Below are 144,179 nucleotides of genomic sequence, written 5' to 3' on the forward strand. Positions count from 1 at the left end.
CTTTTTATGTCCACTGGCCTGAGAAAGAAAGGGAGAAAAATGGTTAAATCATATTTGACTGTTAAACACAGCCACTTAACACCTCGGCTTGCTTCTTTCCCACTCACTCACAAAAGAACAAACCAAGCCGGAGGGCGCACTGACTTCTATTCTGGGACATGCTGCTTTTCTGTGGTGAGCTGTTCAGGGATTTCTTAGTCATATTTTGTCTGCTGATTATGGGTTTCCCTCTCTCACCATTGCTATGGTGATACAAGCAAGCTGAGACACACAAACACAGTTGGCGGCAGAGGGATGTGAGAAATGAAAGGAAATGAGGGCTCATCCCTCTTTCCACCAGTAATCTTAAAATAGCTCAACGTCACACTGAAACTAGGTGTGGAAGAAGAATAACCCAAACACTGCTGCGTGTATTCATCCTGAAATGAGCTCTTTTTTCCTCGGGTGTTTCCCTTGCAACAGCTGAGCCCTGTACTTTGCTCCCTTTCCCGTGCAGTCAGGAGAGTCGAGTGGAGTGAGCCACAGACTCAGATGAAGTGTTCCCCTGGGATGATCTGTTGATAGGGGAATGGTTGCCTGTTAGCAAACAGGAAAAGCATGATCTCATTTCTAAATGCAAACCGAGACCACCAGTCACACAGGGCCGGGTTAGTGGGTACTCACAGTACAGCCACTGATAGGCTTATCAGTGCCGTAGACCTATAGACATACATTCAGTTGTATAAGTAGTCTGATAGTAAGAAGTGACGCACAGACCTGTTTTATGACATTAGAGCATGCAAATTTATCAGCTTTAAGATATTATCTGTAATAATTAACGGTTATTGCAATAATATAATCATGTGCAATGTACTGCTCCTGGGAATGTGACCTGCTGATGTCCAAGTCTGAATAAACATCATGACTTTTGCCTCATATCAGTTTTATGGAGCACTTGGTGGCTGATGTAACTCTAACATGTAGTGAAGTTACATGAAAATTACATGGGTTACAAAACGCACATTATTTAACGCTCAAACACTTATTCATGCAAAGACAAGGAAAATTATGTTAAAAGTGTGTATATTTGCACACACTTGCACACAAACACGGTAGCAGTTCCATCAGTTCCCAGCACTTAATTACCATGCATCATAATTCAGGTCATTGGTCCATGTTTGATTGACATAATCTGCATGCCAGTTGTATTTATCTGCCTCAAAAGTAGAGCTCTGATTATGAAAGTTATTAACTGATCATAATTTAATTATAGTTTTATATCTCATGACACAGTTGGTTTTGGCTGTTTGTTTACTCCAAGCACTGAACTGAAAACAAAGCCTGCGTGTGACCCACATGCGGGAGCTATTACTAACATGAGGCCTGAGGTATCTTAGCTAATTGATTGCTGTGGCTTATGCCAGTTAGGGCAAGCATTGTTGAAAATGTTTGGCTGGTTGTGTTTAAAGTGTGTTCGTGTGTCCTCTTCAAATGAAAGGAAAAAAGATATTTATTTCCCAGAAATTACATTTTATATAACATTTCCACCAGAGGCTGAAGGTTGAGCATGTTTGGAACAATTAAGGGAACATCTCGTTTTTTATCAGCTGACCTTCACGCTACCAGGTACCAGTGTCTGTATGCTTCCTGATAAGAGTTAGTCAGCAAATACCCCACACTCTGTGCGGTTTCTTCTTTAATATATCACCTTATATAACGTGTCACATTAGCAGTAAGTGAACAGCTGCCATACATGGGCTCTAAATGATGCAGAAAGGCATTTTCCTAACCAAACAAAATACACCTGCTCCAGTCAAATGAGCATGAATATGTGTGACTACTGCTTGGCGTTCCATTAGTTATGCAACGGACACACTTGTCAAAGTGCGTGGCCCTCAGAAGGTCTATTGCCGGTGTGTGGCGTGTGTGAGTGCAAACAGATGGGAATGTAAACACACACAAGAGTAATGTCTGGCACTAAACACACAACAGGATTACTGTGGCTGGCAGGAGAAAAATACAGGGTTTGTTAAAGAGGCTGCAGTTTCAGTCCTTTAGTTTCGGAGGAATGGATGGGTAATTAGTTAGTGACAGCCACACAAGCAGGGGAAACAGCACTGCAGCCTTCTAGGCTGTTGATGCTGGAGCAGATGGATGCATGTTTGACATTTCTTAAGTCTGAAGGGGATTGTTTAACAGAAACAAACTATATACAAAGCGGTTACTTAGGAAAATGATTTTGCAATCAAAGGACTTTGTCAGGGACTGACAAAATGAAATAAAAGCTAAAAGAGATGCAAAAAACTGAGAGCAGGTGGAAGAGCACACAACAAGGACAAGAGCTGACTGTGGAGAGAGAACAGGTATTTTGCAAAAGCCAAAAGAAAGTTTATCTCAGTGCTTTTGTGCAGACGTGACCAGCAGATATCTCAATCCGCTGTCCAACACAAGGACTGTAGGAAATTACAAGTAAGCTTGCTTGAGAGGATTCAATCCAGAGTGAGTTGAGAAAGAAAAAACAGGCCTGGTGCTTGCATGCAAAATAACGTCCTCCCCATTGACCTTTCGGAGAAGCTTCATTTCCTGTATATTAGTATAGAATAAGACATACAAATGCAAACAGAAGCAGATACACTGTTGTATAACTGACCTGGCAAGAGAAACTACAGGGAAAATCAGAGAAAATGTTTTCGTCCGAGGTTGCAGAGCTAAATAAAACATTTTTTTCCTCCCCGATTTGGTACACTAAACAACATCAGCCCTGATTTTTTTTCTCTCTCCTCACCGCAGCTTATGTAAGCTTTCACATTGCCCTACTTAGCAGCTGCCCTGAGCAGACCGCAGCCTGCAAACACTCCAATGAACTTCCTTAAATTGTACATGATAACGGGGACTAACTGTTGCATGCCATGCAGCTGTGTCACGGGGTGTGTGTGGACCATATGGTCTTCACCGCTACATGATGCACACTGGCACTCTAAATGCTCCACGGTAACTGACTCCGGGAGGAAACTTAAACACATCCTGGCATAGCTAAGCGACCGGTGTTTTGGGTCTGCTGGATGCAGTTTGCAGCAGCAGTAACACAGTTTGACAAGTTGACCCATGTGTTTAAGAGCTGTTTCCTGGGCCTGTCTCATTTTTGTTTTAAGTGTTCTCAGTGCCGCTCACTGCCCACGGATGGGGAGTTGGGGGATGTGGGGGGTGTCAGAACCATCTGGCACTGTTTACTCAATACAGCATGGTGGCTGACATCTTCAAGTGTGTTATGTTACTACTTGTGTAATCATTTGAGGTTAATTTTTCGACATGTCTTTGTATTATTTCAGCACTCACTGGATTATTTTCAAGTAATTTGGTCACTTGTAAGTCATGAGGGTTTTACACCGATTAATCATTGCATAACAAAATCCGACAGTTACTAATATGTCAGGCGTCATTCTTCAAAGAAACCCTGAATCTCTATGAGACCACAAGCTACCACTGTTACTACAACAACTATAGCTTCATGTCACTGTAGACATCAAGCTGTGACACAAATACAAAATCGTCATTATATCATCTCTACTGTCAGAAAGGGGAAGGACAGACGAGTCTGTATGAGTCACTGAGTCGTACTCTCCCACCCTTCCTGGTAACCAACAATAACAGCACCACGCTGTGCTATGGTAACGGTGTGAGGCCAGGGTGGTGTGAGTTTACAATGCAAATATCAGGAGCAACCAATGTCTGAAAAATTGTCTCTGTTGCTGCTGAACGAAACTGCAGCATCCTCTTATCATATCTACTCTGCATCCTGAGAGTCAGTTCTCAGGGCTCTGATTCTTGGGCTTATCTTACTCCCACAATCCCAGCCCTCTTCAACTCAGCAACCCCGCCCACCTCTTAACCCCTCTTGTCCTGTCTGTTTTTTTGTTGTTGTTTTTTTTAGCTTCCTTTCTCATTGCTCCTGGCTTTTCCAGCATTTTCTGTATCTCTCCAGACCATGGATCTTTACTAATTATCACAGAACATTTGACAAAAGCACAAGTTAACCCCTTGATGTCTGTTGTCGCACATTTGCAACACACCCTGTCAGATCTGAATGCAGCTGAAATCATCTTTGTTTCTCATTTTTGCATATTGATTTATATTCTACATGTACCAAAGGTCATATCAAATACACTATGTCACAACATATTGGTCAGGGGATGAACTTCTCATGTATACATACATAATACAACTTTAAAACTATTGTGTCTACTATACTCAAATTTACAATCTTCACTTAATTTAACATTTAACATCTGTAAGAATGCAAAAACACATAAAACAATCTATTTTTAGAATTCTTAATTAATTTAGGCAGTAAAGGGTTAACACAGATACAGTACCAAAAGTCAATCATTTAAATCATGATTCATGATTTTGAATGTTTGACATGTATTTAACAACTGGGGAAATAAAGGGTGTCTGAAAAGTTTGTAAGTTTGTATCATTTCAACAAGACATGAAAATATCCAAATTCAAGTCCAATCCCACACCCATGCATCTTTAAAGAACAGTCAGATATGATTACTGTAAAAACTACACGTCACAACACTGAGATTAAAGATGTGATTTTAAAGTTTCGCAGAAATGAGGCACCCCGTCGTAGGGGGCCATAAAGCTAAGGTGACCGTCAGCTGTTGTTGACTTCACAACTTGGTTATTCTCTTCTACATGAGATGATCAGATCCTCTCTCTGGCTGTTCTATTTATGACAGCAGATTAGGACCTCCTTTCATCCACTCCACTTAGCACACGGAGCTACCTTCAGGGAACAGATGAAAGATAATTAAAAGGAATGAAGGGATTTCCCAAGGGTCTTTGTTCCTTCAGATGTCTGGGATGCTTGGTAATATTAGTTACAAAGGCACGTGTGTGACAGCCTGGGAGTGTAGAGGTTAAATGCTTGGTCAAGGCTAAAAGTCTCTGTCTGTATCTAATATTAGCAGTTTTTTTCTGTTTGTCTTATATCAAAGTCTTTATAGTAGACAGTTTTTTAAATTCTTTTCCTCTTTTTGTATTTTTTTATTTGATCAACAAAACAATCAACTGCTTGCAGCAGAGAGAGGGGATGCTGACAGCTTGTCTCCACAGTCAGACATAAAACCAGAGTAAACTACCAAAGCTACAAGTCTTTTGAAGATATTTTGCTTCATAAGGCTGATCTCAATGTGCAAAAAAACAGTGTTTTTAATCATCACTCTCTTCAGTATAGATTCTGCAGTAAACATCTGATACTAGCAGTATCTATTACAATATAAACAGACTCCTTTGTTGTTGGGGTTATTGTTTCAGAAGAATCCGGAGCTTCCTTCTCAACACATAACACAGTCTCTCAGGAATGTATCCAAATAAAAAAAGTGTACACTTGACATGAAATATATCAAATGATCCACATGATCCACACTTCATGAAAAAAGTTTATCTTTGTTGGGTTACTTAAGCACAGCCTTTGGCCTCACCTCACCTGTTTCATTCATGTTCAAACACATTCATTTAAAGGTAAAGTGACACTGCCAGAAAGTTTTGATGCCAAAATTCAAACTTCATAGCAAATAATGAAAACACAAAAGAAAGAAGGAGAGAAAAGAAGATAAGCTCTTTCTTTTTCTAAAATAACAAGCCTGTTCTGGTTTAAGGGAGGTTATTTTTTTTTGTTTTTTTTCAACAAGCTCTTTAACTCCTAAGAGGAGTTAGAAAAACAGAGGATGATGTCAACCCCAGGACCTGCACTGCTTTTTTATCTGCTTCCTGTTTACCCTCTTCTGTGTCTGCGTCTGCCAGCGGGAGCGTTGGGAAACACCTAGCGCTCGGCTCCATGGGAGAGTCAGGGAGCAGCGGTAGGTGTCAGCAGCAGGTCCATTGTCAGCAGACCCCTGAGCAGGCCTTGTATGGACAGAGCCACCTCTGAGAGAAAGCAGACAGAGGAGACAAGGGAGAAAAAATAGAAACTAGAGAGGGAATGGTTAAAGAATGACCGAGGAAAAGTAACATTAACATAAAGGAGAGGGAAAACAAAAACATACATGTTGGCCTGGGGAAACCCCCTCTGGTCTGAGTCACCACCAGGAAGAGGGCCAGACCCAGACAGTCTTTTTCCCCCTTAAATCCTTCTCAGCCCCCTCCCCTTTACTTCTAAAAGTGTGAGGGCTGTCTGGCCTGTAAAAAAAATAACACAAACAGCTGAGTTAGAACGACTTCTGATGTGAATCTGCTGAATTTGTCAAGAAGTTGCCTCATCTTTCTTGCAAAAACTTGGTAGAGGAAACAAAAATCCCCATTTTGCACTGTAATGTGTTGTGTTTTGTTGCCAGGTGGTTGCTATAGTGATGGTTATTTGAGATAAGAATGACATCAAAAAGAGAAACTGAAATGAAAGAAGACTGTAGTGTTACTTTCTAGATTGCCAAGAGCAACCCAGATCAAAGATGGTAAAATTCACCCTCTTTTCGGGCAATGTCCAAAATGACTAATTTTTCACCTTTGTAGTAGTTTCTCACCATCAATAATATTTTCCTTTTTTTTTTTTTTTTGCTTGTTTACAGGAAATATGACGGGCTACTGAGGTGACAAAGTTCCTCTTTTCCCTCCCTGACTGTGCTGCTGAAAACTGCTGAGACAGTGAACAGTAGCACAGTGATATCATCATTTTCACACCACGTCCTTTCTCACTCCATATTAGGTAAGAAAAACACAAAAAAACCTGAACTTAACGATTGGCTGCTGAAAATGTCATACCACCCTGCTGTCACAGCGGTTAAGCTCACACATCACTTTCTAAAAGCGGGCACATTACGTCGTGCTTCTATATTTGGTTTTAACACCAACACTGCTGGTCGTCAATGATGCTTTTGATACGGAGGTGCTGGGACAAGCGTTTCATTCATCTGCTCACACTCCCACTCCACCCACCACAGCCAGAAAGAGCCATTTCATCGTCACAGGGGGGTTCAAGGAGAGTCAGTCAGCATTAACTGAGTGGATGTTAGCTGATAAAGTGTTTGTTTAAACTCTGCAGCTCTGCCCTACAGAGGAATGCACCGTTGTGTTTGGTTTCAGACTCTAAAAAGTTGGTTTAACAGCAAGAAAACTATAAAACCTTCCTTTTTATGTGTTTGTTTGCTCCCAGACATAATCACGGCTCTTTAAGTAAAAGAATATATACAAAAAACTCCATAAATTTAAAATTTTGATGTGAGTTTTCAAAGCTTTGTGGGCGCAAGACGTCTTTTTTTCCTCCTCATTACATTGATTTTCATCGGTAGCCCCATTAATGCTTGTTTTCCTTGAGGCAGGAGAAGAGTCACCCACTATGAACACACCAAGAGGGTTGAGGGCCTCATAATTTCTTTTTCCACTCATGACCTCATCTCTTCAATATGGCCTTTTCCTGGCCTCAACCTCAACTTTTCCCCACTAACTGACTCAGCCAGTTCTCAGACTCCTGCTATTTCAGACCTCTAATTTCCATCATTTCACCGGTAGGCAAACACACATAATTGTGCTTTTTTAATATGGAAAAGGAAAATAACAAGGGTGTGAGCAGTGGTTATGGGTGCTCTAGTTGGCAAAAAGCACAGTCAGCCTAAAGAGGTCAAAGATACTGGTCCACTAAGGATTAAGTGCACAAAGATGTTAGCGGTAACACCAGGTCCAGCCAGCGGCTGTGGATGACGGGGCATGGCTGAAAATGTGGGTCAAACCAAACACCCAGTAAATCCACGTGTCTGGAAATGGAATGAAAGGATTTATTAAAGCCACCTAGAAGCACTGACACACATAGGACATGTGCTCAACTAATTTATGAACATCACAGAGTTAGCTTTGTTATAACTGCCTCACACACACAATTTCAGTCAGCAAATTAGCACTTTTATGTCACTGACACAAAAAAGGAAAGTCGATTTGTTCCCTCTGTGTGGCTGGCCGACTTATCGATTCCTGTCCAATCTGAAAGTGACAAACTACCAAGGTCTTTGTTCCAAATGCTTCTGTGTTTCTTTACTTTGGCTTCATTTGCACAGCAGCAAGTGCTCTCCCTCTGGGACACCAGTCCACAAGCTCCAGCCTTCCTGCTTGACATGACAACCTGGCAGGTGACACATCCGGCCTTTGACAGATGGTTGCGAGCAGCCAGAACAAGAGCTGGACTCATCGCAATCCCATTAACAAAGTCATGAATGGATGCCTCTCTCGGTGCTGTTTTCTTCCCAGCACAGGTGGAGACTGAGGGTAAACAAACACATTAACTCACATCCTTGGACTTGGGTGACTCCCTTGTTTTTGGAGAGCAGGGGGTGCTGGTGCTGGATGCCCACCTCTTCAGGATGAAAGCTTCAGGTGTTTTTCTGCCCCAGAAAATGTTCTGAAAAAGAGAGAGTGAGGTGTTACAATTAGCTCACGTGGAAATAACACTACAGGTTGGACGCCATATGGTTTCAATTCCACCAACTGTGTTTGTTTAAGCTTGCCATGCCTTGTAAACCTGTTGTTTTAATTTGTTCACATTTTACTTCAAAGCCTTTCCTTTTTTTCATTTTGGGATAAACTCATTCAAAGAAAATGTCATCCAAGAACGAAGAGAAAGAGCTGCTTGTTCCTCAGTGTGTGCAGCCAGTCAGCTGACTGAGTAGTAAACACGATGTAATTGATCTTATTTGAAGCCTGACTCGTACCCACAACGACGCAGGCACACTGTCCCTCCTCTTTGCTTTGAATTAGTTGTGAAATTAGATTTCATGCCACTGAGGGGACGAAGAACACTTAATGGATTGGATCAGTGCCAATCTCTGAGCAACAACCACACTACTTCACATGAGTGAACTGTTTAGAGTAATTTAGTGCAAAGTTTAGTGTAAACTAAACTACTGGAACCTGAATCACCTGAGAGACATCAGAGGGAGATAAGACTGAGGGGCAGATGTACTCATTTCACTTTATTTCACATACTTAAAACCACATGCCTGGGTCAGATGACAAGTCCTGTCAGACTGAACCACTACTTCAACTTCAGTTTTTGCGTCTCAGCTTTTAATACATTTTTGTGTCATCTTTACCTTTAGACACATGATTTCTGGCAGATGTGAGTTAAAGAATCATGGTAATTTGAGATGAGCTCTAAAATATGTTGAATATGAATATAAAATAAGTTGATCAAGGTTTCTCAGTTAAGAATGAACACCTGTGTACAACACACAACAACAAAGAGGAAAACAAAGTGACTCTCAAAGTGATCCTGCCCTTCTATCCATGATCACTGAAATCAAAAGAGCTTTGATTCACTGGGCCTGTAGGACAACAGAAAGACTTTAACTTCCAGTCTTTTTGTCATTTTTGAAAAATGTGCACATCACTTCTGCTTCTCCTTGAACAAATGGAAAAAGTAGCTGAATTTAGCTGCAGCACTTCCTTGTGTCTGACACAGCAAGATTTAGAGCACAAACAAGCAGGGAGCAAGATGTGGAGGAAACCTGTCGTCCATTAGTGACCATTTTATTTAGAAGGGAAAGCTATTAATAGAACAAGACCAGACGAGATCAACATCTGCATGTTTCACCAAACACAAACAGGTATGAACACCACGTAAGGCCTTCTATAATTATAGCTGCTGATGCCTCTGCTCTATTGTTTACATTTTTTTCCTGTTTCACACTGTTCCTGTTTGTTCTCAAAACATGGGAGCCCACGAAAGCAGAAAAAGGAAAAGAGCAGAGAAGAAGAAAAAAAGGAGGGACAAAGAGTATCTGAGTAGTCCAACATCAACACAATGAGAAGCACGACTCTTTGGAAATCTAAGTGTGTGTACATGCTGAGTTTCCCGGGAAGCAGTGAATCAGTCCCACAAGTAAAACACAGCACAGTTGTTTTATAGAGGTGTTCAAAGGGAGCCTTGAAAGGACATGCTTTAGCAGGTAGCTTATTAGCGTCTGGGGTGGAAAGAGGTTTAGAACAAAGAAATTAGGTCAGCAGAAAATGTGTTTGGCAGGAGGGCATCACAGGTTTGAAGAAGGGAGTTATCTTTTTTAGTCACATGGGAAGAGGAAGAGAGGACGGCGGGAAGGAGAGGGGTGAGGGGCAGAAACAAACAGAGAGACAGAGAAGCTTGTCTTTGCCTCTCTGCTCCGGCTAGCCATCTATCTTTGGCTGTGCTCACGCCCCAGCTGCTGCTGGTTCAAAGTACGGTCACTGGCAAGGAACCAGGCACAAGGCTGTGAAAAAACACCCACACAGCCACTTCACATACAGAGGGAAGTCAAGAGAAACAGAATTTCTCTGGAACAAAGCAAAGTCTTAAAGTCGGGCCCAGTGTCACGCTGCTTTCAAAGCAGAGACACTGCAAACGTCCAACTTAGACTTCAGATGGGAAAAAGACTCGAATCTGTTTTAAGATGAAGGTTGCCAAAGAAAATGTTCAGTCGGGAAGTCAAAAAGCACTCTTGTGAGTTCAGAGGATACTAGAATAAAATAGGTTATGCTGAAAGTGTTTTCTGCTTGAGGAGAAATTCAAAGTTTGGAAGCAGGAAAACACTCTCCACAGACGTGGTGTTGTGTTTAAGAAGTCATGGTCTGGGTCGTAGTGGGGTTAATCAAAATGGGAAGCATTGAGTTACACAGCTTCTACAGGTCATGCTTAAGTAGATGTTCTTTACCTAAACCAATTAGAGCATGGTGGGCTGCAACTTGTTTGCCACTTGGCATGGTTGACGTCATGTTTCTTATCCACGGAGCATGGGAAAATCTTGTTTTGAGCAGGGAGAAAAGCATCAATCAAATTACGTTTTTGTTGCTTGACCTGATTTCTCTTTTACCCACAGCTGAATACTCTGGCTTTAAATTGTTCAGCAAATCCTCTCCGGTACCTTTGGCCCCTTGCCAAACTATCTGGGCCAAGTTTGAGGTGTCAGCGTTCAGTAAAGTGCTGTGGGAGCTGAAAGTTGGTAAGTTTGTGTGTATGTGTTTTTGCACAACATGAGATTGATCTTGTATTCCTGTTCTGCGTGTTCATAGGTTTGTGGTGCCAATGTCCTTGGGCTCTCTTGAGTGTAAGTGTGTGTGTTTCTCAAGGCACGTGTTCCTGAAGAGACACCGCAGGTGAGCGGAGAGTCGTCTTCATCAACCATCCAGAACCTTACACTGACGGGTCAGACTCTGGGTTCAGAAATATAAACACACACATAGTCTAACACACTCAAGTGTTCAGATTTCCTTGTAAGGGCCTCTTTGCTCTTGTAGTCCAAACGTGACAGAGGCAGAGCTGGTACAGCTTTTGTTTGATGTATCTCTGCCATCAGTGATACAGAGATCTGTTTTGTTCTTCTTTGGCAGCGTTGATGTTGGAGCTGCAGAACCTGAGACGTGAGGAATGGACGTCTGCCAGGTTTTGGGGTGCGGCAATCAGCAGATCAAGACTAATTAGGGAGGATCCAGCCAGAAAGAGAGACGATACTTGGGCTGTAGCAGAAGGGGGTGAGGACTGTTTCCTGTGGCAGCCATTTCTGGTGTGATTAATCTCTGGCTTCCGAGGCAGCATGGCTGAGCCTGTTAATTATATCCAGCCAAAATAGGATGGTAAGGGATCCAAATAATCTTCTTTAAGTCCCATGAAGTGTCAAAGGGGGATTAAGAGATTGTGTTTCAGATCGTGTATTTTGGGGTAAACATAAAGCACATACAATACTGTAATCACAGCTGATCAAGTACTTCACATATTACTTTGATTCTTTGGGCTATTGGTTGAATCTTTCTGCCTCATTCAAATGTTAAATTTCTGCATCATCAGCTGAGATCTATAAAACTCAGTCAACTCTTTTTTTCAACAAATACATAGGCAAAATGGTGGTACAATGTAATTTAACATTATGCAATGTGGCGTGTGTAGTGATATGGAAAAATTCAGTCATTACAGTCAGTGAGAGTTCCTCTACAGGTTTCATTTTCTAAAAAAATTTTACATCCCCAGGGCAACATCATAGTGACAGAATGCCAAGTCTTTTTTCATTAGAAGTGAGATCATCTCTCGGCTCACCTTGATTTCAACAGAGAAACCTGAGACTGAAACACTGACTGACAAAGACATTGCACAATTACTTTAGGGGGGGGGGAAAAAATCTGTCTCTCAAAACCTGCTGTGGAGTAAACATCTTAAAAGTCTCACAATGCTACAGCACCAGCAGTGGCCATGGAGAAAACTACAAGGAAATCTAAGAAAGATCCTGTTTATTGTTTAACAGATATTCCCAGGTGTGTTTGTCTGATATGATGATACTTGTTTGGAGTATTTACTTTCATCTTAACATAGATCTGAATTTAAACATAATAGAATATTACCTCAAGGCTACAGATTGATTCATGCTGTTCTCTTTGGTTCTCATGTAGTGAAATCCCTGAGCTCTGCGCAGATGAAGCAAATGTTCTTCGTAACAGGAAACTGTGAGTGAGCCCTGCCCTCATACTTCCTGGAGTGGGCAAGATTTATTAATACCCTTACACATGTCAGCCAGCTCCTCACCACAAATATGAAGTATACTGGAAACAGATACAATCTAAAGTTCAATCTCGAGCACCTTTGTTGTCTGATAAACATTTTTAATGTGAGCAATATGAGAGAAATTGTAGAATTATCTCAAGATTAGGAATAACTATCCCTTGAAGCTGATGACAAGCTGTGAAAATCTAAAAACAGCAACAGCAAATATCCATCTATTCCAGACAATACAGCTGAAAAACCCTATATGCTGGTAAAATAATGAAAGGTCAATGTTGATTTCTCTGCATTTCCTACCATTGCCAATATTCTTGGATCAGCAAGAACTCAAAAAAAAAAAAAAAAAAAAAAAAAAAAAAAAAAAAAAAAGTGAAGTAAAAATCTTTAATTTCAACCCCAAAATATTTTTTTTTCATGCGTATTCATTAAATGAAGTCTTCTATTTTGGGCCAAAAAGCTACAAAAAAAAAGAAAAAAAACAAGATATCCATGATTTATACCCCAGATATGTCTCCTTCGTGGTGGCCTAAAATACATATTGTGCTGAATTATCAGTTTTCACACCTGAGCAGCCCTTCAGGGAAGAAAATGCATAGCTTTCTGACTGTGTGTGACGCACTTCATTTCCCAGCCAGGCCCTGAGGGAGCAGGGCAGGTACAGCGAGCCATATTCCTGCTGATCAGTTAGAAGCACATACACATGCTTGTTTAGGTCGGGCACCATGTGTAAGTCTTTCGAGCATCTGTGCAGACAATATGTCTCATGAATGAGCTGTTTCCAATGCTGCGTCCAAGCCCTTTCCTGCTCAAGCTGGTTTATTGGCAGTGATCCGTCACCTGACTTCCTGTTCTCAGGGGGTGGATGATCTGATAACCAGAGCAGGGTGGCCACGCCTGACAGACTTACTAACAGAGCAGTTTCAGGGAAGTGGCAACAATTAAACCCACACCAAACCTATTCCCACCTCTCTGTGAGGTGCTGTTTCAGAAGGGAGGGGATTGGTTGGAGCTGCACTATCCAATAATATGGATGAGGTGTGTTGTGGTGGCCTAAGAGGAAAAACGTCATGGAAAAGATTGACATGCAGACCTTTGAGCTCCTCTAAGCCAATAAGACATATCAAAAAATCTGTATGCCATGTATCATCTCCAGTTTCACATAACACTTTACCTGTTATCTAGAAGAAAACTGTTATGGATAAATTATGGCAAAAAAACAGAACCAGGCTAACTTACCTAGTGGTCTGTAGCTCGATTCCAGGGCACAATCCTTTCCTGAATGTCTTCCTTAACTTTCTACTTCCCATATTTTCAAAATGATTTAAGCTTCCAGATTATTGTAATGTATGAACTTAAAATTGGGTCTATATATTTGCAGACAACTTTTTGCATAATCAGATCTTTCTGATCTTGAGGACATATTTGCAGATCAGTGTGAACATTAGCTGATCTATGTACATATTTCTGGGTTGGTGAACACATTTGGAAATGTATGTATACAATTATGGATTATGAATGCATTTGTTGATCTATGACAGCATTTGCTGATGTAAGTACATATAAGTGGATCTGTGTGCGATCAGGCTGTGTTTCGACTGTTACTTTCATATTTACATTACATGAATGTCCCTCATCCTCATTTGCTCATTTCATTGGTTTTGGGTAAAATATAAAAAGACAACGATCTCCCTTTTTTTATTTTTTTGTTTCTAAAAAATACAAGAAAAAGAATAAAATACTTATTTTATATTTTATTTTGACCCACAAAGAAAAACATATTCTGGGGTTTTCCTTGTATCTGTATTTTGGTTTAAAATTACAAAAACAAACAAACAACAACAACAACAAAAACAAACAAACAAACAAACAAACAGACAGACAAAACCACAAACAAAAAAACAAGCAAAACGAACAAAGAAAACAAAACAAAAAACGATGATCCCTACCTGGTGTCTGCCTGTTTATGTACACAATACATTCTTTATGCATTTAAAAATTGTCTCACTACTTGTAAATAGCAACATACAAGAACTGCTTTTGTGTGAACCAGGAAAAAACAAACACAGATTCTTAACTGAGAATTTTTTTGTCTGTGTTGAGTGTTTCGACATGCTTAACACACACAAATAATGAGAGCCATTCTAGTTGGGGCCGTGGTTACTGCTCTGTCCAGGGTACATACCATTTCCCATGCACGTGTTTGACTGCAGAAGGGCATCTGAATGCCACATCAACCTTAACTAGGACATTCAACCTTTGCCTAAATAGACAGTCTCCCGCCTCTAAACCCTTATTAACTCCTACTAGCGCAGGGATTACGTCCAGGGATCCAGACAGCTCACAGGCCTGTATGTGTCTGGTACAAGCTGCTCACCCATTCACAATGCTTTATGACTGGCTACAACTCAGGGCCTCTACCTCTCTCCTCCGCCTCTCTCCACTGCCTCCTGCAGTGGGACATTTGCAAAACAAGTGCTTATTGATGGTGACAATGTAGAATAGAAGAGGGGGAGAACAAGTCAAGTGTGTGTTAGAAAGATTAGAGGGAGGTGATCTTTTTAGGTGATCTTGTTGTGTTTAACCACAATAACAAACTTATTTTAGAATGGCCCTTAGGGGCCACTCAGCTTCGCACATTTGCACAACATGGGACAAACTTTGTGATTTTAAACTTTAAATTTGGCTGCATTGAAAAGAAAAAAAAAGATACTGAGAACCTTCTTCAAAGAGGACATGAGGCACTGAAGCATTATGCGCCTCCTTTTTCACGTGTGCAGAGGCATGGCCCAGTCCACATGGTGCCGTCACTCCTGCAGAGTAAGGTTTCCAACTTTTGTCCGGTTGGAAGCACAGCACAGCTCACCATTGACCAAAACACTCCTCAGAACGTGACTCATACAGATGGCTTCAGATGTTATTATGCCTGGAAAGTGACCAGCTACTGATACTGATAAAGCATACTATCAAAACAAAGGTGAAAACATGCAGAAATCGTGACGGTGGGCAGATACAGGCTGAAAAGAGTGACGTAGAACCACGACTGCTAAGTGATTCGAGGAATATCAACATACCTGGAGTCACATTTTTCTTTTTGTTTAATGAATATATTTGAGCCAGTGTGCCTGTTGGTATGATGAAAACATATTGTTACTTTTGAGATGGAAAGTATTTTGCAATAGATTTCAGGGTGTGGGAAAATAGTTGTGCTTGCACAACAGCGTGTTGAGATTCCAGTCAGCAGTTGCAGAATGATTGCCTTTGGTAGGTCTCATTTGTCATCAGCATGAACTGAGCTTCATGAGCAAATAAGTAAAAAATATCAGGTAGTTATGCACCTCTTTGGGTCATGGCGAATGGTTTTAATCCAGGACACTGAGTCAGTTCTGCAGAATGTAGGTCAGATTCACTCGTGGTTCTTTCTCTGAGGCAGACATGAACTATTACCGAGATTTCACACATAAATGGGGAGCCCTGCACAGTGCGTTAGGCAAACACAGAGGACTAAATGTTTAAAAGGAATTCACTTTCCCACTCGTTGTGTGCCAACTAGAGCATCAACGCAGGGTTGCAGCTTCTTATAAAACCAAACAGGGCCTAGTGCAAAAGAGGAGTATATAATACAACTGGCCTGTGGTCTTAATGTGATCAGGAAAGTATACCAAAAGTAGTTTGATGTTTTATACCTACCTACAGAAAACTCACCTATAGACCTGGGAGCTTTTGTTCTGATTAAATTGATCACTTTAAGTCGCCCAATGTGGAACACACACAAGGATCTCCAAAGACTGAGGACATTTTCTTTCTAACTGCCTGAGAGTTTATGGTGCAAAGAAAACATGCAGAACATCACTGCTCATATGACTGTACTCATGCATTTAAACACTTAAACACATATTTATCTTATTTTACGATGTTGTAGTGTCAGCTCTTAAGCCTATAATTACGCTTCAATCATGCACCTCAGACACTACAAAGAAACTGTTTCATAACCTCACCAGCGGGCCTGTCTCTCTAACAGCAGGTATATTAGGCACTAATGTGTGCCCCCGCATGAGATGTTATGACCTTGTTGCCAGTTTGTCTGGAGTTATATAACATCTCCAGACAGGTGAAAAAACATAAGACCAATTAATAGTGTCTCCCTGGGGAGCGCCGGCACAGCACAGTACAGTACAACTGCTGTGGTGACAGTTCCAGCTGGTCCAGACCAGTGCAGCTGCAGGTGAGGGCACGGTTTGTTTGTGCGTCAGGTGTGGGCGTTGGGGATGCTGTTTCCATGCAAGCTCGGGTATGCACGCTAAACTCCTGCAACAAATATTACCAAACTGCATTTCTAGACTCGGTAAAAGATGGTAGCTTGTGTATAACTGACTTGTCCTGCCATGTCCATATCAGCATCTCAGCTTCCTACAAACTGCCAACAAATCACTTACAGGCATTGTTAATTGCATTATCCAAGTTTTCACTGTTCTCGCTAATGGTCTAGATCATTTCAGTCTGTTCCATAACCAGTTAAAGTCCTTACAAGAGCTTGAAACCCCATGTGTGGCTTTCTTTTCTCCCTGTTTGTGTGTGATGAACACATACACCCTATATTTCAAACCGTCTTCCTAAAAAACAAAGTAGGATGCTTTATTGTGTGTTGTTTTTGCTATACAGTAAGAAAGAAATTCATCCCTCAACCTCACAGCCTCCTGTCATCACGAGTCATTTCATACCAGATATATCCTCCACTAGGGCATAATTTTTAGCTCTTACATGTTCCTGAATGTTCTTTCTTGCATGTTTGTGTTTTTACATAACCTCCTGTTTGTGCATATGTGACCCAATGTGTGTGTTCCTGCGCGGCGTGCCTCATCTGCTATTCCAGCTGAGATCACAGCCAACGCCCAGTACAGGCCGAGGTAATCCTGAAGTGATGACACACACACACACACACACACACACACACACACACACACACACACACACACACACACACACACACACACACACACACACACACACACACATGCAAGTATGGCACTAAGGCTGGGCTCAGAAAAGGTTGTAAATAACTGTAAATCCAATATACATAGACGGCGAACTATGTACTTACGCTTTAGTGATACGAGGCTGTTTGAGTCCTAGCGCAGCAAATGCCTCTGTGGACAGTTACAAATGCAGATATGAACTCTTGAAGAGTGATAATTTAATTGAACTCTCTAAAAAAAAGAACAAAATCTTCTGTTGCTGCCTGCAAAGTTCACTTTATCACTTGTAGGTTATGAAACATACGTCAAATCTGCCAAATAGGATAACGTGCTGCCAATTTTTACATTACAAAATGAAAGAGCAGAGCATCACTGCTCATAATTCTTTATATCATAATCAAAGCCTTCAATTGGGCCGGCGCTGTTTTATAGTACTCTGTAATCCAGATCATGATGTGTGCTTTTTGAGCTAGATGCCAGTTGCCTCACTGCCTGACAAATTGCACCCTTTGCAGTGGTTGTTCTGGCACAAAGGCCATGGTTAAGCCTGGTTATACAACAGCACAAATTTATGGCTTCTTTAAACAGAAGTCCAAATGAGTCTCTTGGTAATTTAACTCTGTAATGTGAGCAAATGAGAGAGATCTGAAAGGAGAAACTAAAGAAGGAAGTTTGGCTCAGGTCTCTGCTCAATGTGAAGAGGTTAATACCTGCTTTTTTCCTGCAATTTTGAAGGCGTCTTGCAGCTCTGTGTAACTGTACTGGAGGCGGACTATATACAGTATATACAGGTTCAGGCATAAATACATTGACAAAATCATAGGTGAGGAAATAAACATCCCCACCCCACACATACACCCATGCAAACATACAGACTGTAACATATAATTTCTTACATCACCCTTACATCTGCCTTTTTTAGAAAGACTCTGGCGTCTCTCTGGGGAAATAGGTCATTTCTGTAAGCTTTAGTGTTTGAATTTTTATTCTATTTGTACTAAGTGTATGATAATGGCCTTAAATTTATGAAAGCAGCTTAAACTCATACAACACTCACATTAATGTCCATTTATTTATTCCTTTGACTTGTTGACAGTCTAAACGTAGTGATGGAAAAATAAAATGCTTCCCTATTTGTTAAGGTGTCGATAAGTAACAAGCTGAAGCAAGATCCTAATACCGCAATCATGCCCGTCCTCAGCCTGTCGCTCAGTTGCAGCACAGACTTGCCCTAAGCACAAGAATAACTCCTCTGGCTTTTATACCTCAGAAAAACGCAGAAGCTGATCACGTGACATCTCGATACATTTTTCCCATCACGCCCCACTTGTTGTGATGTACAGCTATGACACTGAGGTAGTTTTTCTGTGACCACAAACTTCCTCTTTATCTGCGAGAGCAATCAGAAACGGTGACGAAACGACCTCAACTCATGGGCTCAACTTTAGGAGGGTGGTTCTATTTCCTGTAATGTAAAAAAAACACACTACAGATCATGCTGTTACACAATCTTTAAAGGTGGAGATGCGAGTGGCAACTTTTGACCTGAGTGAAGAAATATGCCAAAAGGGGAATTTAAGAAAAGCTTTGAGATACTGCTATGCAGAGTGAAATCAGCCTTCTAAAGAATAAAAGTTGTGAGATTTTATTTATCCCCCAAATTTTAATGGACTCACATGTCTGTACTTTTTGGGACTGGGGTGGCCCAAACAGAGCCTTCAACTATTCAAGGGTGGCATAGAGGGTGTACCACTAATCATCTTCTTCAGCAATGGACATAATGATGATCAAACATATGCTATGTTCTGGAGAACAATTTCCAAACCCTGAAAAATCAAAAAGACAAAGAAGCTCACTGAGTGTATTTTCAGGAGTAAGACAGTTCACCGTAATCTTTGATGGATTACTGACACTCCACTCAAGCCCTATGTTTTAAAGTACCAACAAAAGAACATATGCAACAAAGTGGCCTATATTGCAACATGTTCAGAATAGTTGATGTTGACCAAAGTCCTACCTCTGAAAAGTCAAAAAGCCAATCATACTTCAAGATTTTTCAGGTGGCCACTTAGATTTTAAGGAGGGCATTCCTCTGGAAAAGAACCCAACTACAAATCCCACTGTGCACCTTGAAGAGTGCACTTTCTTTAACTTTAAAAGCCTACATATCAAGTCAAGATAAATCAACAAAGTTTAAAATCAAGTCCAACTTGTGCCACATTGTCTTTCTGTTATCTAACTTTTGTGTGTGCTGCATCCAAAAATAGCTTTGTCATCATCATCCTATTTAAACAACCTCTCATCCCCTAAAATCTTATAAGCATGGATTACATTCACTTACTGTAACTGGAGCTGTGTGTTGGCCAATATGGTACTAGTCTCTGGTCACCCCAGGAAGACTACTAAACTCAAACTGAAATCCTCTGGGTTTAGAGAAATAATTTACTGTACACAGCTCCTGAATCCCCAGTGTGCTTCAGGGAAAAAGGGATTTAGCATCATAGGGGCTGATCAAATTTTAGTTTTCTTCAAGCAGTTTGGCACCATCAGCTGCAAAGCATGGACTTATTTGTCTGCCAATGAGAAGAGTCTCCTATGGGAACACTAAAAGCCAAACAAATTAAAAGAGATTGGGCCAGATTACCATAGCAAAAAAGAAGCTTTATACGAAAGCTGTAAAATCAGCGCCAGCTAGGCAGTGTTTGTTTGTAGGCCAGTTAAAGAGCTGCTGGCAGCTGCTGGAAAGTTGTTATGTAGATACCAGCCAAGTTGCTACATGAGCTGAAACATTATTGATCAATCTGGAAGGAGGGAGAATGTGAGGATAAGTGTGTACTCTCTATTCTAGACACGCGTATTCTTTCTCTGTACTCTGAAGTCTCCCTGCTTCTTTCCAAAGGATGGATCGTAAATGTTTAATGGCGAGTTTGTCCCCGTCAGAACTCTCAGAGACATAAAACAGGCACAGTTATCCAGCTCCCACTACACTTGTCAGGATATGGGAGGGAGGCTGTGGTAATTGCATGCTGGCACAAGTCAGTTTGGCTGCTCCACTAAAGACACAAGTGACTTAAATGTCACAGTTTTCTAACACCACATTCATGTCACCAGAAAGGCCTGCGGTTGTTTGTCCAACCTTTTGTACATCCAGGAAAACTCTATTCAGGATGTTGGTCTCTGCCAGCAACACCTTGATCTACATTCATTTAAGTCCACAAATTCTCACCTCAGCCAGTTGTGACCAGTTTTCTGCTGTATACCAGCTGCCTCAACTTTTGGATGTTTTTCAGTGGAATCAGAAGAGATCCAGCTCCTTATACTGGCATATGTTGTCAAGAATAATGTCAGGACCTTCGTTTATGGTTCCAAAATGTTGTATAAAGCAGAAATTACACATAAGCCTCCCACATGGCAGCAATCAGCTCTGATCCTCTTGATGAAACATCCCTGTATAGTAGACATACAGGTGGTGGAGGTAGCAGAAGTGGGCCCTCTAGAGGCCTAAAGATCCAGAGCACATAGGTGTTAATTGCAGCACAGGTATGATTGGGGACTTCTTTCAAGGCCTTTAAACCTCTATCCTTTTATCAAGAATTAAAAAAAAAAAAATGAATTTATACTTAAAGGTGTAAACTGTGTCTTGTTAAGTGTGCAGAATGAGAAATGACCTTTGACTCTGAAAGCAAAACTAGATTGTTCAATGTGCTTGTAACCCAGAGCAACATAACTCAACACAACTCAACACAACACACCACAACAGCATACATGTCCCACTTAAACAAATCTTAAACTGCAAATCTAACAGATTTATCACACAGATAATATTACAGTCTCTGTATGGATGCTTAGTTGTCATTTCCTGGAGGAACAGAGGAATCCTGTACTGCTGAGCCCCCTACAGGTAGATATGTTAATTGCACCTGGCTCATGCCCACAGGGTGTATCTGACACCTGAGGGAGGATTCAGCATACCTGAGCTTTCAAAGATGACAAACAGAACAAAACAGCAGACACACTAAATGTTTTCCTGTGTGAAGGAGAACAAAGTGCTTCGGTGCAGTATGTCAAGTCTCAGTACACCTCTTGTCTCATTATGCCATGAGATGTAACATTTGTTCACTTTGTTTAACTCAGACTTTATTGGGCATGATCAATGACATGCATGTATTTATGAGCTCATAATTGTTCCTGGATTTTGACTCCCTGCTTCTTGGGCAATCAAAAACCCCATCCATTATGCAGCAAGAAAAAAGGCTTAAAATTAAATCATGAGTCACAACGCAAAGGTGTTAAAAGGAACTAATTTCTGCAAGAAAAGGAGAGCAATTCAAAATCACATATCTTACAATAGCAAATCCCTTTCCCACCTATGTTCTTTCCCTTTTTCTTTTTTTTTTTTCACTGAAAGCAAGCCCCTTCTGCACGGGACTCCAACACCTGACTTCATGCAATGAGATATTATTTCACGTCTCCCTTTTGTTTCCTTTTTCCACAGATCACATGTGCCTATTTTTTTCTTTAATCATGCCTATTAAACCTGCTGAGTAGGAAAAAACAGCGTGACCTCGCCTGTCCCTTGCACAGTATGTCTCCCGTTTGCGGACTGGCACAACGCCCAGACGGCTGCTGCTTGCGTGCCACCTCTGTTTGGGTTGATTTGCATCTGTGCTCTGAAGAGAACTGGAATGATTCACCAGTCTTTTGCTCGGTGTGTGTGTGTGTGTGTGTGTGTGTGTGTGTGTGTGTGTGTGTGTGTGTGTGTGTGTGTGTGTTTTCATAGCTGAGTGTGCTGTCTCAGTGCAGTCTGGTTTTTCTCTCTTGATCACTCTTATTTTTCAGTGGATCTATTTCTGTAGCCTCTCATGAGTACTAAACACCAAAATAAAGGAGGAGGATTGTGTGCACTGATGATTGAGACTTAAATGCAGATGTGTGGAGTTAAAACAGATACAGTTACACAAAAAGTGGTACAGGACAAAATTTAACACATAGGGAGGGGGAAAAAATCCACTTACAGAAAAAGGTTTTCCTCTTTTGCCACAAGCATGAAGAGTAGGTGTTTCTTGACAAATTCATCTGCTGTATGAAAAAGCCCACAGGGGAATATGTAAAAGGAACCTGCAAAAATGCTCCCATTCATCATGAAGGCCAGTGCATGTCAGAGTCTTTTACGTAAAGTACAGTTCACACAGTGCCAGCGCATAAAAGAAGAAGTTGGCACTTGTTGAATGTGTTATTGTCCCCAACGGAGGTTTATGTCACTGTAACTCTGTCTAAATGTGCTCTTTTGAGTTTCACAGAGCATATCATTATGTGGGATCATGCTGGAACAGTTCCCAAAGCTACTCAGGGAAGTCAGTGTGATGCATCGCTACTGATGCTAAATGCAATAACATGTTCAAGGTGTAATAAAAAAAAAAAAAAGTCCTGCCAGTGCTTTTATTTATCATAAAATCTTCACTTTGAATGTTTTCTGAAATAATTGGTTTGGACTTGAAGGACTCTATCTCTAAAATGACTGAGTGGATTCTGTGAAATGACTTTTAATTCAATACATACTCAAGTTAGACGTTGAACTGGATTTAATTGTGACTGATATCTCAGTTACATATCTTTATCTCACACACGTCAGAGGCTTAAAGTGAACTACATCAAGGACATCACCCCTGGTGTACAGTATCTAACAGTTTACATTTTTTGGCAGCAGCTGTCAAATTATTTATTTACATAAGTAGCACCATTAACCTTATTCTCATATCTCTGTCTTTCCCTTGACCTGGTTTAAATACAAGTCAAAGCAAAATTTGTTTTCAGGGCAGTATAGAGCTGAACTATCCTGGATAAAGTTTGTTGACTCTTAAACAATCCAACCCAAATATTCTCAGTAGACTAAACAGTTCCTTTCCAGAGAAGTGATGGACACTGTAACCTAACTATCCTAGATTTTGGCCCAGGTCACAGGACAGGATGTAGCCTTTGATCTCTAGGCCCGCTGTAGAAAAGGGTGAGCTGAACACAAATTAAAATAGAATGCATTACAGTGATGGTTGCATTGTTTTCAGTAGTTTAAATAATGAACAATGCTGCATGTATCCTCTGAAAGTATTTTCCTTTTTTTCTTATAATAAATAATAATGGAGTTATTTGCTATTGTTTAATGTTTCTCCGGGAGTCCAATACAAATTTTTATTTTGAAAAAAAAAAAAAAAAAAAGATTTCCGGCAGGAAACACATAAGCAATCCAATGAGCAAATACAGCTTTCAAAAGTCATATACTCAGCAGACTCTCATGTACAGAGGAAGTGATGTTCTACTTCACATATGGCAAGAGCTTTAATGCCCAGATCCTAAATGGTAGCATTCAGGTTTACAATATAATGGTTTCCAGTCACAGCTTTCAGAAGCCAGGTTTCTTTTAGTCCCTCTAGTAAAAAAAGGGGTGTTTTCCTCGTTTCCTTGAAGCTTTTCAGGGACCTGTGGCTGTGTGATGATGGCGCACTTGGCACAGACTCCCCTCCTTCTGTTTAGGCTGGGTTGACTTGAGGTCAGGTTGGCAGTGCTGCAGCAGCAGCAAGAGAACACATATCAACAGCCTTGAGAGTGTACTCAAACACACCATGGCAAACCAAACAAGTGCAGAGAGCACACAAAAACAACTGCAGACACATGGAGGCCTGCAAGCTCACCTTGCTTTACATTGACAAGATAATGATTTTAATGCACTCTTGGGGGGTGGGGAGGGTGTGTGTGTCATCAAATTTGTGATAGTTTGGAAATCATGTAATAATAAACTGCTTCCCTGGAGTATTGGAGTTTACAAATTTCATTGCTAAACAATGCAGATTTGTGAGTTATACTTTTATTATGAAGGTTTTAGAGTGGCACCAATGTTACATATGACTTCAGCGATCAATGATTACTTCAGCTCCTTTTTTTATTTTTTTGAAAAATATCAGTAAGAAATACCCAGCATGCTTTTTTCAGTGACGTCTGTCTCGCATTGAGGCTGGTGTGTGTCTCTCTTTATGTGTGGGTGGTTTTCAGCCACTTCCTTTTGTCAAAAACAACCAAGGACAACATGTTCCGAAAGAGACTGCTTTCACTTTGCAGAGCAGCTGATGTCGATGACAAATGTGAAAGCAACATGTTCGCTGTGAGTGAAACAAAAGCATGCACATATAGTGATGAGACTCAAGGTGATTTAAGATGAATGTGTGGTGTCCTTCATTTCTAGTGCACTCTGGTTTTATGCAACTGTATTGTCTGTAGTCCTGTGAGAAGTGCAGGGAACAGAAACACATCCACAGAGGTAATCTACGGGAGTTATGATAGACGACAAACTCATTGACTTCTCTGTCTAAATATGATTCTTCAGCTGGCTCTGTAAATGTAGACTACTTAAATTTACATTTCATCCTGCTGCTCATTTTCCTGTATCACCACCACAAGGGTACAGTAAGCACAATGTGCCTCATCCTAACGGTTTGTGGAAGATTAACTTTACAGGGAACAAAGCCTGCTGTTTTGGCTGACTGGCAAGGCCTTTCATGGGTTTAGTGGTGGCCGCTCTGTACATTTTGTTCAGCTGTGGGATATGGTGAGTGACCGCTTTAGCTGCCTAGTAGGAGAGTGTCATGTATACACTCTTTGAGCTGCACAGACATGCTGCTTGAGACTTTCTCAAGTGTCTTCTCTGGGTGGGAGTTTGTCAAATGGGCATGTGCTCATAGGTTCATCTCTATCCACGTTCGCTGTCACAGAGTTAAAGATGATGCACAATTACTTAAGTTAAGAAGAACAAAAATATATACAAATGTATTCAAAATCTAAAAATAGAAAAAAAGGCCAAATTAACCAGATTTTGTTTTTCTCATTTTCATCCATCTGTGATTTTAGGTGCAACTTCCCCTGTATCTTAATTTTGGACTTACAATTTGGATGGGTATAAACATTTGAGATTATAGTTATTATTTGCCCAGTACTTGTTTCCATTAGACAGAGTCATAACACCAGGTACAGTAAATATTTCAGCATGTTAGCAACATGAACTGGATCCATGCTTCTCATACGGCCCCAATAAGATCTATCTATCTATCTATCTATCTATCTATCTATCTATCTATCTATCTATCTATCTATCTATCTATCTATCTATCTATCTATCTATCTATCATAACCCCCAACTTTAGGAAAATTAAGATTTAAAATCAAGCATCATTCGTCTGTGGCGTTCACAACAAACAGTGAAAAAACAATTTGTGAATCATGAATGTCATTAGTCAGACTGTCATTCAATGCATCACAGGGCATGATGGGAAAGAAGGCTGGGGAGGCCCCCACAACCACATGGACCTCACTCAAAGGTGAAAACTTTCAAGATTTATCAAAGACAACTGTAAGTAAAGAAAGCCAGTAAAACAAACAAACAAACAAACAAAAAATCTTCATTTTTTTGGTATTTTCATTACGAAATTGTCGTTAATGTCATTTCAAATGAGGACTTAATCATACCTGAAAAAAGTTGAGAAATCCCAGTCAGGTAGATAGTCCCTGGTCTGAGATTGTGTTCTCATTTTGTATTTACTCCTTTGCGATATTTTATGCAGCGCTGAAGCGGTACAGTGTTCGTGGATCGCCTCGTTACTTTAACGTGACGGTGGACGCGGAGTGGAGCGTGTCTGTGCGCTAACGAGCTAACACGATGGAGGACGCTCTGAAGTCCGAGGTGACGCATCCAAACATGCTGCACAATACTGTGAGTAACTCTCTTAATTGTAAAATATACAGTGTTCTTGTAATTTGCTGTGCGTGTGTGTAGCAGATGCAAAACAAAGCTGAATGGTAGCTGCGATTAAGCAAACGTGACTAGTGTTGTTTGGTGACGTCAACCACGTAACCTTGTTGTCCTTGTCAGTTTGAGGCTTCAACCATCGATGCTTAGCTGTGACTGGTGTCATTTTTGAGTTGTTGTTTCTTTTTTAGCTTCTGATTGGTTCAGTTTCACATTTGTTGTTCATTGTATTTGTGATTTATATTTAATTACATGCATTTTCAATCTAGTATGACATATTTTGATATTTGTTGTGTAGTATTTTATCAGATATGATTTTGGTGGCTTGAAAGAATCTATACCTAACCAGTTGATGATAGGTGGAAGAACAAACGTACATTACAAAAAATAAATATTGACGTAACAAGAAGTCAAGCTGATCTTCAGGATCAGATGTTGCATCACTTCAGTCTGTGCTTTCTCATGCTTCACTTGTGATCAGAGGCTTATCAGAAACAGCTAAATACCATGCTGAGTGACAGTTTAAAAATCACTCAAAGGCATCTCCCACAGGCTCCTTTTCACGTAGGCACCCACATGATCTCAGTCCTTAAAGCTGTTTGATCAGCAACACTGATAAAGTGGGGATAGAAATATCTTAACACACACACACACGCACACACACACACACACACACACACACACACACACACACACACACACAAAACAAAAAGCTTTTACGTAACCTAATCCTCATTGCCCTGAACTTTTGCAAACTTTCACTCGGTTAACTTTCGCTGCACAGCAACAATGAGAGTGTGACTGTGTCCATTCCCATGGCTAGTCTTGCATATACATTTGCAGTCTTAACAAATATGTGTGTGTGTGTGTGTGTGTGTGCAAAACAGTGCTTCCTTTCTCTGCAGACTTTCTGAGAACATCACGTAGTCCAATAACACACATAACTGTTGTCATGAGTCTGTCTCGATCTCAGACACACATACACACCCTTACACCCTAGTAAACAGACTCTGTTACGATACAGTATAATCACATGTTTACAGTGAACATAGACAAAGGCTAGTTTGTTAGAGTGGCACAGAATTCTTTGAAATGTAAGGGGTTTTAATCTCCTAAATGCAGAGGATTGCATCAAACCGTTGACTTGGGACACATTTGATTCATTTGCTTCGTCTTAACTGGAGATATTGTACAACCCATAGTTTTGCTGTAGCTTTGGTTTCTAAATGCTTCGTACTGGTTGACACAGTTCTATTGTTGACATGCAAGAGTACATTCTTTCCATAAGCTTCATGTGAAATACATTCTCTCTCTCCTTACACCCTTGGTTTCTTGACTTATCGGCCTCTAAGCTACTTAAACCGCTTGACCACATGTGAGAAAAATGGGGAACGATGGATGAGACTAGAACACAATGTCCCAGACACTCGGGGTTGAAACTGGGTCAGAAAGTTTGAGACAGGGCATGTGCTTCCTCCTACTGGTTGTTTGTTGTAGTGTGTGTGTGGCCTTCAGGGGGTGAGATATGATTCTGGAAGAAGATGTGGCAGAAGAACTGAGTTTTGCTGCATTGCCGTCCAACCAAAACCTGTTTTCTCTGTTGTGTTGCAGTTTCTTCTGTCTGTGTCAATGAGTTGAAGACAACTGTTGTGCTCATCACAAACACTGTGAAGGTGGAGAAATAATTATCACATCTCTACACATTCATTTTGTTTAATTGCTAGAAATATAATTTGTTTGGGAGTGTAGATTCGTGGAGGTAGACCATAATAACTTTGATTTTTCCAGTGAAGTTGGAGAAAATTGCCTTTTTACCTCAGCCAAGGAGGTTATGTTTTTGGGAGAGTTTTTTCGGTCTGTTTGCCTGTGAACTCTATAAATCAAAAAGTAAAAAATGGATCTTGATGAAAATTTTCAGGAAATGTTCAAAATGGGATAAAGAAGAAGTGATCAAATTTTGGAGGTGATCCAGATCACCATCTAGATCCAGGACTTTTTTTTTTAAGATTCTTTATCATTGTGAGATAGAGGCGTTTTCACCGTATATAACTCCATGATAAATGTTCGGATTGCTTTTAAAAAGAATGCAAGGCAAGGTCACGATCATTTCTGGCAGATGTAAAAGTATGATCCAGATCCTGCCAATATTCTGGATACTTAGCTCTGGAACATTAAATATGTGCTGGGTCATCACAATTATCAACACTGTCAGGTAATAAATTATCATACAAACCTGCAACTAGCACCAAATTGTAGCAGACAGTCTGCTGAGAGGGGGTATAACATTAAAGTAGGACTAAAATGTTGTGGGAAAATCACAATATGCTTGGCGGAAGTCTGCGCTCTCTAAGTGCTTTTCTAATTTTAAAAATCAAACTCATGTTTTTGGATGCAGATAAGCCTGTTATTTGGTCAGTGCAATCTCAGTTTAGATGAAAAGGTTATGATTCTATTGGGAGAAATAAAAAAGCAATGTTTTGAGAACAAAACATGGCGGCTTTAATAGATTTCTACCCTGCACTGTTACACAGCGTAATGACTTGGTCAAACAGAAAAGAAAAATGTAACAGGAATGTTCACATTTGGGCTCCAACAGTCAACCTTGCTTCTAGAAATACACCTTTATCTGAAGAAGTAGTCTCTAAGACTAAGTCTAAGGGCAGTCTAAGAGCAGCTTGGATGTAATTTTGTCCAAAAACTGGTATTAAGTGCTTTAAAATGTGTTTTAGAAACAATCAGAACAGTCTTGACATTTTTTGAGGCTTACATGCAAATACCTTTCCAGCAGTACTCTCTAACCCTCTAGCCTCAGCTCTAGTTGAATACTGTTTGGACATGTAGTCTCTGCACATTATTCCACCCGTGCCTTCTGGACATCCTGACATTTGGACTCTAACCAGAACCTCTTCACCTGGTGTGCAGCTGCTACTTAAGCACATCCTCGTCTTAGTTTGACAAGTTGATAGATGCTTTTCAGCACATCTCTGCGACACTGCATCGAAGCCTGACCAAGTTTTACTGTTTTGCTATCGACCCAGCTCATCAGCGGAGGCTAGTTTGGTTCCTGGATTGCCTGGTTGTGTGAGAAATGCCCTGAGCCAGAATCCCTGGACAGCTGCTTTTGACACAGCCAGTGCCAACCATTAAATCATATTTAGGCTTTCTTAGATCACACAGCGGGGCCATTTTTAGCTGGTGTCAGACAGCCAATGAACCTCTGGGTCCTCTTGGTATGTACAGACTGTGTATGTGTCTGACATTTAGAGTGACAGTTTGGGGTGTGATGTCACAGTTGTATAGCTGTCCAGATAGCTCTGTAAAACACTGTTTGTGGAGTTGATCAGATCAAAATACTTTCTCCCTGCATAGATAGGCAGAATGTTCAGTAGTTATCATGTGCAGAAGGAAAACTAACTTAACTTTACTTTGGTCCTGTTAACAAGAGCGTTAACTGCAGAATCTATCTCTCCCTAGATGTGTTTGTTAAGCATGTCCTTCAGTGTGTGAAGGCCTTTGTGTGTTTATGTTGGTGCATGTGTTTGTGTGCCCTTTATCTCACTGATAACAGTTTAATCTGACGATCTAATGATTGGATTCTGTATCAGAAAATCCTGGACACCATCCACTTTTGTTCTAAAAACACATTTTTGGGAGTTTTTCACTTGGATTCAACATGAAATGCATAGTGAGCATAGTCTAAAGTGTGGTTCTAAAGTGAGGACATTTTTCATCTCACTGACACTTTGAGGCAGCACATGGGCTGGCTTGTCAGCTGTAAGCATTGACTGTGTATTGGAACAGACAGAATATAGATAACACAGGGCAGGTATCAAAGAGAATGAGACACGTTATATATAGCCACATTTAACCCTGGATTTTGCTGCTTAAATTTGTGTGTCTAGACATTTCAGCTATCAGAGGGTAAAAATACAAAGCTTGATTCTAAGATTGACTTTACAAAATGTCTGCTCTGCTGTATTACAATATTTGAGATCCCAAAAATACCCTGTCTGCGCAGAGATGACTGTGAACTTCTCAGTGCAACCGCTATTCAAATAACCTGTCTCCCGTGATCATTATCTTCAAGAAGGCAGGGCTGTGTGTGGCTCTGCTAGAAAGATTTTTTTTTCATGTGGGGTAGAGACAGCAGGAGGAGAAAACTGACAGAGGGAAGAATCTATTGCAGAGGCAGAGAAATACACAGTGAAAGTGGGATTAAACTGTCCCTGGCCTCTTCATCCAGACACTTTGTAGTGCTGACCTGCACGCAAACCAGACACTGAGTTGCTGAGAGGGGTTAACAAGGGGAGTAATTAAGGAATAACACTATCTGCCAGCACTTTCTTTTCTCTCGCTTTCTCCCCCTGACTTTTCCATTCTCTCTCCCTCTGCCGCTGCTCCTCCATCAACTCGACTTCCCCTCTCCCAGAGCCCTTTGTTGGCTTGCTGCTCCGCTCTAATCTGGCATGCCGTTCCCCTCCTAATTTGGGGACTCATTACAGGAGTGATTATCTCTCTGCACACTGCGTTAGTTAGGAATGGAGGCACTGACGGTGTAGTCTGTTGAGCTATCTGGACTGCAGCTTATAGTGTGAAATATACTGTATATTATTCCGTGATATTCTGCCTGTTACAGTAAAGCGGTTTTGTGATAATGAGTCAGATGGTAATGTTTGAGCATGTGTGAGCTCTGTCCTTCAGCAGACGTCAGTGGAACAGCCCAATGTGACTCAAAGGATTCGCTGAACAAACAACAAGAGAAGGAGCATGACTCAATGCATGATTTCAAAGCTTATATAGATCATAATCCTACATGACTTTGTCATTGATCAATTCAGGTTCTAGGGCAGCCTAGACTATGATGTGTGACATCAAAACAAAGTCAGAACACTTAGCAGCTGCAGAAATAAATCTTTCAAGCAAGTCTACTATGAAGATTAGATAAAAATGATCCTTTATGCAGTCAAAGTGGATCAAACGGCATCTAAAACTTAAAAGGACTTTGTACTCCGTTGAGAAAGTGATTCATTTTCTTCTTATTTGAACCCTATCTAGAGGCCCATAACTTGGTGTCCGGATTTCACCAGTTTCAATTTTAGACACTGTTTGCTGCATCTAAGACTGGTCACCCAATGTAAGTCTGAACTTGTATGAGACAAGAATTGATGCAGGACTCATGACCTCTCCTGTCTTTTGAGTTGCAGTGAAAAAGAGGTAATACTTCATCCTGCCACATGATGGCAATAGAGAGCAGTGTTTCTGCTTGTGTCATCAGGTCCACGCTCACCTCCCAGAAACCAAACTGATCTCTGCTCGGTTGGTGCTGATTTAGTGCAGGTGCAGCAAAAATAGAATAACACTTTGCCCTCCATGGGAAAATTATAATTTATTTTTATTTTGATTATTGATCTTTATACAAACAGGGCTCTGTTTCTATACAAACTGAGTCCTATCATGCTGTTGCAGTGGTATGATTTTAACGTTAAAGGATTTGCTCATGTGCAGTGTGATCAGAGATGTTTGGTGTCTAGCCAAAGGGCATCTGTCTTGAAATGATAAACTGGACAATACCAAACCTCTTCTGTAACACGACGTTCAACTCATATCTGTCCCTCTCCTGAAAAATAGATCAATTAAAACAGGTTACAACAAAAACTTTATTTTGGGCTTTACTGCCTCTGTTTGGGGCGGCAGCTGATAATTTGGGGAACCAGTATTTCGTGGATCATTAGATGAAGTTTTTATGTTCTGCATTTATTTTTGCCTTTACTGCTTCAGTAATTCAGATTTTCCTGATGGGTGCATAAAATATCATTTTATGTTTAATTCACATTCATTTGAAATAGATGCTTTGAACAAGCTGACCCCACCCAATCTGCTCAAATGAAGATATACCTGCTGTATTGGACTAATCGGTGTGTGAGACTAACCCTAATAACACCATGAAACTGATGCTTTACAAACTTGACTGCTCCTTTTTATTTTCAGCGGGTTATGATTTTCTTTTTTAGAGTTTTTTTGGGGCTTTTGCATTTCTTCAGAGAGGACAGGATGGGGAGAGGTTTTTTTGCACAAAAGTTATCTAATAAAGGGACACAGTCTCCACACTGAATTAAATTCTTCTCCAGCCAAACTTGGGGTAAACTTGTGACCTTATCTTTTTATCTTATCTTCTAAACTGCTGAGATATACATAAAAAGCAGATAGAGAAATAAAGCCATTTCTTATACCAGACTGTAAACATGTTTATTTTTGCTGTAAAAACTGTGGGGAGGCTGGATCAAATATTTTAAACTTGTTTTGTTGTGATGTCCAGTACTACTGGAGACAGCCTCGAGGGGATCCTTGACAAAGTGCAGTTTTTAGCACTTCCTCGTTGGCTTCATTTCTTGTGGCCGGAGGTTGCCGCTTGCTGTTAACATGCTGTTTATATCACCTTGTTGTGTGTTGTCCACTCTGTGGGTGTTTTGGTCGATTTGTTGCAGCATTGACTGAAGTGCTGTTGTGGTTGGCTTATTCCATTTTATAAAGGGATACCCTACAACATGTTTTCTTGAAGTTCAAAGTGGATTGTGAACTGTTTTGATTGGTGCTGTGTGGTAGACGGGTGGCATGGTCGGCGGTACGTAATATTTGGTACAGTTACTGTTATACTGGTGTGTTGCTGATGTGCTTCAACCATGAAGGGCACAAGCTGACTACACTGTGAAGCACACATGAGGCTGTTGTAGTGCCGCCAATGAGCAGCTGGGTCTCATATCAACTATTCCCTCCTTACTCACAGCTACAATAATTGCTAGGTTGCAATTCACTAAGGTATTCTTGGTATAGCTTGCAAGCTGAGGAAGAATAAAAGAGTGGCCAGTGATGCATGAGAAGCCTGACTCCCCCAGGAGAGGAGTGGTGTCTTCCATTTGGATTTTTTTTTGTTTCAAAATATCTAAAAAAGATCAAAAAAGGTGTTATTGTAAAACAAGTCAAATCATTACCGTTGTCTGATTCTAGACTGTCATCTTATGTGAGCCCAGGTCAAATAGGGCAGAAGAGGCAGGGAAAGAATGAAGAGGCATTTGCTTGATGCACAGTGTATGACAAGAAATGTAAGCAAATGCCTCCACAATCATTCTCTGCCCCGCTTGTGCTCACAGAAGAAGACACAGCTCCTCTCCTGGTCTAAAAATATGAGGCAGTGCGGAAGTGCTAAAACCTGCAGTTCGTCTAGTGTCCGCTTGAGGCTGGCTCTGGAAGTACTGAAAACCACAAGCCAAAAAAGAGGATTTTTACAGCAGCGACGCAAAAGTTTACAACCTGCTGCAAAATATGTCTTCAGTCTGCATAGCTAGTTTCTCTAACCCTGGGCGCTGTACAAGGTGTGAATTTTCTAATCGGCAGTTCAGAAGATATAAAGGCCCTGTTTACAACACTAAGACGTATTAAGAAAATTCTGCATTTTCACAGAAACGCTGAAGGACTGAAAACTCTGTAGTAAGCATGCCAGGCCTGTAGGTGCTATAACTGTCTTCTCCAGGAACCACTTTTGGTGGATCTCCACCGAAGTAGAGTTGAGACGATCATCTGGTGTATTGGCAAATACTTAGTGCAGAAGTGGAGCAACAAATGCACATTTTGTTGAAAAACAGTTTGAAGATTCAGCAGATTGAGCAGCACAAGTACAACATAGTAGTCAGGGACGATCTTAACAACAGTACTGTTGCCCATGCATGAAGCGGCGCGTGATGTCAGCATTTCCACTGAAAACACTGGCTTACTGTTTACATGGCAACGGTGTCAGCAGGGTTTCAGAAAAATCCCTCTCCGAGGTGTTTTCAAAAGACTGCGTTTAAGGTCGGCTAAAAACTCAGTTTCTGTGCAAATGCAAGGCTGAAACACAACAATACTTTTGAGTTTCACCCTAAAACCGTTGTCGTGTAAACGGCCCCTGCGATGATGAGTTTGCTGAATCAGACACAGCTCAACTCAAACTACAGCTATTAGTGAGGAGACTCAAAGTGCGCTTCATTTCCAATACAGTTCCCAGGATTTGCCTCAAAACTCTGTCAAAAACAGATGGGTGACGTCACAGAGACTACTTCCATTTATTATACGGTCTCAGCATACTGCATTGAGCTACAGCTCACAAGCTATACTCAGACTGCCTCTGTTAATTGCAACACAACATTTATTGCAACCCTGAGTGAGGGAGAACATGGTGCAGCACAGACCTTTGACAGCCCGTGCTGCACAAATCACCTGTGTGCATAATTAATAAGAGACGAGGGTATGATATCACATGGATATACACCGCGTCACGCTGAATGAGAGAAATACTGTGATATACCATTCCACTGCCTCAGTTTTAAAAGATACTGTGATAAAAGTCTTCTCTCATACCAGCCAGCTTTAGTTTGGATATTTTCTTTCATTTTCGCTGAGGTGTCTGTTCTTTATGCTCCTTGCTGTTTTCCTCTTTCTTATCCTCATTGAATTTTTTAGTGCACACCATGAATCCACTTTACTGAAAGCCAAAGCTATGCATCCAATATGGTGTTCTGTACCGTGGGATAGTATAGTTAAACAAAGCCTCTAGGTAAACAATTTGTCCAAGAATAATTGTCTGATACATAAAAAAATATTATACATGACTTTTTTGCTTTAACTCAATTTCTGTGGATAAAATACATTATAATTCATCTGAATTTCATTAATTCAGTGATCGTGGATTTCAGTTACAGGACTGACTACATTTGATCACATAAGCAAAGGGAAAACATCTCATCCTGCCCTTGATCGTAATATGTATGTATGTGTGTGTATCTGCACCCCATGCTTGCATCGCCAAGGTACATCATAAAGAGCACAGGAGATAAGATCCTCTGCATGCCTCCTGTGTTCCAGGAAGAGGTTGAAAGTTAATCCTAGATGTGGCCATTGTGTGAGTCTGCCTGAGCAGTGATACAGCATGACAATGAGGCTAAATGTTCATTCCCATTGTTGTTGAGGTAGTTCATTATCCTGCGTCTGATAGCAGACACTCATGAAAGAGATGAGCGTAGGAGGATATTGTGTCAGAGGCTTGTAAGAAGCAATCCACTGGTTACGGATGAATTTAACTAATTAAACGAGTGTCCCATTAAAAAGCAGGTTGCTGCTCCCGATGTGACCTGAATTAAAATGTGCCAAACTGTTCAGGCCCACAGGCTTTTTAAAGCAACTTTGTTTCTTTTAATAATCAAACATCCATTTGTGATTGTTCCTGCACACTCAGGGATTCCATCCTTTGGCACTCACTGTCCGCGAGTTCGACATAAGGCGGCAATCAATTGCTAATTCACACACAAGTGGACAGGAGTCTTCAGTCAGGCCAGCAACTCAAAGGCACTAATTCAACAACTGCTCTGCCTGTTTGTATCCCAAGCGGCTGTTTGTAAAGATCCACAGTGACCACACAAATCCTGGCCAATGTGATTGATGTTCCCCTTACGCAGGGCCAGAGCTTCGGATAAAGAGACTTGGATCGCCTGCAACTGTATTGATCGGCCCGCCAAATAAAGATGACATTTGCTTGCTTTAATAGATCTCTTAATTTGTCATGCTAAGTGAAAATGTAATTCATTCTCAACAGTGGCATACCTCCGAAAGGTCCTGCAGGGGGAAGGCACAAGGGAGGGGAAAAAAAGGAAAAGAGAAAATGTGGAAGAAAGCAAGACAAGAAAAAGGTAAAAGACAGACAAAAAGTGAGGAACAAAGGGCGGAGAACAGAAAATGCTACTTAACCAGAAAAAAAATGTTGCTTTGCATACTAAACAGACACATTGTTTTACCTCTTTCTGTCTACCTCCCTTACCCTCTCTGTTTCTCTCTGTCTCTCTCATACACACACAAAGGCACATAAATACTCTTTATTCAGTATTTAGAAGAAAAGCCTTGGTTTTTCAACAGCTTTGGTATCAAGTTTGGGCAGAATAAAAGCCCAGACCTCCCTTTGAGGCACTACATGTCATACAGGGAACATTGAGCCATCAAACCAGGCGGCCAGAAGCATTGTTGAGAAATTACACATGGGAGCTTGTGATTTGGCCTTGGTTAAACAAGGGAGAAGAGGGAGGAGAGGGGAGGATTGAGCATTTAGATTTTCAAAGCTTCAAAATAAAAAAAAAGGATCCACCCATCTGGGGGAGGCTCTGTGTCTGCAGACAATTTGTAGTTCATACTGAAGATAATGCCCACTTCCCCATTTTCTCTCTGTCATCCCATCCCATTTCATCCCTCTTTCACTGCCATCCAGCCCTGCTATCTCTGGGCACCCTCTCACCCTCCCTTTCCGTTATCAAACGCTTTGTGATCCGGGCGCGGTGTGGGAGTCTCCTCCACGCCAGCATGCTGTGATTTGAGCAGCTTGCCGCCGAGGACGTGCTCGTTGGAGGCCAGATCAATAGGCACGGATTCTGCACGCAAAGCTGAGGTGACAGGCAGAGACTGTGAGAAAAGGGGAGCGTGACCTTTGGAGAATACAATTTAAAACGTCTTTCCGACTCGCGCTAAGTTAACTCTGGCACCACGCTGAGCCTGCACTTGCAGATCGTTTATTTTCCTGGACAGTACCAATTGAGGGAGTGGAGGGGAAGAGGGGTCTGGGATTGGGATGGAGGTGAGAACAGCCAGACGGAGGGGTGAGGGTGGGAGGGGATGTACACAAGACCACCAATTTCAAGATGCTGTGGTAGCGAATTAACTTGTTTTTCTTTCTCTCTGCCTGCTCTCTTACCTCGTCTCGTTTTATCATTTGTTCTGTAAAGGTTGTTTAAGGAGGCAGCCTGAATCTGGTGCTTTCCGGGCCCAACACGCAATCCTGCACACAGGGTTCCCCGGGGCTCATTTACATCCTCCATCCCAAAGAGATGGTTCAAGTCTGTACAATTACATTGGGGTGAAGACAGAAAATCTATATTTGTCTCCCTTAATGATTCAGTTCCTTCCATTCTGTCTTTTTCATTCCCTATTTTGCCCTATTCTCTCCTCCTTCATTCTCTTTCTCTGTCTGTGGAACCACAGGCCTTTGCATACCGCTCTTTACGGATACTTTAAAGGATAACATGTACTAAAGAGCTGAGTCCATGTTAGGGGCCCGCTGAGAAGATATAAATGCAATTTTTGAGGCATCAATTGGTAAATTGCTCATGACTGACAATTTATAGTTTGTCAGGTGCATTGATGGATTTAACACTTTGACTTACAGCGTGCTTAGCAGGGCTGTATTTTTCATGCCCAACGATTGGCAGTTTAAAAGCATGTAATGTATGTATTCATGAGACGTTTCATGAATAACTTGGTGTTTGGATGGAGTGAGTGAGGTGTGCAGCTGCAATCTCTCCCCTCTTCATTTTTCCTCCCCTCTCTTCTGAGCTGCCCTTCCATCTTGCCAGCAGTAGGGGGCAGTGTTAAACGAGATATCTCCAAGGCTGGTGACTTTTTGTCCTCGCAGACTGATGGGGCTGCTGCAGTCTTGTCTCGAGGAAGATGGGGAGAGAAAGAGGATGAGAGAAAGAGGATGAGAGAAAGAGAAAAAGTAAGGGGGTGGGGGGGTGTTACTGCAATGCACAACACAACAGTGTGTCAGGGGGACGGGGGTGATTGGAAGCATGTGGATTTACGTTTCTCTCCTGGTTCTACATCTCAATTGTGTTTGGACAAACCCCTCTCTGCATGTGTAATTACCTCTGACACTGTTACTTTTTCCGGACACAAGTTCAGGCCTCGGCTGGGTGATTAGTATGCTTTGTGTCCTCCAGGGCACTCGTAAATACAAAAACCCGGGGCCTTCAGTGCGTTAGCCATATATTTGTTTTGTTTCTCTTCCTCTCTCTGTCCCCATTAATGTGAACTTACTCTTATTAATAGCTCTCAAGGACAAAGGGGGGTTCATAAGCAAGTCTTATTTTCTCTCCCTCCAAATTGCCAAATGGTGGGCACATCATTAGATTTATGAGTAATTCCGGAGGATTTGCCATCTACATTTCCTTGTTCCGGCAGTTTGGGATTGAAAGTAACACCATATCACTGTAATTGCAAATCATTTGATCTCCCATTCAGCTGGGACAAAAGGGAAAATGACAACAGCCATATTCCTATCCAACAGAGGGGTTTACACTAATGCCTACAACAAACCATTCATGGCAAAAGATTACATCTTCGAGGAAAATTAACATTCATCGCCACGCAGCTGAAGATTAAATCAATTTCCCTGCTTCCGTCACATCATGTTATCAGCCTGAAGATAGAAATAGTAAGTGCTGTCTTCCTTGTGGTCCAGAGGCATTCTTACACACATCATAATGGGCCCCTATCTGCGTGAGGATGTTTACAACACCGACAAGATGTTCATCAATATTCACATTGGCTGAATTTATTGAGAAGTAAGCATTGACACACATCCTAATTCAGCCGGCTCTGAGCTGCCAGATAAGAATTAAAAGATCATCTAATGACTGCAGATGATGCTTTGTGTTTTTAATTTCTATGCGACCACACATACTGTTCACATTCACTGTACACAACTGTAAATCCTGGCTAATTAGTCCTGCATGCAGTCTATTCAATAAAGTGATACAGAAACGCAGTAATCCACAAGTATGAGGACACAGTTTTGCCAAGTTTTCTTTCTTGATATTTTTTTGCCATTCTCTTCCTTCCCTTAGCTACCTTCAACCCATGTCTCCTTTATTCATGAATCCGTCTTTTAAAGCAGTGAGGAGTTTGGTGTGTGAACATGAATGCCTACAGTGACCCTTGTTTTTGCCCCCAAGCAAACACAGCTCCCTCTTTGGACAACAAACATCCCTCAGGGGCACAAAATACTCTTCCCTTCTCCTTCTGGCTTTGAGTTTTCTGGCCACAAAACCGGTGACACACATAGCAACGAGAAAAGACTGACTCATCGGTCTCTGTAGGGAGGTCTTACATTTCCTTCCCTCCCGTGAGCCCTTCATTTGGCCTCCGCCACAAGAAGCCATCCTTGCTATTTGATGTTTCGCAAAAACCAATTAGCTGCTCGCATTTCCGCATGTAAATTAAATGACTTGTTTCCATGGAACCTGCAGGACCTCAAAGACATATTCCCGCTGCTGGCTTGTGTGACGTGAGGTCTGCCAGCATTAACATTTGATAAGAAGGGTCGTTTACTACTCCCAGCTGCTTGCCAGCACCAGACAGTGACCTTTCAAACAACAGTAAATTTTACAGACCTTTAAAAAAATGCACCCTGCCGCACCCACGCTCTGTCTCATCATCTTTAATGATTTCCTTATTTTGACCACGGCATGTAGGTGTTCCTTCTTCTCCCTTTACATACACTAAACCTACGCTACAATATTCCTCCAATCGCTCCGCTTTATATTTCAATTCAAGCACCCCACAGTCTGGATTATTACCCATGAGGATCTTATTTATTTATTCTGTTTTTTTTATTTCCGCACAGACACATTCTTCACCTCAGCTCTATTGGGTTACATGGTGAGGTGAGTTTCTTCTCGCACTCCTCTTTCTCACAGATTGCCTGTCTGCCTCTATGGTTGTCAAAGCACAACCTCTGTGCACAACCTCTTTACAAAGTGTAGAATTAGAGGGATTATAGCAGTGACTGATTTTCATCACTGGTCAGTAGTTTATCATCCCAGGGGCAAACCTCTCTTAACACAATTTGGTCATGTACATTGCAGAATGTGGTGCCAAATGATGCTGTACGGAGAAGGAGAAGCAGATTAGCCTCGAAGGGCAGGCTCATACGGGGGCTCATTCAAACAGCAGGCTGAATAATGCATAAATAGTGCACAGCTACAGGGGCAGCTGAAAAACTGTAAGAGAGTGGGCAGCACAATTCCACAATCTTATGACAACCTTGAGAAGCAGGGGACATTGATTAGAAGATGCAACAATATTCATTCATGTGGGTTATAAAAGGAAAAGAGCCATTGTGTAAGTCCTGCTCCTTCTATTATGCTTTTCGCTCGCCATGGCAACAGCATGCTCAACATTTTTTTTCTTTTCTCAAAATCCTTCAATCTGTCACTGTGTTTGAACTCGTCTGATAATCAGTATAAAAAGTTTTAAGTGGCTTTATATTGGTGTCATAAAAGCCGACTGTAAATCCATCCGCTGCTGCTCTCACATAATGATCATGATCTCCTATAACCCTGACAGAAGGGAAACAGCGTGAACTATGTCTACTCTTAAGCAGAAACAGCATTATACTCCTCTGTCACGCCAACTCTGAAAGAAGTTGTTTTAGACACACGTTGTATTTTAGTGAAGATATTAAATCCCAGAGAAACTCATACTTGGGTAACAAATTTTTCTCTCTCCTTTATGGGGCTGCAAATGGACGACACCTATGCTCAATTACTGGTGTGGTCTGGTAACTCAAATTTGATTATTTGATTTCTTAAATGTATTCATTAAAATTTACACGTCATACCCTTTTATAATAACTGCAAACAGTCCCCCTATTGTCTAAATAAAACATCTTTACTATTTTTCAGTCAAAAGATTGTATGAATCCAGCACCAAAGGAGGTTTTAAACCTTAGCAGCCTTCTTAAAAAAGCAGGTTTTGTTGTGTGTCCCTTCAAATCTTGATGTGCTCCTATCACCTCGCCCATCTCTTTCCAAAGGTAATCATTAATAGAGCATGGTGCTAGCATGGCAGTGTGACCGCCGTCATGTTTGAACCAGAGTCAGACGTAAATGTAGGAGACATTGCTGAATAAGTGCTGTATTTAAGAATGTAACCAAGTTCCAAGAATGCAACAAGACGGTTAAGTCTTAACATTTTAACACTGGTTTCACGGCAGAGTTAGAGATCAGTCATATGTGCATTTGATCGTGAATTTATATATCATACAAATTAAAAGACAGTGACGGTAACGCCTTTAAATTATTGAAGGCTACATGACTGAAAGACATTTGAAACGATACCAAACCCAATGTGAACATGCAATCTTCACATCTTAGCAGTTCCTACTCATCAGACTAAATCCATGAGATACCAGGAATAACTACCAGAAAATAGTCTAGATTGGAAAATTTCTCACTTGGTGGATAAATGAATAATCCTCCACTCAAGACTATGAGCAAAAAACTGAAAAGTGGGTGTTTCATGATATTTCCCCTTTCAGTCACAACATATCTGTTAATGATTTTTGGCAACCCACTGATGCTGAATAGTTATCACCATGTCATAACACAAGGATTTCAGATTTTTTTTTTCTTATACTCTACGAAAATATCATAGTAGCTAACAGACTGAAAGCACTTCCATTCCCTCTCACTCCTTCCTGTATGTTAGATTAAAGATGCATTGCTGTTTATAGAAATTGCTTAAGGTTAACCAACAGTCTCACTCAGTTTATTTAGATTTTAGAGGAGTTGTAAGAGACTTCAGCTCTGGTTTGTACAGCACATAATCTACTGTAGCTACAGACCTTTTCATGCGTTAAAAATATGTCTTCTATCGGATCAGATAGAGTTTGATCTTTCATTCCACGTCAAAACCTTCCACTGCTCCCAGAAAGTACATGTATAGTGCAGCAAGGCCCACTCTTCAGCATATTGATGTGGTTTTGACACCTCTCAGCCCTCGCCGCCACCTGTAAAGCCAGTGGTCAATCAATCTTTTGACTCTCCCTTTTGAACCCAGCTAGTGGGTGTTGAGAAAACTAAAGTAAAACCAAGGCTGACCTTCCTGTCAGATTTATCAGCTTTTTTTCCTTAATAAAGCTCTCACATATTAGATTTTATCCCATTAGGGAGCTTAAGAAATCTCATTCTCAATGTAACATTTGTGTTTGTTTTTCTAGGGCCAGATTATCAGGTTGTAGGGGGAAAAAATTTTGCTAATGAGAACAAGGATTGTGGGTACACACAATAAAAAGAGGCTCCAAGTGAAAAGTGAATAGCAAAAACCTCACTGTGTATCTGAGACCTGTTGGCTCCATTACTTTTTACAATAAAATTGAGCTACCGAGAAATGGGGTTAAACAGAGAATCCCAGTGGCTGTTTACACTTGTATTCTTCATGCAAATACAGAATATCATCACTTTCTCAACAGCAGTAACAGTAATGATGCTAAAATCAAAATCAGCTTCAAAAAAGCCATGGAAGTAAAAAAAGTAAATATGTGAGAATACAAATCAATGAACTGAACCAGCAGCTACTAGTTCTGAGTAAATTTTCAGGTGACAGTACTACATACAAGAGCCGTGTTAACAGAGAAAGTAATGTTTTTCAGAGGTAGTAAAAATGTAAGTTTTAGAAGTTGTGTCCACAAATAGCACTTTTTTTGTGTTAGCAGGGCCTATTTTCTCTAAGAACCAGTTCAGCATTTTCAGCTCTTGGGGTCCTTAACACTGAAAACACCCTTGGTGCCAGCTTGTTGTAACACTCACAGTACAGAAAACCCTTCAATTTTTTTGACACAATCACTCACTTACAATGTCACTTCCCCCTTAACATCAAAGGAAATCAAGTAAGGACAGAACTTTTGAAATCAACCTTGTAAACAAAGATGAAGAAAAAACTAATCAGACTAGTATAAAAGACTATAATCACAAGATTTTGAGCTGCTGCCAGGTCACAATTCCAATCTATTGTTTTGAATCTTCTGTGTTAAATTAAGGTGAATAAAAGCAAATATTCAGCAGACAGAGCAATTTAAACAGATTTATTAGTCTCTAAAAATAGAAGTGGAGGTGCTGTGAGACAACTACTGTTATTGCTGATTAACAAGGCATGCAGGTACTCATGTCTAGGTATTTGATGTTAGAAACAGTGTCAATATCATTATTTTCATCATCTATTGATATAGACTGCATAATGTATGGATGTAGTCTCCTTGATGTCACCCAGTTGTTTGTGTTTTGGAGACTAATGCCAACAAGAGCCATATTGGTAAAGCTGGACTCAGTGTGTGTGGTTAAAGCTATTCAGATCAGCTGTTTCTTCTGCTAAACAAACAAGTCTTTTTTTTTGGTGTAAAAAATCAGCTTTCTTGGCCCGTTGTGTATGTAATTTTCAGTGTTCAACCTAGCCTCAAGTAATATCTTAAGGAACATGAAGAATATTAAGACCAGGAGTCGCCACACAACAGACATTTAGCTTCCATCAGTTAGAAACAAGCTCTCGGAAAAAAAGGCAAAACTGAGCGCAGTTGATGCTAAATGCAGGACTTACAGGGTAAACAATAGCAATTCTGCTCCCAGAGAGTAGCTAATGCTAGCAGAGCACCACCCGCCCTGTCAGGTAAATGTCCACATGTCTGTGCTGGTAACAGATTGCAGTGGATAAGCTCAACCAGAAACAGCCTACATTCAACTTTATCTCCATTTTCCTGGATGAAATACTGCTAAACCTCACTGTTATGTGATACACCATTTGGCATCCTTCTATGCCCACATAGGGATTTTAATCCTACGGCTGTAGCCATTAATGGATCTACTGCCTCAGGTACTGGTGGGTGACAGTGGTGCTGTTTATACTATTTATGACTGTAATTTTAGGCTTACAATATCAAAATATCTTGTGTTAGTTTAATAACTAGTTTAATCAACAAGTAAGTGTAGCGCCAACTAGCAAGGGTGAAAGTGTTTAACCATTTCGTTGTCCAAACATATACGTCCTTAACCGGTATAACTATCTAATGGTATCCTATGGTATGAGAGCCCCTCTTATTATTGCAGCATAATTACTTTTTTCTGGTTGTTTGAGGTTTGTTAAAGCATTGTCTCATATAATGAGTACTGCTTGCTTGCTGTGTTAAACTCCAATACCATTGACAGTGCTGGTGTTGGTTGGTATGGGGCTCTTTGACCAGGCACTGCTAGCTGGACTGAAGGGCCTTAAAGACTGAAAAGAATGCTTAAGGCTGTGCCTAAGGGTTTTCAGAGTGCTTACAAATACGTGTGTACTGTATCACAAGTGTTCCTTGAAAATGCTTTGAAAATTTAAAAAAGGATCATCCTTCTTGGTTTCTGCGTCATGATGAGAGTTCTCGAAAGCCTGGATGGTCAAGCCTGGCATTTGTTTGAAGTACCTCTGTGATTGAAAATTGGCATTCTCAGAAAGAGCTCCAGTGAATGTGACCCGTTCAGACTTGCGTGCATGATCCGAAGTGTATTGCGCAATAAGTCACACCTCCACCAGACAACTATGATACATGGTTGCCTTGTGATAAGACCAATAAGAGTTAGTATAGCGCACTGCACATGGCTTGATAAGTGTGATGTAGAGGGATTTGGAAGGGATTTGGATAGATGTGAGGACTGTATGTAATCTTTCTCACCCTCCTTCAAATGAATCCTTTATTCCTTTAAGCCACATCTGATGGGACCTCAGCGGGCACTCAATCAAAACCTTTTCTCTTTCACCCTCACTCTGTCTGGATACGGAAATTCATCCAAACTCCTTTCCCTGCCTCACTGTTAGTAAAATAACCCCCACACACAGACCTGCTTGCAAAAAATATGCCTTCCACGGCAGCCTTTTTTCTTTATCTCTATCTCCCTCACGTACTCGCCAACTGTAGCAGACTACAAACAGCCGGGTCATCACTTCCCTTCAGGTGTGGCCATGATAGCAAATACTGTTGATTCCAACTTCTACCTCCCTCCTGCTGTTCTCCCTCTTTCAACCTATAACTCAGTGGCTTAACACTTAAGCAGGATGACCTCATGTCAAGCTAAGGCAGAGAACACGGACAAGCACAACAATAAACGTGCATGAATGCTTTGATTCCTTTAGAAAGGATTCTGACTCTTGCTTGGCTTTGTCTTGTGTAGCAGAATTTTTCGTTTTTTTTTATGCATTTTATTTAAAAAATCTAGCACTCTACTTATGATTCATGACATTTGCTGCGAGGCAAAAGGTGGAACCTTTTTTTCTATTTATGCTGCTTCTGTGTTAGACAGTACCAGACATGCTTGGGTTGTAAAATTATGTTTAAACATCATACAGAGTAGTACAGAGGCTTGCATTAGGTATTGTGGTGATGCAGTCTGCTGACATCCTCCCAGCTCTGCCTCTTGCTTTAGTATGTGTGCCTTTATCTGGTCAATGCTGCCTGAGGAAGAGCTTTAGCTTGAAAGGCTCGACCTATGTGGACTGCATATATATTTAGCCATGAGTATCCCTGTTTGCCGTGGTCATTTGTTCATCAATAGGTAAAGCACAAACACAGCAGTGTAGACAGTAAAAATTTGCATTCAGACTGTTTCTATTCCTTCAAATCTCTGTAGTTAAGCTTATACCAAAAAAGTATCCATGCCGTCTATCTATGCTAACCATACTGAAACAAACAGAAAAGGAAAGAATAAACCTTTATCATCATAGCAGTGAAACAATGCACACTCTGTGCATACACAAAACTTAATATCTAAAAATGAACTAACACATCATTCACTTATTAAATTAGCCAGATCAGGTGAATGTTGACAATTGTTCTTCCCCTGAAAAAATTAACGTCATGGCTGTTAGATGATTGGAAACCAACAAGCAAGGTAACCACAGTGATATAGGAAAGTGTTTTCCCAAAATCATCTCACTAAAATAGAACTTATCTTTACTTTTCAAACTTTGGTGTCTCTTTGCAGCTTTGGGCTTAAAGTTTAAATCCAGTTTAGAACCTATGTGGCGTGCCAACTCCTCTGTCTTACTGTCTTTCCTTCCACTTCTCTGCTGTCCACTGATTGGAACATCCCAAGTGAGGCCCGTATCATTTGGGAAATTAATTTAGAAAGAAAAATTAACAAGGGTGCACCAACCTCGTTCCTATCTTCCAACCAGATAGACAAGACTTTATAAAGACCGTGCTGACATCAGAATTCCAATGAGGTGACTAGCAGGCCGAATATTTTAACTTTGACCAACATTTTCAAACAGGACATGGCTATTTTAAGGCCTTAAGCCACGATGGGGACCTAAGATTAAGATGCCTCAACCCCAAACCATGTCCAAAAGGATGATGGCTTTGAGTCGATCAGAAAGCTGCTATAGCAAATACTTTTTCTCAAGTGTCATGAAAAGACCTTATCCTGTGATGGCTGAAAGAAGCAGAGTCTCGGTGGAAGGGACATAATCCTGAATGTATCTACCTGTACTCATTTGCTCCTTGTAATTATCCTTCAATATATTTTTCAAAGTGAGAAATATTTACACTCAATAAGTAAATGTTCAGTTATCAGTACAACCAACCTCCTTTGAATACATCTTTGAGAAGTACATTTTCATGCATCTAAGTCTTACTTGGATTACTGCCCCTTTAATTGTGCTATCTATATTTAGTTGGAACATATTTGTTTGAACCCGTCCTTTGGCCTGACTACAGAAAGATGTCCACGTCCCTGTCTTTTTTTGTTGCTCCTCTTTACCAAATGTCAAACATGACTCAGATTTTTATTTTGTTTTGAGGAGCACTCAGTGAATCATCACTTAACCTGCTTACACACGTCCTAAAATACACAGAACACGATGAACCCACTTGCTTATTGAGGTTCAAACAGAGCAGAGGGGGAAATTATGTTTGTTATTGGCTTCTAGCTCTCCAACTCAAACCGGCCCCACTTACACCTGAACCATGTTAACATTTTTTTGCTTCTATCTGTGGACAGGTTTATCTGCCCGTGTGCATGTAGACTGTCTGTGCAAAAGTGTGTGAAATGTCTCCTTGTTGTAGAGCAGCTCCATGAAGACTGCTCCTGGGCAACAGAAGTGCAAACAGAGTAGAGAAGACTCATCACCACCAGCAGCAATCCCTATGTGCTGGAGACTCACCTTTTTCTCAGCACAAGCTTTTAATGCTAGCACTCCAATAAATGGCCATTATTACCACCACTGGCGTGGGAGAGCAGGACTCTACTTCACACTCTGGACTGTAATCATTCATTGGTCAGGTGGATCTGCAAGAAACTCGAGATGCATTCAGGTCACCCTGACTCAGTCCAGATAACTTTACACTACAAGAAGATGGAGGTCATAAGAAATACATGTACTGAAATCTGAGAACTTTACAGCTATTGGGTATTAAGAAATGAAGCCAATGTGGAAATGGGCAAGCACCAAAGCCTAGAATGATGACACCAGTAATAAAATGTCAGTTTTTAAAGCAAATTAAAAAAACAAACAAACAAAAAAAAGCTTAGTATGAAAAAAAGGTTCTGGTAAATACTAAACAATTTGGTAAAAGTGGGAAACTATGGTTGTCCAGGAGAATTTTGTATTGCAAGGTAATAAATGGTATTATGAGCCTATTTGTTTGGTTAACAAGTTTCTCTGATAGTTTTGGAATATATACTTCTTAATTTAAAAAATACAAATACTGAGTAAACATTTTGAATTTTGAAAAACAAAACCCCAGAAATGATGTAAAAGAGATTTTCTGCCAAAGAGTCACTGGAAATGGAGGTTAATGTAAAGTTTAAGAACTTGTACACAAAGCTACCCACGTATGATGTGGTTACCCTGAGGCATGTTCGAGTTCCAGTGAGGACTTTCTAAGTGATATTGAATAAGTCTTACTTCCAGATATATGCCTAATTGTAATCCATAACTTAAAATGAGATTATCAGCACCTAAGTAAGCCATTTTTAAACTTCCTGGATCGGGTTGGACAGGACCAGATTGTTTTTTTTTTGGGCACATCAGAGTCTCTACGCAACACCCTGCCAACCAGCAAAGTAAAACAGTGAGAAGAAAGGTGAACGGGATAGTGATGGAGCACCGACTGAATGTATGGAAGCAAAAAAGGACTATAATCGAAATTAGAAAGGATTAACAGAAATGCCTTTTCATTTTCAGAGGAAAGGTTAATTTTTTGACTCATAAATGAAGTGAATAATAAATCATGCAAACAGCATTTTCATTTTGTTCTTCAGGGGCTAAGCTGATTTTGATAATGTTCATTTTAACCCCATGCAGCAGTTATACTGCAGTGGTCTGTTCAGACAGTCCATCAATAAAATGAAGCTTGTTGTTATGTTTGCTCTGCTTGGTCAGGTTGGAGTTGGTAGATGAACACTGGCAGGAAATTTCAAAGATTCACTTAAATTTTTAGTTACTGACATGTCTCAGAGTGGCGCTAAATGTACCCTGGTACTAAACTAATCTACAAACCAAGTTTTCAAAGTTTACTTGTTGTCATGTTTTAAACAATAGCACTGCGTAACTGATGATAAATACATTATCTTGTCAGTTTGTACCCAGTATGAAGTTGCTTTGAATTAAGAAAAGTAGTGTTTTTAGTTGTTGATTAGCAGCAACATCATGAACAGCATTCCTCAAAACCAGTTCATCGACAACCTCAAACAGGATATTGTATTCCAAGAAAACATCAAGTTCCAGATTAATGTTTCATTTAAATGTTTTTTTCACTATCTGGGAGTCAGATCTTTCGTTGCAAGCTGTTGCAAAGTCCCTCGACAAAGACAAGGTGAACATAGTGAAAAAGTTTTTAAAGAGCTATAGAAAATGCTGTTAGAGGTTTGCCTGGTGTTCCACAGCCTGTGCTTGAGAAGAGAGTGCACAATCCTGGCAAACACACACACACACACACACACACACACACACACACACACACACACACACACACACACACACACACACACACACACACACACACACACACACACACACACAAGAATTGATTTCAAAGTTAGACAGCCAGCCCACCAACAAGGGGCAAACTGAAGAGTTTTTTTTCATCTAGCAGCAACTCCATTAGCATGAACATTTAAGTGTGGAAGACCTGTGCACCTCTCGAATAATTTGCACTGAATACGGATTACCCATCTTGCTCTTGTTATTTCTCTGCATCCAGAATTTGATGTTATTGTGTGTGCAGGTCTTCTTATCAACAACAGATTAAAGGAGGATTTCTCTTCATCTATTCACAGAAAGAAAAGCAAACACACAATAGATCAGTGCATGAGTAAGAGTAACTGTATTAGGACAAATCATAACCCTTAGTTAGAAACAAGATCTTACTTTCCATTTTCTACATACTTGCTGTAACTCTCTTTGTTTTCCTCTTGACCTAAGTTTCAGAAAGCACATTAGGGCTGCTGAATTCAAGGCACACCTGTTTTTGCAAACAATTCAGATATTTGTAGATGATGCTGAGGATTCTGGTGATCCCGTAACATATCACCCCTTTGCAAATCCCACGTGCTAAGCTCCTTTCTCTCTGCCTTGTTGTGTGCATCTTTGACATTAGAGCTACCACAGATTTCTTCATCTGTATATCCAACAAGAGGTGTGGCTGATGTGGAGGAGTAGGTGACCCAATCTAGTTTAATATGGGGTATGAAGAGCATTTTTTCCTTTTTTCATGAAAATTGAACTGCACCCCCAGTGGCTTTGCAGAGCTTGTATCTGGTTTGTGTTACAGCTCAGAGTGTTTCTTTGTTTTGGTTTGACATGAAAATAATAAGAAGGGAAAACTGGAGAAGTAGAGTAAGCACCTTGCTGTCTTCCAAAGAGATGGATTAGAGCAGGGTTTCCATTGAAATGTTGCACATATTTTATTATCACATAAAAAAAAATCATGATTCACATCTCCATTCACACCTGTTATCAAAATGTTATTATTTTCATTGAATAATGGTCCCCATTGTTGCCATACCATTGCAGAAGTAGACAAAACATAAAAAGTAGAATAAGTATAATTTATTGATGGTGGAATGGATTCAAAAGGAAAAAATGGATAAAATTAAGCCAGTTTATGTTTCAATCTGAGCAGTGGTACAGTCCAAAGACATGCTTGTTTGGTCCCTTAGTGGCCCCCTCCAAGTGCTGAGCTGTTGTTTTTAAGTAAAACTGTTATTTTCCAGATTGTAAGAAGTAAAACCCTCTTTAATCTGATAAATCCTTATCAAGTCAAAGCTCCTTCTTTGGTTAACAGCCCCATGGATGTATAGTGGAATTGAAATGTAAATTATTCCACATTTAACCAGTAAGAAATGATACTTGAGAGCCCATTAGCTTACATCACAAAGAAGCAAACCTTCACATTTAGCATTTAGCCAATTTTGGTGTGAAATTTCTTTTATAAATCACATTTTTAATTAGTTAATTAATTTAAAAAGATGAAAAATCTGCACAGGGAAAATAATCATTTCACATCTGAACAATTTAGTAATCCTGTATTTGCCCACAGGACTTGAAGATGAAGATTTTATTTGTCACCAAACAAAAAAATACAAACAGAAAACTTGGGGTGGGGGGTGGGATGTAACCAAGAATATTGCCTTATGAAAGACGTCAAGTAAAAAAAAAAAAAAGGAAAAAATTAATAAAACAAAGCACCAAACTTTTTTCCCGACTCACAATGCTGTGTTCATGAACAGCCTGAACAACTGCCCTCTCTTCCACTACCTCACAGTTACAGGGATGCATTTAGGTACCTAAACATGGTACCTTTTGATTTTATGTGAATAGGCACTATGGACAGAATTTGGTTGGTACCAAAGTACGTAATTCGATACCGATCCATAATTTTACATATGAACACTGGTCAGATCCTACCTGCAAAAACTGTGTCCCCTTACACCCCATCAAACAAATATGTTTGCGTCCACAAAAAGGGTGAAACCACACAGCGGTGTCAACGTGACTATCCATTATTTACTTATTCTAGCTGAGCTACAGGGTTCATGGATCCCAGTTACTCTCCTCCTCATCATTAATTAGAGTACATGATGTATACCTACTTACAAAGTGTTACGTGCAGTAAGTTCTTTCAGAAGCACAACTCTTGCTGTGATAACAGCTCGTACAGCCTATTCAATGACCAGAAAACAAAAGAAACAGCTGGTTTCTCTGCCTCCTAACTCTTTCTGTTTCTTTTTCTTTTTCTCTGTCCGTCTCTCACTTGTCTCCTCTCCAAGTTCCCCCTCGACAACAGCCAGGCCAATTAAGAAATGGCTGTTGAAAGGGTAGCAATTATTCTTTTGCAAGACATACATGGCTCCTGCTTGCCTCCACACATTATTATCTCTCTGGTATCCTACAGTGAGGTGCCCGGCCAACCATTCACTGCAACCCCTTACACTTCTGCCAGCCTCACTGCTTCTTCTTTCTATCTGGCTGTCTGCACTGATGAGGGCCAGATTGCAAAGCATGGCTGTCTGAGGCCCATTGGTGGGCAGAGAAACACAAGATAATGGGTGGATTATTAAGGGAAGCCCTGTTGAGAGAAAGATTTTTTTGATATCTTTGCCACCACCCACACAACCTACATTCCATCTCCTTTCTTGCGTTGCCTAGCTTTTCCCATCTCTCCCCTCTTTTCTGTAGCACTTATCACTTTTTTCTCTCCTTAGCAATGATCCCTGGCTGCCACATGCAAATGAAAGACACTGCTGTGGGTTTAATGCTAATCAATACTGTGCAAATATTCATTTAAGGAGATGGCTGCATGGCGAGAGAGGGACCTCACCTACTTTAAATGCAAGGAGCGCAATGTTTCACTCTGAGCATTGTCATGGAAATGCATACATGCAGCACAACTTGCACACAGCTCATATTTCAAAAATGCTGAAAATCAGCCCGCAAAGAAATGAAGAACTGTGTGGTAAAAACAGGCAAGAAAACAACAGAGGAGGCCAAAAAGTAGAAGGGGGTCGGGTGCTTTTAAATAACCATTCCACCTGTATAAATAATAGAAACTCACTCACTGTCATTACATAAGGCTTTTGTGTGGAAATTGTGTATTGCTGTGCCCAAGAAGGATGTGCAAATGAAAAAAGGCAAAGGCTGTGGGTGCCACAGGCGTGGGCTCGATGTTGGCTCCATCATCCATAAAAGCACATAAGTAGACACCTAAAGGGCTGGATTAAGAGCCCCACTGTGAGAAGAGCACCATGGGACATGTAAAACAGCCTGTTAATATAACTTCAATCTCTGCGAGTCAATCATTCTGGATATTTTGGTGGAGAGAATACTAATAGTACATTAACTCAAGCTGCTTAAATCAGACTGTAGTGTTTAATTAAAGGCAGAACCAATATCCAAATGTAAACAAAAGTGTTGGCCCAGCACCAAGGAGCAGGATTTGAATTTTAAATTGAGCGAGACATCTTGAAAGTAATTTTACTGATATTTTCTGATAATCTCTGGGATATTAAATCACTTACATGCAAATTTTGATTGAAAACTAAAATATAAATTAATGAACTATAAATCACATATTCAAACTCCACTGATTTGACCTTTTAGTGTATAAAACTGGCCTCGATTTCCATTTAAATTTATAAGAGCAGATGGATTGGCAAATGTATGAATATGACTCCATGAGAGCATTAAGCATTCTTTCAGCCCAAAACAGCATTTTGTTTATTTGTAACAAAGAAGCACTCTGAATCTCTCATGTTGTTCAAGTCTAAAAAGCTCTGCCTGTATGCTGGGGTGCACTACGTCTTTCCCATACAGGACAAAACATTTGAGGTACATCCATGTTTATCCTATTCCATAAACAGTTATCTGTTCATCCATCTTGATTTAAAGAGATTCCTTGTTGACAAGTTGTTGTTTTGTGTATGTGTGTGATGCCACAGTTTCATTCGTTTGGTAGGCTGGCTAACCAATTAGCTGAATGACTGATGAAACAAACATTTTTGTCTTTTCAAGATCTCCTAAAACATCAACCGCCCACAGAAAGTAAGTTGCAGCATTTTGATCCAGTAAACTACAGACATACAGAATTTAGGCAAATGTACTTGCTGAAGGCAGTGAGGTAAAGTCTTGTTGGCTCATTAGGGTTAGTTCATTAGTGTTTCTGTATGTGTTTCTTGAAAGAAAAAGTTGCCGAAAGTGGTGTCAAGACAGATGTCGGAATGATAAATTTTAAGTAAAATGTGAAACTGATTCTTTGAATATATCAACACTATATTCTAAGTGACAGTTGCTTTTTAATCATAAACTTTATACACACTTTTGAAACATTTGTCTGCTTGTACCACTCCAGATTTTAATATTAATGTCTGGATAAATAATAATAATGTCTGAATGTGCTATGATAGTGCCAGCAGATATAGCTAACCTAGTTAATTAGACCACATTTTTTAATCATATGCAGTCCAAACGTAGACTTTCCTCTCATGTGGTGTTAATCATGACAGACTTTATTAAATCACTGTCAGCTCTGATTATCGGCTCACTTATTTCCTGTGATATGAAAAAGGTGTTTGAACTGACAAGGTGTACATGTGTGGGCGATGGAGGCCATGTGGAGGGAGGTGGGGGCTGTTGAGCGTGAGTAACTCTCTCTGCTTTTCATTTCAAACTCTGACAAATTTGCCTTTTCTTTCAAGTTCTGTCCTCAGCAGACTCTTGTTTGGCCGCATCACAGTCCCTGAGAGACATCGCCCGATTGCCTGTCTTCTGTTAGCCCACCCCCACATACCTCACTCACACACAGCACACGCATGCCTTGCCTGTGCGGCCTGTCTATGGCAGCCCTCTATTGAGATGCTATTCCTCTGAAGTGGGACGGTGTGGCCCCTGGCTGTAACCCTGAAATAGAATCATTGAAAACAAACATAACAGGAGAACATTCCTCTTGCTGTCATTTACAATAGCCACCCAGCTTGGCAGGACCTTGTTTTACAGCTCTCTCCAACCAATCAATATATGGCTTTCATCGTCACCGTGCTGCTGAGGTTGTACTGGAAACACATTTTGAACTCTTGTACTTAGTCTCAACCTCTCCTTCTCTCTCTCCTCGCTTTCTTTCTGTGTAACCTCATCCTTCACTTACCACCTTTTGTCTTTTTGTCATTTCATGTCCTCTCCTCTCCTCAGTCTCTTGGGGAGGCGCCTCCTTAAATAAACTGATTTTCTTCTTGCTGTCGATTGATAATACGGAAGCCAGGGAGGAATAGGCCAGAAGATACTCAATCAATCAGCGTCCTCTACGACTCTAGTTATCTCCCCCAGAAGTTGCTCTCCCCTGTGTACTTCCCCCTTGGATAATTATTTATTATGGCGCCTAATTTGGGGATTGAATGCTACCAGGCAGCACGGCCACTTCTGCCTGAAGATGAAGACAGTTATCCACTAAAGTACACGGAGTTAGTTTCCACTTAAATCGATAAAGGAGGTCAGATCCAAAAGCAGCAGGCGACACATGGAAACAGACACGGACGGGTAGAGAAACTCAGAGGCAGCAGCTCCAGTAGCTGTCACCTGGCATTTTAAATAAATGAGCGCCTCCTGCCCTGTCCAACGAGCCTGCTAATTGTATTTTCTCTGACTTGGTGGCTTTGTCAGGCACTATCAGTCTTGTGTGGCATGTAAAAGTTGACAGCCCACCTAGCTGACATTGTGAATGGTAGTCAGGTCAGGGGCCTGCACTCCTTGGGGCTAAAGGGTTTGCTCAAACATTTTGCTTTGCCTCATTAATTCTCCCAGAAAAAGAGGAAGGCAAGACTTAGTGGTACATTATTTTTGGCTGGGTGCCATACCCTTTGCATTATGGGAGGACGGACAAGATGTCTGTTCCTACAATTCTGCCCATGGCTATAAAGATAGTGTTAGAAACTACAATGTAAAACAATGGAATTAGTCCAAAGTCAAGGCTCTTGATTTTTCACATGTTTAAGCTTAACAGAGGGCTTCCATTGTCAGCAGCCAGTCAAACTGAAAGTTAAGTGTGGTGTCAAAGAGTCACTGAATAATATAGAAAATAACACTTGGAACAGTTCACATTTCTTTATCTCTGTATAGTAAATCCTTTCCAACAAGTCTTAAATCAAAGTGTGTCTTTCTCTGCCAATTGCAAGCAGTGTATTTTGTGACATTCAAAGCCGAATGTCTCATTTTGCAGAGACTGTCGTAACCTTTTCTCTCTCACTACTTTAAATGACATTCTCTTGTCAGTAGGTAACTTGCACTTATCGAGTACTTCTTTACAATTGTCTGGACATTGAACAAAGAGAAATAGGTCCTGATGATTTTCATGTGGTATCATGTTCACAAATGCTATGTAATGGCACGGCAAATCACCAGGCCGTATTCTCACTCTTGCTCTCAAATGTCAGTGCAACACTGGGTGAATATAAACGCTTAACATTTAGTGGCAAATAATGGGATGTAGGCAAGGCATTTGTAGCGCTGACATTTTAGATCAGTGCTCATATGTGTTCTGGAGACGCCACAAAAAAGAGCTAATGTGTGAGAGGGTCTCGGCGGCTTAAAACGCTGCTAAATTGGAGACAAAAGCAGAGAGGGGAGTAAGGGAGTTGGAGAGCAGCAGCAGGAGAAAGAGTGGAGAAAGAAAGAGGAGGAAGGATGAGTGTTTCTTTTTTTAAAAATCCACGGCTAAGAGAGAATTACACAGGAAGAAAAATTGCCATTGTCGCAGGCAGAGACAGTGGTAAATGGCGCGTCATTTTGCAGTAATTTACAAATCGCAGAGTGGAAACAAAATTAGATTAAGTGGGTCCGTTGAAATGGACCTGCTGCACATCACTATTAATTATGCGCCTGTCAAGGGTAAAGATTATTTATTTTCATGGCAGAGAGTGAAATCATGTTGTAGGTGACTGCTTTGGGGTTTTTAGGGGACTCATTTTTCATGTGCACATGCACCTCTAAACAGAACAACAGGGAAACACGGACATTCAATCAAAGGCCACTAATGTCTATATTATCGTTCAGGGCAATAAATAGCTTAACCTGCCTTATGGGAAATAATAGGCCCAACCACTGTTGCAGCGTCACAGCTGACATTAATGAGGGAGGAACTGTTTGCTGTGCCCTGAACGGTCAGATAAATGTTGTGTACAGAACAAAAGCTTGAACGGAGCATGTGAATAAATGTCCTCCCTAATGTTCAGCGACATGATGGAACTTTTAGAAGCAGCTTCATCTTTCTCTTGCAGGAAAGATTAAAAAAATTCTAAATCTATAATTTTCCATTAAAACATTTAATGTGTAAGAGTTTTAATTGAAGATCAAGTTTTGCAGTTTATGTAAAGCAATAATGTAATCGGTGATGTTTTCTTCACCATGTATGGATGCCTGCTTTTCACTTAGTGTTCAGAAGGTCAAAACTTTGTCAGGACACACAATAACCTAATGTACAATCCTGCTTCTATAGCATAAATACTGTGCAACCCTTTAAGAGCAGTGGAGCACAATACTATACGGCCATTGACAGAAACATGTGAGTGGGTTCAACTGTTCTTCTTCGTCTATATTTTAGTATTCAAGTGATAACACAGCAACAAAATAACTGAGTTATAAGGAAAAAAAAAAAAGATTTCATGCCAGTATGTATGAGGAGTGTTCACATTTATTTAACTTGTCAAATGTCCCTCACCCTTTCTGACACTAGACCATAGCCATCATCAGCACAGGGATGTGGATTTTGAATGTAATGTGAACAAGCTACCACACGAAAGTGAAAAAACATGTTCATACACAGCGATGAAAGCAAGATGTGTGTTCACTCAAAACTTTCTGGCTGTATGTGAAGATTTAGATTTTTCACAAGAAAAATAAAATGAAGCGCTACGTTTCTTCAAACAACCGGCAGAAGGAATTGTTGTATCCTGAATAATGACACAGGTGAATTAGCCAAGTTGGACACAATTTAAAAAAACTTGCCAGTATTTAAAAAAGAACTGATGAAAGAAAAATCCAAATAGTATGAAACAAATTTTGCACAGAAATTACAACTGAAAAAAAAAAAATAGAATCTGTAACAAGTAAGAAACAAATGTTATTAGCTCCTAAGTTCTCTGCCTTAGCAACCTGGGTTGATTGTGCTAGTTGTGCTAATGTTAGCTACACTTTGCAAACTACTTTGAAACAGGAAAAAAATATATACATTTTTCCATTTGAACTGTTTTCTTACCTTGAAAGTAGTTGACAAGATGGAATTTAATTTTTTTATTGAGCAGCCAGGAGTTTGGTTAATACAGAACATCCCTGATATGTCGCATTTAGATTAATGTAAAACTTTTATTTAGTGCATTTCTGCTCAGTTACACAAGCTAATACATTTGAGCTAAATATAAGTGCAAATCGAACAACCCTAATACATTTAGCAAATTACCTGTGAAAATACCATAATTGGTAAGGATTGCAAATACTTAGTATGATCAGAATAAAAACAATTTCAGTTAATTCTAGTGAGTCGCAAGACTGGATGTCTGCATTTCAGTGCTATCTGGAAATACACATACAGTTTCAACTGTATAGCATTGTTGTCATTACAGAAAGTTGTGTATTAGTCCCTGACTGTTAAATTTTGTAGCCTTAACTGTAATTTCACTTGACTTTTTGCAGTAAATGATTCTTTTACAGCTTGAACAGGACATTCTTAAAGGGCACTGAAACATGAACCCTGATGGAATGCTGGCTTATCGGCACACAGACACTTTCACACTCTCATAACTCAAAACATAAACCAATAGCTGGATGTGTTAAGATATCTGAGTTGAGAAAATAACTTGAAGTGAAAGCTCTGTCCACTGACACATTGGACAGATTGGCTGCAGTCATCATCCACAGCCATATCTACACTACATTCTTCTACAGGGGATTTTGAACTCCTGTCAAATTCCCAGAGCATAGATGGTAACTGAAAGTACTTCTTCACATCTATTGCCTGAGTGGATAATGACAACTCTGAAAGTTATCCTTCAGTTTCACAAAAGTTTTCACTCTAGCCTGCTGAGTGTTTGTCCCCATAGATTCATTTGTAACACACTGAAAGAGAAACACCACTTGGAGACTCCCCAGATTATTCCCCATTTTCCTTAACTGCTTTCAGTTGTGAAGTTTTCTGTGAAAATCAAGTTTAGAGGTTTTCATTAAATTTGGGCTTATTTATATTATTGTCATTTTTATTTTTTCAAGCATATGATTCAGGTGTTACCACATAGCTCTAGTTGCATTGAAGTAGTGGAAATATTTGCCAGATTTTCAGTAGTTTAATAAAATGAGTGTAGTGTGTTCTTTCTTCCACATAAATTGGCTCATTGCATCCATAACTTGGAGGCAACACATGACTAGCTTTGTGGCCATCAATGTCTGGGCCATCAGACAAGACCGTTGGCTGGTAGGGTAAGCCCCCGCTCCTCTCTCCATCTGCTTGGCAGGCTGTCCCTCCAATCGTTAGGCCCCCTGTATGGACACCCAGCTGGGGGGGATGGGGTTGGCCCCTGAACGCTTGGCATTAGCTGTCCAGAGGGGGGCATCTGGCAAGGCAGCACTCAGGGTCAGGCTATCTGAGGAAGGAGCACATCGGCGAACGCTTCATGGATGGCTCACTGTCTGTCCCTGGCAGCTTGTCATTTGTCACTGCTGAGCAGCGATTTCAGGTGGGAACGTGATTAATTTCACTTTACCATTCTCAGAAATAAGCCCTATAAATCATCCTAAGCTCGGCCTGTGTGCAGGTTTTCCTTGTCGGCCTATCTGACAAATCTTTACCTGGTCCCTCTGCCCCGCAAAGGCCTCGTCTTGCGTCTGAGGTTGCAGCGAAAAAGAGAGACTGTGTCAAACAGACAGCTCGGTGATGAGACGCGTTCACTTGTGGACAGACCTGAAGAAAAGAGAGACAGATGGATACATATGCACATGCACAACTACATGCTTCATATATTGGAAAAGAGAGACAGAGGACAGGCATAAGTCATCAACAAATATTAACACCTCCTCTGTCAATCTAATCCTGGCGTATCTGACCATCTGTCCTTTCTAGATGAATGACAGGACGAGAGAGAAGCTAAGACAGGATCAAATGGAACATGCTGATGATGTGGACCTGTCAACAGAGTCCGCGGATAGTGGGGGGGGGTTCTAGTTTATTACCAGAGCCACAGAACATATCACATCTAATATGTCAGAGGTAATAAGGACACTCTGCTGATGGGTGGCAGACTGCCAGCGTGTCAGACAGGCACCCTGTTATGAAAGGCTTTTCCATTAATTTTACAGATGTGCTGCTGTTTTGTGAGTGATTTAACTAGTCTTTAACAAGACTTCCTCCCCCTTTCACTCCCTCTCTTGCTGGCTTTCTAAATTTGTAAAGGGTGAGGCTGATGACGGGTTCAGCTCACACATTCAAACAAGAAGAACAAGATGAGAATGGATATTAATGAGAAACCAGGACCAGATGTGCTTGTTTTATGTGATAAGTGAATTAAAAAAAATCCTACAGATTATCTGCTTAAAAAGCATAGCTGTATTTCCTGCTGTGAAACATGCAACAAAATTGGTCCGTTACTATTTTCTAACAACAGAAGAACAGAACTTTACAGGAAACAGAACAATGCAATCTTTACATTCCGACCACTTTCTTTTTAAGCTGAAAAAGTAAGTTGAAAGGCTGCTAATTTTAACCGTCTCCCTGCTAGCTTAAGCTGCCATGCTAAAGCGACAAGTAGTAACAGTTTCTTTAAGCCAGTTCCTCATAAAAAGGAATGATCCTTGTCCATTTCTGCTGGAAAGGTTGGAGCTGAGGGGCAAATGAGAGACAATAAACCCTTGCATTTTTTATTAGTACCTCTTTACAGTTTAACAAAATGGGAATGTAAGGAAGATGCTCAACTCAAATTCAGTGTTCAGATTCCTTAAACCCAGTGCAGTGTGACAAGTCTTACAAACATGCAAATTAGCCGTTTTAAATTTGAACAGAACATCATCTACTACTCGATTGGGCTCATACCTGCAAAGGTCAAACTCCCTGACCTGAAAATGCACTGTAACATTTTTTTCATTTTTTTCAAAATACGTATATACCATGGCTGATTTTTGAAAGTTACAGATATATCTTGGAAAAAACTTATCCTCCACAGAGATTTCCCCCCTCTTCCTTAACCTCCTGATACTTATCTTTGTTAATTAAGTAATAACTTTGAAATGAATCTCAAATCATGTGTGAGAGAAGACACTTATCCTGAAAACCATCTCAGCCTTGATGGATTAATTCAAGAGGAAGTGGACCATGTGTGCTGCACATTAACAATCCCTCCACTGCTGAGTGTGTATAATGGAGTATTATATGTAGGACGAGGTGCAGCGAAAACAGTCGCTGATTCTCTCTGTGGTGGTTATAAAAAAAAAAAAACATTGACAGTGACAGATGAGGTGTGTGATGCATGTGGCACAGTAGTTACCTGGAATCACAATGACTGCACGTGCACATCTGATTCCAGATTTAAAAAAAAAAAACAAAAAACAAAAAAAACAACTCAGTCCATTTTCAGCTTTTCCCAAATTCCGTATGCACCCTAACAATACTGCTCTTGACTCCCTGGTGAGCTTAACAAATGCCACACAATCAGTCCTCTCTAGCCTTTGGCTATGCCCACAACATTTATTCCTATGCTAAACCAAGCGCAGCCAATCGATTGGCCTATACTGTGGTTGGAGTCTCTGTCAAAACGAAATAGCGACCCCCCCCCTTAAAAAAAAAAAAAGGGAACATGAAAAAGAAATCACATTTACAGCAAGAAGAAGAAGAAAGGGGAGAGGAGGTGGTGGAAATGATGAGAGTGAAATAAAGGATTCTTTTGCTCCACAAAAGATCTGAGTGTTTCCACTTCCATTTCCTGATCTTCAGCTTCTCTTTCTCTTTGGCGTGCCGCGGTGTAGAAGCCAGATTGCATGACTAAATAGTCGTGTAGAGCTTACTCTATTTGATATTTATATTCCCATTGAAGTGTTCTTGTTCCTGAAGTTTTAATTGGGTGCTAATAAATAAATCATCCAGTCTCTTCCTCAACAGATGTGCAAGTGTGCGTTATGCTGCATAATATCTGTGTGCAATGCAGGTGTGTGTGCTTGCTTCATGTCACTGGTGCATGGGATGAGATGTACCAGCCAGGCCCCCTTAATCTCCTGTGCTGAGGCTCAGTGAAAGACTACATAACAAACACTGGGATATGACAGAACTTAGAAATGGATTTCTGTTTGTTGTGGCCTGTTGAACCTGGGAGGATTATTTCACACGCCTGTGGAGATTTATTCTTGATATTATATGGTTCTTAGTAATAATTTTAAACTTTCACCCCAGATGATGCTGATTTTGAGCTCTTCAATGATCATCATAAACTTTCACTGTACATTTTAAAACACTTGATACAACTAGTGCAGTACTTTGTTGTGTTTGTAGGAGGACTGGCCTTCAGGTCAAAGAGGAAATACTGTAGATCTGTGCTATGAGTGCAGCATTTTGAAACACTATATGTATAATCTCTTCTGTAGAGTACATCGAGTACATAAACAGAAAGCAGAGGCTTAATAGAACTGTAGAAGGACATCTACAGTAAAACGATAAATGAACTTGTAGTTATATGGTGCTTTTCTAGTCTTAAAGCACTTTAACACTGCTTGTCACATTCACACTACATTTACACACTGAAGGCAGAGGCTGCTTTCGTGAGACCATCAGTATTAGCCACTCTCATACACATTTACACATGACTGATCAACAGCCGGAGCAGTTTGGGGTTCAGTGTCTTGCCCAAGGACACTTTGGCATGTGACTGCAGGAGCTGGATTCAAACCACCAATCTTTGAAATGAGGGACAACTGACTTAACCGCTGGGCCACAGCTGCTCTTTCTGTTAGCAATGACAGATGACAATGTGCTTTTAATTATTATCATAGTAACAGACTTAAAAAGCTTGAGCTCAGTAGCTATGCATTATTTTCTGTGACAAAATTAAACTCAGGGAAAGCACTCTTTCTTTTGAATTTTGAGATACTTGAAAAAAAAATCTATTGAAAGATTCTGCACTGAAATACAATCATCTGCAAATCTGAGTTAACATTTCTTGTGTAGGTCTTAATCTATTTACACAGCTACATTCTGTTTTAACATCTCCCAGTGTTTGCCTCCTGTGCAGAGACAGAGCTTTGCACTCTTGTATAAAGGTTGTTGCTCAAGGAATCCCTGAAACAGACCTTCACTCAGCTGGCAGGATGAATATGCCCACAGCACTTAGTTTCTCCAACAGAGTTAATTCAAGCTGTTTTTAATCAAGGTTTAAAGATGTAGAATAGCTCCACAGTAGAGCATTCACTCTACTGTAATTTTTTCTAAGGCTTAAAGGCAAACAAAATACAAGACAAGGAAACCGTTGCTGCCTCCCACTATGTATGTACAGTTCAGATTGATAGCAGGTCAAGAAGCAAAGGGCATTCATATGTATGTGTTCATAAGCACTGCAATCACACAGAAAGTGGACCTCTGAGAATATGTTGTGCATATATAATGAATGTTTGAGGTTAGAAAGAATGAACACACACACACACACACACACACACACACACACACACACACACACACACACATACACACACACACACACACACACACATACACACACACACACACACACACACACGCACACACACACACACACACACACACGCTTACCTATTCCTGAAGTATGTAAACTTGTTCTGTAACAGAACAGATAACTCATAACCTAAACACATCAAACTCTGGATTACAAAGACCAGTTAGCTTTGGAGCTAATATAAACATAATAACTGCTGCTAGATAGTCATAGTTGAACATATCGATCATTGTTTTGTTCAGAGAATTTTATTGACATGAGAGTCCATTTAGCACCGATATCCAGTAGGTAACGTCCCTTTTGCTGTCAAGGCAAGGCACAGACTTTCCTTGCAGAAGGTCTTTTAAAGCTAGATCAAGGAAAATTGCAAATCAACGTCATAGGGAGATGTTACGACAGCTGTGGTAGGGGCATTTTTGTAAATGGCAAAACTCAGACAAAATAAAAAAAAGAGAGAATTTTCTCAAATTTGCACACTGTCTTGACAGAAGTTTAATATCAGGTATGTTTTCTCTTGCAGCTTTAGCAACGCTTAGCCAAGCTTTAGATCACTTGTTGGGCCCAACTTTACCATTTTTATGACATTGTTCACATGCTGCTTTACGTGATGTGATGTAATGCCGATTCAGCACGTCCAGACAATAAAACTTTACATGGATGTCAGAACTCTGGCTGAAGTGTAAATTTTTAAAGATTAATGTCACCAATAAAAATAGAATAAATAGAAAATACTTTATTTATCCCCGAGGGGAAATTCAGAAGTCACAGCAGCATTTAAGAAAACAAAAGTAAGAAAGTGTATAGAAAGTGCAAAAAGGTCCATAAGAAAATAGATGATGACAGCCCGTCCGCCACTCTCCAGCCCAGCCAGTCTCCACCTCCACAGGGTCCAGGACTGAGCCTCCCCAGAAGTCTGTTCAGTCTCTGTCTCCTGGATCCTGTCTGCTCACAGCAGGCGAAGCCCCTCCAATGTGGCGCCGGCGTCCGATGTCAGCTCCGTCAGCCACGTCCGTGGACAGCACAATGCCGCTGGGCTAGCACGGCTATCTCATCCATCCCACCGGAAATAGATCCCACGTTCCCAACAACGATGGATGGAAGGACAGGTCCACGTCATCACCTCCCAGCTCACACCTGAGAACCAGCACATCGTCCTCACATGTAGGATCTCCAGACAAACACAGGAGAAAAAGTAGTAAAAATATCATTGAAGCCACAAAAAGTTTGGTGTCCATGACCAACAATGAGCCATACAAAGTAATGATCCACTCCAAATACAAAGATTACGAAAAAGACATGAAAAAAATTACAAGAAACGGACAAAGAAGAGAGAGCTGCTGCTACAGGCAGCTACTTGGGCAGCGCCTAGCAACGAAGAATGGATAGGTAGATAGGAACCAATCCCACCCAAAAATGCCTTCAGTTTTGGTGTGTTGTAGTGTAGCAGCTTCCTCATAGTAAGCCATGAGAAATTTTTGAGGTGTGGCTTCAAAGGGGCTGTGCGGAGTTTCTAAGTAGTCTTGAAAAGGGCTCCTTTCTAGATATAAGCCTGATTAAATCTTCACTTTATACTAAGATTATCAGTGCCAATATTACAGGTTACAAGTTATTTTAAAATGCTACTTCTTAGCTTCCTGATCGAGTTGAGCAGGACCGGACTGATTTATGGCACGTCTCTATGACAACACCATGGCGACTGTCGGAGTTTAGGAGTGAGAAGAAGATCTTAGTTTTTCTCTGCTAAAAACAACATCTGTGATCAATTTTGTAGCGATGGTGGACACAGGAGCCTAACTGTCAGACAGAAAAAGGACAGAAGAAAGCCAATGGGGGAGTGATACAGCATGAGCTAAAGGCTAACATAGGGGCTGAACTGTTTGTGATAATGTTCATTCCAACCCACATGCAGCAGTTATTCTGCAGTGGTCTGTTCAAACTTGAGAGTCTATGAATAAAATGAAGAGTGAGGTTACGTTAGCTCTGCTCGGTAGATAACTGGCAGGACAAAGCTAACCAGGATTCACTAATGTTTCACATTACAGACATGTCTTAAAGCACGGGGCTGCCAGCTGGGTCAGTTAAAGACGGCTACTAAACTACTTACAAACTGACAGTGTTTACTTGTTGTCACGCTAGCCTACGGAAATTAGATCACAGGACTGTAGATGTTGCTAACGTATAGCCAGCTTCTACAACCCTTGGTGTCACTTTTAAAACTGTAGCGCTGCGTAGCTGTACTGATAAATACCTTACCTCGGTGCCTCATATCCAGTAAAAAGTTGTCTTGGACAAAGAAAAATTGTTTTGATCCAATCATTCAATTCCAAAACAAACACACGCCTCATTTGAATTAATTTACAACAGTGTAAGTGAGACTCCGGGCCAGAAGGTAGCGAGGCAGTCGAATTAAAAAAGCTCCTCCTCATAGCATCTGTAAGAACGGCAACATCCACATTTAATCTTATAACTAAATAAACTTAAGACTCTACACTTCAAGTGGTGAGTGATGATTGACGATTACCATGAAGTCTCTCTGACTTTTCTAATGCTGTAATATTTCCTCCAGTGTCTCTACAAGAGTTTTGCTATTGGCTGGATAACTCCACTGCTCTTCCTGCTTCCCCTAGTAGTAAACATCAGTAGGAGCAACACAGCTCGTGGTCTGGTTTGCTCAACATTTCTCTTCCCCTTTTCTGACATGGATTAAAAATATGGAAATGGTTAAGACTCTATCAAAGTTTCAGCAAAGTAATTAATTTTCAGGGAATTAACTTGAACTTATATTAGACAGTAGCAGGACTACATAATGAACAATGTAATGAGACTGGTCTTGTCTTCTGGCAAATTTATTGTAAAACTCAGGCTTGTGTGGAGAAATAACGAAAAAGCTCTCTTTGTCTGTGTGTGTGTGTGTGTGTGTGTGTGTGTGTGTGTGTGTGTGTGTGTGTGTGTGTGTGTGTGTGTGTGTGTGTGTGTGTGTGCTTTGTTATGAATTGGACAAACATATGTGTTATTATGTTGGATTTGTTTTCTTTGTGCGCCAAGAAGACAGCTGCAACCATGTTCCTTTGACAAGTGTGTTACTTAACAATTGTTGACAATTGTGTTACTTTTGTGTGACTTTCTGTGAGTTCACAGGCTTCCATTTCTGCACCACCCTATGTGTGTAGGTGGAATTGTTAAACACAAGTATTGCATTTCCTGTTGTGTGAAGCCAATTTGCCAACCAGAATCCAAGAGGCCTGAGGTGTTGTATGAAAATGCATGCACACATGCTGTTTACTTAAGCCTCCCACCCTGCCTCTCCCCTCACCTCCCACATCCAAACACCTGGAACCCGAAAGGTTGGTCATGGGAGTGGGCAGCACTTATCGGAAGATTATAACCGATGATGTTGTTGACAGCCAATTGCTGCCAAAGGCTATATTGGAAGATGGCGTCCTGCTGAGAAAGCCTGGCCTTGTCCTAATTGACATTGGCTAATAAAACAACACCTGCACAGTGTGCATGTTTATTTCAGTGGAAACTTCCTAACTGTGGAAGACTGTAACTGTAGGAAAGAAAAAAGTGTTCAGTGAAGTCGCTGGATGGGAATTGGTTTCCTCGCTTAACATACCTCACTTAAATGCTGCTGTTTATGCATTCACATAACTTAGCTTAAGTGAGATGTATTGAAGTGTACTTAGATTCAGGATGTACTGCATTTGCAGTATATCAGTATGCAAACTTGGCACCTCTGGATTTGAAAAAGTTTTTTTTTTTTTTTATGTCATTTTTAGCCTTAAAATGTCAAATTCTTTTCATGAAAAAGTTCATCATAAGTTGTAAGACTGTTTTCTTGTTCAGAACTTTAAGAATTCACCGTCAAACCACTTGGGCAAATACTCCAATAAATTCATTTATTGGCTTTGCAAGCTTTGTGTCCTTCAGCATCACTTCTGTTCGACTAAATCTATTTTAAAAAGCCAAATAAAGAATTAGAAAATTGAGGGAAATAGAAAAAACAAGCATATTTCAGGTATTACATGCTGAGCAGAGGAAAAATAACAATTTTACCCTGAATTTATGCCAATGTACTAACCAGGCTAGTACATAACATGTTAGATGGCAAATAAGATGGTATGGTCCCTGGAGGATTTACCTTTTGAATCACCAAATGATCCCTGATGCTGCATGGTGCCATCCCTGTTGGCTAGGAACAGAAAACTAGTTGGATGAGTACTACTAGAGCAACTATCATGTGATGTAACTTCCTTTACCATCTTTATAAAGATTATTTTATCTTTCAAGACTTCTGTCTTCGTGCGTAGTACTGAGCCACTTGAAATTCAACCATCTAGTTTTAACTGATAAACAAAGAATAATAGGATATATTGAAAACTGCAATAAGTAGGGGAATAACTTGAGATCAGTGGTGACACGGAAACAACAGCAAAAGAGCCTTTGATCTGTGCAATGACACAAAGCCTTTCGTCAGCTTATTGACTGTCAAGAATGGGAGAATGATACAGATCAAGGGATCAACACATTCAAGACTTAATCAAAATATTGGTGACATACTTAAAAAATTTGAGTGTGGAATGATGGTCACTGGTCAAATTTGCACAGAAAGTGGTGGTGATTGGACAGAATTGCATAGCAAGAAATGAATGCATAGCAAGAAAAGAATGCATAGCCTTAAATTTGTTTGGTTGACTTTATTGTTAGTTTCTTATTGTGAGTTCCCAAAGGTACTGATTGACTGGCAAATAGCATTAATTTTGAAAAAAGGTGGTCCAGCGATAAACCGAAACTTTTTTGCACTTTTAAGTCAAATTTTAGATCTAACCAAACCAACAAAACTGCTTCTGGTGCCAGACAAGCTACAACTCAAAAAGGATAACACAGGGGACTGAGCTGAAGCTGTGCTGAATAGAAAACTTAGATGGTGATCAAGTCTTTGTTTTCAAGAAGGTTCTTGCTGATTACTTGTGAAAGCCAAGATATCAACAGGGTTTCAGGGAAAGGAGGTTTCTTTAGATGTACACTTGGCAAAAAAGGGTGCTATTGTTAATGTTTTTCTGTGGATTTCCAGACAATATGTGCTCATGTTCTTTTTTTCCAAGACTACAATAAGCTATACTAAAAAGAGATATAGCCATATAGATACACACAAAGAGAGCAAACATAACAGGAGGCTGTGCTGCAATAGGTGGCTAGTTATTCATCTCTCTCTCTGTTCAGGGCATCCTAGCCGATCACAGGCTGCCTGTTCTGAACCTGCTTATTAATTTAAAATCATTTGCTGCACCTCCAGGGGGAGATAAATGCCAGGTACAGAGACAGGCCAGTGGTGAACCTATAAAAACTATTACAGAGGCCCCTTCCTCACCTCTATTGCCATGTCCTGATAATAGCCCCACACTGCTGCAGTAAAGCCAAACCATAGGAGAGCAAGGTGTTCTTTCGCTCTACCTCCTTTTGCCTCCTAGGCTCGTCTGCCGTATTCGGAACACACATACACACATATGCGCACAAAGGCAACTGTTCAGCCAAGTTGCATGGAGCCCCCGCACTGCCCAAGGGGGCCGCCCACCCATGTCAAAATGCCGCTGCAAATGTTTCAGAGGCCATGAAAAGATGGCATCAAAGTGGCATTATCCCCCTGGACAAAGGAAAGAAAGTATAAATAAATAAAATTATAAAAGTGTCTGCCAGAAAGTTGTAGGATCAGCAAGCAGGTAAACTAGGCTAACTTCTGCTTTCTCTCTGAAGAGGTTAGTGTTGAAAAGGTTTTGCTTTTGGCAAAATAAAGTAACATTAGATCAGTAGAGAGGACCTCTCAAACAGTTGCTTGTCGTGAAAAAAAAAGAAAAAAGAAAAGTTATATTAACATGATATCAACTAAGTGACAGCCAATTTTCCACCATGCATTATGTGTTGTTTTGTCAGGACCATGTCTTGGGAAAATACAACAACAACTAAATTCTCTTTTGTCCCCATTTTGATTACACAGGCACTAGTAGCGAATGGAGTGGTGCTTATAAGGGTTGCAAAATTCTGGGGATTTTCAAAGTCTGATATTTTTACTGAAATTTATGGAAGAAAACTGCAAATTTATAAGGAGGAACTTATATATGGCTTGGGTATGTAAATGGTAGCATAATTTTGGCTGAAACAACCACAATAAATATAAGTTCATTTCAATATCTATGAAATTCCTAACCACATGGCGGCACTTTGCTGACTGCAGGGCTATGGAGGCTTTACTCACATCATGCACCATGCATGATGTCCACAGCACAAGACCATTAAAGACACCACCTGATGATGGCACAACTTCAAATTAGTTTTGATGAAACAACTCAGAAAATTTCCAAATTACCCAAGCTTAACTTTCCATGAAAAGTTTTTAGAAATTTACCAGAATCTTTCCACCCTTTTGCAACCCCGGTGCAAGTTTGATCTTATTACCAGACTAGAAAAGCATTCAGAGAGTGGAGGCCAAGCATATTGTGATTGTGACGCAACACTTAGGTCCTACTTTAATGTTATACTACCTTTCAGCAGACTGTCTGCTACAAGTTGCTGTTAGTTGCAGGTTTGTACAATAATTTGTTACCTGACAGTGTTGAAAATTATGATGACCCGGTACATATTCCAGATCTTGCCAGGATCTGGATCATACTTTTACATCTGTCAGAAATAATCGTGGCCTTGTCTTGTATTGTTTTGCAAAGCAATCTGACTATTTATCATGGCGTTATATACACATACAGTGGGGAAAATAAGTATTGAACGCGTCAACTTTTTTCTCATCACATTTATTTCCAAAGATGTAATTTAAACTAAATTTCTACCAGACATTGGTATTAACTCAAATAATCCACACATGAAAAGAAATCACAACGTTCAGGTCCATAAATAATGATTATGTAGAATTAAGTGCGATAACACAGGAAAAAGTATTGAACATGCTAACTGGGACTCATCCAATACCTAGTGGAGAAGCCTTTGTTTGCAATGACAGCTTCCAGAAGCTTCTTGTATGTTTTAACTAATTGCCCACACTGCTCAGGTGTAATTTTGGCCCATTCCTCTGCACAGATTGTCTTTAAGCCTTGAATATTCTTTGTTGCCCTCTGGTGAACCCTTTTCTTTAGTTCTTCCCACAAATGTTCAATTGGATTTAAGTCAGGTGATTGGCTAAGCCATTGTAACAGATTTTTTTTTTTTTCGAAACCATTTGAGAGTCAACTGCCGTGTGCTTTGGATCGTTGTCCTGCGGGAAGGTCCAGCCATGTCTCATCTTCATCATCCTGGTGGATGGCAGCAGATTCATATCAAGAATTTCCCCATACATGGCTCCATTCATTGCTCTGTCAATAATATGAAGTTTGCCAATACCATGGGATGAGAAAGAACCCCATGCCAAGATGCTTCCCCCTCCAAAATTCACTGTTGGTTTAGTGTTTTTTGGGTGATGTACAGTGCCATTTCTCCTCCAAACATGGTATGTAGTCTGATAGCCGAAAAGTTCAATTTTGGTCTCATCTGACCAGACAACATTCTCCCAGTATTGTACAGGCTCGTCAAGATGCTGTTTGGCAAACTTTAAACGAGCTTCAACATGACTTTTCTTGAGGAATGGAGTCTTGTGGGCTGAGCGTCCATAGAGGCCATGGCAGTGGAGTGCATTGCCTATTGTTTTCTCTGTAACAATTGTACCTGCTGCCTCCAAGTCTTTCTGGAGCACTTTCAAGGTGGTCCTTGGCTCATTGAGTACACTTCTGACTATCATTCTGATTCCCTGCTCAGAAATCTTGCAAGGAGCTCCTGTGCGTGGCCTGTTGATGGTAAGGTGGTGCTTCTTCCACTTGCGAATAATGGCCCCAATGGTGCTGACTGGAATACTCAGGTGCTTTGATATAAGTCTGTAACCAGTTCCATTCTGATGCTGAGCAACAATCAGGTTGCGAATGTCTTCAGAGAGCCCTTTGCCTTTACCCATCATGAGGTGTGTCGTATTTAACTGCTTGGTGAAAAACCACCTTTTTCATAGGACCACCAGTTTGCTCTAGCCCAGCTGATGTTGGTTTGCACTAGTTGGAAGTTCAAGTAATAATTACTGATAGATTTCAGGTGGTATGGTGCATTTCCTTGCCAAAGTATACAGCCTTTCCATGGTGTGTTCAATACTTTTTTCTTTTGTTATCGTACTTAATTCCACATAATCACTATTTATGGACTTGAATGCCATGATTTCTTTTCATATGTGGATTATTTGAGTTAATACCAATGTCTGGTAGAAATTCCATTTGAACTGCAGCTTTGGAAATAAATGTAATGAGAAAAAAGTTGACGCGTTCAATACTTATTTTGCCCACTGTATGGTGAAAATGCCTATATCTCACAATGATAAAGGATCCTTAAAAAAAAACAACAAAAAAAACAAACAAACAAAAAAACTGGATCCAGATGGTGATCCTGATCACCTCCAAAATTTAATGACTTCTTCCTTATCCTATTTTGAAAATTTCCTGAAAATGTTATCAAGGTCCAGTTGTTACTTTTTGAGTTATTTTGTTTACAGGCAACCAACCAAACAAACAGACAAACTCTCCCAAAAACATAACCTCCTTGGTGGAGGTTATGTTCTGGGAGAGCAGTGAAAAGGTGAGAAAACACTAGAAATTCATAATGTCGCTGATCATTAAAATAGCTACTGCTTATGGGAATATTTGAGAAATTACAGTGGCAACATACTTTAAAAAATGTTGTCATTGTTGATGCTATTCATAATTTCAAATGAGGTTATCAAGTTTTGCCGCTTGATTAGAAGGGTGTGTCTGTGCTTCTTAAACTCTAGTCTTTCTTACTCTCAGGTGTAGATATATATTTTTTAATTAATATTATAGTATTATATTGTTTACATCATATCACACGTAACCCAAACTAAAGTGCTTGAGTTGCTAAAATGTCAACTCAGACCAAGGTGTAATCACAAACACTGTACCCTAAACTGTTATCTGGTATATTTTTTTTGTGAGGACAGTCAAGGTTATACACAATTTTGAAGGCCCTAAGGGGATATGTGGGATTTTTAGTCACCACTGTACTGGAACAAAGGGCAGCTAGCCTCCTGCACAGACAGAGCACAGTTCAGAGGCAGCGTACAGTTAAGGCTGGAAGAGTGCAAAGAAGGAAGAAAGAGAAGAAAACCAGAAAAGTGTGTGTGTATGTTGTAGAGACAAGTTCTGAGGTTTGCCACACAGTTTGAATCCAATTTCAGAACAAACTTTTATTGAAGCCAGGGACATCTGCTTAGCATCACAGCTGCATTTGAAGACACCATTTCTCATTCCCTGTCACTTTATCAGCAATCGTTATAAAAACAAATATGCTGAATAACAAAGTCCCCTTGATGTCACTGGCAGAGCAAAATACATTCAAAACTCTCTTTAAAAACTTCAGAATCAAATGTATGGACTCTCCGCCGCATGGCTCTGGAGCTTATCTCATATTTTCCCCTTTGCAGAATGGTTGGTAGGAGAGCCGCTCAGCGGGAGTTTGCTTTGGACCACAGGGAGCTTGAATTGGCACATTTCAGATTTGTCTGCAGAGGAGCATTTGATTCAAAAGCTATGTTGTCAGAAAATCAAACGGGAAAAAAAATGCACATCATGAGAAAGATAAAGTGAGGCTGAGAGAATCTTGCATTACAAATGTTGCCTCTCAGCAGTTTCAGAGCAGTTCATTACACCAGTTTCACCTTGCAGTAATTAAAGTATGATGGAAAGTAAGACATGACTGCTTTTGCAGAAATGGTTTCATATGTTGGACTTGGAAAGATTAACAATACATTTTGTATCCTGCAGAGCTTGAAGTATTTACTTTTGAAATTCAAATCACATACTCTCACCACATTCTGGAGGACTGTGACTTTTGAAAATCATCAATCTCAGTTTTGAAAGTGTACTCTAGTTTGGGGTCAGGCATGTATACATAACGTTTGTTCGGTAACACGTTGCTTTTGCAGAAATGAATTGAAAATAAACATGTAAACCGTGAACAAGAGCAAGAGAAAACAAGATGGTTGTGGAAGAACAAGCAGCCGGATGGGTTATCTTTGAACACATTCCTTAACAGATAATTGAAAGATTCCTTTTTGCTCCATCTCTGCTGCAAAGACCTGGATAGAGGCTGAACTTACAATGAGCCATTATTTTTACATTTCTTCTGTCAAAGCTTAAAAAATGTACTGCACACTTTCAGATAACTTTTGGATTAATTGGAAGTCTTGGAAATATTTGGGATGACCAAGTTCACCAATAATACTTAACAAGATGAATGACCAAGCAGCAACCTTGGTCCAAAAGACACAGATAAGCACAAAGCGAAAAATACAAAATTCACAGGAAAAAAAAAAAAAAGGATAAGAAAAAGAGGAGAGAAAAAAAGAAAATCATGATCTCAAAATGGTTTGGGTCTTAATGGTTCATTACTCTATCCATGCACACTGTACTTTCCACAATCCAAGTTATTTAACTTAAGAATGTACCTTTATACAGGCTTGACTACCTTGACTGTCGTGCAGGCACATAAATGAAAAGGAGTTCTGAGATGACTTAAGCATACCTGTAGCTGAAAAAATGCCATGGGATTTCTGGCTTTAACATAGATCTGGAGCTGAAAGATGATGTGAACATCAGTTTCTGTATTTAGTGGCAGTATTCAGCTTGTTTTTCATCTTCACATGTGCTACATTCAGTTCCACCGGGAGGTCTACTCTTACTGCCGTACACTCTTTACTTGATAAACAGTGGAAACAAGAATAACTCTTCTTATTGATCCATTTTACACTTTTCTTGTCCAGTTCCAGAGGTTGTGTCTGTTTCTAAATCTATTATTGAGCCATACTTCTTGACTTACAATGTCAGGATACAACTTTATTTAAGTTCATAAAACAGTTTATAGAACTTGTATCAATCACATACTGTGTATTATCCTGTCAGTATCACACATTTTATCTGCCTAAGTTATTATAAAATGTAAATCTTAGTTTCATGAATATATTCCATGTGGTATGCTGTATTCATATTGTGGATTCCACCTACGCACCATTTTCTTCAATTGGATTTTTATCTTTGCTCTTGTTGTCTTCTAGTTAGTCTTTGAATAAGAATTTTCCTTCAGCATACATTCATTATGAAAGTCTATGGCCTATATAGAATGAAGAGATAAAAACAAAGATCGCAAACATTGTGATGCAAGAGTGTGGTCTCAGCTGCTTTCTTCATAAACTCCCTAGCTATTAGCATGGGAATTGTGAGACCAATGTTTCGAAACTCCCACACATTTCTAATTCATCACATTGAGAGAAAAACAGAAATCTGTGTAGATACAGTCTCTGGTTCTTCTCCCTCTCTGACTTATATTGCATCTTAGCTTTTTTCTTCACGCTTCAAAACCAATGCTTCATGTTTATTTTTAGGGTGGCATAAACAAGAGAAAGGCTTTAAGGGCTGAGATGAAAACAACTGACCATAAAGTGCAGCGAAAATGAATAAACCATCCTCGATCTAATCCTGCCGCTACACGAGTGTCGGTGGAACTCTCTGGGAGCCTGAAACACCCAAATCCCATTAAGCCTTTGTAGGGAAAAAGGCTGACATTTTGTGGTCTAATTAAAAATTTCCAGCAATGAATTGGTGAATGGTTAACAATAATTAAGAAATGGCATGGGAGACTACAGCTGGGACATGACCACATACACTGTCGGGCCTCTGAGCTTTGTCCATTTTTCTTTGATGAGTGAATATGTCAGAGAACAAAATAGCAAAGTACAGACCTCTCTGATGCATTTTTATTCATAATACAGCTTTGGTTACATTTTTCTCTGAACTTCTAATTATTCAAATTGTAAAACGTGTCATCGCATGCTGTGCATAAATTAGATTAATGCAGCCGTTAAATTATCAGTTGTTATCATAATCAGCCATTTAACCACACTGCTCTATGTGCATGTTGTGGCAGCTGTGTTTGTGTAACTGTTTATACAATCATGCAGCCCCTCTGTTTCCTGCTCATTTGCATTTTCTCCAAATGTCTCCAAGCAACAAAGTGAAGGAGGCGGGGCTGGAAGGGCCTCAAACATCATGCTGTCTACCCCCCCTCAGGACACTCTTTCTCTCATGTCCATCCCTCTCCTGGCTTTTTCCCCTACTCTGCTGTCAAGGCACATCCTTAGAAACCACCCGGGTGTCACCATACTTCTTCCTCCAAAGACACAAGGAGGGCAGACACTCTTTTAATCATCACTTCTTGCCTCTACTCTTCTCCTCGGCGGTCAAAATAACAAAAGCTGTCACACAGACTCATGTCGTCTCCTAGTGATCATAACGGATAATTACCCTCCCCCCGGGACTCCGGTTCGGCCCCATCTCTCCCACAAGCACTATTTCACTGCGAATACCCGGCACTTGTGAAATGGCTGTGTCTCAGTAACAAGCTCTGAGTGGCAGTGATTCAGGCAGAGATATAACCATGGTAGGCCAAGCTAAAAGTACATCAACCTTCAACCCTTTTCCACGGTTTCTAGGATTAAAAAAACTCTTTCTTCTCTCCCAAAGAAGATTTATAAATCAATGAGACAGGGTGAGTGTCAGAAATAGTTCGGCACACTCGTTTTTCAAGTGGGACATCACTCTGATTGTCCAGGTGACGGATTAGTCTTACCAAAAGAGGGCAGTGTTGCTATTTTACAAAGACAAGGCGGAAACTGACAGCCCGTCCGACTGCTGCAGTGCATGAGGAGGTGAGTGATTGAATGAGTGTGGAAAGTGAATGAGTGAATGGGTGATTGAGTGAAGGACGAGAGCAGATAACATGCTCACTGACTGACAGAGGGGAAGCTACAGCAGGCAGCATCGATCCCCGCCATAGAGGCAGCAGACCTGCAGACCAGCAGCCTCACATGTGGTTGCTCCTCTGGCCTCCGGGGCACAGCCAGATGCTGGATTATCAGCCTGCATGATTGCATCTCTGGGCAAATATTTTACCGGATACCATACAAAGAGTTGGCTCTCACACAATATTGGAGCAGTTTACAGTGGCTGCCTTTTTTTCCTTGAAGTGGAGGCTTGGGATGAAGTCAGAATTTCTTCAAACGTGCTGGCAAATATCAAAAGATTCTAAATATATCCGTTACTGTAAACGCACATGTGCTGTATTTTTCAAATAAGACTGGGTACATCCTAGGAGCAGAGAACTCTATAATGCTGCTGAATGAAGTTTATCAAGTTGATAATATTAATGAGATGCAGATTAAGTTGTACCGCAGGGAACATTTTGGTCACAAGGGAATATTAAAAGGAAAGCAACAAACACAGAGAGGGAGAGACTATGCTGTTTTTGGAGCAATTTATCAGATGTCCATTCAGCTATATGATGTCCAATTTTCAGTGAGACCTGCCCTAGGCTTTTATTTAGGGAATGCAGACTACGACTATGGCCTTATCTGCATTCAGCTGGTGTGAGAAGCAAATTCTCTTTTATCTCTGTTTCTGCAATAAAAAAAAGAAAAGACAGTGACTGGTTAAGAGAAAGATGTAAAAGCAAAAAAGGCACTGCTGTTTTAAAACTATAAAGTAAAAATGCAGCTAGAGTCAATACAGATGTATGAGTTTCAAAAGCAAAGACTGGATTTATAGCAGAATATAAGAGTGGGTAACTATCAAACTCAATTTGTACAGTTTTGTCTCAGAGGGCTTTAGACCTCAAACTAAATCCTCCCAGATCATGCGGAATCACAGAGGCAGGAGAAATGGCAGGCAACCTTGTGATGAATGAAGCTATTCCAATCCCCTCTCGCCCTCCTCCCTTCTTTTTTTTCTGCTCCCCTCTCATCTCTGCTGACATTCCTTGTACCTACACAGCCGATCATAGTATAGAACACAGTGAAAATCATCTTAGAGAAGCAATTCACTCCTTCCTTTGGCCAGCACTTTTGGTGTCAGATCGTAATTTGTAAACCACAGGGAAAAACTTGAGAGCCCATCCGGAGGCCTGCTATTTAAGATCAGTAAACATTGGTCGGAAGACGCCGTGGCTTCCTGCGATATTGCATGTCCACTTCTCCCCTTTTTCCCCCCTTTCTCCTTCAGCTCTGTCTCTCAGGTCTTTGGATGAGAAGAGGAGGTAGAAAAAAAAATGTTTGAAGCGAAATCTATAATCGAGATCCCTCATCCTTCTCCCCCCCGGTGCGGCCAATTGGTATTCTGAAGGATCTTCCGGCCCCCTATGGCGTTCCCAATCTCCAACTAGGAAGGAAAGAATAGAGAGCCACTAAGCCCCTGGATGGAGGATGCCTTGCTGTGGATTAATGGGTAGAAGAACAAATGAAGTCCAGGAGAGAGTTTATATCTATCAATATAAAGTAGCAGATAGGCATAGAGATTGCTGTGTCTCTGTTTTCATTTGTCAAACTGTTTGGCCACATTAGTCCATCGACAAAATCAACAAAGCATGAAGAAATTAGAACAGGATCAATCGGCAGAGGGAGCGCAGCAGGTCCTGCATCTGGAAATGTAAAGAGACAAAGAGATTACTCTTGGGTGGAGAAAGAGGATGTGGAATCTTGTGTGAGGATGGCTAAGATACTCAAATAAGAAACTCTTTGCATCGTGCTGCTGTGGTTTTCAGTTGTTCACATGATTTTTCCACATTTTTTTTTCTTTTTCTTTTTTTTGGGGTGGTGGGATGTTGACACCCTTTTCTTGGCTTTTTGGCACTGACACCTCTAATGACATTAATGTGGATTCTGATACCAATAGCAAGATATTATTACATTTCATCATTTTATCAAAAGTGGTAATTTTTATGTCAAAAGTAATAAAGATGTGATAAATCAAACATTTGGATTGTGAAATGATGTGTTAAATATGATTATTTTGAGTTAAAGTTCAGTTTTGATCAATAAATGTTATGCTTTCCTTAATTTTTCCTGTCTCATATAAACATGACATACTGCAAGGCTGAACAGTGGGTGTACAGTTCCTAAATCAATGGTGAATTTGTAATTACCAACAAAATATTTTAAGCACTGCACTGTAATCTCCCCCATGAAAAAGAAGAATATTTAATGAACAAATTCTGACCCTGCATCCAATTCAACTTTGGCTGGGATACCATGTTTGGATGAGCCAATAGCAAACACGAATGAGGGCCAAGTGAAGAGATAATTCTATGCCATCTTTGACCTGAAGAAAAGGGAGCAGCTTTCTCACTTGAAGGCAAAATATTTGGCAAAATATCATCATGATTTCCTTCCCTTTCCTTCAGAGCTTCTTATATTATAGCTCCCAGCCTTGAAAGTGTATTTTTTTTTCTCTCTCTCTCCTCTTTTTAACCTTTCAGGTGCTTTGAGAAGCTTCAACCTCTGTGCCCGTCTCAGACAACCTTGGTCGATCCTGTAATGAATTTAGCCAGCAGCAATAACAGTGCCAATCAATAGCAATCCGTGGTATGTCATTGACAGGTTAGACACTGTAATGTTTGGCCATGGCGCCTAGTCAAAGGAATCAAAGGAAGTCCAGCAGTTGTTATTCAGCACTTCAGCCAAGTGGGCTCAGACTGGTAACCTTGCCCCAGCTGACATCAACAGTCAAACACAGATAGCATAACGAAATATCATACATCGATCATCTGTAAATAGCTTCTTAAATGCCATATATGACAGTGGAATGAGAAATGGGACCTGTTTTATTATGCTTTACACAACCTCTGAAGGTCTCACTACAGAGTGCACTACATCTATAAATTTATTTTGAGGAGAAAAAATAGATTTAATTGATGTCAAACAACCATGAGCTATTCAAAACACCTCAGCCTTCGATCCAAGAACCTTAAGTTATACATCCTCATCATAAAAGAAACAAATGATTGAAATTTCTCTTCTCCTCCTCCTTTCTCCAACACCTGCTTCACGCAAAACAAGAAAAACAGAAGGCTATTGGCTTAGTGTGAATGGAGTTTGAGAAAAAAAAAAAAAGAAGTATTCTGGATGAGTAACTTTATTTTTCCATTCAAGTGTTACGTTTTTCAAAAAGAGGTTCCAGTATAAAATAATAATAATAATAATACATAAAAAAAAAAAAATCTGGCTTAGACAAAACCACAAGACACAGAAATATGAGGTTTTATGATGATAAAACTGTCGACTAAATCTAATTTGTTTCAGCTTAACTGTTGCTGATCTGGCACGGGTTGTTGAGTTGTGGTGTGTTGTTTAAACGATAACTCCATTATAGACAGTTTGTCAAGTGACAGAAGCATTTTGAAGTATCCCCTCACCTTTTTGTTTGTTTTTCTCACCTTTAGAGCATCAGGTGATATATTAGCTCGTCACTGTTGCTAAATCTCTTGTTGACAGCTGATAGCCTGCAGACAGCACCCGAATGTCTGGTTACCTGCTTGATTTGTCTATGTTGTCACAAGAGATGATTTGACTGAACATCTTATCGTAAAACATTTAGACTTGTGAAGCCTCCAGTGACTTAGGGCTCTTCGTTTTTTTTCGTGCCAGAACACTGGCTGTCTGAAAAGCTCATGTGACTAACAATAGAGAGTGCAACTCCTCCACATACTCCCTGTGCTGTCCCTCCATAACAAAGCCATCAGACACATTTGCAAGGTTGGTTATGTCATGTTCCTTTTACAAAGCAATAACCTCCAGCTAGAGGGACTCTAAGGGATTGGAATTTTAGTTCCCTTAGTCATTTGTATGTGCGGAGGTGCCCACTGTGGCAAATTGCAATTCCACATCCCATAAGGTCAGCCCTTGCACTTCCTCCTTGTTTCTCTTTCTTGAGATGGAAAATGACACTCAATAAGGGCACACTGGTGGAATGCAGAAAAAAGCCTTAATCCCCTTTAGAAAGTTAAACTGACAAAGATCTGGTTTTGTTTTAACTCTGAGCACTCAAATTCAAATGGGCAAAAAGCAGAGCTCTAAAAAGAACAGCATAATTTCACATGAAGTGACTTTTAATACAGACATAAAGGAGTAAATAGTGCTTACTTATTTGTTATGCTGAGCACAGAAGATAAATGTGATATTGCTTTGGTTCAGAAAACCCTGAGATAATACATTTTATTCAGATTCTTGTGTGTAATAATGTGAGGAATTTATTCTAAATCACTTCAGGAGTTTTGACAAATCGTCCTAAATTAAACCCATGATTCAAGCTTAAAGAAACAAAGTCAGATTTTATTACTCCGAATGTAATAAACAGTCACAAGTGATTTAGCAGTACTTTCCTTTTAAATCCAACAATCACACAACAAAAACATCGTTACCAGAGGTAGCTGAGTAAAAGACAAAGCATAATAGACTGCTTTATCATCTTAATTATCTTTAGACAGAAACTCTATTCTGAGTCAGACAGCCAAAAGGTCAGATCTGTCTCTTAAAAAATCAGGCTATGCGGCCTGTCCTCCTTTTTCTTATCTCTTCATATCTGCTCTGCTTTCTTCTCCTTTTTCTAATTTATTTCCTCTGTTCTTTGTCCCCTCTTTCACTTTTTTCTTCTTTGTTCCTTTTTCACACTTTCTCTCCTGGCTGGGGAGGCATGAATGCGGTGCAGCAGATGGCCGGGATGTTTTTCGTCTCGGAGGGATCGTGCTCGTCTCACTCCCCCTCCTCTCTGCCTGCCAGGAGGTCAGCAAGGTGGGCTGAAGAGTAATTGGCAACTGGCAGGCAGAGAGCTGACACAAGGGCTGTTGAGGGCAGCATTAATTGACAATTGTAAATAACAAATGGAGCTGATGATTCAAATTGCCTGTCCACACGATCCCCTCCATTAATTGTGTCCTGAAACGTGACTCATCATAACAAATGATTTTTAAAAATTTGGTCTCGGCTAATGCCAGGAGTTTGCAGCTAGAGTGAAAAAGGGAGAGGGAGAGAAAGGAGGAAGAAAGAGAGTGAGGGAAACACATCAAGGAACAGATTGTTAATATCAGCCGTTTCATCTGGCCGATTGTGAAATAAATGGCAATGGGGCTTGCAGTAACATGGTGCGACACGCCGCGGCGTCTAATGGGACGAGCAGATCTCCACCAGCAGGGACCTAATGAAGTGAGACATCGTTTTTCACCCGGCGACCACGACAATGTCAAGGTGCCGCAACACGCCATTTGTGAAACGACGGTGGCAGGACATCACCTGTTCAGCTGATGGCGCGTGCGCGTGGACCAGCCAGGCATCAAACCTCAAAACTACACTTGGATGACTTTGGAAAATCGAGCGTCAATATCATCAATCGACCTTCTTCTGACCGTGAAAATGACATCTCCGTCCCGTTGTTCTCCATGTTGTTTGGCCACGCACCCACAGGACAACTCGGCTCAGATGGGAGACACAGGAGGCGACCTTGTCGAACACAGTGCACTGGGACATGTTTCTATTATTACAGGTCTGCAGGCAGAACACAGAGCCTGTTTTACGGGGAGGGCTTTTGACTGATGATGGGGGGAAAGTTGCAGAAAGGCTGCAGTGCCATTTGATTTACTGGCTTCTCACAGCACTGTAATGAGGAGTAATTCTGTCTTGACATCCTTACATCTCCCTTCCCTCCCTTTCTTTCTCTTCCTTTCCATTCTAATCTTCTTCCCGCTTTACCTTTGCCTGTGGCAGCCCCCTTCCTTTAGCGTGGTTTGTCACAGTTTTAAGACTTAGCCGCTCCCGAGTTTTAGTGCTCCTTCTGCAGGCAAGAACACCCTGACATGTGTCTTATTAACCAAAGGGATTTTGCATGTATCTTCATTAACAGGCTATTAAGAAGTCAACATGCAAATGTGAAAAGTGACATCTCCAAACCAATATCCGCCAGGGAGATTAAAGATAACTGAGATGGTTCATCATTTATGGAAGATATATGGTTATTATGTGTAGGTTCAGAGGCCAGGGAACTAATTTGTTGCAATGAAAAGTTTGTTGTTGTTGGTTTTTTTTTAAGTTGTTGGTCCATATGTGCAGTCCTGATGAGCATGAGTCCCCTCAGTTCATGTTAACCACCTTGTAAATGACTCACATTAGGAGTTGTCCTCCAAGGTCACTTTGGATACACAGTGTCTGAAAGCCATGGCTTTTACCTTGTTTGGTCTCTCCAACAGAATGCTGGATGTTGTGAAGCAGATCAGTAAGTGCTGAGGAGAAAGACTTCTGCTCAAGCAGCTTTTCACTCACAATGATGACCATATGTTCTTTTTAGGGTGAAATGTGCTAAGAAATTTTCAGAAACCATCTTTATTAAGCCACATACAGTGCCAAGGACTATCGTCAAAGAAAAAAAAAAAGAATGTGTGCAAGTTAGCACATCTGTTGACAGCAGCCATATAATAGGGGGTCAGGACTATAACTGTCAGAAATGATCAGCTATTGGTCCAATAAACAAGCTTATCTGAGACAGCTCAAAGGGCGAGCAGGTTCAAAGGGAATGCAGAGTCAATGTGTTGTGTGTGATTAATGAAGAGAACTGCAGCAGAGTTTTAAAGCTCGACTGCTGTTGTTTTTTCTCCTTCATATTGCTTTGCTCTCCCACTAGAGTGGAGGAGTCAACTGTAATTTCTCTTCTGCAGATAAATTCAAAATGGAAACAGACATTACTCTCTCTCCCTTTCTTCTTTGCACTCTTCCACTTCCTCCCTCGCTCAATTGCGAGTCTTAATTAGCTTATTCAAAAACAAACAAGTCAGTGCAACCATTCAAGAAGATCCATTCAAAGCTTTGGTTCCCTCAGACTTTCTGTAAGACTGACTTAAACCAATTTTTCCTCCTCCTATCTCTGTGATTGCTTTAATTTAATACCTGCACACACCCACCCATTATCTTTATGGCTGGGACCAAAGTGGGCCCAGGAAACCTGTGACCGTTCCGTGCTCATTAAAACTTCACACTGTGGAGCGTGACTGGGTATCAGGGTCACTACACTCTGACAATAAAGCCGGTGTGTTTAATTTGTCCAGCACTTTCATGTTTTCAAGGGCTTGAAAGTATTAGATGCTACTAATGATGTGCATGTTCATATTAATATCTCTATTTCACCAGTTTCACTTTTCAAGCAGCCAAAAAGAGCGGTCAACATCCATCAAATGGTTCCACCATCAAAAGCTTTAAGTATAACATCTAAAAATCTGAATTAAAAAATATAATATTAAAGTATCAAAGTTCAGTGAAGTCTTAAGTTGCTGGTGTGGTTTTAGATATAAATTTAAATTTTCAACCAAAAATGTACCGGAAGTTAGCAAAATAGAAAAAACTGAATTCACTGTAAATTTTCATTGTCAAGAACTGATCTTTGAACATGTCTTGCTTTTATGTAGATATTTAAATTGTAATAGTTTTCTACTTTTCTATATTAATTGCATTTCTAATTTCATATATTCATTTTCATTATTCTATTTATTTTTGTTACTACATTATTGCACTTTTTTTGTGAACTGCTGTGGCAAAAAAAAATCCCTCATTGGGGATTAATGAAATAATATTCTATTCTATTCTATTCTATTCTATTCTATTCTATTCTATTCTATTCTATTCTATTCTATTCTTATCTAATTATCTCTTTTTTAAGTACTTTAAACACAAAGTGTGAGCTAGGAGCTAATTAGCTTGTCTTAGCTAAGCTCGTCTTGTAACAATGCTAAGCATTGTTACAAGACGAGGATAGAAAGAGGAAACTGCTGTCATGTGTCTCCACCTTTGCATTATGCTGACAACTACATGGACATGATTAAAAACAAAACAAAAACAAACAAACATTTGATTAAGCTGAAACTGTTTTGTCGACTTTTGAGACCCATCTGTGTAAGTCTGACAGTTAACATTTCTGTTAAAGTGATGATAAAACTTTTAGCTGAAGGATAAAGCCAGCGGATTTCAATCAAATGCTTTTTTTAGCGCACTCAATTGTTTAAAGAACAACTTGGCACTTCTGAAACAAAACAGAGCATGTATCCATATAGGTTGTCTAACACTAGATCTTGACCAATTTTAAAATTGTGGGAAATATGGTTAATACATGTATTATTATTATTATTATTATTATTATTATTATTATTATTATTATTATTATTATTATTATTATAATTATTATTATTGTTCTTATATTAAACACACACACACACACACACACACACACACACCAAACTACTCCACAAGGCCCTGTTGTTCTTATCCATTTCACTGTGGTCACTCTATTCATTTCAGTATTCACCTTCATAGGTGTATTGTATCTAATAGTGCTGTTGTTTCACTATTTGCCATGTATCTTATCTTATCATTTAGTATTTGCCTACTTGACACTTAATGATTTAAAAATATTTTTTATATTTTTGTCAGAATAAATCTCTTCTTTTTTTGCAGAACAAAATCAGCCAAAATATGAAGGGCATTACTTTGTCCACAGGGGGAACAAAATCAACCCAAACACAAAGTTCCTCATGGGTGCTTTAAAAAGAAACACTTTTTTTTGTCCCATGATTGCTACTGATGCATCCTCCCTATACAAGAGGCAATCTTTCTTTTGAAAGCTGAACAGACAAGAGAAAAATGAGAGCACTGGATATCTGACTCAGGTGTAACAGTGCTGAATATGATCAGATGGAGTCTGCAGTCAGCCATATATAGCAATCATTCATTTATTAATATTTGTGATATCAAGAATTAATGAAAACCTATAGAAACTTCCTTTTTAACCTTTGTTTGAAAAATCTTTCTTACCCCCAAAGGGTGTCTCCTAGAGGCTACTCTCTCATTTCAGTGACTGAGGGTGAAGCAGATTTTACACTATATGAATTTGGGTCTGGAGATAAAGGCGGTGTGCAGTTTGGCTATTTCAGCACAATCCTCTCCCTCCACAGGTGGATCAGCTCCCTGCGGCAAAACCCTTACTCCCCTTCTCACTCAGATGATAAATATTTCAGGATGAGAAATCAGTGGATATAGAGGAAGCTGTAAAGCTGTTCTGTATGACTTAGGAGACACAAGTTCACATTTAGCAAGACATAGAGGGAGAAACTCTGAGAAGAAGGGTATAAAGTTGTTACAGACAAACTCACACTGCCCAAATTTAACCAAAAGAAAAGAACTGAGGAACTAAAACACAATTAAAATACTCTTTTGCCTCATGTTTCTTTAAAAGTGATATCAAAGTGATTTTCATTAATTATAGAAGAATTCAGAAAATGGGAAAAACATGGCTTAAATCATTACAGATTCTCTTTATCGCACATCTTTTGTTGATTACACACACCGCAGAATGCTAATGGCTTTAAGGATAAAGAAAAAGAAAATTACAGGGATGGTCATATATAATTAATGCTCTACATGTTTCACTTAATTCCACCATCATTATCTGTGACACTAGCACAGCATCTCTCCTTACACACTGCAGCTATACATCGATATAATTTTATGGTTATATATATGATTCACCCCGGCATCTCTTTACGGTCATTAAACAGGTTGCATGTGCAGGTCACCGGAGCTTTTCCCTCCGTCACTCTTTGCCTTCCTGGCAGCGCTGTTTTATTACAGTTACTAGAGCGCGAGGTAAAGGACAGCTCAGGGAACAGTCCATCCACCTTGTGTCTCTGCGGCTCGGTTCATGTGGAGCAGGTGAAGGTCAGTCTGAAGCTGAGGGGATATCAAAGCCAGTGTGAGTGTTAGACCTCTCTGTCACTTTATGTTCTCTTTCAGTAAAGTCTCTCCCTCTCCCTTAGATTCTGCATCTTGCTCTCTTTTTTCCCCTTTCCTCTTCTCCTTCTCTTTCTTGCTCTCGGTATGCCCGCCAACCTCCCCCTCACTATCTTTTTTAAGCCCTTTCTTCCTCTTTGTGTGTGTTTCAGATTTAACATAGCCTCAATACAAGACACTTTCTCTTCCCTGTGGCACAGTCTGTTGAAGTGCTGACTCCAGATCTTCACATTCAGTGTGTCCCTCTAAAGCCTGCACATCTGCAAAGCCTTGACTCCACAGCAAACACTGTCAGTGCCGAGGGAGGGGCAGTCTTATATATCACAGGCAAATGTGTCACCTATGATATACTTAAAGCGTGACCAGTATGTACGTGGTTACATGCTTAGACAAATGCTAAAACTGCTTACAATAAAATTTTCAGCTAAAAGGTTGAAATTCAAGCTTTTTCTAAGTTTTACAACTAATGCAAAGTTTCTAACACTTTGGTCACATTTCTTTTTTAGGGCACCTATTTTCATTTAACACAGTTATTTGGTGCAGGGTTTGCAGAGAAAGAATTAATTAGACGTCGCTGTATTTGCTGAGTGGATTTCTACTGTTTGCAACGGAGCATATCAAGTGCAGCAGTTCAGGTTTTGTCTTTTAAAGGTTTCGTGAGCATTTTTTTCCCTGTTCTTTTTATGGATCTGAATCTTGAGGAGTGAGTCTGTCCATAGATTTCACAAAATCATGGGCAGATTCAACTTTCATGCACACAGTTGGCAGAGATTTGACAGTTATTCATGCACCAGCAACCCCTCACATCCACAATGCTTTGTAGATCTTCTAAAAAATCCTTGTAAAGCTCAAGAGGTAATATTCAAACTTTGAGATCTTTTCATGCATGACTCAGTGAACACTCTCTACCACACTCTGCACTATCCATAAGTTGGCTCTGCAGGTCTTTTACATAGGCTGGGAAAGATACTTTTGGCAGGGGTGGAATATGTTGTCCATCGTAACCCACATCTTTTTTTAAATTTATTATTATTTAAGTTTTCTTTTAACTTATTTTGCTGTAGTTTTAAATTCTGCTGTAGAAATTGTTGACATAGGTGGCTCTGGGGCTTCCACAGCTGTGATTTGGCTGTCAAGTGGTTGCTTGAGGAACTGCGTATCTTTCTTTCTTTCTTCTTTTTTCCCTTATGTATTTTTTTACTTGTCAGTTTAGCATTGGAATTTTTTTTTAACATGTTGCCTCTCATCATGTCATCCTGGTTACTAAAAATGTGCCTTCAAAAAATGGTTGTTCTGTCTTAGCGTACACTGTGTAGGTGTACGCTAAGAAACAGGTTTGTAATTTCCGTTATCAGGATATCAATTCACCAGTGTAGCTAACTTCACTTCCAAAGATTGTATTTTTTGTACCTGTACAAATTAATTTTACAGAGACTTGACTTTAAATCTTCACAAGAAAACACTTTGGAATAAAAGGTCCAAATTCTATAGGCAGAAACCTGGAGGTGAACCAGATAAATAGGTGAACGTCTATCTTGATTTGACAAGGGGGTCAGATGAGGACTGGCAGAAAGATGAATAATAATGAACAAAAAGCAGGCAAACCGGTGGACATAAAACAAGGATAAAAATAAGCAATAATATTGATTCATAATGTTTTAAAACTTCTGTTAAGAACTTGTTGTCAATGTAGGTGCCGTCTCCGGACCAGGATTTTGTCCCATTAATGCATAAACTGTGCTTTTGTTAAAGAAGAAAAAAAGACAACAAAGAAGAATTCTGCTCACAATAAATGGTTTTGTTTCATCAACTCTGAATCTGCACAATGTGAAATGTGGATTTTTTTTTTTTAATTTAGACTAACTGTGAAAAAATTAACTAGTGTTAAGCGTATTATATTTGTTTGCTTTTTTGGGTCATATACAGGTATCATTAATTTCAGTCTTTATAATAACCAGTTTTAAACTTCTCACAGGAGTTTTAAAGAAGCAGGTTCAAAGGTAAATGTAACATTGAAATAATATTAAACAACCAAAGAAGTGATAAGGTTGGTTTGAGAGGAGCTCTAATACTCAAGCTTGAAGAGTATTAAGTGGGTAAACACAAGACATGCAGTTGGAGTTTTTGAGTTTTTCTACTTACAATAAATCATATGACCACCTCTGCATCCTGAGATGGTGTAACAGCAGAAACAATAATAAGAGATTCACAAAAAAATGGGAGAAGAAAATGTGTTTATCTGGTCTTTGGAGAACCATTGCTCAATGGGAGAATTTGGCACAGTGTCACTGGGCGAAGGGCCACACTGAATCACAACTGGGCGATCGCCACAGGATGAACCATTTACCAGCCAATCCCATACATCATCCATCTGTGTAGAGCAAACGGCTTTTAGAAAAAAAACAAAACTTCTTAAGTCTGTCTGAGATCCAAATTAACATTGAAAACATGTTTGTAATTATTCCTCATGTTCACTCGGTCCAATAAAAGTTCCCTCCCTTAAAGTGTTTCCAGTGCAAGTGACATGAAAGGAAAATCCACAGTCCTGGTTTCGTGCAAAAATGTATTCCAAAATTTATCTGGAGCTAATAAGAGGCTCATGCAATCAAAGTTACACAAATCAAAAGGATATCTTTCAAAGTAAAAGCCTTTGTAGTTCAGAATTCCTTCTTTTGTTACAACCGCTCCACTGCTGCTCAGCAGAGAATCACAGCCTGTGGAAACCATGGAGGAAATTTCATCATAAATAGACGGTCCCTTTTAGAAATAGATATAGTTAGGTATGCAGATAGTTGTGTAGAAAGCAAGATCATTTTATTAAGGCTAGCAGGAAATCTTATTCATTACTCACACATGCTGTCATACAGTAAGCATTATTAATTCTGTCATACTGCAAATATTCTGCTGTTTAAATCTGTCACGTTTGGTCGCATGCCACTGAAGACTTTTTTGAGCTTGAGTAGCTTCTTTTGTAAAAATCGGGGATGTGAGGATTGTGTCCTGTCTTTCCTCTGAGATCACACAATGAAAAACCTGTTTTATGGATTCAGGGCCATTGATTTAAGACGGACTTCTAAAATAGCAAACCCCTCTTTCAAGTCTTTTATCTGTACCTTAAAGAAAGGAGTAAAGGAGATCACTGATTTCCTGTGAAAGAAAAGTGAAGACATTAATTAAGAGAAAATGCCTTGAAGGTTCTGATTTTAAGCTTGAGCCAGTGTCCTCCTTAGTAAGCTTAAAATGAAGAGAAAAAGCTCCTTGACCTGTCACCTGGTAACTTTGTATTGATAGCTGTAGTTTGTAGGTTTAAGTGGCTTTATCTCTGTATCTAACCTTTTTTTTCACTAGTGGTTTTAAATTTGCTTTGACATCGTGGACAGCTCCAAGCTTACCTTGCATCACTAAAATCCAAGCATGAATAAGTCATTCAATTTTAACCTTACCTGAATTCTGTGATAATACAAACGCTAACCTGTGACACACACAAAAAAAATCCCCAATTCATACAGTGAACTTGAATTTGTATATCAAATAAAATTGGGTTATTTGGCACTATTAAGCAAATAGTCTGTTCTGAGATCATGTGCAATGAACAAATTATCTTATTTTACTCACTCCCTTTTGATCTGATTGATTGCCGGTTGCTATTAAGTATCCTCATTCCTATTAAGCACTGCTGAATGAGCTGAGTCGTTTATTCCCTGTGCTTGACTGCTTAACCGAAATAAACCTTGGGATAATTGCTATAGGAGAGTACGGGGGTGGCAAATTGAGGTTGTGCGGTGCCCTACAGCCTATTTATAGATGTTCAGCCAACTGCTTTTTGAAATAAAGTGAGCGCTAGCTGGTGCAGTTGTGTGGGTGCTAATGTCTGTGTGTGTGGGAACTTGAATATTTGAGGGCGTAGATAGATGCGTGCATGTGCACAGATTGTGCCAAAACTTTGTGCATCGTTGTGTTTGTGTGTGCAGTATTTGTGCTTTTAAGCATGTGTGTGCCCGTGTGTTGTGCATGCCACGTGGACTTCACAAGGTCACATCAATTCAAAGGCACAAGCAGACTTCACTGCCTTTGTTCATGTGCAGGCTGTAATGGCTAGTCAACCCTTTAAAGGACATGCTCTATGTGTAACTAGCAAAGAGCTCATTATGGTAGGTGCTCCATAATTGATTCAAAATAAAGGGTTTGGGTTTTTTCTGTCTCAAATTTCACCTTTTTGCATCAGCTCTGGAAAACCAACTGTGTGAGTGAGGTGTTGCATGTGTTTGGTATTTCACAAATCAATATGTCATTTTGTATTTGTGAAGTCTAGTCCAAAGCTAATCTTGAACCAACAGAACCTCAAAGGCAGCCAGGCAGATGGAATTCTATTGTAAATACTCAATAGTTTATGAGCTACTCTGGGTTTATCGGCAAACTTTTGCTGTCAGAACACAGCAGTAAACTTTTCTTTCAAATAATCCATTTTATGAGGCTATTCCTTGTACAGGGGACATTGCTGTAGAAGCTGCACTTGACACAGCTGGATTTTTACTCCACCATATTGACACAGCAGTGTGCAACCAAAGAAGTAGGTAATCTTTCTCTGAATTACGCAGGAAAAAAAAAATGTTCTAGATTATTTATTTGACCTCTGTGTGGCTTCTGTGACAATCATTCCACTCATTCCTCACCTTCGGAAAACTCAGCGGTATCAGTGTGAACAAATACATGCAAGCCTCAGCTTGTAAATGACATGACAGAGTTGTAACCTTTATTTTCTAGACAAAAAAAACGTGATTACTTTTGAAAGAATTTGATGCAGAGTTAATTAATGCTAGTAATTTGAAAAGAATTTCAAGGCACTCATGCTGAACTTCAGCAGTCATATTCTGTAGAGTCAAATACAACTGTGCTTGGCATTTAGATCAAACCAAAACAAAAATATTTTGATAATCAGAATGAAAGTCACATTTTTCCATTTGTCCCTTTACAAACCTTGAAAGTCTGATAAAGGTAGAAAACTATTCCTTTTTGAAAGTGAATAATAATGTCCCGGACAAGATGAGTATGAAGTTTGATATAAATCATTTCAAATCTGATGTCTCCTGATTATGGTCATTATGTTCATGAAAAACTACCTAAAACTGTGATTGGCTCTCAGAGGAAAATCTCTGAGATTTTTAAAGAAAGATTGGAAAGTATTTTGAAATTTCAATGTGACTTTCCTCAGTGGGGTGGCAAGCAGCTGTCTGTTGTGTATTTGTTTACATCCTGGTGGTTGAAATTTTGTGATGCTGACACTTTATTTAAATGGCACATGGGAGCTGTAATAACTACTGTGTCATAAGTTTTTGTTTAAGTGACGAATAACTCTGCCTTCAACTAACCAGCGTGACAGTGTTTAATGGTTTAGTCAACTAAATGTCCACAACTTGAGTTTGGATCAATCTGGGTGTAATTCTTGTAAAAGACAAAAGGAAGACTATTGTCTCCATCTGTGATAGGCTGCTGTCTTTGTATTTACACATTTTATTTGAGCTAATTGCTAATGTCAGGATGCCAACCCAGCAACATTACTACTATGCTAATGCACAGCTTGAAGTACAGCTGAGTCTTATAGCTTACAATGCATTGGGCAAGTTAAAGACAGAACTTTCAAAGCCATGAGGCCATTTAATGAGTGATTTTGTTGCCCTCATTTTTAATGAGTTTATTTTGGGGCTTTTAATATCTATTTTAGTATCCCTATATTGCTTAGAGAAAGCATAGAAGGTAAAGAGAGGAAATGGAAACAGAGTGGAGGACGATTTATAGCAAAGGGCAGCATGTTGGAAACCTGAGCTGCCTCCTTCAAAGAACACAGCCTCAGGAACTATTAAGCCAAACTATCATCCAACTGGTGAAGTGTTTACTTTTGATTGGGGCTTTGCCTGTAGTTTCTAATGATAGACCTAATTATAACTCTAATTTTAACTCTTACCCCAAATCTTAGACACAAAGAGTAATGAGGGTCCTCTCGAGAATTTCCGTCTGAGTCTAGACAAACACAGAAAAACAAACAACATAAACCATGATCTTACACACTTCAAATGAAATAAAGCTCCAATTGAAGAGTCCTGAACATCTGCCTGACTCACTCCGCTGTGAGGTATGCTGAGCGACACTGTAATGAAAGACACTGTTCATCTGACATTAATTGATCAAGCAGGTCCCGTGGGGACATTTACGTGAACAAAAGGAACAATTGCATTATTCAAGTCTCTTGAAAGGTGGAATCAATTAGTTATGTATCAGGCCCCCTGGTATCAAGGATAGAATAAATGAGGGTGGGAATCCTTTTGTTTCAAAGACAGACATAAGAGATAGTAACGTAATGGATGAATGAGACGCAAGTTCATTCTTTAATACATTTTTTGATTCATGGTATGGGACTCAGAATGTGAGCAGAAAACAAATGTATTACATTTTTTTTGTAATGCATTTTTTTTTTAAATTTCCTATCTCATACACAGCCATCACAAGAGAGTACTTTTCAAATCTATTTGGCAGGAAATGTATAACTGTACTGTGTTCCTGCTAAACTGTCGGGGCATGGAACCCCATTTAGGATTAGAGTTTAATGGGGCTTTTGGGCCTGAATCTGCTCTCGACAAGGCCGCTTCCTTGCCGAGCCAAGCGCCCCCCTCAGCTAAAACTGCAGGTGATTATGCATGGCTGTCAATTCCATTTAGCCTACGGATCTGAACTTCAAAAATGGACATGAAGCCTTCAAGTTTGCCCTGTCCATGCAGATGCTGGTGTTTATTTACCCAATACAGGACACCAGTGTGTGTCTTGGTAGTGATAAGAAGTAATCTGGAGGGTACACATTTGGCAGAAATCATTGTTGTGCTCGTGATGGTCCACGGCTCAATTTATATTTCATTATGGCCACTCCATGACTGGCATTTTCAAGTTGGGGATATGAAAGATGCCATGCAGTGACACATCACCCCCTCTGTTACACAGTTCATTTTCTAAACTCAGACCTAGAGCCCCAAGAAATATTTCCAAGAAATCATTGTTTAAGGCGCTAATTTCAGTGGCAGGCCTTGAAAATCTTATCAGGGTGTGCTGTTATTTGACATTGCCTCTGGCTTGGAATATTTTAACAAATCCTCTCCCTGCTGCTCATGGACGAGAAATGTTGAATAAAAAGCTTTAGTGGCCCCAATAAATTAATTTTGACTCCTCCTGTTGAATATTAGCCTCCCTAGGAATCAATCCCACCAAAGTTGCCTTTCCAATACATCTTTGTTTATCCAGCAACATGGCATGTTATAATTTTATCATATCAGTCTAGAAAAAAAAAAAAATCAGCACTTCATTTTGAAAAGGTCTGGAGGCCGTTACACTGTCAACTTGGATTTAGACCCAGAATGTTAAGATGATGGATGAGCAAAGGGTGTTATTTTTTCACAATTCTAAGTGTCTGTTGTGGCAGATGAATGAGGATAGTTAGGTTATACTGAGTTGGCACAATACTTTACCTTGGAAGGGCGGGCTGAGGCAGAGTATTTTATTTGAAAGAACAGCACCTCTTTCAGAGTCTGAAACTTTCTTTAAACTTCTAGAGATTTAGCAGCAACCTCCAACAACTAAATTCAGTTGTCAAGCTACTCACCAAAACTCCCCCTCTTACTGGCTTGGATTTCTTTTGTTGCCAATAAATGAGAGATTATTTTAACATCTATCATGAAGCGCTGGGAAATACTGCAGCTTTTAGAGATTTCAAGCACATAACTCCTCGACGGCTGTGCTTGTACCGCTCAGGGCACTGCTATTTGGTTTAATATGCACAACGTAAGGCATCGGACTCGATCTTTATCTCCCCCAAGTCTTCAGCACCAGCATATAATCTGATGATTGAAATAAATCGAAGCCAAAGACATGAATCACATACGTACCCCACAGTCAATGGAGCCACTTTTACAGTGGTACATTTTTAAGATAATTACATGAAAGCAACTTTAAGGCTAATCATCCACAAAGTGTGATCTGAAATGTAAACACTCTTTTATTATCTTGGTAGGATCATTTGGTATTGACTCGTGAATTGGATTGGAGATGCTTGGGGACACGGTCACTTTTTGTGCATGATGATGCAGTACTGCTCTGTCACTACAGGAGAGCTTTAAGGCCTTACTTGTTGCAACATCTCAGTGCAATCTCACCAAAGCAAAGGTATAAATTATCTTACCAGGAAACTACAAACAGGCTCGTTTTATCTGATGAACCCAAAGTCAACTAAAAATATATGTGGACGTATAAAAAGAAAGTTAAACGCCACAGAGCACCTACCTCAGCTGCATTAGCACCCACATTTTGGCATCATCCCGGTGATAGAGAGTGTCTCTTGGAGTTGCTTGAGAGACGATATTCTACAAAGACGAGACCGAGATTGTCCAGTCCAGAGCATCGGGCAGGAGCTTGTCACCTTGTGGAAGGTGCAGAGAGCAGAATTGGTCTAGTAAAAATGAGAAGTGACAGGATATTGATTTGCTTATCGCTGCCGTGCAGACACACAGATGTGAAGGGCAAGAGGAGGGGGAGGGGAGGTGGGGTGTGGTGGGGTGGCAGTGGTTATCAGGCTTTCACGTCTGATAGGGAAACTGAAAAAAAGGGAAAAAAAGAGATTTATCAGCTGATTGCTTCGCCTCAATTTTGGTTCCACTTTCTTCATGTGCTCAACTGTAAAGAGGCACATACTTTTTGAAAGTAAATAAATAGTGTGCCCGGTTATTTGCTCTCACAAACTGGCAGTACAGCCTCAAATAGTTATTGATGTGGCTCATCAATATTCCCTGTACTGCCATTTGCGAACATAGATAGGCACATTAATTAAATTACACAGTACAATCACAGTGTGAAGTCAACTAAGCCCATTTCATGGTGTTTTAAATGAGTAGCACAAGAGTAGATATTGGGATTCTACATCAAGAAAAAAGGTATAAAGCTGATACTTTTATCCAACATTTACACAAAGTGCAGGACAGAAAGTAAAGTTTCTTGCCTTTTTTTCAACAGGTAGCACAAGGGTCATAAGGACTTTTTCCTTGAAAATAGAGCAATCCTGTCATGAAAAGACATTTTTAAAAAGAAAAAGATGAAAAAAGCGAGAGCTTTCCTTTTTGTTTTTCATTTTTGGAGAACAATTCAGAACTGGAAAAGTGCAAAAGCAGGAGAAGTGATATGATTCATTTTGGAGGAGGAAAATGGCAATTTGATGAAAAGTCTACACACAATTATACATTGCTGCTGAATTCGCACTGCCCCTGCAATGATTAACACATGATTAAAATATTAATCATGTTAACGTTTTGGTTTAAAACAGCTGATAGCAAAATATGATAAAAGGCAGAAGCCACAGTCATCACAGTGTTTCTGTTACTCCTTCAAAAAGAAAAAAGAGCAGGAATAGCAAATCTAGATTAACATTAAAAGGAGAATTTCTGGACTAGGTTTAAAAATAAAGTAGATGAAAGTTGAGATTAATTCAGAGAAATGAGAAACAATGGCCTAGAAGCATTAATGACACTATGTGTAGTGTTTTATTTCTATTCTTAAAGGCCACAAAAGCCACACACTCCCCGCGACTCCATTCCCCGTCTGCACTCTCTAGTTCCCATTTTTCAGCTGTAAGATTCAACACTAAGAAGACAAGAGAAAGCCCACTTTTTCATGCCAAGCTATCAAAGTATAGTTAACATTTTCTCAGGCATGATTAGGACAAATCCTCTACCTGTCAGCTGTATCAAGTGGTTATCCTGCAGAAAGTGTGGCTGCTATCAGAATTATAATGGCAAAATGAAATGTATTATTGCTTGTGACACCAGGCACCAAAGTAGAGACAGAAAGATAGTGAGGGAAGTAATGATGAAAAGAAATACCCAACAAGAATCTTTAGAGGAATTTGGAGAGGAAAGGAGTGTGTTGGAAGCAGATGGATTTCATTATGTTGAGTATAAGCCTAGTGAATGGTTTTGCCGCAAAATCCAGGGGTTTGTTTTAATCACCCTGGTTTCTTTATGAAGTGTAAAGCTCATCAGGCAGAACACTAGAATTCCTGTATTCCAGTATCAACTAAAATATTACTTAACGTTAAAGTAAGTTTCAAGGGTTTGCTACTGGGCAGAGTTAAAAAAGGTCCTGGTCAGACATGTACAAATGTGTCTCTGTACACAGATTTTCAGGGGTTTATAAAGCCTCGAGTTGTGAGCAGGTGTAGAAGACTCAAGCTGTCAGTGTACGTCAACTACAGTGCTTGGCGGATGGTTGAACAATGTTTGAAAACCCCTCCCCTGACACTTCCCGACTGGTGGGGGGTATCTTTCAGCAAGCGAGCGAGCATGGCCAATTCCAAGCAGTGATTGGCCAGCTGTGCAGAGGTGAGAAAGTGAGCAGGAATCTGACTCGGCTCTCAAGCTGTTGCTATTTGATTTTTCACACCATTATTTGTGTAGAGTTTTGTAAAAAAATATGGAAAACACAACAGAAAAATGGAAAAGAAATTCAGCAGCCTTCTGCTGGATCTTCACTTGCACTCAAAAGAACGGCCAAGGGGGCAAGAAAAGAAAGTGTCCCCCGACCTTGTCTCATTTTGGTAGAGTTCAAATTGGAACAAGGTGAATCCAAGTTTCTTTTGTCATTAAGACAATTTAGTTGTCAGCTTGGCACAAAAAAAGACATCCAAATTGATCCCTCAACTTTTCTCTTTAATAAAAAGATCACACCATCGCACAGGGAAAAGACTTAGAAAAAAAAAAGAAAAAAAGAAAGACAAGCGATACAAGAAGAGGACTGATTAAATTGTCTTCATTTACTTAACTGGCTGCTAATATTTCAATTAGAGAGACTGGAGGCAGTGACACTGTAGGGTTAAAAATGGAACACGGGGAGAATTAGTCCAACTGATTAATAGGAGGAAATGAAGACTTCTCAGCACACAGGAGACATCCCTTCCGGCATCATTCATCACGACACTACCCCCTTCACGTTGGTGTCACTCAATTTACAGCTTTAAAAATCACACCCTCCTCTTCCTCCACGCAGCAGCAGACCACGGAGAGAGTCTGTGTTCCCTGTGTTGTCAACCTGCAGAAAGGTGCATGCTGGAGCCTCTGGCAGCTGCAGGAGAGCTGAGGCTGAGTTTGACTGAAAGCACATTGGAGACTTCCTCTCCCCTCCTCTGCCTTTTCCCATTACCATAAAGCCACTCACTCATGATAACCATTAATGTAGCGTCTTATTAAAAACCTATCAATACCGCCGCTGCCAGGGCACTAATGGCCAGGAATCCCTCTCAGTTAAATCTCGACTTTGGTCTCCACTCCGGACTAATGAGAGCAATCGCTCAGCATCTCTTTGGGCTAAATCACCTTTATTTGTATCTGCCTTCTCGCGCTGTTGGCAATTTATAGAACAGAGTGCAGTGAGAGATGCATTGCAGCGAAGCCTGGGGGCCTGAGGTTTAGGGATAGGAGAAGGAGTGAAAGAGAGACCATCCTTACCTGGCCATTCTATTCTTTCCTGCCAGGGACCACAGTGAGCTGTTAATTGTTCAACATTGGCGCTCAGGCAATAAAAGAGGGCCCCTCTGCTGCTGCCACTGATGAGGCATTGTTGTCTGGGAAAAAAAGTTTATCTCCAGCTCAGAATCACAGGGAGGGCGCGCTTGATGCAGGAGCGCCACAGGAGTCTGCCCTTCTAACTCATGGGAGGAATTGAACATTGCTCTATCAATCTGGGCATTTTACAGCTCAGGCCTCCCAGCCGTGAGAAATGTGGGGGAGGGCTTCTACTGCTGCTCATTGTCCAGGGTCTAAATGAAACTCTGTGTATGGTGTGAGGAGTGTTAGTATGATAGAGGCACACTGCTCATGAAGTGGATTAGGACTCCATGACATAAATGAGGAAAACTGATTTCTTGACAGCTGAATGGAACACCAAGCGTACTTCTCTGGGTAGAAATAAAAAAGTTTGTGAAAGATAGTGTATATTGAGCAGGTAGTTATGCAAATTATGTAAAATCCAGACAGAAAAGGCAAGATATTGAATCATATTCAGCATAGCTAGGTATTGATATGTATAAAAGTTAACTGAAGGAGCTAGCTTTTATCTTATACCATAAAAAGAGAAAAACTGTCACAGTGGATTCCAAGTGATACTCTGAACAATGTAGTACAAATCAGAGTGCAAGCAAGTGTTTGAAATGATTATTTTAAGCCCCAGGCTCCTAAAGAAGCACAGGCCTTTTTTTTTCTCCATCAACACCTTTCGTAATGCTCATTTAGTTACTTGTATTCACACCTTCCATTTGCTAAGTAAATGTGTCTCTTTGCTGGTGAGGGTTTAACACCTTACTGACGACTTTTGTCAGCTATTGGAGAAGTAGACAGTTGTCCGCTTTTACACTTGGAGTTACACACAGCAGTCTTCCTCATCTGGATATAGACCATTTTGAGATTTAAAAACGTTCAATATAAACTTTCAAATGAAAACCAATTTAGAAATGTATTAAGGAGCTTTATAAGGCATACATTGGTTGTTGACCGTAAAATGTGTCCTGTTGTTTTCTTTTTTTTTTTTACCCTAATTTACTCTTTTGTTAAATTGGCAGGAAGCAGGTATGGGTTCAAGTCAATTTGTTGGTACTTCTAGTAGGGGTGAGAAAAAAAAAATCAATGAATCATAGTATTAGGATTTTTTTTCGTTTAACAATTTTTAATTGTGACTATTTTTTTCTTAAAAATCTTTCTTTTTTTCAGATTTAAGTCCATAATTATAGTCTTTGTTTATAAGTAGGGTTGAAAAAGTTGAGATATCACATCCCCTGAATAAATCCAAAAAACTGACTCACATGTGATGTGCATTCTTTGGGGAAAAATGTGGCCCTAGATATTGTCTGTAGACATCATCATTACATCATCATTCAACTTTTTCACTTGGTCTAGTGTTCAAAAACTACACTAAAAATTGCAAAAATCTGAAATGCTGAAGAAATACAATTTAGATTGTATTGGCACCAAAAAAAAAATAATAATAATAATCGAATTGTGGGGAAAAAAGCATACTCCCCCAGCCCTAACTTCTAGGGAAATTTGTTTTGCATCAAAGTCAGGACGTCCAGTGTGACAACTAGTTATAAAATAACCTTAAAACCGCACTGTAAGAGTCAGAATAATTTGCTCTTAGAACATACTTATATGAAGTAAAAAGTACTTGGGCTCCACCACCAGGACTTCATCAAGAAAACGGAAGAACAATAGATACACCAATAACAATCACCCTTTGTTAAAGTAGCAGCCTGCTACCATACAGACTCTCAAGTGAAAAAACAAGTCTTCTTCAGCATGGTAAGCTCTCAAATACTTTGCATCCTTAAAAATGAAGTGCGCAGTGTTCTATTCAACCACTGAAAAGTAAATGGGATCATAAAAGCTAGTGGAGAACAAAACTCAGTAACACAATTTAGTAAAGCAATTTGTGCGCATTCATAATTAATTAACAGTAATACATGTAACTATCATATCATATCAAGATCATAATACAACATAATCGCTATCAATTATACTAATCAGTTTTATATCTGGTGTGATCATTACATCCTGTACCCAACAATAACTACAGTCCTGACTGCATCACAGAGGTTAGACCCCAAATACGGCCTCAGCAACACCACAAAGACTTTTTTAACATCGACATCTTAAACTCCTGAAAGGCGTCTCTTTGAAATGTCCCCTACTGTCACCTCTGTCGATAAGGAAAAAGCTAAACAGCCACTCCATACATGACAAAGGCTCTGGCTGGCAGCAAAGGTAACCAAGGGCAGTGAGCCATTTAATATTTATGACACATGTCGAATCACTAAAATCTCCTATTCATTAGTGCCTATATACAGCTACAGCCCAGCAGGAGAGAGGTAGGGGAGATGTATGTGTGGGTTTTTGATACACTTGTAATAACCATCACCAAACAAGGCCAATAACAGTTTTTATGTTATAGCCATCGTAATCATCGTCAGTCTGGGAGGCGCTTCAGCCTGAACTGCGTGAGAGGCCTGCCTGCCAAGAGTGCTGGTAATATAAATGCACTTTGAAGAATGGAAGTGATGGCATGCTGCTGGAGAGGTGCCAGCTCCACATCCAAAGCTGCAGAATCACAGCGCCGCTGACTCAGGCAATGACACTGTCTTTCTTCCTCCTGTCTTTCTCTGTGGACAAGCCAGTGAGAGTGCACGCACAGCCTCAGAGTCTCTGTTGCATTATGTAAAAGGCAAGAAAAACAAATGATGTCACTTAGTTTGCAAATGAAAGCTTTGCTGAAAGGGGTGGAGCTGCTGTTTTGAGAAGAAAAAAACATGGAAAACCCATTTATTTGATGTACTTCATGCACTGGGGGGCAGCATTGCTATATGGGGGTGTTTAACTTTGTGCGTTGAGGCTTTAGCCATGTTGGCAAAGAGCTCCCACAAAATTAGTGATCCTAAAGCCACAATGCAGAAGAGCTACAGATGTGGAGGTGGAAGGTAGAAAGATCCACCTGGGATGTGCCTCTTAAGTATGGTTTATCCTTAGCATGCTACCCCGCACCCATAAGAGATTTGATTCATTACTGCATAACAAGAGGATGAGGACAGGAGAGCAGCTAGATTCAGAAGCAGGCACTCATTAACGCTGATGTGGACAGTATGCTTACTAAGAGGAGGGAGAGGGGGCGATAGGCTCAACTTTGTGACAGGTCTTGCCCTGATATAGGGCTAATGATAGACCATGGGAGATGATAACTATGTACTGTAGGTTATTCTTACGTAAGCGTCTAGCAACAGTGGTTTATGGACCTGATGTCCTTCCCTGTTTCTTTATAAAACAGCCCTTGTGTCTACACTGTTTCCTCGGCCTGCGATTAAGCAAACATATCTTCTGATGAAACCATTCAAAGGCTATACAAGCTTTTCTTCATCGGCTATATAGAAAAGACAACACGCCATGGCAGGACAAGGTCTACTCTGGCAAGGAAACAGCTCCTGATGAGCTTTATTGCCCCTAAAGACTATTCCCAGATGGATGTTTGGAGCGCTGCATGCGGATGAGACCAATCTGAATGTCTCCTATGAGTGTCGTTGCGCCCAGTAAATGTCGCAGAAGAAGACGATATATGGCTGCCAAGCTGGGCTGTGTTAAAGCAGAGAAAGAAATAAAAAGCTGTGAATTTAGTGGACATCGGTGGCAAATTGACTGTCAAAAATTACCATTGTCATTTACTATCATCACCTTTAGAAATGGCTGCTGGAGATTTATGCACACAGACGGATATGTGTTGGCTTGAAGAGAAGAAATGTTGGAGAGACTCACTGCGAGAAACAGCCTCTTCTGGTATCGACCTCTTTGTCTCTGTGTGGGTTTTTTCTGTGTATGTGCGCCCGCTCAGTAACCCTGTGCATGTTTGAGTGTGTCAAAACAGTGCAGTGCTCCCATCCAGCTCCCATCGCTCCAGGTTTGTATCCCTCCAACTGCAGGTCACAAAGTGACATTGTGCTTTTATGGCTGCTCTCCATGGTGCTTCACATAAGGCCTAAAATGACTAAATCCCTCAGCCTGTGTCCCTGACCCCCAGCATCCCTGTTAGGGCTGCTGCATTCACGCTCTTTGATGTGGCCCTGAATTGGAATCGGTCATCGGCCTCATTCCAGGGATTGATACCGCCTCTGCTGTTCACATGCCTACAGGTCTTCAGAGCTTGGCAGTCTGCTGGTGTCTGATTGTCTGTCCGTGGATCTCCTGTCGTCTTCTCTCCAGCACTGAAATTGGCGGAATTATGAGTACAATAACCTTGATCTTCCACTTCATACGAATATGTTTAAGCTTTAACTGTGCAAAAAAAAAAAAAAAAAAAAAGAGAAAGAAAGAATCCCAAAGCTCCACGAGAAGTCATGAGAAAGTGTCCATCTGCTGTCCACCCACATCCCTGCAGATAAAAGGAGTCATTTTATAAAGTGAAGTGAAGTGATGAGATTAAACATCCTCCAAATGAATCACACTTTACAAGAAAAGTTCTGAAAAAGTAATAGAATCTGGCTGAAAGAAACTTTTTTTTTTTATCAGCTCAGGTAGAGCTACTCGTTAATGGTGTGTGTCGATCGAAGCTACCATGCATACACACATACACACATACACATACACATACACACACACACACACACACACACACACACACACACACACACACACACACACACACACACACACACACACACACACACACACACCTGTCCGTCATGCTGTGTGTGTCCTCAACTCCCAGAGATTAAGTGGCATTCAGCCGAGTGATTGATACATCCAGTCACATTTAATGCATCCACTTATACGGTCACACTTGAATGTATCAGTAAACAAAAGGAGCTCAATGCAACATTTAAAAATACCTGAGGATAAAGTATCACATGAAGAAAATGCACAATGAAGATCACTGCAATAATTGCTCTGTGGTCTATTATAACTTTTTTTTTGCATCGGATGATAATTGAATTTAATTATTCAAGGCTGTCTTTTAATATGTTTCCCTCATTTCCTGGTGAATTGATTATATATAAACCAATCTTTTTTGTCTTTATTGTGCACATATCCCTTGGCATTGTAGATTCACTCATATGAACATGTTAAGTGTAAAATATGACTTAGTGTGCAATTTACTGAAAACACACATTGCCTATTTAATAGAATACCGTATAATTGAACTCTTTGCTTGTGTGAACAGTACCTTTCTACTGCTTATAATAACTCCCCAGTATTGTCAGTGCTACTCGTCAAAAGGTGAAAATTAATATTTTAACAAACTCGCACGTGAGAAATTGCACCAAGCGTTCTCTTTTGGTCCTCTTTTCATGTGTTATCCTTCGCCCTCGATACAGAGGACCAGGTGATATTGACCTAAATTTTCTGTTTGTTTGGTCTAACCTCTTTCCTTGGCCCGCTAACGGATGACAAATGCATTATTAAACAGCGACTAAGCCAACCACAACTCCAGGTTCATAATGAAATGCAAGCAGGGGTGAAAGTAGGTGTAGCTGCTTAGCGAGCCAAGCAGAGACAAACCAGGAGACTTTAGATAGCTGCGAAACAGCTCAAGGGTATTCTATATGAGGCACCGTCCCCCCCTGAGATTTGCTCTGGACTCAAACCGGGCTGCTGGAAAGATATAGCAGGATACAAGTGTTAATGAGAATCTACTTATCACAGCCAGAGGTGTTATCTGCCCGTCTGTCTCATCTGTGTTGGTTCAATATGCAGCAGATTGTTATGTTACGAAGTGGAAGATGAAGATGTGCAATCCTTGATGAGGAGAGAAAAGGTTTAAGGAAGCTTTATCTTAATTTAAGAACATATTAATACAAGAAAGAGGGAGGGGGTAAGGTTCTGATGAAAAGAAGAAATGAAAAAAAACACAATTAGGAAATCCTTAAACAACACTTAAAGAAATTACGACACTTATGTGAAAATGACTATCATCAAAACTATAAAAACCTCATAAACACACCAATAGGAGTAAGTATATTGATGAATGTGAGTGAAAAGGGATAAAGCTTTGTCACGCTAGAGTACATTTTCATGCTGTATTCAGACTTTTTTACAGCTTGAAATACCCTGGCACCCTAAAATGCGTTATTCATACACAATGCCCCTCTGTGGAATACACTCTTTGGGATACAGAGTTGCCCTTTCTTCCCAGCAATGCCCGGATATATATTTTAGAGTATCACGGATCAGGGTTCTCCTCTATGCCACCTTTCACCAGATCCCTTACTAATTGTTTCTGTCTCCAAGGTAGCACGGCTGCTCTTTGATGTTCAAACCCCTTCCTCCTCACAAAGGAGACTGACGGCAGGAGCAGAGAGAGAGGCAGATGGGCCGCGACAGGATGCTGCGAACCTGACGTCTCTCTCCCCCTTTCAAGTGCTCCGGTTCAATCAGCCCTCGCCGCACAAGCTGTTGTGGAGCACCTTTGAAATCACGGTGTCTGCACAATAGTCTTGACTGTTAATGACTTCTTGTAAAGTTCCAAAGCGGCTCTGATTACACACCCTCATGCACACGCACATGTAGTGAGTAGTGCAGACAGGGGCGCTGGCGTGCATAAACATGTGTACGCTCACAACTCGCTTGGTCGCACAAATGCACAAAGGGGTGTATGTGTGCTCAGACACATGCTTGGTATCTAAGGCAACACCCTGGAAACCAATGTGAGGACACAAGTAAACAATTAATATGTTAATAAGGCTGATCACTGCAGTCTGCAAGCTTGTGTGGAAGAAAATGTGCATTTCAAATTTTCACGGCCCAAAGAACCAACATTGTGCCACCTGTGGAAATGTCCACGAAGCAAGCTTACACACGTGTTTGTACTCTGTTATAACAAAAATACATTTCTTAACAACAGTTCACTGTCAAACTAGGCAGAGAGGAGATTTATGCATCTATGAGGCTCAGGCTTCAAAAGTATGCTGTTCTGGTTTTGTAACATCTTTTTTATTAACTAGCAGACTTCTTCAACCATCTTCCAGAAGTGGTATCAAATGGTACAAGATGTCAGACATGCAGGTGTTCACCTCTGAAAAAAATTATGGCACCTCAGCTAACAGCATGCCGTGAAAACACAACTATCCTATCGGCTCGCCTTGAAGGAGAAGGGAATGCAGTTCTCTCCGGAGCTGAAACTGCAAGGACTGGCCTTAATTAGGTGGTAGGCATGGAGAAACTGGCAAGTTGAAGTTTGTGTGCGCATGTGTGATTGTGTGATTGTGTCTGTGTGTGTCTGAGCAGCAAAGACAGACGGTACAGCGCTGTCCTCTGCTTTAGCTGGTGAGGCTTATTACTCAAACGTTCCAAAGTGTTATCTCGCTGTCAAAACTGTCAGGGAAAGCTTCACCTTTACAAACCACTGGCCAAGTGTGATAAGCAAAGTTTTCTAGGCCCCAGTGGCCATTGTTCACCTGGAGGGCTTTACAGGGTTGTAGATCAGTGCCACAGACTTAACAATTACATCACCACAGAACTCTGATTTTGGGCTTCTATGGTGTTAAAAATACATAGAAAACAATCACAACCAATAACCGAGACTTTTGACTCACTTATAGTCACTTATTCATTAAACTGTTCACAGATGCAAGCTCCTGAGATGGAACAATGTCCCATATCTTTTGATGTGCTCCACATAAACACAAAGACACAGAAGACATGGCATGTCAGCGTTATCATTTTTCTCCTTTGGGGTTCATAACTTCTGCTTTGCACAATTTCCTTGGATCTTGACTTGTATTAGCTAGCTTGCCTTTATTGTAAAAAGTATCATCTCAAACTTAATGTCAGTATTATGAGAGACTGGGGAGGGAGTTAGACAAGTTCCACTCTTATTGCATATTCAGTCGCTAATGAAAGCCAGTAAAGGTCAAAGCTCTGTGACTGTGCTAATTTAAGGGCAAATTTCATATCCTCCTCATCATCTTCACGCCATTGTCATTTTGCACACCATGATTTATCGTCAGGATACAAAAATGCATACTTTGGAAAAGGGAATTATACATTAGGGAAACATTAACCCATGAACATAGGCCTTTTTGTTTTAATTTTCTTGTGTGTTTCATGTGATGATATATCCATAAACGGAATATCAGCATGTAGAGTCAAAAGAAGCAGCATTTTGTTGAAGATTAAAAACTCTCTTTTTCCTGCTTGCACTTGCTGGCAAGCGTATATTTATCTCAGGAAGGTTGGATTGAGGTGAAGTGAAGGAAAGGTCCATTAAGAGGGCCTGTCACAGGCAATGGAGACTCTCTGTGATGTTTTGTTGGAGTCTATAGATGTCTCTTAAATTTCAACCTTTTATTTTCACTTTCATTTTACATAGTTTTACCCAGTGTGATACCAACGTATAGTTTTGCTCATGCAGCACCAACATTCTCAACTAAGAGCACCTCTCTAATGAAAGTTGTGTCGACCAGCACTTCCCGAACCAATCCATTATAATCCATACTTTTTGTTTAGTACCTTGGGAAACTATACAGCAACCACAAAACTGTTCAAAATAATGGAGAGGAACTGTCCTGGTGTTAGCAGCAGGTAAGTCATTTAGCCATTTTCTTTTTTTTCTTTTATTCAAGTACTTTTTAAGTTTTGTGCCTTTATTCACAGAGAACAGGACAGTGGATAGAGCAGAAAACAGTGTAAGAGTCACCAGAAACATGCAGGAAAGTAGCTGCAAGTTGGATCCACACCTTTGCCTTCTGCCAGAGGTCTAGCCTCACAGGGCACTAGACATAACTGCTAGGCCACAGCACTCCAGTCCCCCTTTCTCCTGATTTTGACTTGTCATTGAGATGCAGACATTTATGAGTGCAATAATGATCCAAAAGTTGAACTACCCTCAACTTAAAATCAATGCAGCACCACAAAAACACTTGATGCCAAGGGCACTTGGGAAGCTGAGTGCTGGAAATGTTGCTCTGCATTGATTATACATTGAAGACGGACACATCTAGTGCAAATACATGTGGACCTAGGCCTTGAACCTGGGGCAGCTATAGCGCAGTGGTAGAACTCGTCGTCTCTCAGTTGGAGGGTTTGGAGTTCGGCATAGGATGGGATTTATTAAAACAGAGTTTTGCTTCATACACCACTGTCTCCTATCAGTGTTTGGATGCAATGAACTGTACTTGTTTTTACACTTCCTGAGACTTTAACATGGACATGTACCATTAGGAGACATGAAAAAGTGTAAGTACAGCACAATTTGACTGTCCTTTAGCTTGTGTTAGCATATCTTACATGAAGAATAGTGCTGTGAAATTTACAAAAAAATGGCATGTTATTGAGAGCAGTCTGAGATTCAAGTCCATTTTTAGCTTTCTGTGTTTCTTATAACGCATAATTTGTACATTACTTTGCTTAAAGCCTTAAACTGGACTCCAAAAAGACATAGTCAGTTATAAAACATTGATTCACTGTATTCAAAACTGTAGGTCCGGTGTGGGTGCAAGCTAAGTGAATGAGATCCATGGCCTAATGCTGGAAAATTGCTTAAAACTCAAAGGCAATTACGGTCTTGTCTGGCTTTGGAAGACAATAGTTTATTAGCCTTATGACTCCTGGACAATTGTGTGCAGCCAAAGTTAGTTGTCTTCTCATTTATCCAAATTAGCAAGAGTAGCACACGAGTAAATGTCTGCAGCTCATTTTGCCTTTGAGCTGTTGCTACAGTGTAGATACGTCCAAACATCTTTATTTGTGCCTGCATATTTGCCACAAAATGAAAAGAACATAGCCTACTAACTTCTGTTTTTTACCACAGATCAGTCTACATGTCAGTGCGACTCTTTCATCTGCCCCCTCGTCGAGTCGTTTCTACCACCCCAGCAGTGATTACTGATGTCTGAGTCTGTGGTAGGGACCTTATGATCTGAAACAGTTAGCACAGTCGCTCCCCATCCATCGGGGTAATTAGGCCCATGTTTGGTCAAATAAATCAGCTGAATGGAGAAATCAGATACTTGACCACTCCACCACAACCAAATTAGCCCTGTAATTACTCTTAGGACATGTCTTCATTAACAATTGCTGCATCTTTTGTTGAAACAAAATATCAATGGTCCACAGCTTAAGAAAACAGGAAACCAGTAGATGCTCACCGTCAGCTGGAATTAGAGACAACAGTGACATGTTACTGTGTTTTCTCTGATTTTGCACGAGGAGGAAGACACAACCCTCTTGGCCTAACTCTTGCAAAGCAAGCTGTGTATTGTTTCTATGGAAAAACGTCTTCCTGTATAATAATGGCCCGGAATAAGTCTAGACTGTGAAATTCAATTGTTGGGCAAATATCAATGCTGGACAGACAAAGGATTATGGAGCTACTGAAGTTCATGGTGACAGCTCACACTGCTGGAGAGAAAAATAATAATAAAAAAAAGATGGAAAGGTTTCTGCTGAATGTTTCATGCTGACAGTGTTTATTTTCTCCCAATTTGGCACAGCCTCGATGCTATATACAAGATACAATGTGCTATCACAACCCCACTAAAAACGCCACACCCCTCTGATATTTATGAGAAGTGTTAAAGTAAAGACCAAGGAGGGAGATATGTTGTCAGAGCAGTGATTTAAATCTGGTTCCATTTCTTTGAAAAATGAATATTGAAAAAATGCAGCATTTTGCCAAAAATCTAAAGTTATTGCGTGATTGATTATTTATTTACTTGCTTATTTAGTGGAGTTAAAGCTCACTTTTTCTGGAGTGCATATTTTTTAACAATATACTTTGATCTGACCAGAAAAATAAAACTGGCAATCACTATCATGATACTCAACAACTTTGATAGTTTTAGGGTGGAAAAACTGTTTAACATTTGATCTTTATAGCTCAGGATTGATCAAGTTAAATTTTTCTGACAGCTGATTGCTTTTCTGTGAAGCATACAGATGGGAAGACTTCTGGAGTCTTTTCCTTCTTCACATGAAAACCCCACTTCACTTGCTTCTGCAGACTCTAGCTCACTCTACCCAACTCAGAAATTATTTTTTCTCCATTTGAGCTAGCTGGCGCTAACTTGCCAGCAGTGTAAGCCTTTTCTTGTGCTTGCCGTACCCTGTTACTTATGTGACAGGCAAAAAGTCAGCCTCTGAGTCTTGTTAGATTAACAATTCCAGGCACAGTATGCAGAAAAAACACTGCAAAGCTCTAAAACCGTTCCCATCATCTCATACTGTTGGATGTTGGACTGTTTTGAATTTGCTAGTCAAAGTCTTCATCTACAGCTTCTGTAACGTCTGTGTAGTTGAAATGCAACTGACACTTTCCATAATCACCAATTTTGTTGCTAAAGTGCTTTGTAGTATTGGCCGTTATCTCTTTGATGGACCAATCACTTTGCTAAGGGGAAGCCATTCTTGTTATCCCTCTCAAAGAAGCTGGCAGGCTGGACATGACTTCCTACCAAGCTTGGGCCAGACCAGGTGAGTGGTGGAGAGCAGCCAGAATTTCCACTTCTTGCCCAAACATGCCTACCATTGCTCCTTGCTCACAGTCACACCATACTGCTCTGGCTATTACCCCTAAACACTCAATCAATATTACTTCTTAATCCGCTCCAAAATTTACACTGCTGTGATATGGCACACCCCTATGTACCGTGCCCAAGCATGCTTCAACCCTAAAGTCCAGTTCGTTTGCGCAGGCACGGTACACTTCTCTGCTTTGGCATACTTCGGAGAGGTGTGCTAGGGCAAGGCGCACTTCATGTACATGCACAAGCATGATACACAAGAGTAAGTATATGACTTATAATTGCTGCAACTACTTAGCTCGACAATTGTTCAAACAACGGCGGGGGTGTAAGAGGGCTGTGTCAGACCAAAATGACTTAACATGTGCCAAATAGTTACTTAAGTCGTGGCCATGTCTCTGTGTTTTGCACATAGACTGTATAAAACATGGACGGAGTCTCGCCGACATCACCCGTCTGTTTCTGAAACGGAAAATGAAGCACATCAGCTATAGCGGCCATATTGGTAGTGGCAAGGGCTTCGCCTACAGCCATAGGGTCCCTGTCGGTCATGTGACCCTCAGCTGTGCCTCTTACTGGAGGACCTTGCGATCTTAATATCCTCCGAACGGCCAAGTTAGAAAAAAATTCACACCCCGTACAGTGGGAGCCGATAGTAATATTAGCGACTCAGACAGGAGACATTTTTTGAACCAGGCTGTAAATAGGTTAATTTCTGCTTTGAAAATGGCTTTTTTTGCTTGGTGTGTGTGTGACTTCCGCTACTTCCGGAGCCAGCCTCAAGCGAACACTCGAAAAACAGCAGATTTCAGCACTTCTGCAGGCACTCAATGATGACTTGTGTGTCTGGTTCATACTGGACTGCTGTGACTGCGCTCTTAAAGTAGTAGCTCCAATATGTGAAAGACAAGCTCCAGTGTTGCTGGCTGTTGGTCGTCTTTACCTCCACTATCTGTTTCCGACTTTTTCCACTGATATTTTTCTGAATCAAAACTAAAATACTTTACAGGTAATGCTTTGATGTTTTGTAATGGTACTCACGTTGCAAAGCTGCAAGCATACTTCATGAGTTTAGATTGTTTAAAGCAGAGGTTAAGTTGACTTGACACAAGACAGGTCAACTTCAATCAACTACTAGCTAGATCAGATGGATTAAATTGTGTCTGACTAGAAGGAGGATAAGATGAATCCCCTACAGAGATAAGATCTAAATGACCAGAGGGATTGATAGAAGAAGCAAGCATTTCACATTCTGTTTTTACCAATCTAGTGGTCTGGTGCATGAAGATCTCGAGATCAGTCACTGATTCAGATCAGTGCATCTTTACCCTCCTACCATCTGGCTTCAGGATTAAGCAGTTAAAATTTTCTTAAAAACAGCATATATTTAAAGTAATAAATGTCCAATGTAACTTTAATCTTTCAAGTGTCTTCATTTCATGATTCAACAGTTCGGACCATAGATTATGATTAAAGTGTTGTAAATGTTTTGGTTTATTTTTACCTCATGTCTCATGTTTGTTGTTATCTGGGTTGTATCAGAGGTTCAACAATATTAAGACACACATTCTCAGCCTGCTTTGCCTATATGGATCATAGTGTATGGGTGTGTGTGAGTAGGTTTAGGTGTGTATATGTGTGTCGTTATGGGAGCGAAAGCCTTTGATTACAGAACTGCTTTCCTCCCCGTCTGTTGTGCAGACAAGAGCGTCTCGGCACTAATGACAAAATGAGGTTAACATTGAATCTCAAAGATGATGCGTTGCCTCCCACCGGACATCCTCTCGTCCTTGTGTTTTTTGTTTTTTTTTCTTTTCTTTTTTCTTTTTGTCTTGTGTCACAGCAACAATGCAGACAAGCAGAAGTGATTGTGTTCTGTGTCAACATGATGTGACTGCAGCCCAATGTTTGTGACAATAGATGGGCCGTGCTGCCATGGGAAATCAATTCCATAGGTGTCAACACAGACGATTGAGATGGTCATTGTGAGGTGGGAGTGGGCTGGGGTGGGAAGGTCTATGTGCACACTCGGGTATTGCCTTTTTGTCACTGCATGCGTCTGTACGGGTTTTCAACATGTGTGTCTTTAAATGTTTCCACACTGATAGTATCTAATAACCATGCGTGTCGAGGCTAATTGCTGGATTTATGTGTATGAAATGATTGGTGGGAACATAAATATAGTCTTTAGATAAAAGACACCCCCTAAATCCCCTGTAATGGCAGCTTATTGTTACACCTAATGGCAGTGTTGTAGTATGACACTGATTATACCCCCCTCCCCTGTTCAGAATTATTAAAAAGAAAAGCCTGTTTTTGCAATTAAAATAAATTTACATTTTAACTATCTTTGACACAGTACATACAAACTTATTTGAATTTCATCACAATAAAGCATTCATTGTACTGATTTTTGCGTAATTAGTTCAAAATGATTATAACCTGAAGTTTATTGGTTATAAATCAATACATTTTGGCTAAAAATAACCAAATGTGCCCTCTAGGGTGATCCAAGGCTTTCTGCTAGATGACAACTCCTTGTATACCACTTTTCAGCGACTTATTCATACACTTTCTGACCTGGTCGAGAGTGGAACCACCACGGTGACGAGGACTATAGCCACTGTATACCGGCATCTAGCTTACCCTCTGAATCTCTCAGGTCCCACAATTCAGGGGACTTTGGGGTCACTCCAAAACAAAAGGCATAAAACCGAAGCAAATATCATGTATAAATATAGTCATATTGCACATCAGATTAAACAGGAGAAGCTCAACTACAAACACAAGCCATACTTCAACCAAACTTTCTGTTAGTTTGAGTAATGCTTGAGCTATTGCTCTAAAAAGTGACACAATTACCAATACCGACACTTATGAAAGAGTGTTCCCTTTATTATGACACCAGAATGATTCAAATACACCTTGTAGATACAGAGATTTACTTATTTAGGATATGTCATTTTTTCTATCAGAGACCCACAAAGAAGCCAGGGATTATAAAGTTAAACCACTTGGCCAACAGCACCTCATGTTTTTTATCTTAAGAATTGGTTTTACTGGGCACAAACTGGACAGTTGGCCTAAAATGAGTCAACTGTCTTTATCTCTTACTTGAGTCAGGTTTTTCACTCAAATTACTCACAAATGGCATCTTACTTCCACCGATGATACATTACAAAGAAAAGTATGGCTCTTTGTCTTCTGACTGTGATAATGATGATAATTAACAAAAGACAATAGTTAAATTCACACATTCAATCACAATTTCATGAATTGCTTTGATGAACAGCATAGAGCTCACTCTAAAATACAACAAAGAATCGCTAGCAGATGTTCAAGCAGCTGCAATTTCTCCCCAAAGAGAAAATCCTCTTTTCATTGACTTCATCAGTCTTTACTAACAGCATTTCAATGGATTTTTGATAATTTCCTGCAGAGTTTCTATTAAAAGCATCTTTGAGCATGTGAAATATGCTTCAAGCAGGATGACAGAAAATGAAAATCCAAACATCTTGAAGTTGGGAATTATTTAGGTAAAGCATTTATCACTGACAGAAAATGCTTTCCTACCTTGAATTAAATCTTTACTGTCACAGTATAAAGGAGACATTGGAAAATTAATAAGAAAAAAAAAATGATTCATACACTATTCAGTGGTGTCCCTTAAAACTATAGGGAAATACTAAAAGTTCACAGGTTCTTCATTTTGAAACCAATTAGTTTATACTGTCTCAAATCAAATAGTTATTAGTGCTGCTACTCTTTTGTGCAAGAAAAATATTCAAACAACTTCAAAAATTTTTACCTGTTTGAATTCATGTTTTGAAAAAAAAAAACAAAACAGTCCATAGTCCAGCAGATGTTTTGGAATATTTTCCTTTTTTTTCATCGCTGCTGAATGAGAGTGTTTCGTTAGGGTGCTGGTGGGCCTTGAAGTTAAAACATGTTAAAGCGATTCACTGGTTAGACTAGGATTTATGACCCTCTGCTGCATATTCTCCCTCACTCATTGTTTCCTGAGTATCTTGTTTTTCTTTAGCTGTCCTGTCTCGAAACGCCCCTCCCCATTCCCAAGAAGGAGAGGAAAAAATATTGTAAACATGGTGTTTTTATAAGCATGAATTTGCACATTTTTGATGTCAACTGATAGGCTATGGCACTATCTTTAAATTAAAAAGAGACCAAAAAATAAATGAATAAATAAAAAATGTTTAAAAATTTGAAAAGGAATAAAAAAAGGAAAAGTAACATTAACTACTTTTTGATTTTTTTTAATATTAAGATAATAAATGTGCATTTTTAGTATTACCAAAGACACTACACAAAACCACAATCCTGACGATATAGATTATATTGTGTTCTCATTTCAGTCGAAGTTTGCTTGCAGAAACTTTAATTTACATGCCGTTTTTTTTACTACAAAGAATGCACATTTTTTCAGGCATTTTTTTGCGCAACCCCTTCAACCAATCAAAATACTGAAGTTTAATTTGGTAAAAAGGTTAAAAAAAGACTTCTGCATTTGCCAAAACATTTCATTAATAAGGGTTGAACTATTCATTCAGTAATTTTCCTCCTCCCTCAATCTCCCAACCCAAATAGCAGCCCCATGTGGTGATTTGTGAAAAATAAACAGTTACCCCCCACTCCCACTCACCTGTGGACTTAATCCCCCTGAAGTTCTCCTTGAAAAATCACCTCATTAGGTTTTACTTGTAGCAGCACATTTTTAAGCAAGGTGTTTGTGGAAGACTAAGCTTTTGTATTACCAGCACCATCATGCACACATGCTGCTAGTCAACACTGAGTTTGACCCAAATACTTAAAAGTATTTTATGGCTCTACGAGCAAATTTACCCACAACCCCCCACTGGTGGTATCTGCCAGCAATTATTTGGAGCAACCCCACAGGAAGAGCCATCTGTAGCTTATTTCAATTTACGCACACACACACACACACACACACACACACACACACACACACACACACACACACACACACACACACACACACACACACACACACACACACACACACACAAGCGTGCACATGCATGCAAAGATATGTGCCTTTAAAATCTTTAATTGAGATGGATTGGGTCATCTAATTAACCCTAACACACTTGGGTGTCCTTTGTGCAGAAGAAGCCTTTGCTGTGGGGTATTGTCACAAATCTTTAAGTCACCACAGAACTAGTACACCTGTCCTCACTGTCTTTAGAAAGCTTAATTAGGTTTCGCTCTTCTTCAATCAAAAGGCTTTTCTCAACTTTTTGTCAACCCGTTCACAGTGATATGCTAAAAAGGAGACGTTGAAACAAATGAATGATTCTATGAGGGATCTTTTCAAAGAAGAAGAGATGTATTTTCCGTTCACACCCCATTCTGTTCAAAGTTTTCTTAGAAAAAAAAAAAAAAAGAACAACCTTTTTTCCTCAACAGATTTGAGCTTTGGCCAATGCTATATCATTACCTTGCGGATGGTGCTCATGGGAAATGCAAACAGGCAACATGTTTAGTTCAAAGTGCTCATCTGAATGATCATAAGAAAAAACTCACCTTAGTACTACTTATTCAGCTGACATCTATGAACAATACTTTTTATTCAGCTCTGCATGTTATATATGATTTTTTGTCAGAATTTTGACTTTCCAGCATGTTCTCAACTATTCTTTTGATTTAAAAAGATTTAAAAAGGTGTTTGATGACTAACAGACAAAAAATGTACCATCCCAGTAAATTACACAGGTTTTAATTCCAAGTTCAGGTCGGCACATCTGCCTTTTTTTCTTGGATTACCAATAATAAGTCCTGACATATTTAATTGTTGAGGGGAAGTACAGCCGGCACATCTTTTGGGGCCATTTAATTTGAAACGCAGTTCTTCCAGGCAGGGAGCGCAGCCAGAAGTCATGCAGAGAAAATAGTCTTAATTGTTTAATCCATATCAGTTATGCACCATATGGGAGAAATTACAGGTGCCGTGTGATGGGATAAACACTACTACTAAACAAATGTCTTAGGGGGAGTCTACACTAGTTTGTGTCTTTTAAGATCAATTTGTCTTGGCTCTTCCCCTATTAAACCAGCTAATAATATGTGCATGAATTAAAGCAGAGCATGGCAGCTTTAAAGGCTCTGCTTAAAGCTTAAAGTCTGCTGGCCAATATCTTTGAACATACAGAAAACAGACCCAAAACTGTAAAATTTCAGGCTTACAAACACACTTTGAATGATTTATGAATCATGTAGGGTGTTTAAACTGTAAAATAAGCTCCTTTAAGAACAACACTTTATATTCCACTGAACTCTTAAAGGGTTTTTCCAAAATTCCACATAAATTATGTTTTCCTTTAGTCTTTTTTCATCATTCACTAGAAAAGATTGCACCACTGAGGATTCAGCTCATCTCACTGTTAATATGCAGCCTCACTAAATGAACGGTAGAGTTGTAGCAGACGTTTATTCCGTGACCCTTGACGATGGTCGTTCCATCATTAGGACTTGAGACTTTTTATTCAACATGAATTATTTTGACTGAGTTAATGTGTTTCACGAATGAGTCTCAATTACCATATCATTAATCTCACTATAATCAGAGTTAGCGGCTTAATTGTGACAGAAAATCTCCATATCCTGAAGGCATTAATAACAGAACTGACATAGAAAAGAGTATTTGTAAATGTTCTCTCTGATGGCTGCATACAATGATGTGACCTGTTCTTGATGAACTCATGAAAGCATGTCTCTGTACATAGGAAACATGTCAGTACTGTGCTTTGGTTGCCTAGATACCCACTGTGCAATGATAAACTCTTTATGTAAATAGATGGCCAACCAAAGCTATAAGAGGAAAAGCAGTAGGGAAAAGGGTCTTGAGAGTACATGATAGTTTAAGCTGCCAATGTGTAGGATCTCAAGTAGAAACGAAGCTGCTGGGCTGCAAGAAGTTTACTACCTCTCTGAACCTATTGACTATGTTGACACCACAAAGGATCTCTTCACACACCATTCATTATAAAATTCTTCAGGGTACCAACAACAGTGTGTTAAAAGCTTGATGATGGTCAGGAAGCAATTTAATCACTGTACAACTTAACAGAATGTGATAGAGACTGAATCTGGCTTTCCACATCATAGTTGAGTCACAATGAACCATGAGCTGCACTATGAGTGAGTTGCACCATGGACTAGAATTAACTCCATGGTGCTGCCTCTTTTGGCTCCTCTCCCAATAACACCGTATAGCTTTATTTTCCATTTCACCACAGGTGATGTGTCTTTCATAACTGCCATGACAGAATTTGTCACCACATTGGTTCTCTAAATTGTGTATTGATGGCCATATTGGCAGTACATGAGGATTTATCACCATGTCAAAATTTTGAGTCTACTCCTATGATTACAGCATGATGAGCAGCTTGCCTATTTTTTTTAATTTTTTTTTTAGGTTGGCACATTGTACCTGCCAATCCATAGACTCAACCATGTAGCCTGTCTCCTAAATTGCCAGAAAATTAGCTGGAGTCTACATTTCCAAACTTAACCTGCCATTGTTTGGCTTTAAACTCCCCCTTTAGAAACCAGCAGGTAGTACTGCAGCCATGCATCCATTATTTGCACAATTATTAAAAAAACAAGTCTTCCCTTCTCTAAGCAAGTGACCACGTATTGAGCGAGATAATGCCCTTTAGATTACATCTAATCAGGACTTAGATAGGTATTGGATGCTCTGAAAGGTTTGGCCTCCACACCAGCCATAAAGCCTGATAATGATCACCTCAAAGGGCCTTGTTTTGTTTTCTTGTCCTAAAGGCAAATTGAAACTTTACCTTTTACCTTAATGTTGTATAATTGTCAAAAAAAAAAAAAAAACAGCCTGTAATGGTTCATATCTAAATGGAGGGTTTACAAATTCCAGAATGCACTGTTGTACAGTTTCCTTCCTCCTTCTGTGCCTTCTCTTTTTTACCCTTTAAACCTTCCTAATTTCAATTTTTATCCAAAGTTGAGCTTAATCTTGATTCTTATGTCAGTTTTTTCTTGTGCTCAAGTGGAGTAAATAAGCCCATTTTTTTTAAATTACAGTAAAGAGCAAGCATGCATGTTGGAATGACAGGGTAGTTCACTTGAAATATTGACATCAAGTAGCACTTTTTAATGTTTGTTTTGTTTTGTTTTCCAATGCCTACTTTAAGTCTGCCGACTTTACCCACCTGCTCTGTTATTCTTAAGGTTGGAAACTATTGTTTGGAGGGCTACTGACAGTTACAACCAGTCACTGTTTGGTCCACTCTCTAGTCTGAGACAGCTTTCAATCCAACATGCAGCTCTTCACACAATGACTGCAAAGATCAGTCAAATACAGGTAACAAGTTCAAGCCCATTGAGTTGCCAGGCATCCAACCAAAAACACAAGTTACAGGCTCTGAAGAATACACAAGTATACCTTTTGTTTTCCTTTTTTCATATATTTTTTTTTTTTTCCCCCACACTCTCTTCTGACCAAACAGAATCATGCAATCTGCTCTTCAAACTCCTCTTCAATTCTTCAGCTTCAAAAAGGTTTTCGTTTGATAGCGGCAATCCTGGAAAGGTCACAAGCATCAAGAAAATAGACGGAATGAGCCAAGAGGATTTCAAGCTGTATTAATGAGGACCCCCTTGGCCAGCAGCCGTCTTAGAGGTCAGGCCATCACCTAAAATGATAAAGATTTATCATGGGGAGGCAGAGGCTGGTCAAAGCGTTCTCTTATCTCGGGCTCTGCCTTTTTACAGCAGCAACCACTGTCAAGAGTCTCACATGGATGAAAGACTTGGCTACCTTCCACCCCTGTTGCAAACCTCCAGAAATATTCTGACGTCGGTAAATAATTCATCCACTATATTTTGTACTCTTTGAGAATTTTTGAGGAGGTGCAAGAACATTATGCCATGCTCTCTGTAGTGGGAGGCTCTCTCTGAAAAGTAGGTGTTACGGGACCTTAATGAGAGGGTCTCTGAATTTTACTGTTTCCTTTCTGCATCTAAAGCCTACTTTATTTATTTCAGCCATTCGTATTTGAACAACAATTCTTGATATGTTTGACACACATTCCATATAATGGGGATGGAAATAAAATTGGTATTAAAATTCATAGAATTTATATTTTACACTTTTGCTGCAAGATGAATTATGGTCGGGCCTTTATTCTGACATACATCTCTGTACATGACATTACAGCTTAATAGCAGTTGATCTGCTCTAGTAACACAGTGGTGCTGCAAGCTCACATCAAATGTGTACAGCAGATCATGTATATGTATTTGTGTCTACCAAGGCCTTCCTGTGATGTTGAAACAGCAGTGGCCCCTGAAGAGAAAAACATTGTTTATATGCCAGCCATGGAGTTTGGCACTTTTTTTCCACGGATGGTGCTGCTGTGAACTCTAGAACATGTGAAAGCTTTGAGAGAAATGCTCACAGCATTCATCAGGTTTGAAACTATTTCAACCAAAGAGAAAATAAACCATGCTGGTGTGCTCAGAGGGATTTGATGTAAAACTAATATACTCAGCCCATGAGCATGTCCTGCCCTGCTATTCACTTCTATTTATAAGGTTCATTTTTGTTGTTGTTTCTCCCTTTTTGTTTCTTTTGACTTGTGTTACAAACACAGAATAATACATTAACACATACTGTTAAAATCATCTTACTCCATATTCTGTCCTGCGTCCCTTTACCATCTTTTAGGGGACTCATTTGGCAAAATGTTTTATTCATTTTATTGGCTTTTATCAAACAAGGAGAAAGTCATTGAGATCACAAAAATGATAATAAAAAATATCCTCTCTCAGTGTGTGCTGGCCAAGACAGGCAGTGCAGTACACAAAGTTTTGCAAAATATAAGAACAATGTACATACAAGCAAAAATACAGAGAGTGATTATAATACATCACAAGAATTAACTGTAAAACAAGTCTGACAAATGTATAGAATGGTTATTGAAGCAGAACAGCTACAGCCAGATGTGTCTTACTCCAAGTCATTCTGCAGATTGACTCCTTTTTTTTCCATCTCAGTTCTGACCTCAAGGACAGATAGTGAGAAAAGATCCATGGACCAAAGATTCCTGTACTCTTCTTACTGAATTGTGTTTCAAGGATTTAGAGAAAGCAGATCTAAAACACACTTGCAATAAAGGATATGCTAGATTTGAAAGTGGAGCAGATATACTGTTCATCAGCAAAAACATAACTTTTAAAGCTCCCCTTCAGCGGTTGCCATAGCAAAGAGCTGGAGTTGAAGCAGGGTTTGAGCCACACCACTTACTCGTGCAGTTTGCGCTCCTGTCAATTGGGTCTTTGTATCATGCAAACACGTAATCCTTACTTCTTCTACAGTACTGAGTGATACAGACTTAGTACAGTTGGCTGTAAACAGGTTATTTTTGCTGTGAAGTTTGTCTTTTTAAACTTGTGTGTATTTGGTTCCTAGGGTTTCTGGAACTAGTCTCAAGTGGAGGCTCAAGGGACTGCAGTTTTTAGTACTTCTGCATCAATTCCATTTCTCATGACCAGAAATGGAAAAGATGCTAGAGGCACACCAAACTGTGTAGTAAGATTTAAGAAAGATTACAGTATGATTTATAAAAAAGTAGAGCTATGCCACTTAGGACTACTTTGGGAAACTATTTAAACAGTATCCACTTGCTGGCCTCTGCAAGGGGTTCAAATTTCTGAAGCCACGTCTGAAATGTAGAGGTGAACAATAATCTGAAGAGAAAAAAAAAAGAAAGAGGTCAGAGCGTCTACTTCAAACAGCAACTTCTTTTTCTGCTGTTTCAGTGAAAATTTTAGCTTTGAGGGTTATATCAATAAACTGCATTAAGGAACATAACTCAAAAGGACAATATTCATGAAGTCGACATTGAGGTGTTTTCTTTCACAGTGGACTCTAACCCCTGTCTCATGGGTGTCATCATTGTATTAGACTTATCAGAGTACCCTGAATTTCACAAAAATAATGCTAAAGGAAGACATTGAAACGATGCCTGAATGGCTAACAGCTGCTTGTTGAAATAGGATGGTAGTGCAATTGAACTGCAGGTGTTACAACACTGTTCCAAAAGGGCTAAGGCTAACTATATACAAAGGGCAGTCTTAATTGGAGAATATTGTTTCAATAATGCACTTTAACACAGATAAATGTGTCTATTTGGAAACCAAAACACCTTCACCAAACAAGTCGATTTTTATATTGGTCCAGCTTTACTCACTGTGTTTGTTTTAAATAAAGTCTTTATCCCTTTGAGGATGGACAGAATCCTCTGTGGATAAAATCAAAATATCACATCTGTTAATGATTAGGAGATGGTTTCTTATGTCAGCTGTCCCCACGAGACCATTTCAATTACGCTTACAAGTAATGAAACACATTCAGTTGACAGTATTGCTTTTCAATAACTGCAAAGCTTCTCACCACTGACTGTGGTCAATAACGCTGGCTGGAGCAAAGTCAAACAAATTGGACTGAAAAATTCCTCTTGTGTTTCTTTTTTTTTTTCCCTCAGAATAATGTTGTTAAAGGCTGGGCTATGTGGCTTTAAACGATTTGGCTCCAGCATCTTCATGGTGTACTCCTCCCCAAACAGGTTTGCTTTGGAAATAGAGTTCAGAAGCATAGAGCAGCCATCGCAGGCCACACCATCCGCTAAATGTTTAACTTTCCTAAAGGAGTCATTCAAAACAAGAATGGGAACTTGTCTATTGGGAAATACCTCCGGATTAGGGGGGCTGAAAGATTGAAAAAGTAATTTGAAAAATAATGGGCTTTTTAATGACTAAACCTATGGGACACCCAGATGTGCTCTTTGTTAATTTTCACTAGTGTAATGTAAAATTCCAACTGCTTAATTACTCTAGGACACACAAAGCAACTGGTTTTTAACGAAGCAATTATGGGAACAGCTCCTACTACATTGCACCACATCCTCCATTTCTCACCAGCTCCTTCCTCTGAGAAGCGCCTCTCTATGCTACAAAGTTATCAAGCTTTTTCATGTCTTGAGCAGTGACGGAAAACCCAGAGTATTATTATTTTTTTAACTCAAATCAAAGGTTTGTTTTGGCCCCCGAGACCTCAGATCATTTGAATATGACCTAATTCTCAATTTCTTACAGAATGAAGTAACTTAATAATAAATTGTTCATAAATAATACGGATATTTACCACTAATCTCCGCTTTTCTGACATTTCCTATGCTGAATGGCAGAGCAGTTTTCCTGGAATGCATTCATTTAGTTATTTCCAGAGTAGGAGGATGAAAAGGAATAAATGAATACATTTTATTGTTATATATTATTTGTGTAACACAGCTTTTTCCATGTGGTTTTTGCAATTTTGCAATGTAGCTGTAGCCTTTAATGGAGGAGAATTATTGTTAAAAAAAAAAAAGAAAAAAAAATCTTGGTGCATCACCTTTCCCTTTCTCCATCAACTCCCTGAGACTTGCTGAGGAACAGCTGTTGGTAAATGTCATTACTATAGCAGATGCTTTATTGTTGCTTTAATGGTGAAAAATCAGATACCTCAGGTAGAAACTTGAGGTGCCATTCATTAACTGTGATGCTGAGAGGTCATCATGATTTGTCAGGCTTTTGGTTTGCATGACTATTTGATCAAGGCCAACATGTTTTAGATTTACATACATATTGCTGTGAATGACAGGCATGATGTGCACAGATATTGGACTGACAAAGTCCCCCCTCAGACTTTGTGTAGGCTATAAAGTTGTTTAATTCAGTTATTCATACGCTGAACAAAAAAGAAAACAATGTATTAATATTCAAACGACAGCAGTATAAAGGAAATGGAAATTGTATTACCATCCCTTTGTTTCACATCAATAGGAATGTCAGTGTAACCTTTTTAATAAATTATACAAAAAGGTGCAGCACTTTCAGTAATGCATGATTTTATTTTAATTCTTTTCCTCTATCTAATTTTCAAATGCAGAAAATAGTGTTTTCATTCTTTCCAGTATAACATAAATGTTATGAAGGGCACAAAAGGGAATGAAAAAGAGAAAAAAAGTCACCCCAGCTCCAACTTCAAAAATTAAAATTGTGCCTTTGAGATGCAAATGCTCAAACAATATTCCTCATGTTGGATCTAAATTGCTAATGTACATAGTGTATGAGCCCAGTGTCGTCCTTTCAAGACTGGATATCTTGGAGACATGAGCCTGATGGTGTTGCTGTTGATCAAAGGGCCCAGGACTGTCAGGCTGCTCCCCAGAGACTCATTGAAATGCATTGGAACATGCATATTCCTTGTTGAATGTTTATGTTGTCTAACAGCTGCAAACCTGTAATTACTCAACCTTCAGACAGGACGGGGAAGTGAGAAACAACTTTAGAATACATCATTTGAAAAAAATATTACAATACCAGCAACTACCTAAAATAATTTCGCTGCACATGAGGAACAAAAAAAAAGGGAACTGCTACATGACCGTCTCAAATCTACCTCTGAAAGCCATCATTTTAAATCAAAATTGTGTTTCCATGACACCAGGCTGCTCTTTTTGATCCCATACAGGGTAGCACCTTGATAGTCCAACTATATGGATTAATAGCACTAGTTACAACACAGCCGTAGGCCCCCTGTATCCACGTTAATAGAGCCTATCCATTCCTGTCAGCTACTGGGGACTGATGGAATTGCAGGGGCGGCTGTGTACCCACACAGCAAATCATAAGCCCTCACATATCGCTTGAGCCTGACGAGTGCAATTTTCATTTAAAATCAAATGTATTACAGTGAGATCTATCAAACAGGGTCTGATGGTCTGTCTCTGAAAAGGCTCTCTCTCTCTCTCTCTCTCCTGCTGTCTGGACAAAGGGAACAGCTTCTCAGCCCAGGTTGCTTGTCTGCATTTCCGGCAAGGCAACCAGAACACATACACACATCTTGTGCAGTTTAGTCACTGGAATGCTCACAATTTCCTTTGTGTGTTGTTACAAAGTGAGTAACTGAACAGCAAAAAAAGCACCGCTGTTCATTTTAACATTTTAAATCCATGAATTACAGATACTCAGAAGAAGCAGATCTATTTGAGCAGATCTATATAATTTGGTCACCATATATATATATATATAGATATAGATATAGATATAGATATAGATATAGATAGATAGATAGATAGATAGATAGATAGATAGATAGATAGATAGATAGATAGATAGATAGATAGATAGATAGATAGATAGATAGATAGATAGATGGATAGATAGATGGATAGATAGATGGATAGATAGATGGAGAGAGAGAGAGAGAGAGAGAGAGAGAGATGACTTTAAGATCTAAACCGATTCACCATGGAGACCACACACATAAAAAGAGTTAAGACCAGGTTTTAACATGACAATCCTTGGCTCAAACACTTTCTCGTAGAATAGTGTACTAATCCATATAAGCACTACACCACACACGAAACACAGCTCATGTGATCCAATGTGACTTCAGAAGATAAACAAACACAGAGGGAGATCAACATCATCACCGGGCAGTCCTGATGTGTGTTCTTTCACGTAGCAAAAAAAAAAAAAAAAAAAAAAAAAAAGAAAAGAGGAAAAGATCATCGGTAAATAATGCCTCATGCTGGCCTCCTTTTTCAATTTGGCTCCAGGTACAGTTTTGTTTATTTGCTGCCATTCCCATGCGCTGTAACATCAGAGTGATGACCCTTCCCAGTTTGCTCTTCTTGTTGATTATTGACCATATTACGTCAGAGGCAGTCTGGAATTTTAAATATAAAACATAATTATTGAACATGTTTTATATTTAAAATCACAGATCAAATAGGCTCTGATGTGTTTAGGATAGGCACAACAGTTATATTGGGCCTCATTCACAAACAGTGCGTACGCGCAAATTTTTGCCTAAACTGTGTGTACAAACATTCAACACACAAATCTGTGATTCATCAATATTTTCTTACTCCAATGTGTTCCTACTCTGCAAACAAATTTAGAAGCTTCTCAGAACTTTCTCAGAAAATGTTAACACATACACTTTTAACTGAATGCATGACAAAATATGACTACTTTCAGTAAAAGAAAACAGTCTTCAATAAAATTCAAAAGTAAAAACTGTGAAATGACTAAATGTATTAAATAACCATGAGATTAATGCATATTCACCCTTATCATACATTTAATATTGAATCAAATACTTAAATCAAATACTTATTTTACAATTCAAAATGTCCCAGTGCATATTTTAAAATGTCGTAGTTTTGAAGTTAATTAAATTGTTGGGTATGGTAAATACAGCATCTCTAATGGAGGTAGGTTATAAAGCACATTTCAAAATGCAAAGTGAATGAAGACATGAATTAACTGCTTCTCCTTGTGACTTTATACATTTTCTGAGCAAATGACACACACACAGCTTCACTGTTCACACATACTTTTTTTATTCGTTTGCAAAAATATCCAGCAACTGTTTTAAGTGTTGTTTATGTTTTGGATACCAATTGCAAGCTCCCACACAGCACCCAGGAGCACCAGCTGATTATTGATCACCTCGTAAAGACTCCTGGTGCCGGGACAGTGGAGTGGGCTGTGTGGCTGACGCTGGCGGTATGGATGTCGAGGTCTGTAGCGCCGCCACCTGAACAGATGTCTTAATATAGATGAATCTTTGCAGCCGTATCGTGCTACCTATGCTATATCTTTGTTTATGTCTGTGGTGTCTTAGCAGTCGGTCCTTGGAGACTTTTTGCTGCTGCAGGAACTTTAAATTCCACTATACATATCAAACCACAAGCATCTTCCAAATGAGTGAATAAGTCACAAGAAATGCCCAAACATACTCTGAAACTCTGATCCGAAGGTAAGCTCAGAAAACTTTGGGTCATCACCAGATGAGCATAAAGAAACGGCGGCCCCGTGTCCAGCGAAGGTCAGCTAGAGCAGGGGTCTCAAACGCAAATTACATGAGGGCCGCTGAGCGTCCAGTCTTGTCACAAGGGGGCCACTTCAGGTGTTCCACAAAAAACAACTGAAGGGCCGGGTTTCACTTGAATTGGTATCAAGTGGCGGGCCATATGAAATGATTTCTTTTAAGCTGTGAGTTTGAGACCCTAAGATAGAGTAACAAAAAAGGGAAGAAAAATGAAGTGCTCTACAATTTTAAATGCTTAAAGTTTGGTCATGGATAAGTGGCAAAATTTGGCAAAGAAATGAGGATTTGACTCAAAGCAGGAAGAGGGGTTGTCAGAGGTGAAGGCAGATGTATTCAACCATCCAGCACACCGACTGCAGCACTTCCTTCCCACTGCACAAGTCTGCAGTCAGGAACAGTACATCTCCACTTGGGTAATCCTTACTTGTTGGAGAAATGTATTTCTAGCACTCTTCATGCGTGAAGCCAGTATTTTAAGTGGCATTGTACTCATCTCGTGATATTTCAAGAGGCTTGGCTCTCAATTTAGTCAAATAAAAGTCATCTTCTGCAGAGATTTTGATATTCACAGCAGCTACTGTGGCTACTTCACTTTCACTCTGGTACTGCACAACTCAGAGGAGAAAACCTGAGCAGCATGTTAGAGCACACATACAGTAGATTGATGCTGAAAAACTGGAACTTGACTTCACTCCACTACAGTTAATACAAGATGCAAGATGACAAAAGGGATTTAAGTAAAGCTTTTTCACATTCTGGGCTCATTAATTATCATAACTGTCATTCTCGGTGCAGCACTCTTATTTTGACAGTGAGTGATGGTTCATTTTGTGGTTGTAAGATGAGAGATCACATGGCTCAGGCTTACACAGGACGCTCTGTCTAACCTTTGCTAAAAGGTTTCGATAACAGGACAGCTGGGGATATTTTTAATAAAATGACTCAGAGCAGTGTGAAAATGTTGATCACTAGAGGCTAACTCTTGCTATGCTAACAGCAAACTGTATCCCACAAAATCCCAATTAAAACAGTATGATTAATTTACTCTGAGGCTGCTACAATGTGAGCCCCTTGACAGAAAAAAGGAGGACACCTTGAAAGAAAAAAAAATGGAAGGATGATATTCACTTCTGTCAAGTTGCATATTTCTCCTTTCTCTAAAGCTAATAATGACAAGGTTGCTCTTTGATGCAGGCGAGACAGTTTTTCATTTTCTACTGACTTCAAATTCCAGGTATTTAATCCTCCCTGGAAATGCCAAGCTTTGAGGATGTTACCCTGACTGTTCTTTAGAGTTCAGTGCCTCAGGAGAGCAGAGCAAATATGAAAAACAAAGCATTAGAAATTATTTCCTCCTTGTTGTTTTTAGGTTCGGCTCTTGTTTTCTCCATGCTTGGCAGCTTGGGCTTATGCTCACCTCTCAGTGTGAACGTGACTCAAAGCCACCGCCGCCGTGGTGTGAGGAGAATTTAGAATGAGGAGGACCCTCTGCTCTCTGCTGTGATTAGGGAGGTGTGCAGGCAGGGGAAGCCGTAAACACATTCACACACCCACACGCTCAAACACTACTAAAGGAGTGACATGTACGCACACTTATTCGCCACTGCATTCACAGAAACACAGACAAATGTCAACTCATGCACGTTAACAAAGCGTGGCAGCCAACAAAACAGCAAACAAATGAGGTTTTATCCCCAGGCCCGTCCACGTGCCCTCTTGAGAAAAGGGAGACATGCAGCATCTACTCAAATACACCCACAGCTTAATAAACTTTTAACAATACAGCAGAGTCTTCATTTGACACATTGAGTTCCCTGAATACTGTACAAGCACTTAAGAGGCTTTTACACTGGCTGTAGGGATTATTCCAGCATTCTGAGGGATGATTCAAGGCCTCTCAGTACAATGTCTTTCAAACCTTTTGAACTTTTAAAGGTTTTTCTTTATTCTAGCAACAATGTGCACCAATGTTAAGAATTTCCAATGGAATACTCAATATTGAAAAGTCTGAACTTAATGGAAATCGTTTGAGAACTGCTGTTCAGAAAAGCTGAAGTTTGCCACCTACGGTTTTTATCACTTGCACAAAGTCATTTTAGATATATTTTTATTTCCTTTTGCTTTACAAAATTATAGAAGCCTGATGTTTTAGAAACATATTTCTCAGTTTCATCCTCAAATTAAGGAATAGAGAATATAAAGTCAAACTGGCTGTCTAGTCCGGTGAGAAGATGAAAAGACAAAAAACATGTTTGAAATCAAGCTAATTGAGTTAACCAGACAGCCCACATTCAACTTTGTCTCTGTTTTTATCTTGAAACACTTCAAAACTGAACTTTGCCACACAATCCACGAGGATAGCAGAGCAATATGTCATTATGGCAGCCACCATAAGCTGACGCTACAGGTTTCAACTTTAATTTTACATTTGAACCACTACTATGACAGTAACACTGGTGCCAATTGACAAAGGTGACTATAAATAAATATTTTTGTCACTCAATATAAAAACTAACTTCTTTAGATAATTCAAGAAAACAACCTGAAACTAGTCAGTCTCTGCATTGTTGACTGTTTGGTTGTTTTTAACCCTGTATCTTGCCATTATTGGAACAAAAGGGAAACATTCAAGATTGTTGATAAAGATAAACTGAAGAAACAATTGTTTAAGGTGTTTAATGAGCACATCTTGAGATGAACTTCATGATGGCAAAAATCCTTTCCTTATTGCCAAATTCTGTCTAAAACGATGATAAGACGTGGGCTCAATCAACCCTATCTTCCTGTTGTAATAGCCGATGAGACTCTGATTTAAGAGCTGTAATTGGTTTCCAGTAGGGTACAGTGTCAGTTTCTCTATTCCCTGGTAGCCTCCGTGTACAGTTTAAGGACATGGCTGCTTGTCACAAGTGCAGGCTTGACTGGTCAGGGAAGAAGATATCCACTGGAGACACACTGGCTCTTCTGGCACGACTCTCTGTCCGTAATGGCCTCCATTCACAGGCTCTTCATGAAAGGTTTTACATGGGAGCTCCAAAGGCTAATTGGCCCGTGGAGATCAAGCTTATTGTTAGTTCTGCATGGCTTCCAGCAGCCATAGCTGCCATATGAATGCCTAATCACCATAGGGCTCCACACCTGACTAAACAAAGAACACTTTTCTAACCCCCCCCCCCCCCCCCCCCCCCCCCCAAAAAAAAAGTGACTCATTCTTTATCTTTTCTCACTTTGCCCCGTATCCTCTCTCTTTTTTCTCCTTCCTTTGGTCCCTTCTGTCTGAGATTATATAACAGGTCAGGAATTATTCTATTAATACCTATGGATTTTATTTTTAATTAAACCTCCACTATGCTTGAATGCTTTAAGCCAATCATCAAATGACTCTACTGAAGCCCTTGAGGTGTAGCTATTTGCTGGTGCTATAACTTTGTATTTTTACAGTGTAAACACTTAAAACTGTGTGATTTCTCTGTTAAAGCACAAAATGTCATTGATTTCTCTCAGGAAAAAGTCCCTGTTGTAGTTTAAACACATAATTCTAAAAGTCTTTTTTTCCCCCTTTCTTAAAGGTTAGAGAAGAATAGTTGACTCCTGTGTTGCCTGGTTTTTCTGGACTCTGTATCATTACCTTTAATTAGCCTTTAACTGAGGATGTGTCAGTACAAAGGAAAAGGTGGCATGAGATGCTTTTTTCATTGCTGTGCAGCTACATGCGTCAGATAGCTGTGAAGACTCAGAAATGGTGAAATTCCCCAGAGCTTCAAGTTTAAGTAGCTGAATGCATAAAAGCCTGCTGCAATATCAAAGGTTTGTAGAATGTCATTGCGCTTTAATATCCTTGTCTGTCATTTTGATTTGAATACACACCTGATTGCTCCTCACTGATAAAGCATTCATGCACCACAGGACTCCCATTGTAGAACCACTCCAGCCTGCTCTGGCTCTGCCTCTAAAGTGGGCAGGAGGATGTTTTGTGTGCTGATGTGCCATCAGGACAATTCTTACATCCTAGTGTGCACAATTGACCAATGACTAAGCCACGCCCCCTCTACTCACTCGGACAAGACAGGCGCAATGGCAGGCAACATGATACACGACATTTCACAGGATGCTTTTGATGATTTCTGGATGGAGAAAGATCACATATTATTTAGAACTCTCTAAAAGGGTTTAAACTACAAATTGGAGGAATGTATTAATCATTTTACTGTTTGGGGGTCAATAAAAAGCTTCGGTTACAAGCTAAAATTTGCAGATCCCAACATTACCAAATGTGGTAACTCACATCGCGTTGCCATCACCATCTAGAGGCTCAGCATTGGTCATGAGAAATATATAACTGCTTGTTTTACTATCTTTACCAAGAGTTTCTCTGTTAGTTTGGTGCCACAGTTTTAAAACTGAGTAATTTAACACCAAACTTTGTTCCCTCAGCTATTACATATCAGTCAATGAAGCTAAGCTCCAGAAGCGAAGGTTAGTTTAACTAGAGCCCTTTGAACAACAACTCACAATGATGTAAAATCACCAAAGTATAAAAGTAGAACCAAATAGGCCAACGAACTCCCAACAAACAAAGAGACACGATGAACCACAGAGCTAGAAGCTAACAGTAGGCTAACTTTAGCCAATGCCAGAGAGAATCCCAAGAAGTCTGTCAGACAGCAGCGGTGGTGTTAAAGATAACTTTCTATTTCTACCAGCAGAGTGACAATATGTTGCCTTGGATACAATGTCAGCTTACTATTGAACAGATGTAGACGTCCTTGTTTATTTAATTCACACTGAGTTGATGTTGTGTTCTACCGCACAACTTTATTCAAAAAAGACACTTTTCTCTGGTAAGTTGTGGCTTATGAAAGGGTAAAAAAGTACATCCCTTCGTCCAGCCTCTCAGGATACTTTGTGTCAAAGTTGCATAAATCCTATGAACACAGTTTGACCATTTTTAAACCCAAAGCCTCAGAAAAAAACTCATTAAAAACCAAATGAAAACCAACCTTCTGCAATGCATTTCAATGGACGTACAGGTAGAGAACGTCCGAGTGGATTGGAAGTTTATACGTACTGTTATTGGCTTTTCCCGGTTGTGGGTGGGACTTAGCCATAGGTCAGTTGCATTCTTCTTTCTGAAGCTTCTGCAAAGAAAGAGGTGTGATTGAGATTATTATAAAGCTTTTTTTTTAACACTTGAAAGAAAAATAGTGTAAGAGCATTTTAAGGAAGTATATAAGACACGTGTCTGTGAAAGTCGATTTCAAATTGACACAAGGTACTTTTCTTAAATATAAGTAAGGAAAGTCCCATTATGTCTCCATTTCAGTATATATTTATGAATTTATTTAAGGTTTTGAAGCCTAACATTGGCAGGCCCTATATTTTGAAATGACTCAGCCTATCAACTGACCTAACTGAGAAGAGGCGTTGGAGTTAAGGGGATTTTGTTAGGCTTCCCAACGAGCAACTACTATGTGCATGTAAGTCACTTTAGTCCTGTCTATAGTTATGAGAAAAAAACAACAACAAAAAAACCTTTCATTCTTGCTCATTTGAACATGTGTGTAATTGAATGTATGAAATGCTTCTGAAGCAGACCAAGAGCAGATACTTGTGGAATTGCATTATGTTGGCACATCTGCATCTTATTTCAAAACCAGAGGTTGCTGCCTGTCCTCATGGGCTCCTTCCTTTACCAGTATTTCATCAACAGTTGGTTTAACAGTAGCTCCAACACTCCTGACCAACCTCCCCTATGACCAGCTTTCACCTCGCATCATACAGACACCAGCTTACAATGAAAAATTAAAAGCAAAAAAGGGAAACTGGTCTACTCGTCCAGTTTGCCCCTGCTCCTTCACGACACACCTGCTAATAGGTTTTGGTTCCAGTTGATGAGCAGACTTCCACCGTTCTGGTAGCCCTCTGCATGAGGTGTCACTTAGCATACAGCAGATAAAGCAGGGCAGAAAGTCGGATGCTATAATAAAATTGAAATGTGATTTTTTTTTAAATCAAACAGTGTTGGCATAGATTTTACTTAACAAAGGTAACAAACTGTCTTAATGAGTGGGACTAGGCCTGGAGTCAACAGGTTAGCTGTTAGGAACCAAAAGCTCAGCCCATCAGGTAAGGCTGTTCACACTACCTTCCACCACTTCCCTGTTTTTATACGAGAAGAAAGTGAGAAAGAGAGAAATGGAAAGACAAACTGAGTGTTGATGTCTAATAGCATGTGAATCAGCCTTCTTACTAATTGATGAGATATTTGTTTTTCGTTTAGCATGCTAGTGGATCATGAGACATGCAGGAGACAGGAGTGGTCTGTTAAGTAGCTCATTATGCGACAAGGCTCCATTTAGAAAGGATACAGAGCCTCTGCAGGAAGAGGTATATTTAGTCCTTTAACTATTGATGCCTCACTCACTAACCCCATTGATCCATGTATAATTTAATCTGCACCACTCTGATATTTAATCATTAATATTTATCGCAAATGTTCGTTAAAGGCTTGAAAGGAGTTCTTTTGGGTGACAAGTACCACATAAGTGGTGCAGTTTTTGACACCAGATTTCCTTTTTCTTTTCCTGAAAAGAGTAAACAGCAGACAAGCAGGGGGATCTAAATTCTTGCTGCTTTCACCGTGGGGAATTTGAAGATTTGTCCTTAAGAAGTGTGTGTTAGTATGTCTTTTGCAAGATGTTTAAGGACAAGACCTTGTGCTGTTTGAGAAAATGTGAAAACAAAAACCCCTGCTCAACCTCTTTGGTCTCTGTTTGATCCCACGCTTGCTGGCTTGACTTTTGTTTAAAGCAGATGTAGCACTGCTGCGTGCGTGTGTGTGTGTTGCTCTGGGCAGCCAGAGGTCACAGTTTGAACAAAGACTGCCGGACACAAAGTGGAGGCTGTGTGATCAGAAAAAAAAAAAAGAAGTCACAGAGAACACGCCTCAATTACTTTCAATCAAAGGGGGGAAAAAAAAAATGCAAAAAGCCAAACAGTATCAAACATCTATCTGCTCCTGCTGCTCTGAAGGCCACAGTCCAGCCCTGGTGTATCACACCAGCATCTGAAATAATTGGAGAGTAGTCAGAGTAACACAAATTCTATTTTACCTGAGATAATTTCCACAAACAAAGAGATATGTTTAAGACGGTCTGCCATTCAATACTCATTAAGTTCAAGTAATTTGTGACCTAATTGGTACTTACTGCACAATAGTGCTAGAAAATTACTTTTGGATTGAACAGGGGGCATTAAATTAACACTTTAAAGTAACATTGGGGATTAGAGCAGTTCAACAACAATGCATTTAAAATTATATTAAGAAGTGAGTTTTCATCTTAATAGTGCAGTCATCTCATTAATGAGTGCAATGGATGACCTACATACTGAACACTTCTTTTGGGGAGGGGGTTCTCTTTATTTCAGATAATGAGAGTTTGCTTCTCAATAACTCGAGTGAGTCTTTTATCCCCCCAAAACCCTTTTTCCATTTTATTTCAGAAAATGAATGCTGCATGAGACATCACTTGCAGCAGGATTACTTGGAAAACTAGGCATGCAAATAATTTTTAATCATTTCAGATTACTTTGATCATATATGTATTTGTTCTTAGAGAAAACCGGCATGTTTTGGGGTAAACAGTCCATCTGTGGAACAGAACACTCATACAGTAGGTACAGCTTGGTTTAATAGATATAATTGCATAGCAACCAGACATGCAGGTAAGAAACTATTTATACATTTTCTCTTTAGCTTAATGCCAAACCACCCTGGTATTTTCCCACTTGTATTTGCACGCTACTAAACACACAACCGGTGTGCTGTATCTGACGGGAAAGCATATTCAATTATTAACTGATCTACCTCTGCTCATTCCCATTTCCTCACAGATAAAAAGGCCTATTAGACTTATTTCCTCCTTGTAGATAGAATGAAATATCATGCCTTTTAATGGATAGGTCTATTTTAATCTCCCACATTAATACTTTAGTATGCAGGATATTATTGTTCTGTACCAATGACTATAATTAGTTTTGTTTAATAATCTCTGTCAATCCTAAAATTGCTCACTTGCTGCGTTCCACATCTCGCTGGTAAAATCATTAATTTCAGAGTCTTTATAACATGGTGGGATGAAGATAGCCCATGATTAGGTGAACTGGTGAACTGGGAGTCACGTTTAAGGCATGAGATGAGCAGCAAAGAGGTTAACAGCTTACACATAACAGTGTGTTGTTTTTCCACAAGTTGGCATAGATGCTGTTCTTTGTCAAGGCCGGAGGCTCGGAGAGAACGGATAATGACTCAGAAATGATTCGCCTTGAAGACAAAAACACTCAATAAACATGGAAATAAACAGAGATTGCATGCCCATTAGAAAAAAATGTAGAAACTATTGAGAAAGATTGACAAGCTGGCTTAGTCTGATAAGTCTAAATCAGTATTTACACTTGACGTGTTTTCCTGCCAGTACTTTAAAATGTGTTAGAATGTAGGACGCCCACAGCCAAGGTCTATCTCTAGTAAATTTGTTATTCACAGCTCACAATTTAACGCAGTCTTTTCACTCAGGATGAAACCTTTGTGCTGTGTTAGTGCCTTGATCTGCACAATATACCTCAACAGGCTCTTTACATCCTGAATGCTTACTCTTGACAAGCACATGCATTCACTTTGGGAGCAGCTGGACAAAATAACAAAGACCGAAATGTCCATGACCTGCAAAAATCAAGAAAGTATGCAACAAGTTTGTAAGTTTAAGTTTGTGTTGTATTTCCGCTGAGAGTCAGAGGAGAGCATCTGGCTGTCAGCTAAGTGCATGACTGTAACATAATGTTTCCTCATGGATATTGATTACAACCAGTAGCATATTTATTAAGTCATTTTTTTACTTGTAATTCCAGTGAGGTTCGATCATTCATAAATAGGGTGAATGCAGCATCGTCTTAAAGCATACTTTGGAGATGCTTCAAATTACTATTTTTAACAGTAAGATTTTAATAGTAAAAAGTAGTCCACATTGGACTTTGATGAAAAAACCCTCGAGTGCCAATCGATTACAGGACCAACATAGGCCAGTACACCCACACACATATTTTGAGTAACGGGAGTAAAAAGTCCCCTCCAACTGCAGCAAGAGTCAGGGGCAGAAAGTTGTTGTGAACAATCAAAACTTTTAGTGCATTTAGATACCTGGAAATTACTTATAGCTGCATCACCATTGTTATAAACAATCACAAGTTCTGATACAGCCTCCCCCTGGCAGCACCACCACCCCCTCTCTCTTTTCTCCTGCCTCCTCCTCTCCTCAATGGCAGAGTCAAAGTGGCAAAGCACTCCAATCACATTACTGTATACCAAGGAACATTTAAATGCTAATGTTATAAGCTCACATGCCTAATATGATAAGCTGACAAGCTTATTATAAGCTCTGAAGTTTTAAGAGTTTCCCCTGTTAGTTATCACAGGAGGCATTAAATTGCATCGCTGCACTGTGCCAGAAGGTATGGAGTTAAATTCCCCAGCAGAAGAGATTATTTTGGCTGCTTTCTGTCAGCACTGTACGCCGTCAGGATCGCACATGATGGTTAGTCAAGAGACAGAGACTGCAGCGCAAGTGGTTTGAGCTCAATGTATATGTGTGTCGGTGTGACTGTGTGTGTATGTGTGTGTGCGCATGTGTGTGTCAGTGTGTAATATGGAGAGGATAATTTATCCAATGGGAAAATGCACCACAGCTGGGTTGCCTGTTATCCCTCCACTCCCTCAGTTCTGATAACATTAAACATGACAGGTAGCACTCAGGCTCATCACACACACAAATGTGCCACACTGATCACAACTGAGGGACTAAAAGGTTCCACATTTCCAATTTTAGACACACTTTTTTGTGTAAATGAAAGACAAGGTTGCATCTACAATAAAAATGTTCAGTTTTAATTTTTTGTAATTTTTAAGACATGTGAAAGCCCTGACCTTCTATGAGTATCAGTAAAAGAAAAAAGCAACAGGTTGTCAAAAACTCACAGTAAATCATAGAAAATTCGACAATCATCACAAAGTTTCTGAACTTTTGAACACACAGCTTTTATTATTCTGTGAATCCCTTAAACTTCACATTTCTCAAACTAAAATGTTAAAGACGAAGAAAGTGTTCACTTAAAATGTCACTGCTGTGAGCAATTTCAAATTTGAGACATAGAGAAACGTCTTCAAAGTACACTGGGAGGTCCAGTGGGTGAAATGTTGTCGGAGCATAACTCCACTGATGTTACATGTTTAAGTGTTAGCTCAAGACACGTGGATGTCCCCAGTCTTTTCAATGAGAAATCATTCAGAAAGTCATGCAAACGCAATCTCAAGAGTAGACCTCATAATTTCTCATGATTCAATTGAGTCACTTACATTTAGCGTACTTACATCTTAATCAGGTCCTCTGTTCCGCAGCCGTCCCATTGATTAACCTTATCACTTGATGATATACTTTGGACACATCATGAACGACGGGATCCTAACGACTGGCGTGGGCCTCGCTCCATGAACAGTCGCCGATCTCAATTAGTCAGTGATACTGCATCTGAGTAACAGCTGGCAGCTTCTGTCTGTCTAATCTCTCACTGCAGCTGTGCTGGAACAGGCAACATGCTAGCCTAATTAGCCATGCTGTCTCCATGGGAAAATGAAGCCTTGGGGTCCTAGATCAATGTTGCTGTCCCTTATTCACTCTCCTCCTCCACCGTGCATACAGAAAAAACGCTTAGAATCCCGCTCAACGAAAAAAGACACAAGAAAAAGCTATTGTTGTCTCTGAAATGGTTTTATTACCCTCAGTGAGGGAGGTATCATTGTGTTGTTTCTATGTTAGTGACAAAAGATGCTTAGATACGTGGCAAAATTAGACACTTGCGTGTGCACTCACTGGCACACCCATGTCAATTTTCTGCATTGCTACAGATGTGATTTTAAATTGATTGGACTAGATTACTTCTTTATCAGGTTTTCCTGCTAATGATTTGTTTACAACGCCAACAGCAAGAGTATCAAACACAAACACACACTCGTACACACAAAACTAGCTATGGCAGTTTGTTTTTGTGTTTTCTTTTTTTCTTCCCCTTTTTGTCACTGAAGTTGCTGAGGCAATGGGAGGGAATTGGTTTTTGCAGCCAGCATTTCCAATCCTTCTTTGACACGTATTTGCCTCGTATGTTGTCAGCATCTCAAGACTTGGAGAGAGAAGTAATGAAGCCAAGGATTTAACAGCATGCTTGGGGTAATGTACAACTGAGCAACTTGAAAATGATGCACCCACTTTTAGACAGTGATCTGATTTTCTCTGAAGTGTACTTACAGACTTCAGCTCCAGCGTTCAGTGTATGACTAAAAATAAGTCCAACCTTCTTAATTAAAAAAGAAAAAAAATGCACCTCACATATTGCACCTCTGTACAAATGAAATGGGTAGCAAAGTGGGTGAGAGATGAAAACAATTACAGTTTTTATAATTAAGATTTAACACATCATCAGTCCATATTCCCCTACATTAGGTGTGAGCAGAAACATCAAAACTCCTCCAGAAAATGTCAGCTGATTTGAGCATTGTTATCAAGAAGTTCACAACACACGACACAATGTCACAAGGTGAGTGTCATACTGATCAACTCTCATTATCTGCATACTATTTTAAGAAGACTGGTAACACTGAGTATGTCATATGTTGTAAACTCTGCAGAGGTAACAGTAACCTGACATGCCAGACGGACAGTTTCATATTTCTGCCGTGATAATATTTTACAAGACCATCTGAGTAGCAGCTCTTCGGATTTGTTTTCAGAGGTGGGACCTTCAAAAAAATCAGCAGCTGGTGATTGGACGACCGTTCTGATTGACCCACTCACCACAGACCAATCCACATCAAGCCCCGGTTTGACGTAGCTCATGTGCGTCGCTGCTGAGGAACAAGAGACAAACAACTACAGGAACACGAGAAACAGCTGTGATAATGGTGTTAAATGACTGCTCAGGATCAGAATCAGCTTTATTGGCCAAGTATTTCCAAGGAAAACGAGGAATTTGACTCCAGTTTAAACTACAATCTCTCAGAACAAATGTTGTGTCTGCAGCCATTTTTGCAAAGTTAACTTAAGAATCAAAGGACTAAGTACAAAAGTCTGCTGACGTCACGTCTGCTCGTCACTTTTGCTGCTCCTGCAGCTCCCGCCTCTCTTCCTTGATTGGGCCGTAAAGAATTAAGCCGAGTTAATTCATTGGTCAATAGGGCCTGATCGAATGGATCTGCAGGGTTTCAGAAACTGAATCAGGGAGGTCCATCTGCTCTGCAAGGTAAAGATAGCAGAGCCTTGCCCTTCACTAATTTAAATCTGCCTCTACTGTTCGCAAATTGAAACATATTTATTTGTTGTGTTTTGTTCTCCAGAGGTTACTCAGTCAGAGAAGCACATTAAGGCCACACACAGAATAAAAGAAAAGATTTTACATTACTTGCAGGAGTCGTTTGGAGCATTGCAGTGATTTTTATTCATAACATCCGGCAAATCCAGACCAACTTGCTGACTCTAAATCTATTGCTTCAGGGACTTGAGGAAGTTAAACTTCCTCTAAAGGTTTTCAGGGTGTTTTGTTTGATGTGGAGATGCATGGTGTCATTGCTACGACCCCTGTTTGCTGTAACACCACCCCCCCTCCTCCACCCCTGCTCAGCAGGGCCCAGTGTGGGTCACAAACCTGTAATAAACAGGAGGAGCCGAGGCGCGATTTGGGAAAAATGGGCACTTTCCACAGCATCTGAAAACGTCTGGAGTAATGCACTAAATTATTGGGGTCAGTGACTCCACCCGCTCTGTTGATTTGTCTGTGGACACAGAAGGCTTACACTGACATTGAAGGACGTTTTTCCTCCACCAAGGACTGTAAATTAAGAGACATGCCTACACCAGAGCAGAGCAGCTTCTGTGAGGCAGCATGATTGAGGTGCAAAGAACACCCTTGCTAATGTAAAATACACAAACAACCCTGTGAGGGCTTAAGGTTAAACATGTATATAAAGACATAAGAACATAATGTCATCACTGTATTAATCACCACAAAGAGATGTGTTTTGTGCTCTGTTGCTGGAGCTGCACAGGACCTGTCATTTTACCCAAAACATACACACACAAGCAAAGCAGCAGGAGTGTATTTTTAAACATCCGGCATCCACACAGTTGCACAATTGCAGCTAATCAGCCTAATGAGGCAAAGATTGCAGCAGTAATCAAGCGTCATTAGGTTTATGAGTATTTATTATCTGTGGCACGGAAATAATAAAGAAGAGCACCTCTTGTTGATGACACACAAAGGAGCGTAGCCCTGCAATCTGTTTATTAATAAAGCTCTGTCACCTGGCCACCACAACTCAACAGGCCAGGTCATTCATCAATGCTGGGCCCTGACACACACAAGATAGATGTACTTCCCTGTTCTGACCTGAATGTTAGACATTTCAAAGCTGGCAACAGAAAGCTACACATGGTTCAGGGTGCCGTGTAGGTGGCCCCGGGCAGAGATGTCTCCCCCTCCCTTGTTTCCCTCTGCGTTGTGTGTCTGTGAGTGCACGAACGCGCGTCCACATCTGTGGCACAGAAACACAGCATATGCAAGTGTGGAGAGTCGATTTGTTTGCCTTCAATTCCAACCGTGCCTCATCTCGTTTGCCTGTAAGCAATGTTTCACGCTGGTACCAGCCAGTTTGGGTGACTGGGGGATGAAGCTTCCATGCGGGTCTTCTCTATGTTTTCTCCCTTTTATTTTAGCTGCTTGCAAGTGATGTCATGCTTGTTATGGATCAAATTACCTACATAACCAAAGAGGCCACCCGCTCCATCAAGCTGCTTTTATGTTTAAAAAGCCTTTTTACATTTACAGGTTAAAATTGGATTTAGAACAGCGTTTTTTTTAAATGCTTTTACCATATTTGCTGAAAATATTGGACAAATTTGTGAGTGTGAGGGAAGATGCATTAGAGAGAAGAAGCGAGGCAGCTGTTAAAAGACTTGTCTGAGAGGGAAAAAAAGTGTCTTCATGCAACTTTTCATTCTGTGTGAATTACAACCAGCTTTGTTTGTATCATCTGATTCCTCTTGGGACAGGAGCACTTGGAGATTAGAGGGGATAGTGGGAGTGAGAAATTGTATCTGTGCCTGTTGTTTTGTGTGGATTAGTGTCCCGAGCATCTCCTTAACCTGCAGAGAAGCTGACAGTCATGTTCCTTTCAGGGAAATGTATTTATAACTTTTTGTTTTCTTGTTTCTCGATGCCATGGCTCCTAACTAAAGCATGCTTTCACCAAAGGGAAAGAGGAAAAGAGTGGTTTCAGAGGTTGGAAGTCTTTTTACACTTCATAGAACTAAAACCAAAATGTAAAATACAAAGTTTTCTCCCTGCCAGTGTTTGCTTTTCAGATGGCAATTTAACAGTTCTACCATGAAAGGTAGAATTTAACTTTAGTACATGTGGATTAAAATGCAACTTTTACGGCACCTTTTCACCCCGCCAGATCAGTGTTTGTAGGCAAAGCAGCACCGCTCCCGTGGCTGCAGATCCAGCTCACTGTATCTGAAAACAGGCTTACATTAGCCAAGAGCTATTTCGCAGGGACAGCCAAGCAGAAAAATAATTCAAAGGCTTGCTTATCAAGAAAGCTGGTGTGAAAGTTCAACAAATGATTATTCCTGAGTCAATGTTCACATAACTGGTGGCCTGAAATGGGAATGGATGTCAGGCAGAGATTCTGATTCAGTGAATTAATTGCTATCAGAATCAGCTGGGGAGAATAGGAGCTGAAGGCCGCCGGCGCTGCAGCGCTCGCCCCACAGGACCTTCATATGTGACAACACAAACAGAATCAGTTTTGGGGTGAGATGATTGGTGAACCTATTCCCTCCTTGCTTTGCAACATATGAACAAATCGGTGTATCACTTTATTCATGCACTTTCTTAAATATATAAAAAAAAATATTGGGTAAAAAATGGAAACTAGGTGCATCACTGCGTTATTGCATATTCCATGGAGGCAGCTCAATCTGATATGTTAGATGAGAGTGTCCCTTTAGATCAAGACAGAAAATAGTTCCTTTCCAGCTCTTGCCCAGTCTATTAGGGAGTTGTGTCATACCAAGTTTTTCTCATTTCCATTTCATTAATCTATTCATCACAAAGAAAAATGCATGAACCCCCCTGGTTATTCGTTGTCCTGCTAAATGTCTTGAAACTGCTGCTGTGGGAATCAAGAGACATGTGCTGCCAATGCAAAAACCAATCTTTCAATGAGATATTTTAAACTCTGTGCTGGGTGTTGCATCAGGTCAGCTCAACTTTCAGCTGACTGGATTAATGCTGATTTGTCCGCCGCTTCGTTCCTCAACCTCTTTGGCCCAGAGTGAAATATCTCTTTGACCACTGGATGGATTGCCATTAAACTTTGTACTCCATAAACTTCGGGTCCACCAATCAGTTTTACTAGCTTTTTAAAAGTGTTTTATTGGATCCGTCATAACCTTCAACATAACAGCATGGTTTGGCGTTGTGTGGAGCATCCAGCTCAGTCCTCTCAACAAGATCATAATGATGAGCAGCAAAATCATTGGACTGGACCTAGATCCACCAAGAAGTATTTACAACCGACCAAATAAAATACAGGGACTACAAATAGCCTTGAAAATCTCACTTACTCTCCCAAACTAATACAGCCACTCACCTTCAGGCCTATGATGCAGGTCACTTAGTTTTAAGAGCAAGAGCCATGAGCTCTGTGCCTACCTGCATAAAATCTATTAAAGACAGAGCTAGCTTGCATACTGAACAAAAGGTTGACAGAAATGTTCAGACATACTGGTTGACATTTTCAGCAGTTTCAAACTACAGTTGCCTGTTTTCTTTTTTTGGTCAGTCTGGAAATGTGTGTACTCGAGAGTGACTTGGTCTGTATTTGTCGACAGAGCTGTCAATCATCTGTCAATTGAGTAATAAAAGTTAACCTTTTCAAATAAGCAGTTGCTCATAAATCAGCACTAACAGAGGTCATATGTTGCTGAAAAAAATATATTTATGACATGCGTTTTTATTTTCGAGTTTAGCCTGTGTTTCATAGTTTTGCTGATATTCAGACCCTCTGCAGGCAGTCACAAGTGGGAGCTTTTAAGGTTCTGGCTTCATTGGGGTAACTCTTGTTCTGTCCATTGTTTTGCACATTATGTGGCCCCCACAAAATTATGTGCAAGTCAGTAGAAAATGAACTACCCAAGCCTGCCAACTGTGATATTTTACATATACAAAAGTCTGTTCTGAACCTGACTGAGTTAATGTTCAAACCAAAGCACTTAATTTGTCTAATCATGTCATACAATTGTTAACATCCTAGTCTTTTTTTGTATTTTGTGTTTATGCGCCTACTGTTGCACACTTCTGAAAGTGTAGGAGTCTTTTTTTTTTTGTATTGCAAAGGCTAAAAAGTAGTTTGTTTTCAGCAGTAAAAACTGGAGCTTTATTTGTTTTTTTAAGAAAAAATGTATCTATATATTAATCGGGGACTTTAATAAGATCGTTATAGAAGTAATTATAATTACACACACATCAGTACAGTGAGAACATGTAGTGTTACTGACAGTGTGGCACGAGAAAATGTCAGGACTATTTTCTGGATTGATTTCACCCACAGTGAACATGTTCATTTCAGGTGAAGAAAAGAGGAGGGAGGAGAAACAGGATGAGGAGCCCTGGGACTGATTATGATAAATGTCACGCTTTGAATCATATGTTTTTACTAAAAATATCTGACAGACCGAAGGAAGATTTATGAGTCTGTGAGATATTTGTATTTTCTCTTTGGCTTCACCATGGAAGTGCCCTGGCACAGTCAGCACCAATTCAAACGCAGCTGGCCTGCTCGGGGAAATTCATCTACCTTCATTAGGAATGCCAAAGTGACTCTGAAGATGCAATTCATTAATCCTCGGCAGTGAACAGTGTTCTTCATATTGTTATGGAAAATCAATGTGATTGAGCTGGAGGGCTGCCAGCACAGGCTTGTGTTGAGAAGCCATGAAACACAGCTCTAATTTATGCAGACGGCATCACCAGATCAAGGCAAAAAAAATTCCCAAAACACATCACACAGTGTTAGCCTTACTTAACCGTGGGGTCAGCATCATCAGAGACAAACAGAGTGTTCACAGTGCAGGTGGGAATCTGACAATGTATGAATGGTGATGATAGATGATATTGCGGTGCTTGGCTTCATCCTGCAGTTTGCTTTGTCAGGAATCAACAGGTCCCTAGCTCACTCACATCTAATAGTGTATGTGATTACAAGTGACAGAACAAAGCTGCAAGCAAGATGATGATGCAATTAGCTACCTTCAAACTGAAGACTGCTGCCATTCATTAGCTGTGAAACAAACATGTAGTATCAGAATTAAATAAAATACCCCAAGTGACAGAACATACTCAGGAAAAATATATTTATATTTTGCCCCCTAAAATTCTTCGAATGCAGACATTTTTCTGATCTTCAATGCTGTACCTGGAGGTCAAATTTTCCTTGACAAAGACTTGATATAAAATACCCAAAATAATGAAAAACAACCTTACAAATTTGATGGCTTTTGAAATAATTCTGTGCACTCTGCATACTGCACTCATAAAAGTTCAATACCAGAAGGCTTCTGAAGAGGGAAACAATTTTAAAAACACTTCAGAAATCTTAAAGTTGCCCTTAAATGAGGCTTCAGGCTTATCTGTAACTTAAATTTTTATTAAACCTCAAAAATAAAACTGCAGTGTGATACCAGGTAAAATATACAAAATAGAAACTTACAAATTCTTAAATGTCAAGAGCTGTGGGAGCCCATGGGTATTCTGTAGTTAAGTCCTAGGTGTCTGGCAGACATACGCTTCAGATTCTGTTGCTGTTCCCAGATTATGAGGAGGATTATTTGAAGTACTTTCAAGGCTCTGAACACTCCCTCGAATACGTAATATGGTAACTGATACTGAATGGAAATCATTTTATAGTTGGAATTTGACATTCAGAGCAACCTGTAGTGCATACTGTAGGTACAACAATTCTCCTTTACTTCCTCTTTTCACAGAAAATGTAAGTGGAAAAATGGTGTTATGGGAGAGGAGTATTCTTGGCTCCCTGATAGATTTTGTGATTTTGATGATGACAATAGACTCCACCATAACAGGCACTAAAGGGAGGGTTTATGCACCTAATTACCTCGCAGGGAAAAAAAAAAAAATCGTACTCTTTTCTTAGTCACACTTTTTTTTTTCAGTGCAAATGCAGAGTATGCATATGGAATTTGGATTTGTTGGATAGGGTTTTTCAAAGCAGTTTCCTGGACATACTGTTCTCCTTTCATGGTGCAGTTAGTTAAGTGGCCTAATTTTTAGTAGTGGTGCATAGAGTTGGATGTTGAGTTTCAACTATTGACGGGAACTGGGGCTAACATATTGATCCTTCCAGAAATGTTCTAACTTTTTAAATTTCGATTCCTTGTTTTAGTACCCAGTCCACCAACTGGAAGAAATAGCCATTGAACATCAATTAAGAAGAAGCCCCCCCAAGTGTGTTTACTTTGTATCTGTGGGCAGTGTATGGCAGCACTTAAGTTCGGCTGAACTTCGGAAAAGAGCAACATTTGCAACAGTTATATTGGGCAAAGGAGAGTGCTTGATCAACATGGTTCAACACCTCCCTTTCATGGTGTAGAAACGGCAGCTTGTCTGTCCTTGACATTCTGCGCAGGCCTTTCTCAAGTCAGAGTTTGGTAGGTAAAAAAGTAATTTACGTCTGTCTCGTGCAAACATTGAGGCAGCAAACAAATTGTAGTGCTTGTGTGTCAATTCAAATATCCAGCTAACGTTAGCCCGTGTACTTTTTCCGAGACAAATGACCTGACTGAGCCAGGCAGTTGACCTGACTCCGGAGTGTACTTCTCCATACACTGTAGTGTCTAAAAGAAAGACATATGTGTAACAAATTGAAGAGTGCCACAGAAAGACTATACTGAGCTTTTCTCTGAGGAAGAGGCACAAAACACAGTTTCATGGCAGATCTATATGTCTATCAAGAAATATGGTCGCTAAGCTGCTGTATGTTGGTGAAACCAAAGAAAGACATCATTTGTCGACAGATCTCGCTTTCGCATAAGTATGCATTCAAGCATCAAAGATATTTTGTGAAGGTGGAGTTCTGTGTACAGAAAAAAAATCATGGAGATGTTCAGATATCTCATCCAAAAAGAACTCTGGTTGAGGACCTCATTTTAATAGTGTAAACTTTTTTGATTCTGACTTTTATAAGAATCAAAACCGAGAATGGCTGAGAATGGGAATTAAAATGAGGAATCAAAATCAGAACTGGAATCGCTACAATTCTGACGATGCCCAACCCTAGTCGCGCATGTGGCTAATGCTACAGCCAAACAGGACGTTTTGTAACTGTATGCTATGACTAATGGGAATGACATGCCTATTGATCCAGATTTCTACAGCCTGATTCCCGAAATAAACAAACAAATAATCAAATAAAAAGAATAACAAAAAAATTGACTGAAAAAACTTAACACTATTGAAAACACATGTAGAACACGAATAGCTTACATTTCAAAACAGCATTTTTCATTGCAGTCATGTTGCAGTACACTTTTGTCAATATTGTACCCTTTTAATCGCAAAGCCCTTTAGGTTTGTGTTCTTCTTTATAATTGTGGGGCAGAATTTGAAGCAGAAAC

General features: G+C 39.9%; 1 long non-coding RNA gene across 2 annotated transcripts; it reads left to right on the forward strand.

Annotated features, from left to right (window-relative positions):
• The first annotated feature begins 25,763 nt into the window (after positions 1-25,763).
• LOC141793862 (uncharacterized) lies at positions 25,764-117,353 on the forward strand. 2 transcript variants are annotated; one of them, XR_012598445.1, is made up of 4 exons: positions 25,764-25,858; positions 26,070-26,218; positions 116,942-117,114; positions 117,207-117,353. It is a non-coding gene; the product is annotated as an uncharacterized LOC141793862 (long non-coding RNA). The 2 variants fall into 2 exon arrangements; XR_012598446.1 differs by having other exon boundaries at positions 117,210-117,353.
• The last annotated feature ends 26,826 nt before the right edge of the window (positions 117,354-144,179 follow it).

The sequence above is a fragment of the Halichoeres trimaculatus genome, unplaced genomic scaffold (assembly GCF_033239565.1).
Source record: "Halichoeres trimaculatus isolate MK-OKI-2021-1 unplaced genomic scaffold, fHalTri1.1 fHalTri1_scaffold_7, whole genome shotgun sequence".
Classification (NCBI taxonomy): domain Eukaryota; kingdom Metazoa; phylum Chordata; class Actinopteri; order Labriformes; family Labridae; genus Halichoeres; species Halichoeres trimaculatus.